This window comes from Pectinophora gossypiella, chromosome 13 (genome assembly GCF_024362695.1).
Source record: "Pectinophora gossypiella chromosome 13, ilPecGoss1.1, whole genome shotgun sequence".
Taxonomy (NCBI): domain Eukaryota; kingdom Metazoa; phylum Arthropoda; class Insecta; order Lepidoptera; family Gelechiidae; genus Pectinophora; species Pectinophora gossypiella.
The window spans coordinates 8858094-8998074 of record NC_065416.1 but is presented as its reverse complement, the minus strand read 5'-3'; the positions used below and the strand labels follow the sequence as shown (position 1 = coordinate 8998074).

Sequence of the window (139981 nt, the reverse complement as noted above, 5' to 3'; positions counted from 1 at the left end):
ATCAGTCAATAATCCGACACGTTCATTTACTCATTCTTCCTAAAATTAAGAGCTGTGAATCATCCGTCCCTTTCCTTTTCGACGGATATGAAAATGACAGATATAACTTAAAATAAAATTAGACGGTGTCTCCAGGAATCGGGGCCAATGTCTATTTATATATTGTTACCAGACAAGCATAATATAGAACATTTTAAGCACAAATATCCCGACAGAATTAAGTTGATAGACACGCCAAGTTATTCATTAATTTACTCATTCTTCCTAAAATTAACAAGGTGTTTGAAAATTAACAACTGTCAATCATCCGTCCCTTTCCTTTATGGCGGATAAGAAAATGACAGCTTACTTATAAATTAAAGTAAAATTAGAAAGTGTCTGCAGGAATCGAGGCCAGTTTACCTTATTTATAGGTATGTAGATACCTAAGTAGGTTTTAACATGCCTCCATTATGCACATCGCGGGGCCTTTCTTACACGAAATCGTGTAGTTAGCGTTCAAGGCATGGAATAAACAATAAAAATGTATTTGAAACCTTCTTAAGATTACAAACGCAAGATCCAATTCAGTAGGATCATTATTTGAAAATATTTTGATGCTGGCTAGTTATAGTGCGCTTTAGTTACGTGTCGCATCGGGCGACTTTCAGAGCATTTAGCACTGGAATGGACCTCAGTATCCTTAGTACCACCGCAAACATATCCTAGAATCTTTAGTTTTTTCTTTGCATGTCCGGTTGAAACTTACGTGTGAGTTTGAATCTCACCCTCTCTATGGCCTCACATCCTGCCCTTCCAGGACGTACCTAGTATTATTCTTCCGGCTAAATGATGGTATCTAAGTACTTACCTAAATTGTCAACTGTTTGCTGTAATAGGAGTTACCAAACAAAGGACACACTCAAAAAGTGATTTCGACCGTGTCCCCATCGGGAATCAAAATCGGACCTTCAGAACGCGAGCCTAACGCTCTTAACCACTAAACCACGGAGGCCGTTGTGTGTGTTCCATTCCAATAAATGTTTAATTTCTACTAATGACCCACATTGCTGTGTCTCATTCTTTTACGCATATCGATGACATAAGCTATCTCTTTCTTCTAATATTAAAATTATTCAAAATTCTTTATCATATAAATTGAATAATATTTTAAAGAAATTTAACTATATTATAATTAATCAAAATCTTTATTTTAGTACAGTAAAGTACTTAAATTAAAATTAAATCCAGACCGCAACTTGAACATGTGAAATTGGGAACATTTATTTGACGTTTGCGGAATTGGAACGCGCCTATTCATTAGTCACCATTGTTTCTGTTTGTGTATTTTTGTATTTTTTGTAAGTTGTGTCTAAATTCCTGTGTTTATTACTAAATATATTTGTAATATTTACAACACAAAAAAGGAAAAACTACAATTCATCATGAATTTCTTCAAGAAAGCACCTACAGTAAAAGGTAAGAGTTCTTAGTTTCGTGTCTAGGATTTTTATTTATTTGACAATAATTATGGCAATAAAATGACTCAATTCAGTGAATATACGAATTGAGTAATAGGGATTACGAGCATGAGTTCATGTCCAAGTAGGGGTTATGGAGAATTAAATGACGCAATTGTATGCAATTAGAAAGCCTAGTATTTATGTTAACAGTTCAGAAAGTAAACAAACATGAGATACAAAAAGAACCAGGAACGCCGCATGACCAGGCTGGTCAAACCTTATCACAAGAAACACCAGTGCCGATCGATAAAGAAATGAGAAGAATACTTCTAGGTATATTATTACCACAAAATAAAATCATTTACTGGTTTCTGTAGTTTGAGAACATTGTTGTACTAATTATTATAAGAATAGTTATAGGTAAAACCCGTATATTTATTTCGACCAGGTAAACTTATGTTCTTACATAAATATGTAGTCATTGGTGTAAAATAATTAAGTAGATAAAGAAGTATCATGTACCTATTCAGTATGTATTTTGAGCTTAATTTATTCAATATTTTTATAGAGTTTATTGTAATATAAGCTTATATAAAACAATAAACATATGTTCATAAAAATCAATAATTATTTACAGAACAACAGAGACAGAATGACAGAGAACTACGCAAAGCAGGAAGAGACTTGGACAGAGATAAAGCAAATTTAGAAAGAGAAGAAAAGAAATTGGTAAGTATTCTATTATACCTTAAATCCTGTTGAATATCCTAAAGTTTCATTATTAACGAATCCATCCTGCACATACTTTGAAATATCTGAATAGAATAATCAATTGTAAAAAAAAATTCATACAATTTACAGAATCAAGGTAAAGGTGATATAGATTGTCTACAATAGTTAGTGAACTTGTCTACATTGGCTGGTGCCTACTGAACAGTCCACTACCCACACAAGTGAGAACTTATAACCTATTTTGTACCTAATTTTTTTTACAGGAAATGGAAATAAAAAAGATGGCAAAAGAAGGAAACAATGAAGGTTGTAAAATATTGGCAAAACAATTAGTGCAACTGAGGAAGCAAAAGACAAGGATATACGCAGCTAATAGCAAGGTCAGTAAAATAATAAGGAAATATTTAATGTTTTGTTGTAGATAAGACCATAAAATCCATAGAGGCATAGATATATGATTTTGGTGGAATTTACCCCGAGCAGGGGCAGGCAAAAGAACATAGCCATAGAGCCTAGTCAAATGATTTTATTGTAATTTTATTGTGTTAAGGGTTAATTATTATTATTGTGTTAAAGGTTAATTTATACCTGTACTGCCTGACGTGAATTTGACACATCTTAAACCCATTATGGGTTTCAGTGTCGTAATGTAAGAATTTTATAATATCTTTTGTAATGAATAAATAAATAAAATAAAATAAATGAGATTTTTTCTTCATGTGATGTCAGGGCCTAAGCCATTTCTTTTTTTCTTGTCTTCAAGGCTGAAGCCAATTCTTTTGTATATTTTATTTGTCATCAGTAAAATTTTTTCGAAGGCCTTAGCCATTTCTTTTGTTTCTTTTCAGTCTTCATTTGTTTAATATATTGTTAAAAATCAGTATTAATATATATTTATTGAGGAGCTCGATGGCGGAGGAGCTCGGTGGCGCAGCGGTACACGCGCTCGGTCTGCGATTGTTGAAGTAAAGCAACTTTCGCAAAGGCCGGTCATTGGATGAGTGACCACAAAAAAAAAGTTATCATCTCGAACTGCTCCCTGCTTCGGAAGGCACGTTAAGCCGTTGGTCCCGGCTGCATTAGCAGTCGTTAATAACCATCATTCCGCACTGGACCCGCGTGATGGTTTAAGGCCCGATCTCCCTATCCATCCATAGGGAAGGCCCGTGCTGCAGCAGTGGGGATGTTAATGAGCTGATGATGATTATATTAATTATCGGAGATATCCTTAGAACTAGTTCAGTAAGATCTACTCTGAACTGGCGTGCGTGTATGAAACAATTGATGAATGTGGAGGAAGCAAGAGAAGTGTGTCTGGAATTTTACTGCTTGAGTTTATGTATGTATATCAAATTACAGATAGCAAGTGTACAAATCCACAACAAAGCAATGGGTGCGAACATAGCGATAGCCGGAGCAATGGGCACAACTGCTAAAACAATGGGCAACATCAACAAAGTCATGAACCCACACCAGATCGCCAAAGACATGGAGGCATTCAAACAGGCCAACGCTAAGATGGACATGACTGATGAAATGAGTAAGTAGATAAGTTCATGTCGCTACTGATAAGTCATAATACATATAAAAAAAAATGTTTTTTTAAGACTTAGCTGTGAAAGAGCTTTAAAAGTTTAAATAATTTGATACATGCAGGTTTTTTAAGAAAAGTTTCCACCAAATCTGAAAGGAGAGGAGACATTTGGAGCTGTACAGGAAATAATGAATGACTCATTATGAGGGAAAGAGCAAGTTTGTCTTCTTTCTCGCTCTCACGAGCTCTGTGATTGGTCGACTCCGCACGTCTGCTGTCGTTTCCTCACAGGTTTGGTGGAAACCCACCCTTAGACTACTCCTCGCCTTGATAACCAGGCTGCGTTTTACCTAGAATTTCGTGAGAGTCTGCTCAGCTCAGGCTGTCTAACGGACGTAAGCTTTGGATACGGGACATGGGTTTATCTTGAGTCTCTTGGTCTCGTGTTGAGAAGTGCAATATCGGTGAATATAAGTGAATGTATCAAAATCAAATCAAATCAAATATACTTTATTGCACAGAACTAAAATTTCAACAATCAGACATAACACATGAATACAGTACAATTTGGGCGGCCTATAAATACAGAAGAGGAAATGCTAACTTACAGTATTTTAGTTTTGTTCTTCATACTATCATTATTATTTCAGTTTCAGATACGCTGGACGATATTATGGATGAGTCCGGTGACGAACAGGAATCTGAAGGAATTGTCAACCAGGTCCTGGATGAGATTGGCATTGAAATCAGTGGCAAGGTAAATGAACATCAATCCCAACGTGGTTTAAAACAACAGAAAGCCATCTGTTCCTTTGAATGCACTAGTTTCGAGAGTTATGTATTAGACGATTTTTTATAAAGTCTGTCCTTGTACTGCTTATACAGTTATATGGTTATTGATTAAGGTATAATACTACGTATAGAACGGCAATTCTCTGCTCCCCACCAGCGACTAAGCTAGGTTTACCTCACCTCCTGTCGGTCTTGCTTTAGCCTTGAATCGTATGGCGTCACACGTCACACACTCAGATACGCGTGTAGGATAACGTCAATGTGTAGTGTCTGTGTAATACGAGGTTTTTTGTATGAAGTGTCCGGGATGTGCCTTTACTTAGGAGCCAAATGAGCTCCTATCATGAGTTTTCTCATCCATTCTGAACTAATACCCAGTCACTTTATTTGGAAATAATCGCTAAACTAAAGAATGAACTATTATTATTATTGATAATTATTTTATTTTGTAATTTTATTTGTATATGGACTTGTAGACGTCTGAAATAAAATGTTATTTTTGAAATACGAATTAATGCAACAGAAAGCATCATATTACCCTGTCTCTTTCTTGCACGTGCGTAACATCCGTAAGGATGAAGGCATGGCATGGGTATAAATGAGAAATGTTTTTTCAATTTTTGCAGATGGCGGACGCCCCGTCAGTGGCACGCAACAAGCTGGGCGAGTCCACCAACGACGCAGACAGGGAGCTCATGGCACAACTCGCCAAACTTAAGTCGTAAACCCCGCCTTACTTATTAGTCTTACAGACTAAGCCGCATTCGGACTTGCTTACTAAACGCTAGGTATAACGATATAGCTAGTGTGTGACATAACGGAGCTGAGCAAACTGACGTATCTGCAATATTTTGCTAAAATAATTTGTTTCTTATTGACAATGGCAAAAGGTGTAAATCAGATTCCCCATAAATTTCAGATACGTCGGCGAAGCAGGCACGATTATAAACATTATCTTCCTTTGCCTCGCGCAGTGAGATAAAATATGGACTACGTACTTATAAATTAATATGCCATATCCAGTAAATTGACATCTAAATATTGTGTGTGGTTTAACCATTTCATTACATCCTTTAAGTTAATATTAAGCGATGCGCGATGATGGCAATCCTGTGGATTCAGGTGTACAAAACTTAATTTATAATTTGATATCTAAACATAGTTCCGTCCTCTAAGCCTAGACCACATAGTCACTTAACAACAGGTGAGATTGTGATCCAACGCGAGCCTATTATATTAAAAAAGCACTCTTAATACTAGAAAGAGATAGCGCTTGTTAGGACTTTCAAACTGAACCATTTAATTCCAACCTCCAGAATATATACAGGGTGTTAATGACATCGTAACAAAAACTGAGGGATGATTCAGGATATGATTCTGCGTTGATATCAAGTGGATATTTCCGGCACCTGTATATATATTACACCCTGTGTATATGCCAATAAAAAGTAGTTTTATAGGCTTTTTAGCGTAGCAACTGCAATTTAAAGAATCTGAACATAATGTTTATAAAGTGTCGATAAGATAGCATGTCACTAGTTGTAATTTTTTTTAAACTTATTACTTATATAGCGTAGTCCGAATACGGCTTTGATTCCACCCATTTGTAAAAGTAATTGGTTGTTAAAAGTTGTTGTATTTATTGTATTGTAAATATTAAGATATATTTATTAATATATACGTTCACAAGCAGCTAAACGACTGCAATATTAAATGATTGATAAAAAAAATACCTCACGCCTTTAGGCTAAGATTAAATCTAGTTTAAAAGAGTAAAGTATAATCAATTCTATAAAATAAAACAAATCTGTATGTGAAAATATACAATAACATTGAGGTATTAAGAACTACCAGCAGAGTTAACAGATCAAATGCTTCCAAATAAATACAGGCAAATAGTTTTGTAACTATGCACTTAAATGTAATATATGAAAATATATATCTGTGATATTTTGTATTACACGATACAAAAAGAGGCCAAAGCTTTTATTAATTCCCCCTATTAACTATTAACACTAACATAAGCTTTTACAACAACAAAAAGAAAAATGATACTGTTTTGGGTAGTTATTTTATTTTTTAAAGTGGGTCGGCCTTCCTCTGAGAATGAGGGACATTCCAATCGACGTTCCCCAAACACACGATAGATGGCGTTGTTCACTTTTAACGTGATAATTACCTTTCTCATTACTGGGGTACTTACATAATTATTCAATTATGTAATGTAATGGCAGAAGCATAATAATCATAAACTGCCTATATACGTCCCACTGCTGGGCACAGGCCTCCCCTCAATCAACCGGAGGGGGTATGGAGCATACTCCACCACGCTGCTCCACTGCGGGTTGGTGGAGGTGTTTTTACGGCTAATAGCCGGGACCAACAGCTTAACGTGCCCTCCGAAACACGGAATCCTTGATATTTGGATTACATTATGTCCTACCTATATTGCTACTCTTTCAGAATAATAATAGGTGGAAGTTATAATTGTACCTTAACGTAATAAAAAGGGTCATCACTTATACCCAAAACCAAAAATAAAAATGCATTATGTATGTTATCCATGAAATTAGAACTTTAAACGAAGAAAAAACTTAACGCCATCTATCGTGTTTTTGGGAAACGCCGCATTGTGGGCTGGTATGTTAGTAGTAGTGTTTTTTATTTTACCAAGAAACTTGTATTTCGAAACGTTTATTGTTTCCAAGGTAAAGTTGAAATAATTCAGTGAAAAAGTCATTAGTACAAAGTACGACCGGTAGCCGTATCGAAGGACGACTAAGAATAACTTAAGTTTTGCGATAGGTACCTAATCTAGGGTATTCTACATACATACATAGTAGCAGAGTCACAAATATAGCTACATAGTTGAAGATTATTATTCGATACTAATTCAAATTAAAAAATATCTTAAATCATAAGGTAACATAGTTACTCTTTGAATCGTCATTTTTTACATAACGAACGTTACATCCGCCTAAAACTACTGCAGCTTCTCACAACCTGTAATGCTAAAGAGATTTTTCGCAAGGTTATCCTTTTTCCGGTATAAAATTTGCAGTATTATTTAGTATAAGAATCATTTCAACAGCCTCTGTGGTTTAGTGGTTAGAGCGTTAGGCTCACGATCTGGAGGTCCGGGTTCGATTCCCGATGGGGACATTGTCGAAATCACTTTGTGAGACTGTCCTTTGTTTGGTAAGGAGTTTTCAGGCTTGAATCACCTGATTGTCCGAAAAAGTAAGATGATTCCGTGCTTCGGAGGGCACGTTAAGCCGTTGGTCCCAGCTATTAGCCGTAAAAACACCACCAACCCGCATTGAAGCAGCGTGGTGGAGTATGCTCCATACCCACTCCGGTTGATTGAGGGGAGGCCTGTGCCCAGCAGTGGAACGTATATAGGCTGGTTATGTTATGGTTATGTTAAGAATCATTTATTGTGAAACTGTGTATAGTACAAGGTCGTAATATTAAATTTTTTTGTTCCAACAGTTTGTCCATGTCGGACGTACAATACCTATTACAGATGTCAGGAAACATTTTCAATAACAAAATGAAGAATAGGTACATTAGTCAATTTAATATAATTATTGTTGTTGGTGAGTATAGGGTAGGTCCAATGATGATGAGACGTTAGAAAATAGACTATTTATCTATCAGTTCTCTATCACGCGTAGCCTACAAGAAATGTAAATATTTAGAACGTTTTATATTAAAAACAATGTTTAATGCAATCCTAAGCACCTACTAATTCTATGACCTTATCAAATTACTAAGAAAAATATTGAGTCAATGTCACATTTTTGACTAAAGGTGCGCCACTTGTAGGCTGATCGTGGCATTGAAATTCAAAGGACGCCCTGTCGTTTGCTTTAAAATTTAATGGGATTTACACATCGTGTTTACTTTCCCGATAATGTTCTCCCTCACGGCCATGGCTTGACGTACCATTAATCCAAACTATCCGAACCTTAGTCATTTTCGTGGCAGACTTGGACGACACCGGCGACATGATCCCAGACCACCTTTTCGACGAAGGAATAAACCATAATTCGTATCTGCAAAATGATATGAAACATGTTCAAATGAACAAAACTGTTCACAACAAGACGCAGAGAGACTACGTAAGTTTTGTGTTTCGTAGTGTTTCATAGTGCAGCCGATGTGTCTCCCCATAGAATTACAGGATCACACGCGCCTTCCCTGAGTTGAATGTAATTCTCCTACTCGTACTACGTGTCAGGTACAGTACTCATAAAAAAATAAAATAGAGCATGTGAAGTGAAGTGACGATTCTAACTAGTTAATGTTAAAAAGGAGGGGGCGGTTGACAACAAAGATATAAGTATTTACTTACAAGTTACATTATATCGTCGTTACCAATTTAAAATCTATTAAGTGCAATCGCGTCAATTTTACAAGTTAAAAAAGTTCCGCCTGATTTTTTTGCATGACTGTGTGTTAAAAATATTATAAGATAATTGTTATTTACGTACTTACATTAAGAGTTTGTATTGAATGTTTTAGGAGCAAAATACTATTCGATCCTGACAAAAAACAAATTTGGCGAGGACGACACATAGGAACTTTTAAATTAACGACGATTATACTGAAAGACATAATTATTATCACCGTTACGTTCCCTAAACTTAAAACTAATATTTTAGTAGTAAAAGAAATAACTATATAAGTACTTTTACACTTTTCCTACTTTAAATAGGTATGTGTATCAGTATAAAAAATCAATAGGTACCAACCTAATATAACGTAAATGTTGCCAACTGAATCGTTATTGGTGCGAGAAATGTGGTACTTACTACGACCGCGATCTCGATTACCGCTTGACGGTCGCCGTACGTGAGGGGCAAAGTAAATCCTTCCACTGACATCCGTCTCATTTTTTGGAGTAACTCAAACCATATGACTTTCAATGCGAACAGCGAAGAACAGTCTGTAGCTGGCCTTATTTCAAAAAGTATACATTTCTGAAACATATTTCCTATCTATTCTTTGCTTCGCTTTAAAATTGGAAATTATTGATGCGGTCTCAACACAACACATCTGATGAATGAATAGAATATTGTGATGGATGCGATAAACCATCACGGTGCTTTATTTTTTATTGTATTGCTAATGTAGAGCGTACATTGATAACCGCATCTATCGGATGAGATTGTGTTCAAACGCGAATTTCCAATACCTAAATGAAAATAAAATCTGAGCCCAACAATCAGTTCAGTTGTAACATATTTCAAGGTGCTAAAGACCCTTACAATTGATGAAGATATCGATGTTTGAGTACAGGAGCAAGAGCAACGCGACCTGCTGTGCTCGCAAGATGGCGACACGTGTGAGATCCACGACCAGTTCTACCGCGACCACAAACTGCTGCTGGTGCTGTTCCGCGCGCTGGCGGTCATGCCTATCACGAGGTCGGGCCCAGGTATAACTAACTATCTTATTTTTTATTATTATTGTAGATTTGCCGCAGATGGGAATTAATTGACGGGATAAATGGAGAGCGCCGTTGGCTCTCACCCGGTACAATATTTAAGACAATATGCCTAAGGGTGCCGTTGGACGCGAACCTCGACACAGAGCGTCGTCTGAGAAGATTGTATTTGAAAGATTTAATCGACTGTAGTGGCTCGGTAGCGGTAAACGCTGAATTAGGGAACGTCGACCACGCCGGCCAGGTCGGTATCGGGTTTCTAAAGTGTATTGTTGTCGCGAACTGATTTGCCGCCTCTATGGTTAGGAATATACAACACACAACATAGTACTTAAAATAAATTATAGATAACACGACTTTATTACTAAGGTAGAATATAATTTCTTCCTTCTGTAGTCCATAATGTAATTGGAAAAAGCCACATATAAACAAGAGACAATTTGCAGCTGTTACGAAGTCCTAATATACTTAGGTATGATGAACCGTAAAGTGACCTGGTGATCAGCCAATCGCCCGTAAAACTAAATAGTCCATCATTAGAAACGACACAATTCCTCTGACAGTTGTAACTATACTTCATACACTACGCCTTTTAAAAACCTCAGGGGCCATGATTGATTGAGTCCAATTGTGAAGATAACGTTGATTTGGGCAAGAAAAACCCCATGGATCCGATCACTATTACAAAAGTCTGCACCACAATTTCCGATAAATAGAATGTTTGTTTCTCAGGCACCGTCACATTTAGTTGGCGATCAGGCGCCACCATCTACGCCATCTGCTTCTACATAGTGATGACCATTGTAGTGCTGGCAGTCGGCTATGAGCGTGTGATGATCCTCAGTTCTATTCGCAAGTTTGACGACTATATTTATGCCATTCTCTTCGTCGTATTCCTAATACCACATTTCTGGATCCCCTTCGTGGGATGGGGCGTCGCGCCTCTAGTTGCTATCTACAAAACGAATTGGGCGAAGTTTCAAGTAAGTAGTAGAATGTTATGACTATTTATTGCATCTCAATAATAATTAAAATAGATATTCAATGCTTATTGTCAGGCTAAACAGACACATCCAATCGTAGAAGAAATACCTCATTCATTCCGAAATACCTTTCCGTTATTGAGGTTACTGTTACAGCTTCCAGATCATTCACATGGAATTTATCTAGCACGAGATTAAAATCATCATTATCCATTAGGTTGTACTATACCAATACCTCTTTTCCAGGTCAGATACTACCGAGTCACTGGCGAAAACCTTCAGTTTCCCGGACTTAAAGTGTCGATCATTATCGTCAGTGTGGGCTGTCTGTTTCTCGCTGTTGGCTTCCTTCTAAGCCTGTGTGCCTTACTCGACGGGTTCCTGCTCCGTCATACCACCGCATATTACCATATCATAATCATGATCAATATGAACTGCGCTCTATGGTACATCAACTGTAAAGGCGTGAAGTTCGCGTCGCAAAGCCTCTCGGATTGCTTCCGCAGGGTAATGTTTTGGGACCTCGTTTGCTTATTTGTGATGAAAGCTTCTTGACTCGTCACTATAGTTAATAGTAATAAATTAAATTGTAACGAGTATTAAAGATCCAATACGTATATTGTAACGTATTACGTGGATCAATACACAACCCAAGAGAATTTCCTGACTGAATAGTTTTAAAATATAAAAAGAGAACCAAAATCATAAACTGCGGTTTATTTACTTTAAAAACAAGCATCTTATTAACATATTTGAACACCAATATTGGTAAATTTCGGTATATAGTAATTTCTGGGCTTTTATTAGGCTTAGATTTCACCAATGCGAAGGTATGAAGCTGTGCTGAGCTGTGTTTTAACTAAAATTTATTTTTTAATGCATAGTATTTCTTTCTACCCTAACCTAACAGTTGTGTTTCCCTGCAGGATGTAAATATGGAATGTACCGCGAAACTGATAGCCCGTTACCGCTATCTGTGGCTAAACCTCTCGGAACAACTACAGCTATTGGGCAATGCTTACGCCAGAACCTATTCTACCTACTGCCTCTTCATGTAAGTCACTTGTGATATACCATAACATAGGCTCACGCCTGTATCCTCGGAGTAGGCAGAAATGTAAAATACACCCACTTCTCGCCACCTATACAATATAAGAAAGAGAAAGATAATAAAAAGGAAGAAAAAAGATTATAAGATTAGTGATATTGCACTGTTGTTTTTTCATGCTAGCTAAGTATCCCTGTATTGCGATCCTAGCCAAATGTTTGAGCGTTGGGTTCACGATCCGGAGGTCCCGAGTTTGAATCCCGGTGGGGACATATCACAAAAATCACTTTGTGATCCCTAGTTTGGTTAGGACATTACAGACTGATCACCTGATTGTTCAAAAAGTAAGATGATCCGTGCTTCGGAAGGCTCGTTAAGCCGTTGGTCCCGGTTACTACTTACTGATGTAAGTAAGTAGCCGTTACATGAGCCATGTCAGGGACCTTTGGCGGCTCAATAGTAACCCTAACACCAGGGTTGATGAGGTTGGTACTCCACCTCACAATCCACAAGATAGAAGAAGCCAAATGTTTTGTATGAATGCTATAGATAAAACTATAAGTACTGATTTTTGTTTTTATAGCACTCCGGGTGAGTGATTAGAGAAATTCTCAAAGAAAAAAATAAATCGAAAAATGTCGACAGGACGGGATTTGAACCCGCAGCTCTTGTCAAGCCGGGTCGAGCGTGAGCGTCCTCCATATATCTCTGTCCATAAGAAATCTTCTATGAATTTCGATCTATGTATCATCACTAAGCTGACGCCGGCGCCATCTATCTAGAATATTGAATAATATTTCTTAAGACCGACAAGTTTAAAGAATATTGAGAACTAATATTACTTAGGCCGATAAGTCTACAGTTACATGTAGATTTCAACTTATTCTAAAGATTTCAACTTATTCTAAAGATGACACCCAGTGTAGGGCCCTATTGCGGGCAAACTAGAGAATACATAATAGAAGCATAAGTATGTATGTAGCATTAATAAGGACCCTGCCTATACTGTGTGGCAGGGGCACTAGGAAAAAAAAAAGATGACACCTTAGCTTTTTTAAAATATTTTTGTTTTTATAGCACTTACCCGTGCTTAGGGAAAATCACAAAAAGGAAATTAAAACTTTTTTTTACTGTACTAGCATGCAAACCCACATATATTTTCTGCCTCTACCGAGTTGTGTGCGCCAAACTGTTTTTTATTTAACGTACTATTTCTTGTATTCCCAGGTTCGTAAATATAACGATAGCGATATACGGCGCGCTGTCAGAGATTGTTGATCACGGATTTGGATTCAGCTTCAAGGAGATGGGACTATTCGTGGACGCGGCCTATTGCTCTGTTCTGCTCTTCGTATTTATCGACTGTTCCCACAATACTACTCTTAAAGTAATCCTACACTCTATTACTCTATAAAAAGAAAACCCCTGAGTATAGTACTCAGGTGTCTTTCACCCCGCGTGGACGTTTACCTACTCTTCAATGACGCTTGGACTACTAATCAACCCATTCGAAAGGGTTTTTATAACTATTGTTTTATTGAACGCATTATATTATATAGAAAACAGGAGATGAGAGTAACTGTTGATGCTACGTCGTAACGCTACGCCGTAACGCAGTGGCACGTTACGGAACCAATCATCGTAGCAAGTCATGTGCCGTTTTAGGGCATGTTTCCACTTTGGGAACATTTCTGACAGTAAAGAGGCGCAAAACTTATATAAAAAGAGATTTTATTACTTAACCTTTAGGTAGATAAGATCTAAATACATATACGTAAACACATATACCGCCGAAAATGCATTTCTCGAGAATGTGGGTTACCTCACTGTGTTTTCCTTCACCGCTAAGTACGTGATAATAATTTATGATCCAAACTTGAATTCAAAACTTCAATTTAATTGATGAAAAAAAAATAGATGATGAATGGGTTTTTTTTATGTTATGTTACCTCTAATAGTTAAATAACATGGGGCTGTACAAAGATACTCGATTATATATTTTCCCAGGTGGCAGCTGGCGTGCAGGATACGTTGTTATCTATTGATGTGTTGTCCGTGGACAGGCCGACGCAGAAAGAGGTAATATCAATCACTCTCTTTTGTTTACATAGTTTTACAGTACCTATAAAAAGTTAGAGAAAAAGACAAATTCAACATGCTATCGGGGTAAAAGGATCGTGTCATGATTTCGTAGATCGCCGAATCGTACGTTACTCGAGAAGGCCTTTGCATTGCATTTTTTTTATCTAAGCAGTACCGGGACCGTTCCGTGGCCTAACCAAACTAGGGATCACACAGGGATTTTTGTGATATATCCCCACGCACCGGGATTTGAACCCTGGACCTCCAGCTCGTGAGCCCAATGCTCAAACCACTGGACCACGGAGACCGTTCTTTTTAGCAATAACAACAATAAGAATGTAAAATCTGAAGGAAAAATATAACAAACATTTTGTCCTCAGATCGATCTGTTCATCCAAGCCATTGAGATGAACCCAGCTGTGGTCAGTCTGAAGGGATATGCTCACGTTAACAGGGAGCTGCTTACATCGGTTAGTATGGGGTCTACTAACATTATACAGATTCAGATTCTTTACCCTTACGTACATACTTCACGCCCGTTATCCGAAGTAAAATGAGCAGAATAGAACACAACTTGCAGCCTGTTTTGATACGAAGTTCATAAGACTTGGACATGATGGAAAAATGAATCTACGTGAATATACTTAAACATGGTATTCTATGAGTATACATTCTACAGTCTCCGGCATGCTGTACCTGTAACGCGTTAACGCGTTATTCCAAGGCGTGCATGTATACCGTGTATACGTATATAGAATCAATTTCACAATAAGTAATTAATAATTCAATATAAACAAACAGTCCTAGTAGGTCACTGTTAAAATAATATAGTTACAACTGATCAAACCACCGTACATAAAATAAAACGTCATGTTATACTTACACGGAATAGAGGAAAGAGGTGGGCTTTCTTTTTTTTTTTTACTTGGCCGGACAAATGGGGAGCGCTGAAGGCTCTCACCCGGTACAACGTTTAAGACAACAGGCCTGAGGGTGCCCAGTTGGGCGCGAACCTCGGCTCAGGGCGTCGTCTGAGAGGAAAAATATTTGAAAGAATTAATCGACCCTTTGAAAGAGAAAGAGGTGAGCTCTAACGCGCATTTTGTATGAGAACCGCTGTCGCCCGTTCAACCACACTCTCTTTTACTACTACTCCTGCAAACAGATAACTGCGATAACTCTACTGCTTGTCAATTTCCATTTACCGACAACGTATATTTTGTGTGATAGGATACTTTTCGGAAGATACTGCATACAAAAGTATTTATTTGATAAATAGCCGATCATACTAAGGTTTTTAGCTTTCTTGTGTGATAAGGGAGATCCCCTTGCATGATAGTCGATATTTGATGTTTTGCCCTGCAGGTTATAATGCATAAGACGACCTTTTCCTTTGACCTTGGAGCTCCGTGCGTCGTAAAGTTTGGGTACGAGTGGAGTGCAAAGTTGAAGTATATATAAACTAATATTATGTAAAAGAACATATAGGACTGTTAGGAAAAAATTGTGATCGGCGCATTGTTAATACGCGGAATAAAAATGAACATGCTTTACATGTTAATCGATTGCATAAAATCACTAAATCTTTTAAGGGTCAATTATATACGATTATACGTTTTTACAATAATATTCCCATTGACATTCAAAATTTACCTTTGAACGGTTTTAAGACAGTAATTAAACAGAAACTTTATAAAAAAGGTACGAATGCATGGGATTAACTGTCTGGAAACTGATATTAGGCAGTCAAATTACTAAATTGTGTAATAGTATTTTTTTAAAGGACGTCTAGGGCACTTTACCGAGGTTTTTCATGCGGCTTCTTTTCCCCGGCTATACATGTTGTGAGAAGCTGTAGTAGTTTTAGGCGGATGAAACGTTCGTTATGTAAAAAATGACGATTCAAAGTGCAGCTATGTTACCTACTGAATACAGATATTTTGAACTTGCTCATATTTGTATGGCGCGCGTTTCACGCTCACTTAGCCCTTCTAACCTTCTTCTTCTGTTCCGTGATTATATTATTATCACACAACACACATACATAAACACACGCTCGACCTTTTGTGGTAGGCACAGTTACAAATCATCGTAAAACAAACCGGCAACTAATTTTGATATTATAATAACTAGTGTGGTTATTATAATAGTTATTGTAATATTATGTAGTTATTATAACTGTTATTATAACTGACTAGCCCATTGATAGATAGATAGATAAAATACGTTATCGACCACAATGAACACAAGATACAGAAAGGCACAACAGGCGGCCTTATTTGCTCATGCAGCAATTTCTTCCAGGTAACCTTTGGGTACAGGAATATTGTACAATATAATAGTAAGTAGTACCAGGTCAGTGCACTCTAACATAAAAATAATTCAAAGAACTACCTATCACTATTACCATGTCCATTGCTACCATCATCTTAAGAAAACATTACGACAATCCTTTGTAGGTAAATAAAATGATTTGTATTGTCAATATTCTTTCAAGTCACTTCATCTGTTATCTGTTCTAAACGGACAAAGAAACGTAGATTTTATTGAGTCATTCCACGTTAACGACTTTACTTACAATACGTAAAGACCTTATAAAACCTTTATTTCGTTATCATTCGTATCTCTTTTTTTATGGAACTGTATAATATATTTTCCATCGTTGAATATAAAAATACAAGTCTACCTTTTGTGCAGATGAGTGTACTTACGAGTTGTAACATTGATTCATCAAGGGTGTTTAAATATTTGACAACCCAAACGATTTAGGATAAAATTGACGAAATTTAATTTAATCGACGTCTCTGCTCTGTTAGTGGTTAGTATTGAATGTGTCTAGTCTGTCGGGACAATCAGGTGATCAGCCTGAAATGTCCCAACCAAACTAGGGAACACAAAGTGATTTTTGTGACATGCCCCTACCGGGATTCGAACTCGGAGCCAAAGTAAGATGATCCGTGCTTTGGAAGGCACGTTAAGCCATTGGTCCCGTTTACTACTTACTGATGTAAGTATGTAGTCGTTACACGAGTCATGTCAGGGGCGGGTCAATAATAACCCTGATGCCACCTGGTTGGTTTTCCACCTCACAACCCACACGATAAGAAGAAGAGTCTGTCGGGAACATATCTGACCATACATCTGAATGCAATACGCTGTTAACTTGCATATACCTCGTAATAATTATTATTCGCAACAGCCTCCGTGGTCTAGTGGTTAGAGCGTTAGGCTCACGATCTGGAGGTTCGGGTTCGATTCCCGATGGGGACATTGTCGAAATCACTTTGTGAGACTGTCCTTTGTTTGGTAAGGACTTTCCAGGCTTGAATCACCTGATTGTCCGAAAAAGTAAGAAGATTCCGTGCTTCGGAGGGCACGTTAAGCCGTTGGTCCCGGCTATTAGCCGTAAAAACACCTCCACCAACCCGCATTGGAGCAGCGTGGTGGAGTATGCTCCGTACCCCCTCCGGTTGATTGAGGGAAGGCCTGTGCCCAGCAGTGGGACGTATATAGGCTGTTTATGTATGTTATGTATGTATACGCAATTATTATTTTGTTCAATGCAGGGCTGGTTTTAGTATGACTAAGTATATCACTTTAGAATATTTAATACATACTTAATTTAATTTTGATATTACGTTCTGAAAAGATGAATTTGTGTTTCAGGCGATAAGTATGATCACCATTTATCTGCTCGTACTCCTACAGTTCAAGATTTCTCTTCCGAAAGAGGCCCCGGCCCTCGTGGACACCTGAGTGAAGAACGACAAACTACACTATTGCGTATTATTTATTAGTTAGGTATTTAGGTCTAAACTATTAAGATTTTTTTTAATATTTTATAAGAATTTCGAATTATTTTTAAACCGAGTCAGTAAAATGACAATTTTACAATATTTGGAATTAAGTACTCAAAATGAACGTTCGCACACGACGCTACTATACTACGTAAACACAGTGTGAGACGGGACTAATTGAAATTTTACGAACTCGAATAATAATTTGAATTTAGGTTAGTGACAGTATATAACTTATATAAAATGGCACATGCTGTCCTATATATTTATTTTAATAAATTAAATTATAACGAAATGTGTTTATTTTTTTTTATTTACAAATATCAAAACTATAATCTTATATCGAAATTTCGCGTTTTATATTGGAATCGAACCCTAACCCACTGCATCGCAGCTGTCAGTGACAACCATGGGACATCCGACGAGCATCCGACACGACAATGAAAATTAATTAATCAACTTTTCCAATTTTCGACTACTCTAACTCTGTTCACTGATAACTCGAAATTCGTGTCTGAAAGCTTTTTAATTTACGTAAATGATTCTGCAGGAAAAAAATGACACAAACTCTTATCATCGGCATCGTCTTTGACAAGACGTAGACAGGCACTTTATCACTTAGTTGTAGATATACTCACCACTAATCCACACGAAACGCTTCGCCTCTTCTTTTTTAATGCGATAATCGAAGAACTGGAAATTAAAAAAGACTAGACATTACAATCCTGGAGTTTTCACCGCTAGAGTGCCAGTTGGTAAATTTAGCTAGGTGAGCGTGGTCTACCTTAGGCCATATCGTCACTTACCTGATGGTGAGATTGTGGTCAAACGCGAACCCACAGTAGATATTTAAAAAATAAAATAATATATAATTATCACAACAGGATATAATTATCAGACACTTTTCGCACCTAATTGTTTCAAGTAATTATTGAGAAAAGACTTAGAATGTTTACAAATATATTTAAATAGATATTTATGTGTTACAAATAATTCGCCACGAATGTATATGTCGACGTGTAACTGTCAAACTAAATTAATTGCAGAAACTTTATCCTCTGTCATATAATAAGTCTCTCTGTAGATGGAAGTTGATATCCCTCCACACTAATTATATATGACACTAAGCGTAATTACTGGTTATATCATAATCATGTTGGTAATAAAAGTCATATTTAGAACATATCAATGTTTTAGTGCAGAAACTATTAGAGTGGAATCTTTGCCGTCTTCTGTATTTCCGAATGTATATAACCCGGGTGCTTTCAAGGCCAGAGTGAACAGGCACCTTCTGGGCTCGTCAATGCCTTCGGGCAAATGGACTTCGGGCAAGAGCAAACCCATCAAAGGTAAAAAAAAAACTTTACAGTAATCACAACATAATCATATTATGGAGTTAGTATCTAACATGTTTGAAATAATAATATAATTGTTTAGAGCGTTTGTGCGTTTTGAACTATATACTAAGTTTTTACCAATAGTCTATTTGTAAGTAAGTCACTACTGTAAATACGCAGGACTATTTGAAAAAAAAAGTAATTGTGCCTTAATTAAGCGATTGCTGTCATAGCAGCCCGAAATTGATAATGACCGTACGAAAATAAAGAAGTTTGCCAAAACCAGATATTACTTCCGCCATCTGTACAAACTCCGCGGCCAAAGAAACCGAAATGTGTCTACCTTATTAGTGGTTCTTTTCCCGAGCATGTGACGAATGCCAACAAAGAGATTATATATTTTCTAACATTATTTGCTGATATGTGCGATGGGCTTATCAACCGTCATCATATCCATCTTAAAACATCATAAGTGGCTACAAGCGCTACAAGTTGTCTTATATTACTTGGGCTATCTGTATCTTTTAATTGTGCCCACCCGATTAGGGATTAGAGATGTGTGTTTATTTTTTTTTATTAGGTAAGTACATAAACAGATAAAAGATAAGGCCAGGCGCGCACTACGAGTTTTTCGCCGCGCGGCAGAAAAAAGCAGCGGTATAATGTCGCACTGTAATACTGCGCCGCTGCGGTGGAAAAGCTCGTAGTGTGCGCCTGGCCTAACACATAACAGAATTAATTATGTGCACACAACATAACTAAATAACAATAATTATAGTGAAAAACGTCTACTTCAATGTTATACTTAAGTATCAAAAGACATTTTTTTGAGATCACAAAAATGAATGAATACAGGAAAAATAGACAAACAAAAGATTAGTAAGTAAGTAAGTAGATAATTATTCGATTATATGCATAAGGCGAACCAGAAGATTTCTCCCAAAATTATTTAATCTAGGGTCAAAAATGTCGAGTGTAGCGGAACAATGCTTAATTAGGATAATATTTATATAGGATTAAAGAAAAACGTTTTATTTATGTACGTGTCATAATAACACGAGTGGAGAGCGAAACATTTCCAACAAGTAGCCGAAACACAAGCACTGGGGGACTACTAATAGATCCATCACAGAAGCTTAGCAATGATCCTCTTTCCTCATCTATCTATCACACAACTCTCTGAAACTTCGAGCCATTGGGAATTACGTTGCCAATGGCACATCAACCCATCTGTTCATGCAACACAAATAGACAATTTGACGAATAAAATATAGGTGACCTAAATTCCATGACCCTAAGGAATTGGCAAAATGTGCCGATGCATCGTCACCTTTCACCCTCCTTTATGTTGGAAAAAAATCGCAAATCTCATCCCAATATTGTTTTCCTTGAATCACATTACTGGTTTACCTTTTTAGTAAGTATATTAGATACAATTTGTGTTTTTAGCAATGCACAATTTTAGCTACTGTCCGTCTCATTTGGACAATATGAATCTGTTTTTTTAATAATATAGGTTCGCGTCGACCACAATTTCACCTGATGGTAAGAGACAATGTAGTCTAGGGTGGATCACGCTTACCTAGCAAATGTCTATTCACTCTAGCCTTGAAGGCTCTCAGATTATAACGAGTTGGAACAGACGACGATTCTGATTTTAGAGCTTCCAATGAACGGATCGTTGACCAATTTACTAAGGGCGCCTTCAAATGCAACGCGACTAATTTGAAGACGTGCTTAACTTACCGTGTGCGTAGGACCCAACTTTAAACCCTTTTTTAACATTTATAAAATAGTCAACAAGCATCACTACTACTACGCAACATACGTCATTTACACCACCAGCATTCTATAAAGACTTCATATTATCCACATTCAAAAAAGTGTTAGCATAATAACACACACGCCTTCCAGGGTACGATTGTCACTTGTCAATTACTCAACCTTGTTTCGAGATTCCGAAAATTTTACATTTATTGGATAAAGGAAATATCGGCTTCTTGAAAACAAATGTTAAACATTATGTATTACTACTGGAGTCTTAAATACATATTAACTTTGTTTATATTGGTAGATAGTTTATAGCAGTAAAATTTGAGTACAATGCCATTATCCAGTTTTTCACGGGGCCTGAAGATTTGATAGGTTCGGTTTTTTACAGAAGCGACACCCTGTTTGATCTTCCAACCGCGAAGAGAAAACCAGCTCAATACAGGTTAGGTCACATACATCCGAAAATGCATTTCTCGGGAATGTGTCCTCATGATATTTTCCTTCACCACTGAGCACATGATAATCATTTATGATCCAACCATAAATTCGAAAACAAATTCGATAGACATTGATTTAGGCCTATGCTGGATTCGAACCTACGACCTCAAAGTGAGAGGCAAGCGTTCTAGCAACTAGGCTACCACGGCTCGTAGGCTATAATAAGTAGAACTATTTATTTATTTATATAAAGTACTTCCACATGGTATGCATTAAGCATTTACTTATCTCTAATCTTAAAATTATAAAAGGGTCTGATGTAGACACAGTAACGGCGTACATAGCTGTACTTATCCATAAGTTTAACAAAACTTTGTAACAAACAAGGTTATGAAAAATGTATATTTATATATCTAATAACATAAATGTTCTAAAAGCTACTGCTATTATTGCTAAAGCTAAACTATTGTTTATGCTGTAGTCCAGTCCAGTGATATATTAACTTTATATTCTATGCTCACAACAACGAATGCCATGTACTTTTAGCGTTCAATGAACTAAGGTAGATGTATTCTGTCGATGTAACGAGATTGAGAGCGGATACGTGGGTGTTCTGTTATAATAGGATACATCCTGTACCTCATACAAAATCAACTAGGGTATTGCATTTATTTTATCCACATTTACATTTTAAAAAATATTTAAAACTTCTTTATGAAACATATTTCTTACTACATATTTTGTAAATCGTTCGGTCGTTGCAGAAGGCTCGGTGAGGTGTGAATACTTAGTTCATGTTGAGATGGATGTACAGTCATGAGAAATATCATGTACCCACTTAAGAACCCTATCGCACTTTCATATTTGACATTTAATGAGATTTACGGTATAATTTGTCAAAAAAGATAATGTGACAAGGTATCAAAGTAGCACTATATACATATACATATTAGCACTCGTGACCGTAACTTTGACTACCCTAATTTCAATATAAGTAGTCGTTAGCTTATATTATGTTGTTGTGTTGTACATCGTTCCAAATTATTATTTTATAAGTAATAATAATTCTATTATTATACCGGATGTTAGTGACATCGTAACGAAAACTTTGAGGATGATTCAGACCATGATTCTGAGTTGATATCAAGTGGAAATTTTTCGTCGCCAAAGTATGGAACTGAATATAATTTAGAAAAACACATTTTTTTAAATATTTTTTTGAGTACAAATTCCACTTGATATCAACTCTGGGTAATGGTTTTAGTCATCCGCCTCAGTATTCGTTACGGTGTCACTAACTCCCTGTATATTATTAATAATTATTAATATTAAGTAATTATTAAAATAAGTAAAGAATTAATTATGTATTTTACGTAGATACCTATTCATAAGATTACTAATCATAAATAAAACTAAAAAAGTTTTTACACTTACTGGTTTCAGCTGTGTTTATGGTCCTCTCCATTTTAAAGTATTATTACTTATAGGTGTAACTTTATGTAATATGTGAAGCTCTTGAAGTATCGTCAGCGTAATGTTAGCTCGTATGTTAGCTAGTTAGGCCGTATCATTTAAAACATGTTCAATAAGTCAAGAACTTTTTCGGATTTGACAGTTCGTAAAAAGTCTGATGGAGTTGGAAGTGGTTTCGGAGACTCCTCAATACTCACCCTGGGGACATTGGATTCGTATTCTAAATCAATTGATTTAAACTTTCAGTAAAAGTTCGTACTACGTCAAGTACTAGTATATTTACCCGTACAAGGTTTCTTAATTAAATACCAAATAAGTGAGTAGAAAAGGTTGGCTTTGTTCGTTACATTATGTAACTTTGTGTAGTAGGCATCTACTGTGATTTGTGTTGTATGTCAAATTTTAATGCTCATAAGGAAGTTTTATGAATATTAAAATTAATAATATACGAAGAGGATAAATGAATTCGGCATGAATTGACATTTTATTGACAAGCTTCATCCATTCTCAATAGTATCGACATTTTCCATCGCGTCGTTAATATGACGCACGTAATCGTAAAAAGAAAAGGCTTGTACATTCTTGACACAAGAAATCTTTCATATTTAAAAAAAAAACTTTGTTGTTCTAATAATAAACACATGTTTACATTTGTTCAACTTAGGCGTTATAACGTAGAAACCTTGCCTAGAGATACGGGTGAAGACCTAACCTGGAACCTTTCAGAGGGCAGCAGTAACTGTCAGTACTATTAATCAGAGGCGGAGGACAGGATTCCTAGTACGTCTTTGTAATAGTTATGGTAGAATGTTACGTTCATAAATATGCAATATGTAGATAATTTCTATACAAAATACGACATTATCCAGTAATACCAGGATGACAACTGACGGTTAAATTATCATGGAACTTTTAAAAGATATGCTTCTATGCTGTTCTGGGAGCAAATAAAAAACATAGAACACGTTCAGCTGCTTGTCTTCACGGGCATGTCGTAAAGACTGACAGAGGGATTGTGTCCTCTAACATAATGGACTAATGTTATGGACGATAGGCTGATCCCTTATCACCATAAGGTTTAAATAAATAAAGCTTTATTTATTTATTTTTTATCATATCCAGCTTACGACATCGTATCAACAGTAGCTGCACGTTGTTTTTGATTACTTGTGGCTCTGCCCACCCTATTAGGGATTACGGGCATGAGTTTGTTCTTCACAGGAACAATTCAGAATCTGAAACTTCTTATTGTAACTCGACCCACAAAATATTCCTACCTACGTGATCAAATGGAAGACCGTCACATATCCTGCTATCAATTGACGCAATACCATCAGGTAGCGAGTACATAATAGCATCTGACATCATTGGGGGCATATCGGCCGAATGAATCGAGATTTGTATCGCACTCCGCTTCAAGTGCCGTTATTAACTGTTAAGAGCACTCTAGATAATAGAATTGCCACAAAACGAATGAGCTGGGATATACTTTCATGGCCATCCGGTAGTTCATTGAAAATAATAATAATAATAAGGGGCCTCTACGTGTTGGCTTTGGCCCCACGCATGCCTTCCAAAAGTCCGGGACTCCATAAGCCCGAGATTATGGAAACGACATACAAATAATAATAATAAAAAAGTTAAGTTATCGTCATACATATATATGATACCGATAGGAATTACCGGCGTGCATATGTCGTGGCCAGATCTTAGAATTGATATTTTCATAACGTGTTCGACCATTGATGATGATGGAAGCAAAATAACTGTGTCAGGATCGAAGTAAATGGAATTCTAAAGTCTCTGCTTACTTGGGGAATAGGCGTGAGTTTATGTTTGTATGTATGTATATGTATATGTTCGACCATTTCAAGAAATGGTCATAATTCATGAAATAGCCAGCGTAAGTTGACCATATCATTGAAACGTTTAATGATATTTCAGTCAACGTTTGGCCATATCATTAATGTAGGCGGTGTCCATGCTACGTGGTGTAATAAAAATGCGATTAGTCGATAAATATCTTAGGTTTAGAAGTTAGCCGTAAACTTTCCTAAACGTAAAATATGAAAAAAATTTAAAAATTACTTTTGTAAGTATTTCTGTAAAGTCTTAAATATGACTGTCGAGGAGTTACTATACGTATACGTCTGCCTACTCATCTCCCTTCCCCCTCCCTCTGGATACAGGCGTCATGTTATGCAGGTGTCGAATGTGACACCACTGGGCCTTCTGGTGACCTGTGACTCCACTCACTTTTGTAGACTGTGGAATTGAGTTATTACCCTGCTATGTTACATTATACTTCCATCAGAAACTACTATTTCTTGAGGCAAACTTCGCAAATTCGGAGTACATTAGATTACCTGGGAGACTAAAGTTGAGATAAGCTAGCATTTAAAATGTAAACAGAGATTTTAGCTGCGGGTACGAAGTAAATCGGGAACCGCAGCACCTATACAAACATATGAATCGTTACACGGATGGTTGCTCGTGAAATACATTGATACTCGTATGACTAGGTAACTACTAGTAAAAACAATGCAGAATAATAAAAAAAATGTTTTGAATCATTGCAAATGATATGAATGATATAGATATAAGTTCATAGAAAAACCTTCATTAAACGTTAATACAATAGCGTAAAATATTGTTCTCCTTCTCTTCAATACCGTTTTTAATACTTTTGCTATTTTAATGCATTTTTAATAAGTGCCTTAAAACATATATCTAATGAATGAAAATTTCGTGGCTGACTTTCCTAACTGACGTATCTGGAATTTTAGCATGCAAATACTCATTATAAACATTTTGTTATAAACACGAGAAATCCTAATATTAGTATAAGTACATAAAACCTATTGCATAGGTTATGAAAAATATTAAATTCCCAACGTAAAAGCAAAGTATTCCGAGCGAAATGTTATCCTTCAAGAGGGCACGAAGTTTGCTTTCGTCTCGCGTGATAAGTTTATGAACTTACAATTGTTTATGAACTATTGGAAGCGGAACGCGGCTCTAACACTGCAGAGAATTCTCGTGAACTTTTGTTCGAGACACGGTGTTAGGTTACGGCGCCGGTTGCGTAGAAAACACGAGATTTATTACACAAAAATAACCACTTATTAGCGAGTATTTTTATCTTTTTATCAATTACTGAGTGTAGAAATTGACACGCATACAGGCTTGTTATTAAAACACGATAAATTCTACAACGTTAATTAGTCTCTGCTTCAATAAAAAAACGTAGCGCGCTACGCAACATGTTCTACGAAGGTCGTAGCCACTACGATACTCCTACGGCGCCGTAGCAATGGTATGAACCATTCGCTTGATTGAGAGTTTGACCCCAAAAGTAGAATATTCTGTGTAGAAAATTTATACACTTAAAAGATGTATAAAAACCTGACCTCTAGTACCTACTCTGCCTTAATCTGTCCTTTCTTAAACCATCCTACGCGAAATCATTAGAGTGACATCCGTTAGGCGCCCGCCAGCAATTAAGACAAACCATGGTAAACGTAAAAAAATATCAAGTGCGCCCTATAGGATGTTATTTCTCTTATAAAATCTTGACTACTGTTATATCCCTGCTATGAAAATGTACTTCTAGCCTTTGGGAAAGCTGAACCCTGGGTGCTCGCATTATTCAAAGCTTTTCCTGAAGGAATGTTGCAACTACTATTTATTCATAGTATTTGTTCGTACAGACATTAGTTATTATTATAGCGTAGAGACTACGTTATTATACGTAATTAAATAAAGTATATATACATTTTATAATCATGTCTACCTATTTAATTTAATTAATTTTATAGGGTTGAGAGAATTTACAAAAATGTGTTTTTATCCGGGTGAAGTCGTGCGTGCGGCATAGAGCGCTGTGTTCGTTTGCAAAATCAACGTTATTACTTAAAACGTATGTGGCATTAACATGTGCGAAATATACAGCCTTTTGCCTTTACAGGTGAAACACTACCACAGGTTTTATAGAATACAGATTTTATTATTTATAGACTGCTACATTCAATCTGACTTACATAGACTTACACTATGAATCGGACGAATTCATTCAAAAGACTTACCGCCTTACAAATAAAAAGTAAACAAACGGTAAACATGTGTATGTATTATTAGTAAGTATTTGACAGCCCAGCAAAATTGAATCCAAATATCAAAATAATTCGATTGAACACACTGATTCAAACTGTCATTCGCTTGTTTATTTTTTATTGGTAAGACGGCTAATATGGAAACAGTTTAAAACCTGCCTATCGCCACAGCTACTGCCTTATTTTAATTCTAAACTCTGAGAAGTAAATGATCTGAAAGCTCGGTAGTGATTTAAAGAGCAGCCTGTGTAGTTAATAAAGATGAGGCGTCGTGTCTCGCATACTGGAGGCTCAAAGACTTGCAAATGTAGACAAAATAACCGCGAGTGACCGCGGCGCGCTCGCGCCGGCAAATTAAGCAAACGACTTAATTTTGTACGTGAGAGATTATGCCCTCGAAAACAAGGGCAAAAAATAAATGCCATCGAAAGCAACATTCAGTATTAGTTGTGTACCTATATTTATTTACTTACGTACTTGTTTTTAATATTACAGTATATAATAATACTCTTTTTAGTCGTTTATCGACGTTCATATCAGGGACTTTTAAGTATACTATTTACACTACTGAGAACTACACTATAATACACACAATATTAACTATTTATTATATTAAGTGTGTGAAATCATAAATGATAGTAATATAATTATAACATAACATAACAAATACTTTATTGCACAAACAGGAAAAAACAAAACAAAAGAGAAATAGAATAACATACACACACACACACACACATCATGAATGGCTAAAATAATTATAATTCTGGAATTACGAGCATTTGTAGGTACCATCATGATGACGTGTCATGCGAATTACAAACATAATCACTCAGTATCTCAGTAGAAACTAGAAACCACTAGGTTTATTGGATTATTTTAGTTCTAGTTTTAGTTTTGATATATTAGAGCATAATCAAGGTAGATACATATTTTGGTGATATTATACTATCATCTCATAAGAACATACTAAAACTTAGAACTAAAATGGTATGTTATTGGCACTTATGTACATACACTATTCCCTTTAAAATACGCAATCGAAAAACATTTCATTTTTATCGAAAGTACGACATTAACACTAAATATAACACTAACGATAATTTTTAAGCCAGAACCTATTAATTCATATTTGCTTTGATGCATCTTATCAAATATATATACGTAAATACATTAAACGCAAAATTGTTGATTTACGAAAAGTATAAAAATATATTCATTATTATCAAAAAATCATTATAGGCACTTAAGTATCAAAAAGTTATTCTCTTTGAATCTAACCTCATATAGAGATATTTTTTTTTAATATATTTCATACATACTTACTCCAATAAAACCAAGATCATCAATCTCTTTAAGAGGAATTTAATAAATATGATTAATGTAAAAATATATAAAACAATATGATATAGAATAAATAAAGTAGGTAAATAGTAGTAACCAAAAGAAAAGTCCAAATGTGATGTGGAATAAACATTTTGTAAGAACTGGGCACCATCAGGCCTGTTGTCTTAAATTTTATACCGGATGAGAACCCTCAGCGCTCCTCATTTGTCCGGCCAAGTAGTTAATGCCGTATGCGGCAAATCTACAATAAGTCACGTCAAAAAAAAAATAGAACAATGCAACCTTAATACTGTCTTGGACACAAGAGGTCTGAAAGAAGGTTGATAGTACACCAATCATGAGCTGCAAGGACTATGAAAGATTAATATGCACATCGTTAGCAAGGGGTCAAGTTCATTAGATATGAACTATGCATTGACCTTCAGCTGATGGATTTCAAATGAGCCGTGACCGTTCAAGTGCATTATAAAACTCATAAGCAAAGTTCTATAACATGTAGAACCACATTCTAGGGCATTGTGCTGATTCCAGTACATAAACAGCCCATATACGTCCCACTGCTGGGCACAGGCCTCCCCTGAATCAACCGGAGGGTGTATGGAGCATACTCCACCTCTCGGGTGGGTGAATTCCCAACTAATTTTATTTTAGGTTATACCCGTCATTTTCTTATCCGCCGAAATGGAAAAGGATGGGTTATCAACACGCATACAATTTATAGAACACACGACAATTTTAGACAGAAAAAAACAACCATCTCAAAATTTTACATTGGCCAGTACCCGACAGATTTAAGTTGACAGCACCCGCCAAACGGGTTGTATATTAGCGAGATACTATTTGAGTCGCCCAGGTTATTCGTTCATTCACTTTAAAATTAACAACTGTCAATCATCCGACACTTTCCTTTTTATTGGATACGAAAGTGACAGGTATAACTTTAATTAAAATAAGGAAGTGTCTGCAGGGCTACTGTCTAGAAAATGCTTATTGTACTTATATATCAGAGACTATTTCACTGTGGTCCTGTGGTTCATCGGCGATACAGCTCACCACCTATCACGTTAGTCTAACAAAAAACTCAGTAGTAGTAGCGACGAATGTGCCTCTGACTACCCCAATTAGGATATAGACGTTAAAGATATCTCATACAGACGAATAGAGAGGCGCATCCCAGATGAGGAAATTCATTTAAATACATACACATACATACATAAATAGCCTATATACGTCCCACTGCTGGACACAGGCCTCCTCTCAATCAACCGGAGAGGGTATGGAGCATACTCCACCACGCTGCTCCACTGCGGGTTGGTGGAGGTGTTTTTACGGCTAATAGCCGGAAAATACTTACTTGAAATGCCGCTGGGTGCGGGCAGCGCAGGACCGATCGTCGTGGAGATCCTTGGGGGAGGCCTACGCCCAGCAGTGGGCGTCGTACGGCTGATAGTGATGATGATGACTTAAAATAAACATTTTTTTTTCTTTTTTTAATTAATTTTATTCGTTTTTTTTTATGCTTTAAATTATTCTGCTGCGGTATGAATACACGTGTAATACAACCCATCAGAAATAGGCCTTAGTTCCTAATACCTGTTGTTCCATGTGTAAAGGTAGACAATGATATTGTGGCAATTGGATATCACTGACAGGAGGACGATGAATTACTTCCCAGATTACGTTCACCAAAAACAATATAGATGGCGTTGTTCACTTTAAACGTGATAATTACATAGTTATTCCAAAAATAAAATAGTTAGGTACATAATTATTCCAAAATACGATGCAATAGCAGGAGCATTATATAAAAATAATTGTTGCTTGATATGTGGATGACATTCTGTTTAGAATTATGTTGCTACCTATGTTGCTACTCTTTATTTTGATCAGAATAATAATGGGTGGAAGATGTAATTGTTCCTGAATGTAATAAAAAGGGTCATCATTTATAAGTACCCAAAAATAAAGATAAAAGATGCATATGTCTGTTATCCATGAAATTAGAAGGTTAAACGAAGGAAAATTTGTACAACGTCATCTAAAATGTTTTTGAGGGACGTATACTGGAAAGTCTCCCATTATAGCTATCACCCACCAGTGGCGAGAAATTAAAAAAAAAACTATAAAAATACGTGGTACTTATACGAAACATACACAAGTTATAAAGGTAAGTAAGTAGGTAATCTATAAGTACCCATAGAAAGGTAAGTTGTCACTATATGTATTGCATTAGCATAATCTCGACTCTTGTAACAATGGAATGCATGTTCTTGTTACTTATTTACTTTACCTACGTACTTATTATAACGGAGTATCTTTCACCGCATCTTCTCTATAGGGAAAATCTTTTGTGAAAACACGTACGAAAATATCAACTTTTAATAACAGTTCTTTGAAAGGACTTTACCTACTTTATGCGTCTCGTGCTCTTATGCACGAATGAAAACGAAATCTTAGTTTGTAACATCAAATTTAATAATCCATCATTTTTTTATCTACTGAGAAGGAAAAGTAAATCGAAAATACTTTTTCATTCGTCATGGTTTGTTAATTAAGCTTCAACGAAGTAAGGCAATGATACACTGAATTTTAGTGCCTAATTTTTAAAATTAATCTTATTTCTACAGACATTTGTAGCTTAGAGTGGAATCAATTCAATTTTTGGTCGTTACGCTGTATCTTACGAGTATAAATTGACAAACATCTATCAGATTAGCAATAAGTTGTGTGTAGGAGGTGGAAATCTCTGTAGGACTACTTATACAATTGGAAAGATGTCTAGCATACGACGCTGCTTTACGACGGATTAGTACAAAGCCATTTGTTTTTTTTTCATCGCTAAACTTGTGACATTAATTATGGTATGATCCGTAAATCCGAATTGAACTTGCAACCTTAGAATGCAAGCAACGCGTTCTATAACTAAGTACGTCATGTTTTCTTATTTTTAGATTATTAATTTTCATTTTTAGGGTTCCGTAGCCAAATGGTATAAACGGAACTCTTATGAATTAGTCATGTCTGTCTGTCCGTCCATATGTCACAGCCACTTTTTCCGAAACTATAAGAGCCGTTGAAACTTTCCACACAAAAATAGAAAAAAAAATTGGCGCTTGCCCATACTTAAAACTGAAAATCAAAAATGTTTTTTTCATGAAACCCATACGTGTGGGGTCTATCTATGGATAGGTCTTCAAAAATGATGTTGAGGTTTCTAATACATAATTATTTTTCTAAACTGAATAGTTTGCGCGAGAGATTCTTCCAAAGTGGTAAAATGTGTCCCCCCTCCCCCGAAAATTGGCGCAATTTGCCTTTCATTCAATCAACTTACTTAAATCTATATCTACAGAATGTAAAAAAATGAGCGATAATAACTTTTTCCAAGGAACAAGAGCCTAAATTTTTAAAAAAAATTGGTATCCCATACTAAATGCGCGTTTAGCTGATACGGTTTGTAAGGGGAGATTAGTTTTTCGGATTTTGACCTACGGAACTCTTCATGGTCGAGTCCGTCTTTCACTTGGTCGCTTTTTTTAAATTTAGTCAAGAGGAAAATTATTTCGGCGGGGGCCTATCAAAAGGATGTAAATAATTATTTATTTTCATTTTTATTCTTACTACATCCCTTTGATAGGCCTCCGAAATCATTTTCCTTTTGACTAGTCAAAACCTAAGTCATAAGTCGCTTCCTTTATGTAGGTATTGCTACCGGACCAACCTATCGTTATTAAAATATAAATATACTTAGTTAAAAACATAAAGTAAACGACTTACAAATAATGAATTTTCAGATGTCATCATAGCTAATAGGGTATGATGTGATTAATATAATTATTTATACTTACACGAACGCCTAGCCTATGAATCGAACTGGCAAACTTCAAAGTGAAAGATGCGCGTTTTGATCAATGGACCATCACAGCTTTGCGAGGAACCTAAAGGTTTTATAGCAATATTGGCTTATAAATAAGCCAATATTTTTTCAATATGACGCTATTTTATCCTTTTCTTATCCGCCGAAAAGGAAAAGGACAGATGATTGACAATTGTTAATTTTAAAATGACATAATAACGCCCGCGAATAAAATAGGCATCTCACTCATATCCCGTTTGACGTGTGCTGTCAACTCAATTCTGTCGGGTTATTGGCCAATATAATCATTTTAGGTTTTTTAAATTTCTGCCTAAAATTGACGTGTGTTCCATAAAATGCCTGTCGATTACCCGTTCCTTTCTCTTTCAGCGGATAAGAAAATGACAGGTATAACTTAAAATAAAATTAGATGGTGAGAGGAATGAGGAACAATATTTCATAATTTATCCTGTAAGTAGTTCTAATGGTGTGTAACATGTATCGTAACCCTTACACCGGCTACTTACTGATTGGAATGAGTTCACGCTCCGTTGGATAAAAAGAAAACTGCTAGTTATAGTAAGTAAATAAATATCTTCACAGTACTTTACACTTAAGAGCGTCTTTCAATATAGCTGTCCAAAAAACTCATCGAGAGAAATGACATTTTCGGAGTAAAATAACATGCTTGTTTAGTGACGAAACGAAATTAAATTAATTATCCTTGTGGTTACGTCGGTCATTACCTTACAACCCACATGAGAAGAAAAAGAATCATGAAGGCTTTCCGTAGAAATCGACCCATTAGTCATATTGATTTAGTGTCTTGAAACTACACAGAAATAAAACATATGTTATGGGATGAAGTACTTACTTCCTCCCATAACATTTTATTTCACTTTTTTATTAAAAACTTTTGACAAAACTCTTCTGTCTCTCTTCTCTCCTCTCTTCTGACTTTTAAGTGCGTTTGACCAGTCTGATCTAAAGCAGCGATATGTTCTAAGGTTGAGCACTAAACTCAAATAGTCGCAATTCACCATTGCCTTGAAAATTTACTCCATCTACCCTTAAAGGAATTACGATAGTGATGTGAGTAGGTGTATGTACTTATGTCTTATTTATAATCCCATAAACTTATTGGATTTTTAATGAATAATAACAAGGACCTTAAAATAAACTTATAATGTGTATTGTGTACATTAGCACCTATATAAATTATTAATGTAATTAGTTAATGGTTTAGGGTACATAGGTAAAAAGGTAGGTACGTAATATATTAGTATTTTAACGATGAACAGGTGAAAAACTTATGTCAAGTAGATATATAATAAAAAATAATTGAGCAGGTACTTATCCAAAAATAGGATTGAGTTCATATCTATCTGATATGCGAGTGATGTAATGAAATTGCATTGCCCAAAAAATCATGTAATTTATAATGTAAGTAATTAATAATTGTGAGAGCGGTGTGATTAAGCCTTCGACAGCTAATAATAAAATAGGGAAAATTTGGGAGAACGAAACGAGCGGCTGACATAAGTAAAAGTATAATGACAACTAAAATAAAACAAAATACAAAGAAGTAAAAAATAATAGTCAAATACAAAATAACATTCAAAAGAGACCGCAATGTTCAAGTGCAACCTGCACAAATTGTATGAATTTGTCAGTTAATCGAATAAAGTTTGAATTTGAAATTGCTTCAACGAACAAAAAATATTTAACATTTACAAGCGGAAGGGCTGCATCGGACGCACTGCAAATATCGACACAGGAATTTATAATAAAAGCTTCTGGAAGCTTCTGGACGTCACAACTGCGTCATATAAGTTTAAAGTAATAAATAAGTACCTGTTACGTCTATTGTAATGTACGTTTTGTTATATAAATGCATCAATATACATCAGCGTGTTTATCTTCTTCTTTTTTCGATATTCCGATAGCACGTATAGTTTTGTCCTTGTTACTATAGTAACATATCATATACAGGATGTCAGTAACATCGTAACGAAAACTTTGAGCGATGATTCTGACCATGATTCTGAGTTGATATCAAGTGAAATTTACTGTGGCAAAAGTATGGAACGGAAATTAAATTTAAAAAACACTAAAATATTCATGACTTTTCCGACAAGAAATTCCACTTAATATCAATTCAGAATCATAGTCTGAATGATCCCCCACAGTATTCGTTACGGGTGTCACTAACACCCATACCTACTTGTATAGCCACTTGTATGTACTTGTACGGGGTGTAAATGACATCGTAACGAATACTGAGGGGAATGATAGCTTATTATTCTGAGTTAATATCAAGTGGAATTTTCCACTGCAAAAGTATAGAAGTGAAAATAATTTAAAAAGACTAAGAAGCTCACTAACACCCTATATACATCAACGCATAGAAATAACACTATTTGTTATTATAAAACTATCCAAAGCCGTGTAAGTATATGACTGTGTTATCAGTATACGGTAAAACATATCGCACATCTAATTTTTAAAAATCATAAATGTCAAAAAATTTGAAATTGAGTTAACTTAGTAATTAACGTAGATACGGCAAAACAAAAAATTTTAAAAAATACATTTTGTGACCTTAAAGAACTAGATGTGCGATATACTAATAATATAAATTCACTTACCCGAACGTGACCCAATGAGAATAAAAAATACCTATTTCTCCCATCAGGTGTAGTGTACCTACTGTTGAGAGTTCTTAGATTTTGACAGTAAGTAAGTACCCCAAACTATTTGAGTAAACAAACATATTGTTTTGGTTTCTATTTTTACACTAAGTATAACCTTTTGCGCAGCGTTTAACTGCATAATTCTAGTGTTTTATTTATTCCCTAAATATCGGAAAGAAGAAAACTTAGAAAAACTTTTATTTTAATCATAACTAAGTACCTTTTTCCATCTGATGACTTTTCTTTTTCGTAATTCATCCTTCAGACAGGATGTACACTCGATGTTGCTTCACATTTTATAGTAATTTATCACGAATTTTATTCGGACAGTATGGAGAATTGTCAAAATTTAGGAACACCCAACAGTGCTGCCGCCTACATTTGAGCTTCTAGTTTTTATCCTCAATCTCTCTCTCTCTCTCTATTTAAGAGCTGCGCTCTTGTCGGTGGAGTAACCGCCCTCAATCATATGCTATAAAAAATCTATGCTACGGAATTTAATAAAAAAAACATAAAACGCGTTCAGTTCCTGATCTTGTAGCGAGTCTCAGGAATTACGGGCGTAAATTTATATATTTTGCTTAGCTTCTATACTGTTCTGGGAGTAAAAAACCTTCCCGGGCATGTCGTAAAATACGACAGAGAGATCCTTTCTAAAATGACGGACAATTGTTATGGGCAATAGGATAATACTTTGTCATCATAAGGTTCCTTCATCATATCCACCTTAGAGCTTCATATCAACAGTGGCTTCTTCTTCTATCGTGCGGGTAGTGAGGTATCCACCTCTTGGTAATCCTACCAATCTTGGTTAGTAATCCTACCAACCCCATCAACCCTGGTGTCAGGGTTACGATTGAATCGCCAAAGGCCCCTGACACTACTCATATAACGACTACTAACTTACACCAGTAAGTAGTGACCGGCCTGCTTAACGTGCCTGAATTGTCCTAACCACTAGTGTGATCTAGGGATTACAAAGTGATTTTTGTGATATGTTTCCACCGGGATTTGAACCCGGGACCTTCGTATCGTGAGCCCAACGCTCAAACCACTGGACGTGAGTATGTATGTGTATGTAATTTATATATCTATGTGTATAATGTACGTAAGTGTAAATCAAAATATAACGTCTTAAGATCTATCAAGTAGTTAATGCGTTCTGTGAGCACGGTCAAATCTAGTTGTAGTTGGGTTGAATGGAGATTCTAAAGGTGCTTAGAGTCGAAATTTGCTTCAATGGCTTGAACCCCAGCTAAATGGTATAATGGCAGATGTGACCCTGATCTGTTTTTCAGATATTTGACAAACACAGTTTAATTCAATGCCTTTTCTTCTTATTTAACTATAAAAAATAAATTATTATCATTATGTTTGTTTTTACGAGGTTGAACTGAAAGGCTAAAGAGAAAGCAAAAATAAATGTCGGTAAGTTCCTAAGTCCCTATCATGATCCTAGATGGAATTCTAGAATGACGTAAAAAATGTTAAACGACATAGATTTAACAAAATTCTAATCCATACAAAAAATAAAAAAGAGGAAATTTCTACAAAGGCAGCACATTAGGTTAGGCTATATAGGCTTAAGTTAATAAAACTAATAAATACAAATAAAAAAAATAAGGAGATAAATATTATGTTTATACCTTTTTTTTTAAAGCATTAAAGAGTCATCATCTCCCTAGGCATTATCCCGTTATTTCACAGAGTCCGCTTACCTAACCTGAAGATTTGACAGGTCCAGTTTTTTACAGAAGCGACCTGCCTGTCTGACCTTCCAACTCGCGAAGGGAAAACCAGCCCAATACAGGTTAGGTCACATACCTCCGAAAATGCTATTCTCGGGAATGTGGGTTTCCTCACGATGTTTTCCTTCACTGCTGAGTGATTATCATTTATGACACAAACATGAATTCGAAAACAAATTCGACAACCATTGGTTTAGGCCTGTGCTGGATTCGAACCTGCGACTTCAAAGTGAGAGGCAACCGTTCTATCAACTGGGCTACCACGGCTCTAGAGCATTAAAGAGTATACAAACAAATACACGAACTTAAGGAGAAGACAAAATTGGAGGCACGGATTGGCCCTAAGATTTTCGGACTAAAACTTTCAACACAGGGCCCTATACCATAATAATGCAGAGTGAAGCTCGAGATGACATCCGCAATATTTATTTTCTTGAATCCCAGCCTGTCACATCTAACAATTATTTTCACAACTGCATGTGATATTTGTCGACCGTCGAGAGTCTGTTGGCCGCTAAATCGAATGTAATTATTCCTTTATGGATCTCTGCTGTGACGAATATTGCCCCTTTTTACATCTCTTTTGGGGTCTTAAATGATAATATTATGTGTACTTACACATATTATGCAGCCGAATTTATGGTTTCTATCAACTTCCGTCAAACACAGTTGTATTTTTTGAAATTTTTAAAAACGTCAATAATAACGTAGTTATGTACACCTATGTTTGTTTTTTTTTATAATTTTTCGTTGATTTGCCGCATAAGGCATTAACTTGTCAGGATAAACACTTAGCCAAAATCTAACTTACTAACTTACAGTAATAATTACCTATCATCGAAAAAAAAGATACAAGGTTGCTTATCCTATGTTTTCATGTTCCTTAAATTCCAAACTATCATGAAGGTAATGAATACTTTATTGCACACAAAACAAGCAATTTATTTGTAAAATGGGGAAATAGAAAAGCGCAGGTAATGTTAGTTTATTGCTATTTAACATAACTAAAGTGAAATAACGATTATTGGAAACACAACATGTATATCTACTACTCTCATGGTTTATTGCTAACCTCCACGATTGGAGTGGGCGTTTACTCCACCACGTTGCTCCACTACGGGTTAATGGAGAACAAAAACAATGAAAAATAATTGGAATTTAAAGTTTTTATTTAACTTATACAGATACACTCCACTCGGTCTCAAACGCGTCCAAGTGAGTTAATAAGTTAGTTAGTTAGAGTTAGTTGATTTGATTTGATTTAAGGCTACAGTGAAGCAATTCATCTAAAAAGCAATATTGCTATTTGACATTTGTTGACACGCGTAAATATCAAAAAAGCTTTTTAGATTGATTAATTCAATGTGGCGTAAGTCGTGTCTCCATCGCTTCCTGGGTCTGCCTATGCATTCTGTGTCAATTTTTGTCCCCCTATGCTGCATGCATCCTACAAATATGACTGGCCCATTCCCACTTAAACTTTGCAGCCTTCTTTCTCTATACTTACGAGTAACGTTAAGAACTGGAAATTTTACATATCATAACAAATATTTTTTAACCTTTTTATTCAGATTTTACATCCAAAAAGTGCCAGTGACGTACCTGTTGATACGTGTGCAGTATGTGGGCAGTCGTTGCAAGTGGCCAGCCGCCCGCCGCGCGTATATAAGCTGAGTCCTGCGGCGACTCCGCCACATCGCAACAGAACCACCGTCGCGACATCCGCTCTTCACACCATAAAACAGGTCGGTACATAACTTTCAAAAATGGAATGTATTTTATTATTTTATTTTAAATTACTATTGTTGCCACTGGCATGTCTTCATTTCTTTTAAAAATATATTTCTTTTTAATTAAGTATATTTATTTTTTTATTATTTGGAATATTACTCTGACCAGTGATTTTTATTTCAATTTTTTTTATAAATGCATTTTATTATAAAGTGAATACGGTAGTACTTAATATTAATTTTAGGCATGTGACCTATGTAGAGTTGCTACGAGTAACAAAAAGTTTTTCGCATTGTTTTAACATTTTCAAAACTTACCATGTAGTTGGTGATAAAAAATGTAGGTAGGAAGTGTATACGTGTATAACTTAAAAAAAAACCACATGCCTATTATAAAAATTTCGTTTTTCCGAGAAAGTGTATTGTCAAAATATAATTAGGTAGATTAAATTATCGTCGGACAACCAAACTAGGCTCTTTACAATTATTTTCTATTTTTGGATTTAAATTTGCTAATCAAATAATATTGAATGAAGCAATCATGCTTTCACGTGTAACGTTTTTTTTTATGATAACTTGAAAAACATTCTAATTTGTTTTTCAAGCAGTCAAAAAATAAAATGGACCTGGTTATATCAATTAAAAATTTTAATCGCTTTTAATGTATAGCTCTAGCTTTTTGCCATAAAACACTATAATATACAATATTCATTCTTTGAGTAAGTACTTTAATATGGGACTTATACGAGAACCATTATTTATCGTAATATTAGCAAAGAATTTCAAGATTTTCAAATGACTTTCATTCACTCATATTGTATTCATTATTCCATATCGACTGTACTATCATATCGATTGTGACACTACAGTACAATATAGGAAGAAGATGACCTAGGTGGACATAACGCGGTGAAATTCAGGATGTATAAAAACTCGCCTAGTCAAGAGTAGGCATTCTAAACCGGCGAATATGTACTACCTATGAAAGCAGAAGTAGCGTGTACCCCAATATGAAATAGGCGTGAACTTTATACACATACGTAACACAAGAGATACAGTATGTATCTTATATATCTACCGCAAGTAGCTGCACGTTATGAGAAATGCCTATTCTATGTAGATCATGGCTGACCTACAAGGCATTCCTAGGATGAGTTAGACGATTGTCATACGACACGGATCTTGTAGTGGTGCACCGCGAGGCGAGCGGCCCTTATGTGCTAAAAGGCCCGTAAGTGACAAGTGACATATGGTCACTTTCATGATACTATCAGATTCAGTAAAGCAAGCTGCTTTAACCCATACAATACAATACAATACAAATACACTTTATTGCACCAAACTAAAAATAAATAATTACAAAAAGTCTCTTAACCCATCTGATTGGTACATTTTTATCTTTTTTTAATTTCGGAAATAAGGTCCGCATTTAGGCGGTTAGTACGTATCTTTGACAGAATTCTAAGCTCATCATCATCATCATCAGCCCAATAACGTCCTCACTGCTGGGGCACGGGCCTTTCCTATGGATGGATAGGGAGATCGGGCCTTAAACCACCACGCGGGCCCAGTGCGGATTGATGGTTATTAACGACTGCTAATGCAGCCGGGACCAACGGCTTAACGTGCCTTCCGAAGCACGGAGGAGCTCGAGATGAAAACTTTTTTTTTTGGAGCTCGGTGGCGCAGCGGTAAACGCACTCGGTCTGCGATTGTTGAAGTTAAACAACTTTCGCAAAGGCCGGTCATAGGATGGGTGAATTCTAAGCTAAAAGGCGGCAAATCGCTACATTAAGACTTCTGTTAAGCAAAAAAGGTGTTACGATACTTTTACTGTATACCACGTACGGGTACCAATCCTACACTTTACAAAAGTAGTTTCAGTTTTTCTGCTGTTTTCTCGAAATGTACATTTGCTTATGAGGAACTTAACCTAACCATTATCCGGTTACACTATTACATATATAAGTAAATTTAAATTTTGGACACATTTTTTTTATATTTAGCACGCGTAACGTACTTAATATTCGTTATAAAAGAAATTTAACACACTTTCAGCGATGTAGAATGATACATGCAAATTGATAACAGCTCACCGTTATTAACGCGTTTTTATGTCTTCCTGAAGCTTAATCACGTTTGAATCTTTAATCGTAAATCACCTGACGCAGATAAAATTGTAACGAATGGATTGGGTAGTCTCCTAGGTCAAAGATAAATTATCAAATTCTGATTACTATATAAAGACAGATCTAAAGGTGACAAAAAACATAACATAACATAACATAAATAGCCTATATACGTCCCACTGCTGGGCACAGGCCTCCCCTCAATCAACCGGAGGGGGTATGGAGCATACTCCACCACGCTGCTCCACTGCGGGTTGGTGGAGGTGTTTTTACGGCTAATAGCCGGGACCAACGGCTTAACGTGCCCTCCGAAGCACGGAATCAACTTACTTTTTCGGCCAATCAGGTGATTCAAGCCTGAAAAGTCCTTACCAAACAAAGGACAGCCTCACAAAGTGATTTCGACAAAAAACATTATATTTTTTCTATTTAATTTATTTAATAATTTTAATAAAGAAAAATGTAACAATAACTGCGATATTTTGTCACGTTTTCCTATGACGTCACAAGTTCCTTTTTCATACAAATTCCATAATAATGTCGTGTTTTGTTTTAGTAAAAAGTAACTGATTTGACTAGTTGGAAACTACCCTATTGATCTGATTTCTGAAATAGTTAATACACTTCAATACACGACTCTTAAAATAAACTTATCATTCGTCCACATTTAATTCTCACTATTTTCAATTCATTTGCATTAATTTCATTCACTGCTCTTCCGGGCACTGGTATCAAACACTGTAAATAATACCTACTTAAAATATCGCTCGTAAAGAGTTTTTTTAGAAAAAAGTTTACAAGCTATAACATGCGTATGTGCTTTGGCTGAAATACCCGAAAAAATATTTTAAATGCCTTTTGTACAGTGAAAAATAAATTCATGTTCATTTTTAATTTAATGGCTTTTGCGTGTTTTTTGAGGTTACCAGCCAAGCACAGTTTGTCACGTCGATAAGCAAACTTTTTTTGGCTAACTTTATGGACGTAAATATGTTTGCATTCATGTTTATGTAAACCGCTGAATGCTTTATAATAATTCAATGTTCTTTGGCATCTGAAAATGTATAAATTTGTAAATTTCTTTTACGTGGACGAAAATATTGTAACTATAAACTACTTATACTAAAACAATACCTTTACAATTATTTTTAGAATCTGTATAAACAAACAATGCTTAAAAAGTAAAAGAAAAGAAGATTTTAAACTTTCATAATTTCATAATTATAGTAAACATTGTATGAACACTCTAATGAATATTTATTAAGTAAGTACGTAAAGTTACAATCGCGGTTGGAATTTCCTACCGAATTCAAACCATTTCCATAAAAGACACCTTGATATTTCTTGTATAGTTACTCGAAATTATGTTATTTTACTCGAAATTATGTCAGCCTTACAACCCTTTGCAAGTTGGGGCGCAAATCTACACGAGACACAATAGAAAACCTAATTATTATGTCTGTTATCTCGTCGGATCAAGGGTTAATCTCGCTACCGCGTTGTTTTTTTTTTTTTGATGTGTTGCATGATTTTATGTAAGTAGCTTAATTAATCTACCTCTACATAGATAAGAAAATAGGGTCTACGTGTCATTAATCTAGCCTGGCACATCATATTTAAGGAAAAGCCTATTATTTGAATTCACTCTCTGACCATATCTCTTCATCGCATCTCATACTGCATTCAGTTCGCCTCTCCATTAAGGTTTTTTGAAAGTTATCTGCCTTTACATCCAAAAAGAGAGTAATTGGTCGTCTTAATTTGATTTTTAGGTTTGCTATTTAGCCGAATGTCCAATTGGAGATTCATAAATTGAAAGTCAATTTATAACGTTACATGAGCAAAGCAGTCACATAAGGTATATATCTACGCAATGATTGAGGTATATCTATCTATATGACGTGAAACCAATGAAATACGCATACTTTATCTGTCTTCTGTGCGCACACTAGATGTAATCTTTTGAAATATGAAAGAAAATTCAATAATAATAAAAGCACGTTTATGAACCCTTATATGACATATCGTTCGCAATGAACACGTAGCATACAGTTCAATATTACATTATGAAATAGGGAATGCTTCTATTAAACATTCAGAGAAGAATTGCTATGGCGAGGCCCTTCGTTTGGATTGTTTAAATCTAAACGAAGAACGTAACGAAAGGGTCTCACAAAGGGGCTTAAGGGTTTACTTCCGTAAGTATTAAAAATAAGTTGCAACTACATAATGCTGACAGTCCTTACCTAGTGTTTGCACAGCTAAGAATACGGTAACTATAATAAAGGTTATCAAATTGACCAGCGCTGCAATTTTGAAAATTGCATACGTTTACTTATGCGCGCGTAATCAGTTTAATACGATTCATGGCCTAGGACGGTCTAGGTCACCCACAGAGGTTACCATATAGGGACACAATGAAATAGGCACGCTATATATTCACACAAAGTGCTAGTACTAACACAGTTGGCTAGACCATTATAGACGGTGATAGGCTCACTATCCACGTTGCTGGTCTAACAGAAATCTTGGTAACTCATGGGTATTCAGTTCAGCTTGCAATGGATGTACTGACTAGCCCAATTGGGAACATAGTGATCAGCTTAACTAATGTTTTTTTTTTCTTTGGAAACAGAATACCCTGCCGAAGTCTGTTCCACGAACTGTACATTAATTTCGAGAATCTCTAAAGTTCTGTTGCAGACAGTTATAAATAAAGTAAGCGTGTTTTATCTTGTACTGCTAATTGAGATAGTTACTCAAACGCAAATCTTCACCACTGATATTTAGCGATAATTTAAATACTTACTTATAGAAAATAATGCCTTATCTATGACCACACACTGAAAGCGAAGAGGTGAATCCCTCAAACTAAGCTACAGTAATTTAATAGTAAGTATTTGTAACAATAGTGGTTGTGTCAATTTATCGTATAAAGACTGAAAAAGGTAAGCCGTCTCGTAAAGTGTAGCTGCGATTTTTCATAATTGCGGCTTGGATCCAGTATTATCGGAGGATTTAGGCTTTTCATAATGACACATATTCTATGAAGTAACATAGTCTGTAATAAAGCATGTTCCTGCATGTATTAAAGGCATGTATTTAATTAAAAAAGGATTATGATCTTTTCAAAGGTGTATCAGATCCACGGAATACACGGACTAAGTTATCCATAATCGCGCGCCATAGAAGTATGGGTAAATAGTTCATACTTTAACTTTGCACTCCACTTGTCCTCATGCTTTACGACGTATGGAGCTCCTCGATAGTATATTAAAAGGTCGTCTTGTGCATTATAAGCTGTAGGGCAATAAATCAAATATCAACTATAATGCAAGGAGTTCCCTCCTTATCACATGAAAGCTAAAAAAACGTAGTATATAGTAGCTATTTATCAGAAAAATACTTTTGTACTTAAATTCAAATTCAAAAATATCTTTATTCAGTTGGTAACATAGTTACACTTTGAATCGTCAATTTTTACATAACGAACGCCTCATCCGCCTAAAACTACTGCATATTCTCACAACCTGTATAGCCGGGAAAAAGAAGCTGCAAGAAAAACCTCGGCACAGGGCCCTAGACGTTCTTTAAAAAATTAAAATAAACATAAAATATTGGTATACAATTGAGTAATTTAGCTGCGTAATATCAGTTCTCAGACAGTTAATCCCATGCATTCATATCTTCTAAGTAATCACTAACTTTATAATAACCTTTTTGTAAAGTTTTTGTATAACTACTATCTTAAAACAGTTGAAAGGCAAATTCTGAATATGTATGCAGTAACTTACGAAAAATAATAATAAAATTGCAGCCTATCACATAACATAAGTAAACATTGTTGGTAAGGAGCTATGGAATTTGAGAAGCAGTAATGCTATCGCAGTTATCTGTTTGCAGGAGTAGTAGTAAAAGAGAGTGGGGTTCTCATACAAAATGCGCGTTAAGGCCTTTCCACCCTCTTTCTTCTATTTTGTGATCAGGGGGGTTAAAAAGGCCACATCAAAGCAATTCATTTTCATTTTCAATTCAAATTCATTTAGAAAAGCAACATTGTTATTTGACATTTGTTTGCATTGCGCACTTACTTTTATAGGCGCAAATGTCAAATTGCAATATTGCCTTTTAGATGAATTGCTTCGATGTGGCGTTTTTAACCCCCCAGATTCATACGCAATTTGTTGACACACGCCTACCTAACGTATACTATCAGGGTATTTACTATTTGATCGAATACAAAAAGTTGGTTTCAGAGTTGTATCTTGTGTTATGTGACAATCCATCATCCACAAAACTTCGTTGATCTTCACACAACCTACACCCACGTCCACATGTTATGATTAAATCAAAGGATATGGGAAAATATAAGAAGAACTTATCGAGAACATCGAAAATAGTGATAATCGGTGGAGGCTTTAGAATGCGTGATAGCTTGTTTGGAGAAAGCGTGACACACATCGTAGTGTCACCGGTTCGAATCCTAACTCAGGCTCTTTATGAGTTTGGATCACATTAGATAATTATAACATCGTCACTGGAAAGGCACAATTACATAAGCGCCAAAATATCCTAAAATAACAGTCCATTTTATAATATGTATTGCTAGATATAGAAAATGAAAAACAATGAAAACTTACGTTGACGTCATCTAAATTGGATAAATATGTATAAAGTTATGATAAAAAAACTAAAAAAAAACTTTAAACGGCTTTTTTTTGAAATGGCATTTTGGCGTTTAATACGTAATTTTTCCTTTTCAGTGACGATATGTAGTTTCCAAGATTTGTGCCAGGTTAATGGCATTATGCTCGCTCTCTATTACGTTATGTTATGTTAAATAGCACCTAAAGTCACATTGGGCACCAGGTGCGGGGAGACCCGGTAACGGGCTACTCCACACCACGTTTATAATACAAGAATTTATTCCAAATCATGTAGCTGCCCTGACCATTGAATTATTATTTCATTTTCCGCGAACTATAATATAAAATTGATTATTTTGATTCAGATAAGATAAAAAATCCGGCTATTAAGAATTAATTTAATATTATATTGATCTTTCTGTACCTACATGACATTCTTTGGACATTCTTTACTTTCTTTCTTTTTCTCTTTTCGTGCAGTTTTGAAAGTGTTATAAGTAATGTATAAAAACCCTAGTTATAAAGAAACTTAAGTAACGTACATATGGGTCTAGCCTGCTTTTTTCTCTGCTCAAATAACAGATTTCCACTGCTGGCTGGATGACTGTTTAGTATAGCATTAATTTCATACTACTATTTCTACACTGGTGAAGTGCAGGTTTTTACCCAGCAGTGCAATGTAAGTTTTACCCTCGGAACCCTATTTTTCTAACAAAATAGGATAGGATATTAGGCGGGAATTCCCTTCGAGTAAGAAAGTTACACAGGCTTCTGTGAAAAGTCGGACATGTCATATCTTCAGGTTAGGTAAGCTGGGGAAAACGGGATAACGCGAGGAAGATAGAAGATAAAAGAGTCGGGCGTGGGCTGTTTGCATATATAATGTTATGCACATAGAATGTATAAGCATATAACCGTTTTTTTCTGACGTGGCTTACTACTGACATGATCTATTTGGCAGAGTGAATAGCCGGTTACTTGACCAACATATTGTTCTCCAGCAGGCACAATGAAGCGAGGATCCGGTGGAGCGGTGGTCGTGGCTGTTGCAGCCCTGCTAGTGTGCTGCAGCGCAGACCCTCACCAGGTAAGCACACCTTACATACAACTCTCAAAACTAAATAGGTACATACATCCACTGCTGGGCACAGGCCTCCCCTCAATCAACCGGAGGGGGTATGGAGCATACTCCACCACGCTGCTCCACTACGGGTTGGTGGAGGTGTTTTTACAGCTAATAGCCGGGACCAACCGCTTAACGTGCCCTCCGAAGCACGGAATCATCTTACTTTTTCGGACAATCAGGTGATTCAAGCCTGAAAAGTTCTTACCAAACAAAGGACAGTCTCACAAAGTGATTTCGACAATGTCCCCATCGGGAATCGAACCCGGACCTCCAGATCGTGAGCCTAACGCTCTAACCACTAGACCACGGAGGCTGTTAAAAAATAGGTACATATTTCAAACATAATCAATGACAGATATAGGTACTTAGGCAAAATTGACGTCACTTAGTTTCCAGGAGTATAGGCACCCTTATTATATGGGATTTAAACGTATCTGCCAGGAGTGGGTGCATATGGTATATTCTAATACTCCTTCGGAGACACATGCGTTATGCTCTATTGTATATTCTAGTTCAACACACGACACAAACCGTCCCTAGTTTGGTTAGGAAAATACAGGCTGATCACCTGATTGTCCGAAAGTAAGACGATCCGTGCTTCGGAAGGCACGTTAAGCCGTTGGTCCCAGTTACTATTTACTGATGTAAGTGAGTAATCGTTAATGAGCCATGTCAGGAGCCTTTGGCGACTCAATAATAACCCTGAGACCAGGGTTGATGAGGTTGGTATTCCACCTCACAACCCACACGATAAGAAGAACCGTTCCTAAACATTTCCAAACCTTAGTAGAGTCCGAGTGAGGAAAATATTTATTTAATATTATTTTTTGATAGCATAAACTACTTGGGCGGAATAACTGATACGTAAGCAGTTGTTGTCAACACACAATACCACACAAAAAAAACAAGCTAAATAATAAATAAGGTCAAACGTTAATCAGACAGTGCCGAGCTTTCGAGAATTTCGTGGATCATGGCTAATCATGAGGATTCCACTCACACCAAAAGTTTCATGATGTATTATGTTTCCTCATACGTGATTAAAATATCAACTGACGTTGCTGTTTTTTGATGACCTAATAAATATTCGGTACGAAAATATATATGAATATTGCTTTTCGTATAACTAATGATAGTAATATTCAGTAAACATTTAACCATCAACCCTCTTCAAAATATAGGTACCGAACCCAATTGATGTTTATAATTATTATATGAGAAAGCGATGATTGATATAAATTAACCAGATACAAAGTTATGTATAGGTACGCAAATACTTAACCCAATTTTATTTGCCCCGATCCAATGTTTGTTTACAAAGGATAGATTGATCGAAAATTAATTAATCTTTACCTTATTTCCACTACTAAGTACTTATTTATAATTCTTGAGATAGGGAGGGCTACTAAATTAATATAAAGATTTAAAATTATTAAGAACATGTTATAATTCCACTAAACAATAGAGTAAACAATAAACGGGTGGAAGAAAATTATCATTTCTCCATGGATTTGTCCAAGATGCAAGCCAGGTACGGTTTATATTAATTAGTATTCCCGGAGTTGTAACTCCGGAATATTCTTAGCTAAATAAAATATAAAAGGTCATTTAATTTGAAATATAACCTTCGTTGAAAGAGAATCTGCTTAGAAATTCAACGAAACTGTTAAATATTGCTCTCAGAGAAACATCTTCGATAGCCATCGGTTTTCATTATTCGAAAATATTTACAACGACACTGGAATATTAATTAACTTGTGGACAAATTTTAGTCCTCGATGGCTTAGTGCGCGCTCTCGCAGTATAAACATTATAACAAGTAAAGCCCCAATCAAATCTAGCTTCATCGCACTTTCCAAAACAAATGTATTTACAAATACAATAAATTATAGAGTCACTTGGGAAATCGCTGAGAAATGCAATAAATTTGAATTATACAACTGTATGCGGAAACAATAATATAATTCTACCTTTATACGTATAATACCTACTTCCCGTGTTTATACTTTAAACGATTTGCTATATAGTCTAAGATCTCACTCACGCCGATAATCATCGAGCTATTATTAGTCTCCGATTACTTAGAAAGCATGTTAAGTAATGTCACTAGCTAAGCTAGTAGAACGGCGCATTAGCATACATTTTGTATTTCAAGGATTTTCTTTAATATTTATTGGAATCATATCAAGGAATAAATATGTTTGAAATTAGAGTTTCACGCATAATTATTATGATGATCATCTAGAGGTATCAGCTATATGGGTACTAGCATTCTGTATCGGTACGTGTCACATGTACTAATGTGAATAAGTGTAGAACATACTTACGTAAGTACTTCTACATAAATATAAACAGCCTATATACGTCCCACAGTGTCACAGTCTCACAAAGTTATTTCGACATTGTCCCCATCGGGAATCGAACCCGGACCTCCAGATCGTGAGCCTAACGCTCTAACCACCAGACCACGGAGGCTGTTGTGTGTTGTTAAGTACTTCTATTTACTTACCTATATTTTTATTTCCTAGGATCAAGACCTGAGTGCTGGTGAACACAATTCTGCAGACCGTTACGACGCGAACGGTAAGATATTGTCCGCCTCGACGATAACTTGGAAATAAAATAAATCGTTATACTTATATTACTTGTTTAGCACGGACCCCTGTTCAGACCCCGGCACAATCACGAATCGGCACACGTTTAACACAAACTTTATCTGTAAATACACTTTTATTTAAATATGGTGTGAGCACATTTTTGTATCCCCAAAATCACAAATCACGACATCAGTTTCGATTATAAACACGTCATTTCTTATTCAAAAGCAAACCCTATGCACTCCCTAAAAGAAACCTTAAATCACGAGTCATTAAAATCACAAGTGACCCTGATCATATCGCACAAAACCTGTAAATCTCCCGGTGTTTTCTTCACACGTCCTAGTGACTGGGTTCTCGCACTATTCACAGAGTATGTACGCACGGCGATATCACTGCACTTATTATACTGTGTATTCGTTGTTACGTAATGGTGAGTATGATTTAAATACTAAAGCTTAAGTATAATTGTACAGCTCAGATAAAAAATAAACAATGCAGTACTTACCTAAACTAAAACAATCTTGACTACCGGCATTCGTTTTGCTTACAGGAGTATTTGAATTTAAAATTGCAGATGCTTAGCATAAATGCACAAATATTTAATAGTATTTACCGCTGAATACAAATGAAGAATATTTGTTGCAGATTACAGACAAAGGCAAGAGTTGGAGGAATTCCTGCGATTCCTTGTACAACGTGAGGGTGGTGAGCGTACTATGGGCTTAGGCGGGAGCTCCTTGGTTGGACGCAACGTCGGTGGACTTGGAGGATCCTCGCTGCTCGGCAGGACCGTAGGATTAGGCGGCTCTTCCATGTTGGGGAGGAACATTAACGGCATCGGTGGGTCTACCCTGACCGGCAGAAATGTAAACAGCTACGGAAGTTACTCCCCTTACAACAGGAATCTCGCCAACCTCGGTGGATCCTCTTTACTTGGGAGGGATACCGAAGGCGCTCGATACGCGAGATTCGTGGACTCCCTTGGAGGTGGCAACCTTGTACGAAACCTGGACTCTCTTGGCGGAGGAAATCTGGTGAGGAATCTGGACTCTCTGGGCGGCGGTAACCTTGTAAAGAAGAACCTTGACGCACTCGGTGGTCCGAACTTGATAAAGCGCACTTTGGACTCATTGGGAGGCGGCAACTTGGTCCGCAACTTGGACTCTCTCGGTGGTGGCAACTTCGTCCGCCAGCTGGACTCTATCGGCGGTGGAAACCTGGTTTAAATTTTAAAATAAACCCTTATACATATCAACTCCCAAATTCGTACAACGTAAACATGTGATACAAATTAATTTTATTTTACTCGTTTTTCCTTCTTGTCAATAAATATAATTTTGAAATAAATTCCACTTTAGAAGCTCATTGTGTTTTAATTACCCTTCATGAGAAGAATAAACAAATGAAGTGAAGGTGAGCACAATTTTCATAAGATTTTCATGCCAATTTCTTTTCAAGATTTTGATAGTGAATAATTTAATTTGCAACTTTATGGTGGTGATGATAGGTCACAAGACGCGGAACCTGGACCCACTAGGCGGAGGGCATCTGATCCGGCAGGTGCGGGAAGTGAGTCACTTCCCCGGGTTACTTCCCTACATGGCTGCGCGACGACATAACAGGTAAGGGTCCCATTAACAAGCTGTTCGATTCTCTCTGCTGATCTCGTCTGCGACTGAATAGCCTCAGGCTTTTCTAAATTGTCTTCTTATTACATTCACATAAATACTCTAAAAACGTAGAGAGCCATTCGTTAGTAAAAAAAAAATATTGACACGGCGTAGCACGGATAACAACTTTCTGATGTAGCACTTCGTAGCAAGTATCACGTAGCATATCGTAGACGCACAATTGACACACATCACACAACATCAATGTGCGAACATAAATTGGTAGATACAGGTAACAATTAATATTGTTCATGAGTAACTTGAGTATTAGGAATTCAAATACACGTATATAAAGATGAATTAATATGTACTCCTGTATATAGCAATAGAAAAAGTGTATTCTTGCAAACAAACATTTTTGATTTGATTTGTAAACTATCGCCCAATAAAACTTTTGGAGTGGGCAGCGCAATACTTACAAGTATTTATATACGCTTTGTTATGACTTTGAATCTAGAATGTAATTTAGACAAAGGATCATCATCAGCCGTACGACGCTCACTGCTGGACGCAGGACCGATCGTCGTGGAGATCCTTGGGGGACAAAGCATATTTTTATAATATTAAATTAAAACAAATTAGTACAGAAAATCTAACGTGAAAACCAGCTTTAGGTTAAATAACATGCATGAGAATTAATAATTACTATATACAGGGTCGCATACTTAGCTAGGATTTAATTCTTAGTAAGTTTCCTTTGCAAAGAGCCTTCAACTTGTGTACTACACCTGATCTTCAGCACACGTTTTATGTCTGAAAACCTTGACGTATTCATATCGTCGCTTTACAGTGAAAATCACGTAAGCGTCTTTCTGAAAAATCGCTGATGTGATTTTATTGAATTAAACCACGATTTCTTACAATAAATTTTATTGATTTTTGTTTTTTATAGCACTGCGCAACCCGCAAAGAGAAAATTTAAATCGATTTTTTTTTACTCGCAGAGACTTTCACCCGCAGCTCTTGTCAATCCAAGACGAGCGTGTTAATCATTACACCACCGGGTCCTTCTCCTGTCCATGAAATAATCTTTCGATCTATGTATAATCGTTAAGCCTGCGCCGGCGCCATCCATCTAAAATATTGAGTAATAACGCATATATATACTACTACTTATACTTATATTACTTTTCTTATTAATATAATAATTTAATAATATTACTATTCGTGAACTCTTTGACGCGTAAACGTGGCTTTGTGCGCACAAGCCTTATCAATTTACTTTTGACAAAAAACCTTGGAAGGCAATTAAGTAATACATTAAAAATCTTGTTACGCGAACAGATTTGTTCGTAAAAGAGGAAGCTTTTTGTAGCTGCCTATTTCGCGAGATAGACCACATTTAAATATACAAAGGAGTTAATTTCGTGAAGTAACACGATTTTTCTTCTGTACTTATTTAAATTACGAACATGTTATGGTATATTTTACAAACATGAAATTATACAGATGTGAATAGAAGAGTACCACCGTAAATTTTGTATTTCCTGGTAACAATTCATTTTCATTCAACGATTCTATCGAAATGCTCAGATGAGTTTTGGTCGAGAAATACATAGCGTTTATAAACCAAATAATAGGGACATACCACCACAACTGATTATAATCACTATATGCTTTGGGGGACAACTGGCCCTAAGAAGTTTTGGGTACCTTGGCACACCCCGGACACTTCATACAAACCAAAGACCACGCGCATCTGTGTGTGTGTGACGTCTGACACCATACAATTCCAGTTTAAACTAGGGGTGGTATTAATAAACTAATCTCAGCTGAGACTGCCCTCAAGATAATGCTCAAGTCCCTGTTTTTATATGAGAACTGTCACATTGACATGGTCTTGAGGACAGTCTCAAAGCTGAGATTCGTTTATGAATACCACCCTAAGTGAGGTGAGGTAAACCTAGCTCAGCCGCTGGTCGGGAGCGAAGGGTTACCGCTCTATACGTAGTATTCTATGACCTATGTGTGAGGTTATCCATTCATTAATATTAATAGAAATTAAGTTTTAGATACAAAATAATAGCGCATCTTATTACATCACACGGATTAATAACTAATATTAACTATGGTAAAAAGAATGGTATGTTTTTAATATAGCGAATCTGTTATTTTCTAGTTAGTACGATTGATGAATGTGAAGGAAGCAAGCGAAGTATGTCAGAATCTATGAAAATAGAACTCCATAGTTTCTGCTAACCCCGGTGGGAAATAGGCGTGAGTTTATGAATGTATGTTCTAGTTGGTAAGTATTGGCTAATTTGGGAATGAAACATCTAAGTAGCTATAAGTAAGTAATAGATAGACGGTTATAAACTGTGACGTTATTGCAGTTTGTACGAGAATGATCCGTTTGCCGACTATGCCGGATATTACGACCTGCAAAAGAGAAACTTCGACGAAATCGACCGGTACGTATCCAGTTTTTCCTTTTAATAACAGAGAGGTGAATACTTCACAATAGCCTTGAAAAGTACATGATACACTTATAATACATTTCGTAATTTTACTATTTAACTTACAACCATTTATTGGGTCATTTAAACATGTAAACGCTCAAAATAACACAGAAATCTTGGGTTTTTTTTTTGTATACTTATGTAAGAAAAAAAAATCAGAACAGTTTTGTTTTTATCGAAAATATTGGCTGCAAATAAAGAGCCACATAAACAATTTAACTCGATTAACGAAAAGGTCTGCAAATATAATTGTTATGACCTGTAAGACAACTTTTAATCCGCCCATTTATTTGAAATATTAATTCCAAGACAGTTACAATATACTCGTGTTAAACAGTATTTGCAAAAGTAACTCAGTGCCATCAAATTATTACAGCCACCGTAGAAAAGTAATACCTGGCAACGTTATTATAAGGGTCAACAAAGTACGTAGTCACAATCCGGGTCACATACACTCCCAAGGGTTGCTATACTTTGATGAGATCTGGAAAACTGTAGAATTGAAACAAATGTACTAACTTTGTACATTAACCCGGTATCAAGCATAAATACCTACTTAATTAATAAAAAAACATAACTGGGTGTATGTACACAGATTACGAATGCTTTTAGTGCTGTTCGGGACTAAATACATCCAATTAGGTTTATTTCTACGAATTACCTACTTAATATTAGGGAATGCAATCGCGGGATCCCGATCTTGCGAGATCTCGTCTATTTTTTCAAGATCAATCCCGAAGCATAATATGACGAGATCCCATTCGAGATTGAGTGAATTGGCGATCTCCTTGAGTTATACTTTTTGTTTTGATTAATTTTTGTGCTGATTTCCAAAGAAAACTTAATCATTTAGTTATTGAAGAATAAAGGTTTTAGTTTACTTTTAAAAAATATATTTTTTTAATTAACATCACTATCACAAACAAGCAGTTTTCATCGTTTTCAGACATCCTAACTTTACATTTTTTTAAGAACTAGACAAAATCCCAATAATTTCGGAATCTCGCGAGATTAATATTTCCAATCCCGCGGGATCTCGAGTTTGCGATCTCGAGTCGGGATTGCATTCCCTACTTAATATGGTGTAAATAGGTAAAGTAAATAGTTAAAAAAGCGGAAAAAAGCTATTCTAATCTACCAATCGGAATCCACTTATAAATTTATTTAAGTATATTTACAATATATTTTTGCAGTTTTCAGTCCTTAAGGATGGTTTAAGTCACAGAACATAAATCGAGCGATCTCTCCTCTAATACCCACTCTATATGGAAACCAAGCTGTAGTTTAATAAAAATTGAAGAAAATTAGTCGGAACTAAACGAAACTAGAACGTATGGCTAGTCTATAATGAAAAATAAATGCTACGTATTTTCTTTAAATACCCTCCACGTATTTCAAAGACCACTTAAGTACCTACTTTAAAGCTCATTTCCTATCGTACATCAAGTTTCAATTCCAGATATTGGTGTAGTAGTAGCATAACAAGGGTAAAGCCAGACGTGGAATTGATGTTACAAATTGTTCGTAAGTTGATGTATCAAACTTAAGTATATCTAGTTAATGAGGGGTATCCAGGCTACGTTCCTCAAAAACCATATAGATGTCGCTATACAGATTTTCCTTCGTTTAAACTTCTAATTTCATAGATAACAGACATATGCATCTTATCCTTTTTTTTGGGTTAGTAAGTATAAATAATGACCCTTTTTATTACACCCAGGCACAATTACGTCTTCCATCCATTATTCTGATTAAAATAAATTGAAGCATTATAGGTAACAATATAATTCTATAAATAATGTGATCCAAATATCAAGCAACAATTATTTTTATATATGCTTCTGTCATTACATTGTATTTTGGAATAATTATGTACCGGAATAATGAGAAAATAGGTAATTATCACGTGTATTGTTTTTGGTGAACGTAGCCTGAAAAGTATTTACTAACAAGTGTCATCATTTATACCCAAAAACAAAGATAAAACATATGCATGTCAGTTATCCATGACATTAGAAGGTTAATCGAAGGCAAACCTGTACAGCGCCATCTGTATGTTTTTTTGGGGAACGTCTCCTGGAAATTCCCTCATTGTCTACGTCTAAATCACTATTATTTTCATATAAGTAGGGAAGAAGAGAATAGAGCGAGATAGTATACACAATTGACTTTACTGGTCCCATTCTACAAGAACGGCTTCTCCAAATAATATGCCAGTTTGAACAATTTACAAACCTGTGGATTATGTTTAGAAAAGGCAATTCCGGGATCTTATCTCCGTTTAAAAAGACACTGTTTTTGGTTTGGCTTTTGAATTTTCAATAGATTAACCTGATTCTCGGAACTGTCCCGGGATCCCGGGATTATGAGTACAAACTCCCGCAACCCCGGAATCAGAAATAAGCCTCGTGATTGAAATCTCTAATTGTAGTAAATATATTCTTAAGTTTCATTTTAACCGTATTTTACCATAATGTTAGGGTGTTTAAGGTGCATTTTCGGAGGTATGTGACCTAACCTGTATTGGGCTGTTCTTCCCTTCGCGGGTTGGAAGGTCAGACAGGCAGTCGCTTCTGTAATAAACCGGACCTGTCAAATCGTCAGATTAGGTAAGTGGACCCTGTGAAAAACGGGACAATGCTAGGGACATGATGATGACGTTAGGGTGCTTAGGCAGTGTGCTCCTGTGGTGCCCGGATTGCTTTTCAAATGGGGAGAGCCGGTTCGAACCGGACTTACACCAATGATTATTTCACTAACACAGTCGGCTCGACCATTTAAGACGGCGATACAGGTCACCACCTATCCCGTTGGTCTAACAGATAGATCGGCGAGGCGTGTACTTGTGCACTTAGTTCATCTTGAATAATGTACCTCTGACTACCCTAATTACGATATAGTCATGACCTTGTGTTATGTTAGGTCGGAACTGAACCCATTCATCGGCAAGCGGAACTTCGACGAAATCGACCAGACATCGATGCCATTCCCGTATGCCACAAAGCGTTTCTACCACCTGTACGGGAACAACTACCTAGACTATCCAGTGTAAGCTGAGTATATCTATTGACGCTTCTCTATTATGTCGGTTAATTACAATCATGTAAGTCATTCATTCATTCATTTTCAGTCATTCTATTTCTCTTTGGTTTTGTATTTTGTTTTTTCCTGTGTGTGCAATAAAGTATTGGTTATGTTATGTTATGTACTTCGTAGTGCAAGAAAATCGAATATAAATAAGTATGGGATTCGAACCCGGGACCTTCGTATCGTGAACCCAACTCCTTATAACTTATTATAACTCAACAATTGGCATAGGTGGAGTCGTGAACAGCGATACACGATTTTAAGTATTGTTCTTTAAAATACAGTAAGTATTCTTAAGGTTAAGAGTAAATAGCAGTGAAGCTTGAAATTGAAGTTGATTCAAGTCTTGAATCTTGCCTACCTAGAGTACTTAATACGTCCATTTGTCCGGACCTTTTCCATGAAAATACATTTTCCAATTCCTGTCTCGATTTACCTTACCGGATATAGCGTCGCTGTTACGTATTTTCATCGGATAGTCGTGGACCGTTTTATTAATATGCCGTTGTATGTATAACGTATATACGTTATCTGACTTTTGACAAATAATATTAACTTTCTTCTAAACAAATATGAAACGAATGTACGTAAATGCAAATGTGAATGTCAAGTATGATATGAATGTGTGTGTGTGTGTGTGTAATATTCCTGGTTTTCTTGCACCAAGATAGTGCACAGAATTCGGCCGCCGCCAATTTTGTTACGTACTTAGGTATTATCATTCGACTTTACCGTAAGTATTATTGATAAATCGCATTGATAAAGTAATATTAGAAGTAAAACTAACAAAGCCTGAATATTTCTGTTACGAAATAACGAATAGCCGAGCCTTTAAAATTCAACCGTGCATCGTGAATGCAAGGGTGTGCTTGTTATAAATACAATCTAGCATTATTTGTATAGCTGCTGCCATAAAGCTTTTTATATTAAGTATACCTACTTGTACCAGTTTCCTCTAACAATCGCACCCTTTCACACATTTAATTGACCTGTTCTTACTTAAATTTATGACTATTAAAATTATTATTATTTATTATGATGTTGTTGACTTTTTTTTGTGTGTGGCGTCCTTTTATAATAAACCTTTTCTATTCTATTCTACTATTTTTTAAAGTTTATTCTTTACATATTCTCAAATTATTATTTTAGCTAGTACAACAGTGCATATTTTGTCTTTATTTTATTCATAATTAATGTCTTTATTTTAACATATTGCTGTTACTTAGCATTTGTACCTAAGTATATAGCAAAAAACTATTTACGAATCACCTTATTCTGAACAGCGAGGGGTTCAGGTCGAGTTCCGACAAGAAGCGACTGCGGCCCGACTACCCAATGGACGAGATTGATCTCTCTCACTTCCCCATCGGCTCCAAACGATCTTCCGATAGCTTCGACCGGTAAGTTACATCAACTCTTTAACGCTCACTGCTCACAGAGCAGAGAAAACAGAACAAACATCTAACATCCCTATTCTAAGATGTAAACTCGCACCGTCGTCAACAACTCAGAACTCAATTCAAAATCAGTATTCTTGAGCGTCGCCTCAACTTTACCTGGAGTTTACTCCAGAGAGATTGAGTGGAGGCATGGCGTCATTATTTTCGTTTTTTTTTTTTGAGTGGGTAAAGTCCACAAGTTGGCAACATTCAGCCGAATTTCTTTTAAATCAAAACTCCTTCAAAAATATTCATTACATTTCCAGTACCAAGATGTATCTTAATCATATAATATCACACATTAAATTTGCGGCATCCCGCTCCCATACTTAACGGCAAAAGTTTGCTTTTTAAAAATGCCGTATTTAGTATGTCGAGAAATGCCAAAGATATTTATAGATCGTTTTTCTCTAGCTGGACTCTGGTGAACAAGAGGCGGCAGGCCGGTGGTATGGATGAGATCGACGCTTCGCATTTCCCCGTGGGCTCCAGACGGTCAGACCTGAAGAAAAGACTGCAAGCTGGTGGCATGGATGAAATCGACGCGTCGCACTTCCCCCTCGGCTCTCGGCGATCACTTGCCCGTCGCTAGACCACCCACCCTACGCTTAATAGCTCTTATTTACTACTGATCTTCACTGGTACGTTTTACAAATGCGACTTCATGCGATTCTTCTGTTATCGAAATTATAAATTCCTATCTGTGTCACTCTTTTTTAAATTACATGACACTATTTATCTATCCATATAGTGCAGTTAATCTCTTTATCAGTGTTTTAGGACGTTCTCCCTTACCTCTCACCATTTACCTAAGCTTATGTTAAGAGGCGTAATGTTTTCCAGTTCCCCTTATTTCGCGTCTTAACGAATCTCTGGTAACATCAAGCTTAAGCTAAAGCATTAAGGTTATTTCCAGACTTATCTCTCTAAGACTTTGGATTAAAACATCAACAGCTAAGTTATTTAACAGCTAGGTACTTACTAATCTTACGACCCGTAACTTAACACATTTCGAAACTATGTATGTTGTTTTAATCAATAATGAAGCACACCCTACATCCACAAAATTTCCTTCTCAGTAATTTAACTTTAGGAATGATAATTGATATCGAAATGACTCTAACCATTTAAATTATTGAGATATTTCAGTAATTTTTAAATTAAAAAAATATTTCATCCGAACAAACATTTACCAGAGGGAGAATTCTTTTATTGAACCTCGATTGTCAGTAGTAGACAGTCCTTAGCAAGGGATGTTCGAGAAGATCTGACAAGATACATTCAGAGGAAAATGTTTCCGAAATTGGTTCTCGTTCGCGGTACTACGTTAGGTATAAGTCTGTAGTGTAAATTTTCCAAATATTAAATCTATCATAGATAACTTATTATAAGGAGGGAGAGGTTTAAATACTTTATCTCAATGTTATAGATATTAATTGACGTAATTATTATAGTATTGTACCTGTAAATTTATCTCCCATGTTTGGTGATCATGCATGGTGTATGTGTACTTAATTCCTTAAACAATATTATTTTTATTAATGAATTAAATTGAAAATAAAATGATGTATATGTTCTTATTGAAATGTGTTTTAATTTACTATTTATATTTATTATGTTAATATTTCATTTCCTACTACACATATGAATAAATAACATGAAAAAATTAGAAGGTACTTACTTAATAGAATTGGGTAGTTTCCTAGGTGAAAAATACACTATAAAATTCTGATTAAGTATTGTATAAAGACAGATTTAAAACTGACAAAAACATTTTCTTTATTTTATTTAACTTATTTATGAATTTTAGTCAAAAAAAACGTAACAATAAGTCCTACATTTTATCACAAAATTTCTTAATTTCGTGCTTTGTTACACACATTTAGTAAAAAGTAACTGATTTGACTAGTTGGAAACTAGCCTATTCACTAGAACACATTCAGTCTATAAGTGTTCTATGAAAATACATAAGAAATGACCACATATTACAATATAAAGTAAGATTTTGATCGAAATCCGACTGGATTGGTTTTCATACGTTTGTGTGATATAGGTACACCTGTTGGCAACACTTGTGTACATTTATGACTCTGTGGTGGATTAATGAAACTGCCAGTGACATTTGCGTGCCTTCCTACAATTTAATCTCACAGGTACACAGATTGGCCATTACATAATGAAAATACATCTAAGCTAATTGTTAGTCCTTTACTGAAAATTGACCTACTGTAAGTACTAACTAGTTTATAGTGAGTGATGCAAATCCAAGTTTATTTAATGTATTAGAACTCTGATTGTAGGAAATTTGAAAATAACAAAATAAAGGTAAGTACTTTCATTAATAATGGAGAAGAGTGATATGGCGCTAAAAGTTAACGGTTTTTTGCAATCACATTTGAATAAGAATACGATCATTTATAATTAAAAGACGCCACACACATAACAGCAATACAATGACGTCAAGAGAAAAAAATATTGGATATTTTTTTTTTAAAGAAATCGAATAGTAATGCCATAAATATGCAGATAAGACTGTGTGTGGAGCATTCCACATTAGTTATTTATTTATAAAAATAAAAAAGTAAAAAATATCCTTCATGGCATTCTCTATTTAAATATTCAAATGCTGCACAGTAAAATGGAGATTTTACACACTCACAGGTCGAAAAGCCCATAGAGCAATAGAATATCGCTTTATTTCCTTTCATAACGTACTTACTGACTGATTCTTACGCATTCTACTACTAAATGAGAGTTCTCCACATAACATAAACTCACGACTTTATTCCTGATTGAGGTAACCAGAGGTGTACATTCATCGCCTGATGAGCTACCCACACCATACCGAGCTTTCTGTTAGGCCAACGTGATACGTGGTGAGCCGTATGGCCTTCTATAATAACCAAGTCAACTGTGAGTGAGAGTAACAACTTTTTCACTCCAATGTGTCCAAGACTCTACACTATGTTACTTTATCAAATCATCATCATCATCATCATTAGCCTGTATGATCCCACTGCTGAGAAAAGGCCTCTCCCATATCTTTTCAAGTATCCCGATTCAAATGCTAAATAAAAATAAAAAAGAAACCAATGAGTTATTTACTGACACACTTGGCTCGACCATTACCGACGGCGATACGGCTCACCACTTGTCACCTTGGTCTAACTGAAAGCTCGGTGAAGTGTGGGTACCTCTGACTACCCCAATTGGGATATAGTCGTAAGCTTATGTTATGTAAAAAATAAACTTTATCTATCACCAGCAATGTGAGTGAGACGTCTAAAAAGATGTGTTTACTTTTTCAGGGACTTAGTCACGTAGCGGAGGTATGTGAGGTGACCGCGAAACATAACGACTTGCCTACGGCGCCAGCCAATTTGAAAACGTAAATAAAAGTAAACGAAAACCCAAGCCTTATGTTTACCTGGAAATCTTGTACACAATCTGAACCTACGACCGTAATTTATGTAAATAACAATATTATAATTGTGTTGATTCGGGTAAGTAAAACATAACGACCGAAAACAATGTTAGTTTCCAACTTTAATTTTCTTCAACAGAAGTTCACGTAAGTATTTGTAGTTTTTTTTTTTGACGTGACTTATAGTAGATTTGCCGCAGGTGGCATATTAACTACTTGGCCGGACAAATGGGGAGAGATGAAGGCTCTCGCCCGCTACAACGTTTAAGACAACAGGCCTGAGGGTGCCCAGTTGGGTTCGAACCTCGAGCGTCGTTTGAGAGGAAAAATATTTGAAAGAATTAATCGACTCTAGTGGGTCGATAGCGATAAGCGTTGATTGAAGGAAGTTGTCGACCACGCCGGCGGGATCGGATCGTGACGCGAGCTGATTGGCTGCCTCTCTGGTTAGAGTAATCGGGTCGTCGCGAGTATTTGTAGTAACAACGGTGGGGAGCGAACAAAAAGCAGACGCATGCAACTACTCGCAATTATCTTTCCAGGCATGTCCTAAAAATCGACATGAGGATTATGTCCTTTCTAAATTGATGAACTAATTTATTATAAATATGGGCGTTGTACTATCACCACACGGTTCATCATACTCGTCTTTAGGACTTCGTGGTTGCATGTTTTCTTTTGATTACTTGTCCGTCCTATTAGGGATTACGGGCGTGAAGTAATATGAGTGCGATTTTTGTCTTGTAAACTCGGTTAAAGATGACGCCTGTTGTCAAGGAAACGTAATTAACATAACGACATTAGACAAAATAACGTTGTGACCGCAAAATATCCTAAATAAGTGGAATGTCAACAATTATGTTAACAGTGATGACGTCTAGCCACTTATTTGTTTTGTATAACGAATAAGGAAAAACAATTATTTGTGTTTTTCCCAAAAGCATTTCATGGTGTCACGAATTAAACAAGATTTTTCTGAAGAGGAAGTAAATACTTTACCTACTTACCTTGCGAATACATCGTGGCCATAGTCGGAAAACAATTTGAAACCATTGTCTTAGTCATAAGTTAGTTAGTCCCAAACAAAACATGTTCTCGAACTTGGTTAAGTCTTTATTATTTAAAAAGTATGATTAATGACTTAATAAAATATATCCCACTTTTTCTGATTTTTCTTTTTTTTTACACTAATCAACGGAGGGATTGGCCATGACCCACTAGGGGCGATTAATTCCTTCAAATATTCTTCCTCTCAGACGACGCCCTGAGCCAAGGTTCGCGCCCAACTGGGCACCCTCAGGCGTGTTGTCTTAAACGTTGTACCGGGTGAGAGCAGCGCTCCTCATTTGTCCGGCCAAGTAGTTAATGCCATCTGCGGCAAATCTACAATTAGTCACGTCAAAAAAAGGAGTGATTGGCCGGAGATCGCGCTAAGTCGAGAAGAGTGGAAAAATGAAGAGGAAGTCTTTGCTCAGCAGTGGGATCGAATAGACTAGATAGGATAAGATTTACACTAACACTTTATTTTTTAATAACCTCAATGTGTTTTTTCAGCAAGGAGCATTATTCGAAGTTCCTTTATTTCGTCCTAACGAAACATGTAACACATAATACCAATAACGTTAATAGTCACTTTTCATTACATTTTCAAAGTATTTCGTAAGTATCAACGGGGAAAATTGTGTACAGTATAAATATTACGTTAATTTATATAACTTTACATTTGGAAATTACGTTTTGACGCTTCTTTTTTTATCTTGTCCACCACAAAGTAATTACCAAATATCTTTGAAGACATTAAAAACTCGTTACAGCCTCTACGGCTACACTGAAATTCTTAAACAAATAGCTTCTTTATTATTTAATTTGTTATTTTTCGAAACAATTTTGTATAGTGTGGTAAAAATTTGTAATACGTGAACATGGAAAATATTATCATAGGACCAAGGGCTCTATTTATTCAAAATTATACCTAGATTAATAATAATTAACACAAAGGTTATTTCAACTATTTTTCTAACTAAAAGCAACCAAAAAGTCAGTCAGTACAGAGCTAAGGTGTGGCGAAAATACGGGCAATAAAATGTTTTGTTGCTTAAGTGAATTACTTACTAAGTACGCAATTTATTACAATGTTTTACACACATTGACACTTTTCTAATATTGTTAAACGATTCTTCTATGCTCTATCTAGTAGGATTCCCTATAAAAATTCAAACTGCCACGCCACGTTTAATTAAGAAAACTAAGATTACTTATGTTTACAAATTAAATACAGGTTGTTAGTCACATCGTAACGAATACTGAGGAGGATGATTCGGACCATGATTCTGAGTTAATATCAAGTGGAATTTCCTGTCGGAAAAGTCATGAATTTTCTTGTATTTTTTAATATTATTTTCAGTTCTATACTTTTGCGATGGAAATTTCCACTTGATATCAACTCAGTATCATCCCTCAAAATTTCGTTACGATGTCACTAGCAACCTGTGTAATCAATAAACCATGGTGCATTATTATAATTTAAGGAATTTCATTGTATCTAAGGATGGTAACAGATGGCATGATTCGGTGTGGGTTGCCCTTAAATTACTAGAAGGTACGCTTGTTTGAAATGAAATGAAATGCATTTTTTTTTTTCAACAAGTGAGCCCCTAGTTAGAACCTGTTGCTACTATATTAGTCCGTATTATAAACAAATAAAGCCCGACCTTCGTAAGATCTTCTTTACTTATGTGGATAGGAATGCAGCGAAAATATAATATCGGATCAATAACGAAAACCACGGGGTGCCTTTTTAAAAATCACATTCGGATGTGATTTTTGATAAGAAAACCTCTATTTCTTTCAATATAAAGAACAAATCTTGATATATATAAATAAAAATCGGAAACCTCGCAAGTTTGTTGCCTTTCGTAAGGATTATCAGAGAAATATTACGAGTATTATTATGAATACAAAATAAATACTTATAAGGGTTTTAATTCCTAATGTAAGTATTATATATAATATATTTATTAAAATTCACAAACACAGAATAATATACAAGTCCTTACAAATAGAAAAACTCCTTCAAACCATCACACCGAGGCAAAGTGCACAAAATGCCTGAATTCCTAAAACTCCTAATTCTTAAATTCCTAATGTTAATGTTCCAAAATCAAATTTAAAATTTAGCTAAACTCAACACGATTTTATTTTAGAACAAAAATTTGGAAGTGTGTCGTTTTATTTGATGAGGAATATATTACGTATACTCACACAATAAAGTAATATTAGGCTAATACAGTTTTATAGGTACAGCTATTAGGTGTTTATGTTGTCCTATGCGTGAAAGTTAGTGACTAGAATGTTCCAGTAATTAAACTGGACTCCTAGCTAAATAATCTGTAAGTAATGGAACTGAACGTACGGTTAGGCAGCCCGTGGGAACGTTGTCTGAGACTGGCAATAATTATGCTCACTTTGCATAGGTCAACTTAGTTACCTAACTGAGTAATATGATATATATTGCACTGCTAGTAAAATATCGCGATTTCAGAAGCTTTATGCTAGCTGTACAGACAGCCGGAAACCGGACACACCCTCCCACGCCCCGAGCTGCTTGTCCTCAACTCCTTGCTCGTTCAGTAGGAGTTCTGTCCATCGCAAGACGAACTGATGACAAATGCCCTAAAACTTTCCAATAAAATATACTAACCTCCTCCACTTGCGTATATAACTTAGGATTGTATTTTGATAGAAAGACATTTCTAAATCGTTCCTAATAAGGAAGCAAATGGAATGTAATTTTTTGTTCTTTTCAGTCATACTTTAATACTATTGATTGATGAAACACAGATGCCTTGTTTTCTTCATTGCAAATAGACCAACATTGGTTCTAAGAAGAACCCAAAACTGGATTGTAAATCTCATACAATAAAAAAAAAACAAAGAACAATAACATTAGTTCAAATCAACAATCCTTTATTTACCAGTTACCACCATTTAGAAACGGGTTAAGGCCAAGAAGATTGTAGAATTATACTTAAAAACAAACATAAGTAATTACGTTTTTCCCACTACTACTGTACTATTAAAGTTAATTACAAATTAGTTCTACTCAATTCCAAGATTGGCTCGACAGCCTTGTGTCTAATACCTAGCAAAGCCTGCGTAAGCCAAATCCCTTTCCGGTAAAGGGTATTTCTCTAAAGAAAATTAAATATAGAGCCATCGTCCTATGAGGAAACCTCGCAACTAAGCTCTTTCAACATCATATTTTGAAAAGGGTAACTTGAAAAACATATTTTTCTGGAAACAACTTTTGAGGATTAGTTTTCCTTGTTTCATGATTATCTTCTATTATCTTGTAATTTCCGTGAAGCATCTCATTGCCTCTTCCGCGAAATAATGGAAGGTTATTAAATCTTTTTACCCCACCCATTGGAGATCAGCGCGTGAATTTATGTACGGTCACGAGTATTAATATGTATACACTTTGGTACCATGTCACATTAACTTTTTTGACAAATTGAACTGTAAGTGTCACTAAATGTCAAATATGTTAGTGCGAAAGAGTCATAAAGTGGGTACATTAATTGATCATGACTGTATGTATGTATTATTTTTTACCCGACCACGGTAAAGCCTAACTGTCCTAAGAGTTTGCTTACCACGGCATACGACCTATTCGAAAGAATTTCAGATAAATATATGTACTTATTTTCTGGTGTCATACTTTTTAAAGCGCGATTTTCCATAGTCGGGTTTTAGTTTTAAAACTTATATTTTTATTTATATTATTTTCACCCACCTAGATTGTTAAATTGCACTATGTCATGGATATCCTTTAGTAATTTTAGATAAAACTTGTGTATGCGTGTATCATGGTCCACCAGTCTTTCGTATTAAGTATCAATACCAGCTACTGGATTGCACTTCCCTTGACTATTAATCTTTTTGATGTAATTTTTCTATCTCATCTGTCGTCTTCCAAGATATCTTTCCACTTTAATCCTAGAACACTGTAGTTTTTTATTTAGTTTGTGGAACATAAAGCAGTGAAGAAACTATAAATTACAACACAAAAAGAAACATTAACGGCCCAATTCTCAATATTCAAATAGTAGACACTATTTATTTATTTATTTATTTGAGAATTAAATGAATAGTCTTCCAAATTGGCTATTCTATTGACAAATCATTACCCGTTTATTGAAAAATTTGCCTTTACGGTCATGATCCTCCAGCCCACTACAACTGGCGCCCAACGTGGGGCCTCATCATTATGTTATTTTTTTTCCTGGAATACCATCCCCTCTTCAATCAAATCAACCTGAAACTTAAGTACTTCTCCTTATTGTACCATTGGGTGAATACGCAAATGTCTCAGAAAAAGCAATATAAGTAGAAAAATAAAGGTAAGGTAACAGTTAAAGAATATATTGCAATCTTAAATGTGAGTTGGTATTGAATAAGTTATAACCGACATAAATAATTTACGTCCCAATAATATAGGATATTTTGCTTCACCTATGTTTATGGTGAACCAGACCGCGCGACGCGCCTAAATAAAATACTAAGTAAGTAAATGAAATGTACCTAATTATATTATCTTTTTCTATTGATTTTCTTGCCTGCCCTCCTATGAATCTGCCCTCAATAACAAATATAATTATGTAACTTTGACATTCATAGCACGTCCGTCAACGTCATTTATTTGGTAATTCAAATGGTTCCCTACAATTTAACAAATGAATGATTATAGAGATTTAACAAATGAAGGTATACTACGAGTACAGGGTAAATCAATCAAATAAATTTACCCTCGGTGGCATCCTGAATGCTACTTGCTCGTAGCGTTCGCCTACGCCGTAGCCGAAAACTTAAATGTCCGTAGTCATTATTATGGTGTGTAAAAATGTCTAATAAAATATATTTCACGGGACAGTAATAGACTAGTTTGTGTGTTAATTTATACCCTAGGACATTCATTAAGATAAGTAGCAGAATCCCGATATACTCTTTAAGGGTTCTAGGCTGTTGGTATTGGCTGGTGGTATTAGTTACCAAATCGGCCATCGCGTGCGAAGCCTACATTACACATCTAATGAAGTTACTTGGGTATTTCATCAGAACAGGAAAATTTATTTACCGCTAATTAAGTATCATTTCTCTTCTAATTACGATCTTCCAGCGTTTTTGTCTTGAATTAGACGAGTACAGTACTTACTTAACATTAGGCATTGTGTGTGGATTGATTATTTCACCACTCGTAGACTGTAGTAAAGAAACGCTGATTGTTTTACCACTTCGCTTATAATTCAATTTAAGTAGATAATTACAAAGGTTACAAACACGTCCAACAATAACAGATAGATCGATGAATATAAAAACTATTTTTTATAACCTTTTTATTAAGGTTTTTTTTTAACTTATAATTGTCAACAGGCATATATCTACTACTACTTATACTATATAACCTAACTAGGAAGATTATGAAAGAATTTTGTACCATTTTGTTTGTAGTAAACTTTTTTCTTTAAGAAGAAATCTTTAACAAGTTCTTGAAAACAACTAATTGGATCAGTTAAGTGAAGATTCTTGTTATAATTGACTGACTCCCTTTAGTTTTCAGATCAATTGATAAAAAACATATTTACAAAATAATCATATAACGTGGAAGTATTATATAATGCTTCAACATCATTAAAAACAAAACAAAAAATCAACTAAGTAATTAAGTTTAGGTTGGATGTTTTTATCGAGTCCTTATTTTTTTTTTATTGTTTTATTTCACCTGTACATGTTTATTATTCCTATATTACACTGTAAACTATTGAATTTCTTTTATGCTCAGTGATATCTAGTAGTTTTGTAGCATTTTCTTTAATGTTGCTACTAGTCATAAGTCAGTCATTAGTCATATTGCTACATAAACAATCTGAAACCAATCTTTCTTTTCATCCACATGTCATCGCGTCACGCAGAATTCCCGCAATGTTATTCTGAAACTCTATATTCAATGTTATGTATTTCATTATATGCCAGACTTTTTAACAGTAGCGCCATGACAGTAACAGTTGTGATAATCCAATTAAAACTACAGGAAACCCTGTCAGTTTGCATTTACGGAAACTTTCATCTCTCAATTATTGTGCTAGACATGATCTAAGCCCTAAATTTTACTCTATTACTCTCTTAACTAGCGATAGGACTGCACTTCGCCTGTGTGCAATTTTTACTCTATTACAGTCTTCTTAGGGAAGTATTGATCAAAACACAAAAACTAAGGGTGGTATTAATAAACTAATCTCAACTCAAACTGCCCTTCTCAAGATCATGTTCAAGTCCCTGTATTTATAGAAGAACTGTCACATTGACATGATCTTGAGGGCAGTCTCAAAGTTGAGATAAGTTTATCAATACCACCCTATATGTAAATAGCCAAATTTTGGGGTCCTCAAGATTAGTCAGAAGCTTTATAGGGATTATTTAAAGGCTTTACCGCCAAAAGACGGACTGATTTTGTATGTACCATCAGAGCTAACATGCGCAACTAAAACAAAACGACAAGATTTAATATTAATAAATTTTGTCGACATCGATAAGTTTGTTTTTCCCTAACATGCGTGCGTTATTTTGTTCGTATATTGACAGAACGACATAACTTATTTGGATTAGCACATTAGACACATTAGCACCAATCAACAAAACGACAAAATTATATCGTAAGAGTCGGTAAAATGACCGTTATAAAATTTTATCACGTTACGCATGTTAGCCCTATAGATGAAGACATTCAGTCCAGCTTTGTACGTACTAAATAATATATTTATGACAAGTATCTTGCAACGATTCAGGTATGTGATCAATCAATTAGTACTGAAATCCATTGCGGTCAGGTTTCATATATCAAGTAACTTGAATACAAACATACAAATTAATATAGCTATCGGTAATTATAATGTTATATATGAATTAATTCAATTAAGCTCGACAGGGCTACGTTGTCAAGTCTTTGGAATGACAATTTGCACATAGTTAATAATAGAGATTCTGATCCAATATTATGAAATTAAATACGTCTTCTATAAAATTGGAATCATGGGCTACGTATTTCAAAGCTATATAACATTTGTTTCTGTGAAAACATTAAACGGCGAATAGACTGTCGATATAAAGGCTATTTGTAATCGTGCACTCAAGAAATCAAAATTTAATTTTCCCGATGTAATTGGATCAATGGCAGTATATTTTATTTCGTTGCTCTCTGCGAAGGTTTTTCTGATAGGCTGTCAAAAGGCAGACAGGTGTGTGGGCTATTTTTGATATACTTAAGTAAGTAAGTAGATAAAAATCTTACACAAAATACTTCTGACCCAACATTCACATTTTCCAAACATAGATAGGAAACCTTTGAAACCTCGGGACCCTTGTTATGAATTTCAAATTAAGTCATATCAAACGATGATAGAATTCGTATATGTTGGTAATCTTTGCCGAACCAGACAGAACATATTTTGATGTCTTGCAAATGTCTATAAAGAATAAGTAGTATAAGTACCTGGGCGAATATCAAAATGTGTCAGGTTTGGTGGCGAACTTTCATATTATTTTTTCGTGAAAAATTGGGTTCCGACATGAAAAAGGATCCAAAAGGATCCTGGGTTCCGACATGAAAAAGGATTTTTTCAATTCCCAATTTTCCTAATTTCCCCAATTTTTCACGAAAAGATTATATGACAGTTCGCCACCAAACTTGACACATTTTGATATAAGGAATAATACTACGTATAGAACAGCAACTCTTCGCTCCCCACTGGCGTCTGAGCTAGGTTTACTTCACCCGCCCTCGAACATAGGTTAGACTTGAATCCTATGGTGTCAGACGTCACACACACAGATGCGCGTGTACGATAATGTCAATGTGTAGTGTCTGTCTAAAACGAGGTTGTTTGTATAAAGTGTCCGGGGTGTGCTTATGGTAAGTGACGATGTGGCCGAGGATGGAAGTGCTTACCTAGAAAGTTCCTATACTTGACGACCCTCAGTTCCCTCAAATCCTGATTGTTATTGAATACCAAACATTGTTACCAAAATCATGATGCCATATGAATCGACTAAAGAATTACATGGTACTGTCTAACGTGCTGAACTTTTTATCATGGTCTTACTTAGAAATATAATTTCTTCATTGATAGAGCATCCTCTCTTGACCCGAAAAACCCTTTCCTTTAATAATATTATTTTATAAAAAAATGAGGTAAAAGGTTGGAAATATCTTCCTTTAGAACGATTGCTTTGATCTTCCTCTTTACAAGTCAACAGAAGACAAGTCTTCTGTTGAACTTTACCGCAAACAGCCAAAGGCATGTTTGTTTAAACGAAAGATAAAGTGGCACACACCACATTCCATTAAAATACAAAATAATGAAGGGTCCCGTGTGTAGAATCGCGACCACCATCAAAGTAATTATACAGGAAAACCACGACAAAAGATGATTGATTAGGAAGGTTTACTTGGATTTGAAATGCTAATTAAAGAGATAGAGCGGGAAGAAAGGGCCAACATATAACGATTCTGCCAAAATTCCGAAAAGAAACCCAACTGCATTACGCACGTATTGACAAAGCTTGGTATGTTGCGATTGTTGAGGTACTACTTACCACATAGACAAGGTTAAAAAACGCGAAGAAAAGATAATGTACTGGTAACAAGCATAAAGAAGCATGGAATTCAACTCTAGGCTTATAAATTTAATTCTCAAGATCGCATTAAGGAACACAGCTTGGGTTCCTACAATAAATACGGACAAGGTAACAAGCTATGTTGCGAACAAAGCAAAAAGATGCATTTTTTAAAATGCCAGCCGCAGGCAAATCTGCGACGGGATCCGGAGATATAGAGCGAATCTGGAAGTGTCAGCGAATGTTTTGGTAAAAGGACACAAATTTTTCAAATGTCGTGTACAAGTAAACAGCCCAGCATCGAAAGGCTTAGAGTAATAATACTATATATTAGTCATATTATACTATAAATGTAGTAGGTACTGTTACTACTGATATGTTATATGACAGGCAAACCAGAGAGAGACCGCAGAAAATCAATAAAAGTAAACATAAATATGTTTTGATGTACTTAATAAATAATAAACACACAAAACTAAAAGTATATTTAAGTAATTGTCTCAAGCCTCCAAAATACTTATGTGATAAATGATCCTATCGCACAAGGGCAAACGATATTTCTTAAAATAAATACAAGCATCAAACAATCCTGTATTATTTTTCTAGGTCAACCCGTGAAAAAATTACTGGTCTAGACTACACTGACGTTATACCTACTAATTTAAAAGGGTATTTCTTGATGTTGTTCCCAGGCGTAGGTGTCACAGACACAGAATCGAATTACAGACGCGTCGATGTTCTAGTATACAAATAAAGTTACTAAGTACTTGTATTTTAAAACTGTATAAATTTTCTATAATAAAATATAATCACTAAGCAATCTTCATCCTAACTCTAGAGTTATAATAGAGTAGGTACCTATAAAGAACCTATCCTAGAACTAACTAGCAGTGGCGGCCACAGTAAAATCTTTAGGTGGTGCAAGACGTCACTTGGCGCCCCTTAGCCTCTCGAAATGCGAATCCCGTTTGTTTCCTACTAATACAGTTTCTTATATGCATACATAGGGTTAAAAACTGAAGTACGACAAACTGTTATCCGACAACCTTTTTATTCCGACAATACATAATTACGACATGTCTTAACTTCGATAGAATGTAGAAATAGTTTCAAGTCAGTGTAGCATTACTGTCGAGGTAGAATGCATTGTATTCGCATCGCTTCTTAGTAAAGTCATGTCGAAAAAACGTTTTGTCGGAGTAGAGTAGTATCGAAGTTAAGAGATGTCGTAATTATGTATTGTCGGAATAAAGAAGTGTCGGATTTTCATATTATCGAAGTAAAATCTTGTCGGATAACAGTTTGTCGGACTTCAGTTTTTAACCCGCATACATAGTAGGCATTCGCGTAAGTCTTTTTTTTCTCAAACTATAATTTCGGCGCCCCCAGAAACTTCCATGATGTCCAGGTCAGATGTGCCCAATCCACGTGCTCCCCTGTAGATCCGGGGCTGCCCGCCAAGGTGGTTCCGTCTTGGTTGATTTCGACACCTCGTGATGGAGTCCGATCTAAATTAAAAAAAAAATGTTCTATTCAATTAACAATTCCGATTTTATGCTTTGTATTTGAGCAATAAAGTATTATACTTCATTCGATTTATAATAGGATAAGAATAATAATCCAAAAGTATTGATAATCTCTGACACTTCTAGTATATTTTATGGAACGAACAGCTACTGACGACCATCGTCCATAACTATGCACCTGGGATGAGACAAGTGCAGGGGTGGTAGGGGTGCATGATTATCTACCTATATCTATTTTTTTATATAAAATGTACATACACCTAAATAAATAGTAATATAAAGAAGATAAATATATACTAGATTGCCAAAACTAGCTACTAACCTAGCATAACCTACTAGGTGTAAATGATGGATTTGGATAAGGAGGATACGTCTCTTTACCTATCCGACAAAAAAACGCCCGACCTTATTTATATTATGTATAAGGTACGAGGTGAGGTGAAATATGACCATTTCATCAAATGGTCAATACATCAAGAAATGATCAATTTTAAGATCTGGCCACGACATACACATACATACATAAACTCACGCCTATTTTTTCATCACTTCCCTTGCTCCACATTCGTCAATCGTTTCATACACTTTTTTTTTGACGTGACTTATTGTAGATTTGCCGCAGATGGCATTAACTACTTGGCCGGACAAATGGCCGTTATCCTTAATGCTTGATGCCGGGTTTTAATATTTTATAACATAATTCATATAATAAGCTAATAAAGTGTAAGTAAAAGCGTGTCAAAAACGTATAGTATTTTAGTTTAGGTAAGTACTACCCATAAGAATTTTTATGTGACATTTCTGCGCGTGATCTCACCGCACTTTGATAGTGACAATCAAAGCGCAAACGTTCAGTCAATGAATCCAGCGAATTATTTGTAAACAGTAGTGAAATTATGAACCATTAGTTGTCATGATTATAAAATTTATGTAGAAATATTTTTTATAGGTGTTTTTGGTCTATTACAGAAACGACATGTGGTCGACAGGAGGTCTTAAACTAAGTGCAACCTGATAATTTTTACTTTGCAAGAAACTGATGGGACTTTTGCAGTTTATCGTACATTTTGGGTTTACCTACATATATAGTCCCAGACCCAATATATATGTGTTTCTAAAAGTAACTTTTCTTTGTAACAACTTTACAAACGGTGGCAGCTTAAACAGTAACATCAATTGTGAAGTACAAGGCATCCTTAACACAATCCACTTAGGTGTCACTTATTCGTCCGTACCTTTTTTAACAAGCACGTGAGGAGGATACATCAGTTACAAAATAGGTACTTTTAAAGTAAATTGCGATTAATACGTAAGCTACTGTCAGCTGTCTTCTTCAGTACCTAACACCCCATTCACAATAATATGTAAGGGCCTTACAGAGGTGATACCACCACAAGGTTGCGCCTATTAAGTAATTTGTGGTTGAACTATCAACAAAATAAATGCAGTTGTATAATATTTCCTCACCTAGTTCATCATCTCCCGTTTTTCACAGGGTCCGCTCACCTAACCTGAAGATTTGACAGGTCCAGTTTTTTACAGAAGCGACGGCCTGTCTAGCCTTCCAACCAGCGAAGAGAAAACCAGCCCAATACAGGTTAGGTCACATACCTCCGAAAATGCGTTTCTTGAGAATATGGGTTTCCTCACGATGGTTGTTCATTTATGATCCAAATATGAATTCTAAAACAAATTCGACAATCATTGGAAATAGTTCCTCACCTAGTTGCGCAGCCTATTTTTGCCAGCAACCGAATCCCGAATTATTTCGCGCTGGTGGGTTCTGGGTGCCTTTATTTATAGCTTATACAGAGTGTCAATGATATCGTAACGAAAACTTTGAGGGATGGTTCAGACCATGATTCTTACATACATTTGTATGCCTACTTGTATGTACTTGTACAGGATGTAAGTGACATCATAACAAATACTGAGGAGGATGATTCAGCTCATTATTCTGAGTTAATATCAATTGGAATCTTCCATCGCAAAAGTATTGAATTGAAAATGTTTTTGAAGAACACAAAAAACTCGATATGATATTATAATCCGTCGTTACGATGTCACTAACACCCTCTATACTAAGTAACAATTCTACATTTCAAAAATGAAACTATACACTTAGGACCTTGTCACTTACTTATTAATTAGTACTTATAGGAACATACCCAGGATGAAATATAAAAAATAGGTATTTACTAATTAGTAGAATATTTTTGTACAAGAATTAGAAGCAAGCTTGGGGAAGCAATGATGTAAAGAACGTAATTTGACGAGATCGGGAGAGAGAGATTTGGGAGATCGGGCCTTAAACCATCACGCAGGCCCAGTGCGGATCGATGGTTATTAACGAATGCTAATGCAGCCGGGACCAACGGCTTAACGTGTCTTCCGGAGCACGGAGGAGCTCGAGATGAAAACTTTTTTTTTTGTGGTCACCCATCCTATGACCGGCCTTTACGAAAGTTGCTTAACTTCAACAATCGCAGACCGAGCGCGTTTACCGCTGCGCCACCGAGCTCCTCTTTGTTGTCGTATTTTATTGTATTTTATACCATGGAATAAAATGAGATAGATTATGAAGAACTAAGGAAATGCGTCTTGCCTTCTTCCAGGATAGAGCCTGCGGTAGTTAGTAACGATGACGCGTTACTAACTACCCGTGACGTTTTGCTTAAAGGGTGGAGGGTGATACCCTCAGAGGCTTTCACCGGCGTGGCGTAATATACGAACAAAACGAGAGATCCGTCATGTAGGCCCTCTAAGATAAATTCCCGTTTTACATCCATTATATTCGTTAACCAAAGTATTCTTCTATCGTGTAGGTTGTGAGGTGGATGACCGACCTCATTAACCCTGAAGTCACGGTTAGGATTGAGCCCCTGACATGGCTCATGTAACGACTAACTACTTAAATCAGTAACCGGGACCAAAGATTTAAAGTGCCTTCCGAAGCACGAATCATTTTACTTTCGTACAATTAAAAATCAGTGTGTGATATATCCCCACCGGAATTCGAACCCGGGACCTCCGGGTCATAAGCCCAACGCCCGACCACTGGACCATGGAGGCCGTTCTTGTGATTATTTAGATATATTCTCTTAGATATGTCAGTCAGTAAGTATACAGTACACCTAGCAAATTAGTTAATAATGTGGGAAACACATACTATGTACTTACATAATTCTCTTTAGCAAGTGCTTTTTCCTAGGCACTAAATAATATGTATGAATGAAACATGTTTTGAACTCTGATACAATTTAATTAAGTACGAATCTAATTCCTCACTTATTTTGCGAAATGGCGCAATGACACAGACAATGAGTAGGTAAGGCATTCGTACAATGAATCCTTATTTGTCATAAACATTCCCAAACAAATATCCTACCTAATATTGAATTGGAAACGACTGAATTGCACATTCGGCACAATTGAGTTGACAGTAAAATGGAACTCGTAATCAGTTCTACGTACAGTAACAGGCAGTGTTAGTAGGTACTACCTATACATATACACTTTAGTACCATGTCACATTAACTTTTTTCACAAATTGAACTGTAAGTCACATTAAATGTCAAATATTTAGTGCAACAGGGTTCTAAAGTGGGTACGTGATAATGCTCATGACTGTACCTCAATTCAATTCAATTATTATTTGCGAATAACCAACCCACCGGTATAATAAATAGGAACTTGATAAAAAAGCTTTATCAGACGGAATCTAAAAATATCATGTTCAAGTTTTGACAATAATTTTACGAATATGTATAGATCTTCTTTTTTGTCTAATGATCACAACACAATGATCATGATAATCGCATAATCACGAACTCATCTCGAAACTACGTAAAAAACGCGCCTATAGGAACTTTTCAAATTCTTCAGTATTAGTATACAGCTTTCTCAATAGAGGGCGGCACTTAATGATGTGTCTATTGTCGTGTCTTATAATAATCCTAGTGATCCTTAAGAATAATAACCATCTAAGATAAAATAATAATATGTGAGAATTTATATTATTTACAATGTTTTATAATAATTTTTAGTATAATTATAAATTAGCCCATACAAGTTTCCGAACGCATTGCTATATAACTCTTCCAAATTGAAAATAAATGGAATATAAACAAACTCTCGGATTTCTCTTTCACTCTTATTACCGTTTCGTATTAACTAGCGCCATGATATTTCTCAAACTGATCTCTTTATTTTCTTGCATTATAACAAATGGCATCTTTCTCGCGTGAAAATGAAAATGACAGTTCGCCATAGCACGTCGAAAGAAAGAAAAGATTATTTTTAACAAACAGTGATGATTTTATTTTAATTTTATTCAAATTCATCAAAATTACTTTAAGTATTTTAGCTTTAAGTGATGAAAAAGTATTTTCCTAACGTATAACTGTTATAATTTCATCTATCATAATTGTTGTTTTATGCATCCTTAAAATTGTAATTGTGTGTGAGATAAGTGTAATACAATCGGTAAAAATGACGGACAGTAAGGCTTTAGTGATGGCTCCAGTAAATGGATTGGTGGACAAGTCCAAAGAACTCCAAAAGGAGATTCTGATGGAGAAACTGAGGTCGAAGACTTCACAGTACAAAAATCTGACAGAGACATCAAAAGCTGTGCGAATGGCTTTACTGGTACGTTGTTTAATAATATAAATACACAAATACACTACATTTTAAATGTGTTAAGAGTATTGGTATCAATTAAATTGAAAGTTCATTGGTTCACTATAATACTGACATTGGTTATTAAAAATTAATAGATTACATCCAGAAAATCGGGCCTGATTCCCAACCGGCCACAACAAATTCTCTATACTCACATTGTTCAATGCATACATAACATAACATAAATAGCCTATATACGTCCCACTGCTGGGCACAGGCCTCCTCTCAATCAACCGGAGAGGGTATGGAGCATACTCCACCACGCTGCTCCACTGCGGGTTCAATGCATACCAAAATATTAAAGTTTAGTGTTGATGTGGTGCAGGACAAGCGATGGGCGGTGGACAGTGCAGACCGTATGATCTTGCAGAAGTGTTTGGACAGCCTGCAGCACTGTATCAAAGTTAGCTCACTGCAGAGCCTTATAGAAAGGCTGGAATGCTTGTCTAGACAACTTGGGTATGTACCTGCAACATTCCTTGTATAACTACTTTTATACTACTCATAACATGCCAATAGAGTATTTGACTGGGTCAACGATAAATTATAAAATGCTAATCTCGAAATAGAAGCCACTCTAACATGGTCAAAAATCAATCTCAGCTTGTTTTGCTTATTTTCGAAATTTAATTATGACCTTAGTAACAACAAGTCTGACTTTTTACTGCTTTTATTGATGACATCACAAGATAGTACTGTCTTGTTCTAGTTCCATAGAAATTTTTCATCTACTAAGTTGTCAAATAGCCTATTATGCATGCAATGAGTCCCCACTAGTGCAACACTAGAAAATTATTATAATGAAACACACTCTTCATCTTGTGACAATGTTATGATAAATATTCTTGTAATTTGTAGGTATGAATTAAATGAAATAATTGGCTTGTTGCTAAATAAGTACAATTGTTATTCGGATTAATTTTAATAAGTATTCTTAATAATCTTAATTTACTTACCAATCAGCGTAATAAATAAAAAATATAAACTGCTGTAAGAACTTACTTACCTAATCTCTTTTTCTGTGATGCCATGCTAACCTGTAATTTAAAAGTCAACAATTGTGGCTATATTGTAGGTATATCATTATGTAGGTACATAGTAAACTCAAACAACAACACATAAGCATTAAGCAGTAGTATAAGTTGGAAATTACTATAAAAATCTATGTTTCAGATTAAAATTTGTGGTGGGAACATCAGGAGTGAATCTGTTCATATCATCAGACATGTTTTATCTTGAGATCCTCGTTGAGTCATCAGGATCTGTTAAAGACGTGAAAATTCATCATGAAGGAAAGGTAATGGGAATATTCTTCTCTTCTACAAAAGTTACAAAGGAAAATATGTGTGTTATATATACTTAAAAAGTATCAGAAACACAAAGCTCAACAGAAAGCTTGGTGAGGTGCGGATACTTAGTTCATCTTGTGATGACTATATCTCTTGTCAGAAAACAGTTTGTTGAAATTCAATTTATAACCCAGAGCTTATATTCTGTTAAGAAATATTAACATGTTCTCAAGTTATATGTATAACATAGTAGTGTAACCAACATAATTTATTTGCATTATTCTAGATTGAGCAGCAAAGTTGTGAAGAGCTTGTGGCATGTATATCTCGTGGAGATTTCGCTGACTTCACTGCACAGTTGGAAGGATTAACTGCGGTTTATCAATTAAATGCTGAAAAGAAAGTAAGTAAAGCAAAGAGATAATTGTTCTATTTAAAAAAATATGACTGCACTGCAAGCAAGCACCAGCAATTTCGTGTTAAAGTAGACCTACCATTCCATACAAATGTTGACTCCGCTGTATAAGACTCAGGAGTTTGAAGTTCTAGGTTGTTGTTGTAATGATGTGTGTGATGCAATTGTAAAAAAAAGTAGTTTATTTTCCAAATCAACATAAGAATATGTGAATAAGTCTTCCCATTAAGTACTAAAAAGATTTGTGTCGGGAATGACTCGCTTGCTTCCATCCTTATTTATATAAATAAATGAATGATTTGTAATGATCCCTATTTTTTTTTTAAAAAAAAAGATACTTAGGTTAAGGTATTTCTATTACCCTTTGTAGCCTGAAACAAGTTTGTAACGTAACATTGCAGGTGAAGTGCAAAGCGTTCAGTGCACTGCAGAGCTTGGAGGAAGACTTGTGCACCATGCGACAGCTGCAGAGCTTCATCAAGGACCCCTGGGCGCAGGTGCACAAGAGCCCTATTGGCTTCCTGCAGAGGAGACGAGGAGGTAGGCTATAATTTACGCCGCTGCCATACCACATATGTATACCATACAGTATGTAGATATACATACATAAACTTACAACCACAAATGAATTCATTATCATATGCCTTACGTGTCTGTTTCAAACAATTTATGATTACATACTCGAAAACAAAGATCCACAGGAGATCCGACTAGTCAAATCAAAAACTTTTTACTATATTAAAACATGAAATTACTATGATTTTTTTATGAATATGCACACTCTGACGTCATAGAAAAACGTGATAAAATGCCGGACTTATTACTACATTTTTCTAAATTAAAATTCATTAATAAGCCGTATAATTTAAATGTTTTTCGTTAGTTTTAGATTTGTCTTTATTTGGTAATTAGAATTGCATAATTTATCCGTGACCTTACGACCTTTAATTTTAATTTACACATTTGCTTGGTCCATATCTGGTCAGGTTTAAGGATTTTTTTCTTAGCTATACTGTGACTACACAGGACTTCCCTAACCCTTCACATCTTACTATAACAGGCCACGCGATGCGGCTAACCTACTTCGTGTCGCCGTACGAGCTATTGGACAAGGACAAAGGCCTACAACCTCTGACGTCAGAGCTGCTCACTAACGGCAAGCCATGCGCCAACAGTGGGGCGGCGGCCCTGGTCGCGCCTTCACATACTCCCATCGGACACTCCGCTACAGTGTTACTTGAAGGCTCCACGGCTAATAAACTACAGCTCTCGCCTATCATATCCGGCGGGCAACGCGGGGCAAAAGTGTAAGTTTTATTATTCTTCGTTTGGCATCTCAATGGCATTCCGTATCTTGTAGAATTTTATTTGCCACCATAATGAAAATATTCTTGTGTGCAAATGCTCATTGATGCAAATCCGGAGTTCGATAAAGGGTTTATTACGTATTATATACATATAATTTAAAACATTATTTGTAATAAGTGTTGGTGTGGTCACGCCCTGGACACTTCAAACGAAACACCTCGTTTTACACAGACACTATACATTGACGTTATCGCACACGCGCATGTGTGTGTGTGAAGCCCATATGGTTGAAGACTAAAGTAAGACCGAGGGGGGGTGAGGTAAACCTAGCTCAGCCGCTGGTGGGGAGCGGAGGGGGAGCGTAGAGTTGCTGTTCTATACGTAGTATTATTCCTTATTCTATGGTGTTGTGGTCAGGAACGGGCCGGTGTACGCGCAGCTGGTGCCACAGAACAGCGCCATGCTACCAGCCTGCTTCACGCTCAAGCTGTCGCAACCCACGCCGCTCTGCGCCGCGCTCGCCAAGCTCATACACGCCACTACCGAGGTACTCCACTTTGCCATTACTATCTATACCACTGAATATTCTAGTCTTTATGTTGTTTATCGTAGCTAATAGACTAGTGTCCTACTAGTCAAATCAGTTACTTTTTACTAAACGTCAAAACCCGAAATTACTAAGAAAATTTTATAAAAAAACACACTGTGACGTCATAGAAAAACGTGATAAAATGTTGGACTTATTATTACATTTTCCTTGATTAAAATTCTTAAATAAGTTAAATAGAAAATCTCTGTCTGTAAATTGTCTTCTGATTATATTGTTATCCTGACCACCCCTTTAGAGACCAAGGACATGAATTTATGTATGTATTTTATCTATATGTAAAAGTGAATTGTCACTCACTCACTGACTGATTCATCACGAAATCTCAGTAACTACAAATGCTAGGAGTCTTAAAATTTTGCTTGGGAGTTCCTTTTAGAACGTAGATGCGCAATAAGACGGGTCTTTGCGGAATTCAAGTCCTAAGGGGGTAAAAAGGGGTGGCAAAGTTTGTATGACTTATGTAATGATATTCGTCCTTTTGTTGGAAAGGTGGAAGTAGCGGGCGACTGGGCGAACGCGAAACCGATGTTGGGTCTGGTGGCGCAGCAGGCGTACAACAAGCTGGCCCCCGGGAAGACCATCGAGCTCAACCTCAGCAAAGGGCTTTTTGTTGTAAGTACATAGTTTTATTCAACAGCCCATTTTCGTTATGGACATCGGTATAAACAACGATGAACTATCATCGTAATTAAAGGAAGGAAAGAAACTATATATTATTAGAGAACGCCACAGTAACAATACAAAAACATCAAGAAAAAATAACCTTAAAATGATATAATAGAAACGTAAAAAGTACAAAAAAATACTATGAAATATGAAATAAAATTTAGTGCCCCCGTTTGTCGATAGTACGGTCACGAGCAATTATATGTATACACTTTGGTACCATGTCACATTAACTTTTTTGACAAATTGAACTGTAAGTCTCACTGAATGTCAAATATATGTTAGTGCGACAGAGTCCTAAAGTGGGTACATTATATTGCTCATGACTATACGTAACCTGGCGAACAAAAACAAATAGCGGCAATTCTTAGCTTATTATAAGTGTAAGAACAAGATAACGCTACTCTTATTACTTTAAAACCCTCTCTCTCTCTCTCTCACCTTAGTATTTCTTAACCCCACCTGTGATTGTAGGGTCTGACTTTCAAAGTAAAATAAAATTAATTTTCTGCCAAAATACGTACCGTTATTTAATACTTGTAAACTACTGACACTTATACTTGTATACTTGTAAAGTTCAAACATTCTACATTTTCACATATGACGATATATCGTCTCGAAAGATTTTCTGTTTTACTTTTGAAAGATAAAATCGGCTGCATTTCCACCATCATAACATAAACAGCCTATATACGTCCCACTGCTGGGCTCAGGCATCCCCTCATTCAACCGGAGGGGGTACGGAGCATACTCCGCCACGCTGCTCCACTGCGGGTTGGTGGAGGTGTTTGGGCCTGGGACCAACGGCTTAGCCTGCCTTCCGAAGCACGGAATCTTACTTTTACACCACGGAATATAAAATGTCGTTTTGTGTGTTCCAGAACTTGCCAGAACAGACGCAATGCTACTTCCTGTGCGAGTCTCGCGGGCTGGAGGGCTGCATGGTGACGAGTGTACCGTTTACACATCCTTCCCACGTGGCGCCGCTGCTGGCCTGCTTGAGACAACAGGCGCTGTTCAACGCACTGCTGGCCTCTACAGTGCGACTGCAGACTAAACAGAGTTAGTACTATTAAACAGAATTACGTTACTTAACGTAAACGGCGCGAGTAGAGCGAGTAAATGTCAAAGCGCAAGTTGTCAAATTTGACAGACGAGTTAAGGTTCCCCGTTCACGCATCGACTTACTCGCGACTTGAACATGAAACAAATGATGTTAAAAACTATATTTTTTTTTATGAAAGTAGGTAACTTAGAGCCAATTATTATATTTTTCATAATTCATAAATATGTTATGTAGAAAAAAGAAAACGTTGTTGGACCTTTAGATCTGTATTTATTTGGTAATGAGAATTACTTAATTTATCTTTGACCTAGGATACCCAATTCTAATATCCTTGTCTAATTCTTGTTTAAATCTCCCAATTCTCATTCTTGTCCTACAGCGGTGGACATAGAAAGCGTGTTGATGTTCGAAGTGAGCGCGTTGTCATGGCAACACATATCGATATCCCTGGAACACCCCTTGGACGAGAGTATGGCGACGGTAGAGTTGGAGCTGTCCGACCCGGCCGCGCCGCGCGCCGCCGTCTACACGCTCAATACACCGCCCAGGGACCACATCGACGAGTACATCACGAGAGTACTGCAGAAGAGCCACTCCATACCCATCACGCTCAGGTGAGGATCCGTGCTGTTACAAAATCCCGTAATAAGTATAAATATCACTGACTTACTTCACTTTTGGTATGATGTTATTTTGAAATTAGTTTGGTAAAATGAAGATTGTGAGACGTAGTTTTCTCTAATACAAAACTAGCTCCTAACCTGGAGAGTATCTAACTTCGACCCTATGTCCTTCCCAGGGTTTCAATTGAGGTTTCAATCTACCTGTGTGATAATTTTCATACAAACTTGTCCAGCGATTTAGGCGTAGAAGTAACATACATACATACATAAACTCACACCAAGTTCCCACCGGGAGGAGCAGAGGTCACGGAAAATTCTATTTGCTTCGATTCTGACATACGTTTTTTGCTTTCTCCACCTTCATCAAGCGTTAGAAGTAACAAACAGCTTATTCATTCATATAGATAAAAAAAACTTGATTCTGTACACAGGTCCCTAGTAAAGATCTGGGAGCGCGAGGCGGCGACGAAGCAAATGAATGGCAATTACTCGGCGCTGGATTCAAATTTTAGCTGCGGCGTGGGGGGCATCGACCCCGGGGGCGAAGTGAAGCCCGAGCCCGGTGCGCGGCCGCTCTACCCCGGCGGGGTCAGCCATCCGCACCAGGGAGGTACGTACCATACATACAATCGCGCCAGTTATCCCTGTCGAGGAAACCGAGCCACAACCCACTATTCGATCAGATACTCGTCCCAATATGGATATACCGGTTAATCTATCTGTTGAGATATGAGGAAAACAAGATTCGTTTAAAATGTTTGTTTTCGTTTCTGACCATACCAAGATCAAACATGTTCCACGAATTGTAATCGAACTGTTTACTTCCAGGTTCATATCTCTCCGAACAACAGCACCACTTATCGATGATGTGTACTGACGGGGGTACAGATATGAAGCCGCAGAACGAAGAACGAAAGTCGAAGAAGCGAAAATCTGACGGCGACCCGTGGTCCACGGCTCAGAAAAAAGGGAAACCTGGTATGAGCGAGATGGGCGATTCTGGCAGCGACAGCGATAACTCCGAGAGCTACGTCCAGTATGAAGACGAAAGCAATTCGAGTAATGAGAACATGGAAGGCCGAGAATCATCGGTGTCGCAGAATGAGTTTGCTTCAGATTTGGAGCTGTCGGGAATGGATGCCACAGATGCTTTAGGGAACCAGGACAACAGAGCTTCCTCGGACATGGATAACTCCAACGATGGAGAGGCTGATGACATGATCAGGTAAGGATAACTATACGAATGTACTTATTTATAAGCCTTTGCAGAATGTCTTTTCGTGTAAAGATTGATGTATTTAGTAAAATATTTATTTTGTTACAGGAATTCTTTTCAGAAGTCTGATCATAAAAGGCAAAAGCTAAAAAACAAAGAAGAACGGAGTCGTAACCTGCTCTTGGACTTGACTGAAGGTAAATCTTACATGCCTTCTTCCGTAAGCATTACTCCCATAGGGACGACCTCCGCGAACCCGCAGAATTCCGGTACCGGGTCCAGTTTAACCTCGATGTTGTGTCTCGACCGGCGACCCGGTATTGAAATCATTCCGATCTCGTCTGCGCCCCCTGCTGCCTTACCAAGCTCCATCACCATCACACCGATAACATCGTCACAAATAAAATCTCTCGATGACCGCATCAGGTCTGAGAAGAAATCAAGTAAGTCTAGTGAGGAGCGCAGCAAAGAGAAGAAGAAGAAAAGACGGAGGGACGACTCCATGGGTCCGCCGGAGAAGGTGCCACCGAAACAAGACCCTTTGACCAAACCGGTGTCTGTCAGTATCAAGCCGACTGATGGCTCACCGATGCGCTCGTCGTCCCCAAACTCTTTGCTGAGAAAGTTCAGCCCCAGTCCTACACATGGCAGGTCTGTGTCAATAACCAAGTCGCCGAGCCCCAGTACCGTCAAAGGCCTGGGCAAGCCCTCGGGGAGTTCAAGCCATCATAGTAGTCCGCGACACTCGCCAGTCCAGAACAGTCCCAAACACCTGCCGGGCTACTCGAGTCCAAAAAACCACAGCATATCTTCGCCTAAACATAACTCCTCGAGTTCGGGAAAACCCAGTATGTCAGCACTGAAATCTGCTGCCAGTGGCTCCCCGTCAGGCAAGTCCGGGACGACAGGGTACGACTTATCGAAAAAGATATCCAAAGACAGTTACAGTTCCAGCTCAACAAGTTCCAGGGACAAAGAAAAGAAACATTCCAGTCTTTCGTTTTCTAGTTCTGACAGGAGTAGTCCCAAGTTAAAAAACCCGATGAAACTAAAACAACTCGAAATAACCCCCGTGACCTGCGACAGTCCGGTGACTGAGCCGTTGATCTCCCCACCAAATGTAGAAGTGAACAAATCTGCGCCGAGTCAAGCTCGCAATAGGAAAGGTTCCCTCAGTGCTGTGATAGACAAACTAAAATCTGCTCAACATTGTGGCACAGATAGTGAACTAGGAGTCAAGTCTAGCTCGTCCAGTACTAACAAATTTTCCGATTCAAAAAACTCAACACCTAGCAGTACGAAAATAAGTGAAAGTAGTAAAAATCAAGAGTACATGGTAAAACCCAGCTCAGACGGAATGAAGATCACTATAAATAAAACGGGTAGGTCGAAAGAATCTTCTAGTAGCAGTTCAAAACTAAACTATAGCAGCTCAAGCTCTAGCAAGCAATCCTCACCTCAATTGACCCCACCCAGCCAGGGCTCGCCCAAAACTCACACAGGCCTCAAACCGGGTGTTATAAGCGGACCCGCTTCGAAGAAAACTCAGGCGATGCAATCATCCAAGTCTAGTAATGTCACCCCCACCTCTACACCCCCAAAAGCTAACATGAGTCCGTCGGACTCCTCTAGCAATCCAAGCACCGCGCCTAAAGTGCCTTATTCCAAATCATCCAGCTCCGCTAGTGCCGGCATAAACTTGTCCAAGTCCGCTTCCAAACCAAGCTCCGGTTCCCCTAAGAGTAGTAGCACCGATCTGTCTAAAATAATTAGGGACAGAGAGCGAGAAAAATCTAAAACAAAGCTCATGAGTAACTCTGAACGTTCCATATTTTCTTCCAAGTCTGAGCGACATTCCAGCCCCAGCGGCTCGAGAGACGACGGTGACGGAGATAGGTTCAAGACATCTAAAGATGCCAATTTCCTGGTAGAAGGTTTGATCAAACCACTCGACACAAGTAAATTTCAAATTCCTAAACTAAAGAATCAAACTACCCCGGATAAAAACAGTCCCGTATCACAATACGACAGTCGTTCCATGGTGAATGACTTCGCACGTAGCTTAGAGCAAAATAAGTACTCGTTTCCTCACTTCGACAATCCTAACTCTAGAACCCCGGAATCTCTGCAGAAATCTTCATACCCTTTAAACGTTCCCAAACCGCTCCTAAACATGGGGTCCATGAGTCCAAAGACCGTTCCGCCCGTAAAAGGGGACCAATCGAATCCTATAGAATATTCTAAAGCTATATCGGACAGTATAGCGAAGGGCGAGAGTCCGCAACGAAAAGACGACCCGAAAGAGGGATACGGCAGTTCGTACCCACTGATGCCGTTGGATTTTAAGACTGAGATGGCGAAAGGGTTCGTGGCGCCGAAGGGGAGCGAGGACAGGAAAGGGGCGGAGTCGTGTATGAAGCCGCCGGTGAGCGGGGCGGTGCCGCGTAGCGGAGCCACCACGCCGCAGGAGGCGGCCGAGATGCTGCTGGACTTCTCGTCGTCGTCGGGCAGCAAGGTGTCGGGGCTGGTGGCGGTGCGGCCCGTGTACCCGGCCTCGCCCGCGCTGCTCGCCAAGAGCCCCGCGCCCTCGCCGCTGGTGGCGCCCTCGCCGCACTCCAACTCGCCCTGCATCACCGACGACGAGCTCATGGACGAGGCTCTCGTCGGCCCCGGCAAGTGAACGCCACACACGGTCACACTCGCCGCACGAGCCGTGACCGCCGACACAAGTACAAGCGAACATGCCTCACTCTGACTCTACTCAAATCATCTGTACAATCCGCAACTCCCGTTGTTTTAGCCTTTTAGGGTTGTATTGTAATTGTGTTATTTATGACGTATTTATTTTAAGTCTTAATATCGAGGCGAAGGAAGTTTTTTTGTCTATGTAGATATTAATATTGTTAATGTCCTTTTGAATTGTGTCTACGTGATGAGATGACCGCTTATATTGTTCTGAGATACGAATTGTCATTAGGTGTAGGTAGTTTTTTTTATTTATTGTTTTATGAATCCAGCATAACACAAACATAATATAACATAAGCTCACGACTATATTCTCAATTGGAGTAGTCAGAGGTCAATTCATCGCTTGATGAACCTCAGTTTGTGGGTACTCAACCCACATCTCACCGAGCAATCCAGTAGTAGTTATAAATACATCGGAAAGGAGGTGACTCCACGTTATTGTTGAACAGAACCATTTTATTGTAACTGCCATGAATTTTAAATTGTAATACAATCTAGCGTACAATGTATTTCCTGAATTATTGTAATAGAGTATGGGGATTACGAGCAAATAGTTTTACATTTCATGTAAATATGAAAATCAATAATATATTATGATTATTAAATCAATAAGGCATTTATGCTTTTAGTTGAGAATTTTTTAGTAATAAATGTATTGAAAAACTACGTCCTTTTTATTTCACAAGATTTTATTGTTTATATAACTTATCAGAAATAAAATAAATAACTTAATGATAATAATAATTCTATGCAGTAATCACTTCGGGCTACATTTGAATACCTAAATTTAATAATACCTCAGAGAGCTAGGGCGATAAAATCCGTAATACGGGTAGAGATAGTAGGGAGTCCAGTAGGGATTCTTCATGAAATACCGGCGGGAAGGTCTAGCAGGTTTGTGAGGGCGGGCCAGCCGCCGCCGCGCGTGCTGACGCTTTCTGATGATCGGAATTGGCACAAACCCCGCAGCGGTCTCCATTATTTCACCCTCAACCTTATTAACCAACACATCACTCCCCAAATCACTATCCATATAAGTTGTTTCTGGTACATCTAATATGGCACCATTCTGTGGCACATCATCAATCTTCGGTAGGACTAGTTCGTCAGGGCTGAATGTTTCTTCAATTATAATTTCCAAGCGTCCAGTGTTCTTTAATGCTTCAGTATTTTCAGGCGTAGTTTCCACTTTTGTTTCCTTATGTTCTGAATCACCAATACTGGATATTTTTTCGTCGTGTTTGTCTTCTGATTCACTCCCTGACAAAGGTAGTTGACTGTTGGTCGAAACTGTTTGTTTTGGAATATCCAGCGCACCGACGAGCCCTAACGTCAACACCAACATCACGTGGATATTCATTTTTTCTGCAACAATAACAATTGAAATGGTTTAGTTCGAACTGTCTGCGAAATTCTGACCAACTTACAGTGGGACGAGAGATTTATACTACAATAATCTGGGTCGAAGAAAGGGGGCCGTTATACCTACTTACGGAAATCTTATGTGTTCAAGTAATTAGGATCTATTTTCACTTTGACCTTTTCGAAACAGCCTCAGCAAGTTAGTCATATCGCAAACAATAGTCACCACATTTGCACTACATACCTAGGTACATTCTCATAACTTAGTTACGTTTTCTAAATTCCCGAATGGGAATCGAATCAGGCAGCTTGTTTGGTAGGGTAGTCATAGTGCGTGCCTACCACACACCACAGAGGGTTATTGTTGTGACGTCAAACTGCCCGCAACCCAACCAACCTGGCATCAGTGTAGCTGAAGTTAGCTATCCACCTCACAACCCGCTCGATAGAAGACCACACAGAGGACATCATCCATATAACTAAATAAAAATAAGTAACTTACATAATACTGTCCGTGACCCTGATGAGAGCATTTGACCTGGGGGTTAACCCTTCTTTGTCCCGTTGGAATAGCCTTTGGTCCGTAGTTATTCCTCCTCTGTCCCTGGTTATTCCTCCGCTGGGCTTCCTGTCGCCTCTGCTTCAGCACTCTCATAGCGAAGCGCGGTAGGAACGGATTCTGAGATTCAGCTGCCTCCATCACTTCGTCATTTTGCGGAGCAGCCGATTTCGATTCTTCCAATGGCTTCGAATATGTCTGTATCACGGATACGAAGAGAACTAGAAAAAAGATCGCGAAGAATTTCTTGGTGAGTGCCATTTTGGATGGGAGCTCAAGGAATGCTTTAGTCGATATTATTTGAAGTTCACAAAAATATCAATGCCGTCAAACTAAGTTGCATCGTCAAAGGCTGATCCCAGTTTAATCCAACAGCTGTCAACAACCAGGTTTTATAGGGTGTCAGTATCGGCCGGATGACACACATGGGTGCATTTGTTTACCTCAAGAGATGTTTTAGGAAACGTAACGGATCATACATTCGCTTCCAATTATCACGTTACCCGTTCGTATTCATAGTGCGGACTTACAAAAAGCTGTAGTTGTATTTATGTTTCCTTCAGATTACATGCACTACGTGTGCAGTTTACGATAGTGTAATAAATATTTTCAGATATTTTGTAGGTAAAATTAAGTTATAGTGCATCTCCTTTGCAATTTCCCTGCTCCTTGGCAGTTCTGTTTTAAAGTATTTTATAAGTAAGTAAAAATTCTCAACGACTGTTGCAGGCCTGTGTAATATTTACCTATGAAATCTCCCATGAAACCTACCTACCTGTGAAATGCAGTACTGGCCATTTCAAATCAAAATGATTTTTACAATACAATAGGTACAATACAAATACACTTTATTGCACCAAAATAAAAGGAAATAATTACAAAAAGATTTTTCCTTGAGAAAAATGATTGATTTGATTATTTTGTGATTTTTTTTTGAGATTTTTGTTTGGCTAAGAATTCTAATTTCGCAAAATCAATAACATAAGCTCACGACTATATTCCTAAAGAAAGGACTTCCCAGGCTACCAAAAAAAAAAATAGGGTACACAATTATTCAAGAATCTAATGGCAGAGGCAGAATAAAAATAATTGTGGCTGTTGCTAACAATAGTAATGGGTAGAAGATGTGTTGTGCCTGGGTGTAATAACAAGGGTCATCATTTATACTCAAAAATAAAGATAAAAGATATGCTGTTATCCATGAAATTAGAAGATTAAAAAAGGCAAATTTGTACAGCGCCATCTATATTTTTTTGGGGACCGTAGCCTGGAAAGATGCATCAATCGTAAATAAGTAGCACTTATTTTGCGCATTGCATATTTGTTCCGAAGTCCGTACTATAGACACGACCACACATGGTTCGCACATTTCAGAGTCACTGTCAAGGCACACTGACTCACATTTCCCTAAAGCAACAGCTATTAAAAGCCAATAAACTGTATTGAACGCAAACAATGATCTAATTACTGAGAAACACGCTATAAATATGGAACATTATAAATACATGACAATTATACCCGCTCAGGAAAATCGCTGATAAATTACAAAAATGAATGATGTCTGACAGAGACATCCTATGCTCGTAATCCCTTATCGGGGTGGGCAGAGCTATATCTCATCGGTAGACAACATGGAGCCACACTAAATATAACAAACATAAGTATCCTAATTATCTACAATAAATTATAATTAGAATTTCAACTTCTAAAGCACCTTCCTGCTGTAAATACCTACGTAATAGTTATGTACATAAGTACCTACCTTCATACTTAGACACTATTTATGTAGGTATTGAATTATAAATTAAAGTGTTGTTATATGCCTTATATGGTTTATGTTCTATCACCCAGAAGTGATTTTATATCGTCTATTATGAACACGGAAATATTGAATCATTAACTTAAAACATTACATACATACACTATATATACGTTGTATGTTATACTTAAGTACCTATTTCCGTGAAAATAAAAACATTGTAGTAAAAATCAATTAGGTACTTTATCTACCTATTAACTTTGGTCATGTCAAGGACTTTGGTGGAGCAATAATAACCCTATGGTCGGCCCCACACGAGAGACTATTTTTGTTTACGTCGTTCCTACAACATCCACAGAAAAATATGTTGTTCTATCAGTATAGTAAGTAGGTACCTACTAGTGATGTTCCGGATATCCGTATCCGCGGATATCCGAGGGAAATGAAAAATCCGTATCCGTTACTATCTTTGAAAGATCTTTTACTTTATTAATTTTCAACTGATAGGATGAAATGCCGATATATAGATAATTAGGTTGAACTAAAAATCTATTAAATACAATTCAGATATTTTTAAGCGAAATAAAATTAGTTTGAAACTAGGTAGGATTCGCTGAAACTAGGTTTACTAGTTAGCAATCATCATATTATTGTATTATTGCTTCAATAATAATCAGAACACATGAAGACGGAGTATAATAATTTGAGGATTTCCTAACTTATATTATGTAGGTACCTATAACGTGTATGAGAGACAAATTGTATATTTTAATGGTGGTTTATCTTCAAACTCCTGCCAGTCTTTATTGCCTACTTATTTATAATAAAGTTTTTTTTTATCAATCGCCTAGCAACAGTATAATGGCGATGTTCATCATTTCTGCATGTCTCATTAAAACTATAGATAACTTATAAGACTATAATTTAGCCCCGATCATGGTGAAACACGCGATGTTTCCAAGGTAAGTAGAGTTACCCTATAAGTAGTAGCTAGGTAGGAAGCAGAGAGCCCTTAGTAGCTAGGTTGGAAGCAAAGAGCACTAAGTATCTAGGTAGGAAGCAGAGAGCTCTTAGTAGCTAAGTAGGTAACTGAAATCCATAAGTAGCTAGGTAGAAAGCGGAGAGCCTTGAATATCTAGGTAGGAAGCAGAGAGCCCTTAGTAGCTAAGTAGAAAACAAAGAATCCTGAGTATCTAGGTAGGAAGCAGAAATCACTAAGTATCTAGGTAGGAAGCAGAGAGCCCTTAGTAGCTAAGTGTAGAAAACAGAAAGCCTTAAGTACCTAGGTAAAAAGAAGTAGCTACATAGAAAGCAGAGAGCCCTTAGTAGGTAAGTTTGAAGCAAATGGCACTTAGTAGTTAGGTAGGGAACAGAGAGCCCTTAGTAGCTGGGTATAATGTAGTCAGAACTATACAGGTTGTAAGTTAGAATCCCGCTTTAGCATTAGGTACGTACACTGAATTTACATTAATGTTAAAGTTAATTGTGGATCATGACAATATCATCCATTACCTGTTCTATGACTATCTAGCTTTACAAGCAACATTGCGTGAAAAATGAACGTTGTTTGTACAATGTCGTGCCCATGTTCTTATTATAGAGAGATGCCGCTGATGCGTAGCCGTTGTGACCGAAATATGCACAAAACGAGATGTTTTACTGAGGCAACGATCGTATATCGCTTCTTTGGTATCGCGCAAATGTAACTAGCGCTTGTGTTACTACGCAATGAACAGCGGGTAAATCGATGTAGCGGTCCAGCCAGAACTGTCTTCATGGGACCGCTTCACACGCCGACCGTTAACAGGCGACATGCGGACTCGTGTAATTTAGTTCTGAGGGCATATCTCCCCTGTTTCTATGATCTGTGGTCATCTCTATGCGCTTTAAATAAAAAGGTTCAAGATCGATTACCGGTTGAGCAAACATTTGTTTAACATATTTACGTGAAACGGCCTCTGTGGTCCAGTGGTTGAGCGTTGCACTCACGATCCGGAGGCCCCGGGTTCGTATCCCGGTGGGGCCATATCACAAAAATCACTTTGTGATCCCTAGTTTGGTTAGGACATTACAGGCTGAACACTTGATTGTCCGAAAAGTAAGATGATCTGTGCTTCGGAAGGCACGTTAAGCCGTTGGTCCCAGTCATTATTTACTGATGTAAACGAGTAATCGTTACATGAGCCATGTCAGGGGCTTTTGGCGGCTCAATCATAACCCTGACACCAGGGTTAATGAGCCTGGTATTCCACCTCACAACCCACACGATAAGAAGAAGACGTGAAATATTAGTTTCAGGTGTTTTTAATTGTCTTTGCAACGTCTTGGTCTTTCTTGTACCGAAATAGTTTAAACTATTCTAGGAATTGCTGTTTGTAGGGCCCCATTAGAACCGGAGGACTGAAACGGGAACAACACGCGAATTATTCGTCAAATGCGTAGGCACTTAGGGTAAACTATATCTTGACGAATCTGCCTATATAGACCTAACATACAGGAGCGAGTACCCTATGCAGTGAAAAACCATTGTGTACTTACTGCCCATGCCTGTCTCTACTTCAAACACCCAATTTCTCTTAGATAAACCTACCGTGTATCCAATATTATGATTTATGACAGTACCTACAATTACAATAGACGTCTTAATTAAAACATCATCGTAAACTTCAAGAGCGAGGTCGAATGAAGGTCCTCTGATGTAACTATTTGAACTACTGCCATTGCTCTAATTATCTTATATGAAGCTTGGATGTGTGAAAACATACGGAAATAATTAATCAAATATTTTGTAAGGTTTTGTACTAAACGATTCCGTCAGAGATCTAGGTACAACTTCAAAGATTATTTCAAGCCAAGTTCTAGTTAAAACATTTTAATGTTTTTTTTATTTTCTTTCAATATTAGACAGTAAATTTCTAAGCACGTTAGTAGGTTTAGTTATCAAAGAAGTTGTCCAAGGTTTAGACTGGAAGCGTAAACCGGCCGACCAAAGTCCATTTTATAATGAACCTCTCACCAATACCCGTTATCAAAAGTCACTGCAAATTATCTTCTAGCGACTTTTGATTCCGTTTGTACTTTGTGTTGCTCTTGACTATGTTTTAAGCGGATACCTACCTAGTCTCTAGGGACTAGAATTAATATAAGGTACATATTATACATCAGTCAATACTTATCCATATATGTGATCCGTATTTGTCAGTTTTTTAAGAAAATACGCGCTCTGATTTCAACTTTGTAGAACTTTTGTAACAGTAAAGTGCAAAGTGTGTATGTGAAAGTGTTGCTTTTGTTTTGTTTGTACCAAAAAGAGAGCGAGGACAAGAATTCTCTGCACTAACTCGGTATACCTAAGTATACTTACAGGAAATCATGTGAAATGCAATCCACGTGTAACTATTAACTACATGATATTCGCATGACTAACATAACATACATAACATATTTCACCCGACTGATCATTGCTATTGACATCATCCGACGCGTTGCTTACACGATTAAAAACGCCAAAGTCACTTTGAAAATAAACAAGTGCGCATATAAATAAAAACACAATAAGATGCTCGGATGTTTGCATCCTACGATACTATAGGTATTTTTTTTTTTATACTAGAGAGAGACGCATATACCAATTCGCTGTTACCGGGTGAGAGCCCTCAGCGCACCTCATTTGTCCCGCCAAGTAGTTAATGCCATTTGCGGGAAATCTACAATAAGTCACATAAAAAAAAACAATACCCAGTCGCTCGAAGGACTAAGTTATTTTAGAGTTTAGACTCACACCTCAAAACCCCCTTGACCACATTCTGCGGATTCTGTGTCCACACCTTTGTGTGTTATTGTATTGTTATTTTATAATTTACTATAATATATATATAATTTACTATAGGTACTATACCCTGGTACGGTTGAAATACATTCGATTTGAAAATTAAACTGCTTAAAACCGTATTATACGCGTTTCTGCCACCAAACCACAGTAGAGCAACGTGGTGATGTTGGGGTATGTTCGTTACCCCCTACGGCTGATGAATGTTTTTTAATTTGTTTTATTTTGGAGAAGAAACGTCCACAAGAATTTATCTTTTATAAACATGTGTAAGTACTGTAATATACCTATAGTTATAGAACAGACGCGGTCGCTTGTCGAGATTCTGCATTTGAAGCACGTACTTGACGCGTTATCAGATAGCCTGCGCGTCGCCATGAAATCAAAGTTAAGCTACGCGAATATATAATGCAAGCTTATCCGCACGTTTGGTGGTTCAAGGTTCGATGTCCATTGATTGAGGTGTGGTGACGTCAGCGGAGGCCGGGCGCCGCGCGAGCCGCAGTCGCCGCTCCGCCGCAGCCGTCGCTCGTCGCGGCACCCGCAACTCCCCGCATCGATCCCGCGATGTTTTCATGTCCTCTATAAAACAAACCGGCACTTCATAAAATACCAATCGGTCGTATCAATGGTCCGCAAGCCACCGGTTCTATCATAGCCAAACTTATTTGGCACGATTTCGCAATTTTACACAAGTGAAAGTAAGGACGAATCAACAAGTTTTAGAATATTTTTATTTATATAGTTGAATTTTATTTATATTAGTTAATCCAGAATGAAGGACAAAAATGCAAGGTAAGATTTATAACTTTATTTAAGTACATAATTATTTTAAAATATTTTGTGTAATTCCTTCTATAACTTCCACGCAATAACAGCCTGCACATGTCCACGATCAGAGCTGTTTTCATTGTTCACCGTTACATGTATCGTATTGTAGAAAAGTTAAATAAAATTACTGTTTAAAAAAAATCAACGGTTGATAGATAATGCTAATTCTACCTGCACCTACTTACTTTGTCCGTATTTGTTTAAAGAAAGCTACGACCCATTATTATGTTTTAGTTAGACCGATAGCAAAACCCACACACGCAGTCCAAACTAACGCAGCATTATATGTAAAGTGCGACTTGGCAGTTGACCTTTGGAAAATTTCGCAAATAATTTTATTTTAGCATCATGCACACGTTACATCACAAACTAGTAGACAGTCAAGCCATGCCGTCCATGATACGACGTTCGGACAAATGGCCATGAGTTATAGAACTCTAATAGATGATAAATATTAATAATTTCGTTTTACGTATTAGATACAAATAAATACAACGCATTACAACCGTGGTAGGTAACTCAGTTGGAAGAGCGCTTGATATTCACTGTGAGATCGAAGATTTGAAGACTGATTTTTCTTTGTCCGGCCAAGTAGTTAATGCCATCTGCGGCAAATCTACAATAAGTCACGTCAAAAAAAAAGAAAGAAGACTGATTTTCGAATTTGTTTTCGAATTCATGTTTGGATCATAAATGATTATCACGTGCTCAACTTCTTTTTAACGTGACTTATTGTAGATTTGTCGCATAAAGCATTAACTACTTAGGTACTTGGTTGAAACACGTGTATGGAAGTTAAGGAAAATATCGAGAGGTAGCCGACGTTCCCGATAAATAGGAGGTATGTGAATATCAGCTACTTGTAAATCTTCGCGGATTGAAAGGTCAGACAGGCAGTCGCGTCTGTAAAAACCCGGACCTGTTAAAATCTTCGAGGTTGAGTTAGGTTAGATTAGCGGACACTGTGAGAAGGAATACCGCTAATAGGAGATGATGATGACGTAAGAAACTTATTTTTACATTACGAAATAGCCCTACCGGGGAAAAGATAAATTATTGTAATTTTCTAAATAGAGTGTGTCAGGATCGAAGCAAATGGAATACCATAGTCTCTGCTTACCCTGTCGGGAAATAGGCGTGAGTTTATGTATGTATGTAGAGTAAACAACACTGTATTTTATTTAAAACTCGAGTCAAGGGACCTCGTAAACCTCGAAGCCTACTTAAGTAAAAAGTCAATGCTATTGGTTGACTGAACGCAATTTTCCATCGACTACAAATTCAAATATACGTAATATAGTATGCCTATAGGAATTTATTAGTTAAGTAGGTAGCTAAATTGCATTAACCATTTTTAATTCGAGCCAACATCACATACCTAATACGGTAGCATATACGTGTAGCGATAACAACCTTAAACAATGATCGTTTACCACGCTACTCTTACCATGACGAAGTTTTAATTAAGTTTTCTAAACACAAACCTAATAAACTTTGCACGTAATAATTCTTGTATTTCAAATGAAATACCATCTAAATTTTCTTATAAGTATTTTATTCGTGGGTTGATAAGTTTTGCCAATGTCATTGGTACCAGTATGTACCTACCTAACTTGTCCTCTTGGGAATGTTTGCAGACGCGACTAAAATATCGACCTGCAGACGATTATTGCAGACGCTTGGTTTGTTTACATTTATCATTGCAACTATAGCTTTTCGTAAGAGGATATAGGTAATATAATCGTATCACGTAATGTATGCATAGCTAGATAAGCATTTACAATGGATACATAATAAGTAGGTAAGTAGGCGAAACCAATAGTTCTTGAGAAAATTTTAATTACTTACTACATTTAATATACGTAACGAGAACACTAAAAATATACGAAAATGATAATGTTCCAAGTGTTCCAACTAAGTGTTACAAACGTGAAAATAATGTAAAACAGTTTTTTCTGTTGAATTTTTGTCAAAATGTTTCTACTCTTAAAAATAGGATTATTGATTTGATTTGATTAATTGTCTGGGAACTAATATTAGGCAGCCAAATTACTAAATTGTATAATAATATTTTATGTTTAAAAAAAAGAACGTCTAGGGCCCTGTGCCGAGGTTTTTCTTGCAGCTTCGCTTTTCCCCGTCTGTACAGGTTGTGAGAAGCTACAGTAGTCATAGGCGGATGAGACGTTCCTTATGTAAAAAATCACGATTGAAAGTGTTACCTACTGTTTAAAGATATTTTTGAAATACCACACATATCTGCCTACCTCTTCGGGGACATACGCGTGATGCTATGTTATGTTAAACTAAACTAACTTAACTTTTATATATCAGCAGCTTACCTGCATAAACTATAAAATGAGACCCGCAAAGCAATAGAATTAACTACCGTCGCGTCGTGGTAGGTAGACGGCTGAATAGAGTAGTAGAGTACAAAGGTTCATTTTTTGCCCCCATTCCCGCAACCTGACCAAACAGCACTTCACTACCTAACTTATTATACTTAGTTATTATTATTACACAATAGTTATTAGGGAGGTACTTAAAAATCTGTCTCTCTGGACTTTGGTGTAAGCTCTTATTGTTCATAATATAAACTAGGTAATTAATATCCTTAACACTTTCAAGGACGGAAGGTGTCATACTATCTATTATGAACCATCAATGACCCATGGTCTCTGCCCGTGAAAGGGTTAATTAATATTTTATAAGCGTCTCGACATCGCCCATTTTTATGTCGGAAAGCTTTTTCTAAATCTTTTTCTGACCATATTTTTTTTTGTAGATTTCGTGCCGATTTCAATCTCAAACTTGTTAAGGATTAAAATGCTTTTATTCTTCATCGAAATAAAACGTCCATCATCATTGTTCCTCTATCATACACAAGCACAACATAACTATCAATACCTCATTTTTTTATTACCAACTTTTATTAACTGTGTTAGTCAGTGGTAATACCCATTGGCTAGACAGTACTGTAACTACGTATCGATTATCTTGTGACGACTGCTTATACCAAAAATAATATACTTACTACTGGCTGTGTTCTATATTATATACGTAGACGATCTTGCAAAATAGTGGACTTAACAAGCTTCCCATCTCATTAAAAACTCGTATGAATGAGAGAAGCATCAACAAATCTAAGTATGTTTATTTTTTGATTGGAAGCTTGATTTAAAAATAGAATTCTAGCTAGGCAGATATTCAGCCAGATGTGAATCATGTATGCACTGATGACGTCAACAGAATTCCGCACAGGTTTTTAATAAAACAGCTGATCGCCACCCATCCGTCTGTACCGTTGACAAAATATCAAACTTTCGATGGTCCGTTTGAATTATTTTGTGTAGTATTTCCGAACCCTAAAGACGTGTATAGTAACTTCGTAAAATATACCTACTCTAATCTTCAATTTCCTAGGTAAACCTATCCTACTAGTTGACTCATGTCCTACTGACCATTTTATATTATGATATTTCATCATATTAAAAACTTTTTCAGTCATACTTAACTATTTAATTTAGCGTCATTGATAACAATCCGTAAACATGCGATCCACAGATATACTTTATTGCACCGAAATAAAAGAAAATATTTACAAAGGGACTAGGTACATGATAGACCACCAATGGAACCAATTCATTAAAATACCTACATATCTTTAAAACAACACGATTATATCAATCACTTTGGCACAAGTACCTACCTATTTACATTGCAAGGCTTTTTTTAACCACGTGGTTATGTGGGACTCCCCGGGTGAGATACCCGTTATACCCACTAAATCCTAACGGTGTTCCTGCCTGCACCAATCATACATGTGACATTACAAGACCTACCCCTATTCCCCACCCCGGACACTTCATACAAAACACCTCGTTTTACACAGAAACTACACATTGACGTTATCGTACACGCGCATCTGTGAGTGTGTGACGTCTGACGCCTTGATATGATTAAAGACTAAAGTAACATCGAAGAAGGCAGGGGTAAACCTAGGTCAGCCGTTGTTGGGGAGCGCAGAGTTGCCGTTCTGTACATTCCTTATTCTATGATTGTGTCAAGTACCTATTTAATTGTACATTTATTAGGTAATTGTATACATTTTTGACTCAAGCCTATTTCCTAGAGTACGTAGCTAACCACCATCAGAAAAAACTGCAGTCGGTTTTGTTTTCAGATAGCTAGGTGTACTCGTAGATTGTATACTTAAAGATAAAATGGCTACTGTTTTTGAATATCACGCAAGGTTTTTCCGCGTTTTCAACAAAAATAAATATTCTTCATCGTAAGGTTACACATACCAACCAAGTATTTTATCCGTATTTATCCTTAAATTCTAGTTATTTTTATCCCCAAGTTCTTCGTTTTTATCTTATAAGGTCAATGTGGGGAAGACCGGCATACTGTTCAAAAATTTGAGTTTGACTGGGTTTATTGAAGAAAATATAAATTGTAGATGAAGTCATATGATAGATAATTTACTTGGCTATGTTTTTAAGTCTAAATATAAGAGAAAGCGCCGTTATCTTTTGATATACAATCGTTTTTTTTTTTTTAAATTACTGTCTTCCAATGCAGTGTGAGGCAAGTCCGTCCAACTTATCATGTTGGTTCGTTTTTCCCATGACTTATATTGCTTCGGACAATGTTAAGTATTTGGCAGACCATCATTGTTAGCGACACTTATCTCGCGCCCATAAACCCAAATTCAGTTTTGTTTGTTATCCGTAAATAATTCTCATATTGTCTTTAGTTACTTAAATGTGGTTTTACTTAGTTTGGTCGGATTATCTTTAAGTATATATAAAAAAAACATTAGAAGTATTCAGAAGTCAAACTGAACTTTACGGAACTATTATTGCATACTGGATTTAATTTATTTAACAGTTCAGTTCAGTTCAATCCTGTCAAATCTTCAGGTTAGATAAACGTACCCCGTGAAAAACGGGATAATGCTAGGGAGATGATTATGGATTTAACAGTTAGCTTTATGCTTATTTATAGAAACTTCTTCTAAGGAGGGAGATATAATTGGACGATATTGTTACAACATAATAAATAGACAGTAACTATCTATAGTTGTGTTCAACGATCTGCATAATAAATGTTCTTAAGTAATCTATTAATTGGTATTATTAATACTATATATGATAAACAGTGTCTTCATCAACAGTTTCTCTAATGACCAATATATCTTGATCTTGCCTGCGATAATTCCACTAATGTATGGTCAGGAATGAATACCTAGAGATACTAATGAATAGGTGTGGAGCATGTGTGGAGCATATTCCATAACGTAACGTAGTAAACAGGGTGTTAGTGACATCGTAACGAAGACTCAGGGGGATGATTCAGACCATGATTCTGAGTCAAGTGGAATTTTCCGTCGCAAAATTCATGTTTTTTTTTTTTCGTTTTTTTTTCAATTATTTTCAGTTCCATACTTTTGCGATGGAAAATTCCACTTGATATCAACTCAGAATCATAATCTGACTCATCCCCTCAGTATTCGTTACGATGTAACTAACACCGTAAACATGTAACACTGTATACTATACCTGGTATGCCAACGAAACGAGGTTTATGTCAATATGCCTGGAGCTTACACCTACAAGTCCAAGATCAGCACATTGCCTATAAAACCCCGATACCGACCCCACCGGCGTGGTCGACGATTTCCCTCAATCAGCGCTTATCGCTATCGACCCACTAGGGTCGATTAATTCTTTCAAATATTTTCCCTCTCAGCGCCCAATTGGGCACCCTCAGGTCTGTTGTCTTAAACGTTGTACTTCAGCGCTCCCCATTTGTCCGGCCAAGTAGTTAATGCCATCTGCGGCAAATCTACAATAAGTCACGTCAAAAATACTAAAAAGACGCACATTGCTTAAGTAATAGCCAAAGACGATAGTTTCTCGTGTTAATCCATCATCTCCCTAGCCTTATCCCGTTTCTCACGGGGTCCACTTACCTAACCTGAAGATTTGACAGGTCTAGTATTTTACAGAAGGGACTGCCTGTCTGACTTTCAGCCGTACCTACCTACGACGTAGTAGACGTTTCAGTGATTCAGTGAATATTCATTTGGTATAATAACATAGCTTACACAAGCTAAGCGGTTTGCTTTGAGAAAACTCGATATAGGTAATATTAACACCAGTTTATAATTATTACCTAACACCAGGATATACCTAAGTGACTGATTAGATGAGGAAGTGTACTGGGTTTCCGTACAAAAGGTTCCGGATTCGATTTCTAAGGTACTAAGTAAACATTCGTTTAGAAATTGATTTTCTAAGATCCCTTTTACTTAGTTGTACCTAAGTGTACACTGCTGCAAAGACCGCCCCGACCCTCTCTACCACAAATTTTCTACCTATGCAGATGTTTTTCCTGGCCAAGTAGTGAATGCCATATGCGCAAATCTACGTCAAAAAAGATGTTTTGCAAACACCTTCGAAGACAAGATGAAATCCTATTGTAAGTACTTATATACTTAATGCAATGTTAACGCAGTATAACGGCCTCCGTAGTCCAGTGGTTAAGCGTTGGGCTCACGATCGGAGGCCCTGGGTTCGAATCCCGGTGGGGACATATCACAAAAATCACTTTGTGATCCCTAGTTTGGTTAGGATATTACAGGCTATGTCTGAAAGACATGATTGTCCGAAAGTAAGATGATCCGTGCTTCGGAAGGCACGTTAATCCGTTGGTCCCGGTGACTACTTACTGATGTAAGTATGTAGTCGTTACATGAAGCATGTCAGGGCAATAATAACCCTGACACGAGGGTTGATGAGGTTGGTATTCCACCTCATAACCTAAACGATAAGAAGACGAAGAAAACGCACTATGACGCAATGACGAATGCCAAGTTTTTGTCCAGCCAAGCAGTTAATACTATTAATATTTATTAAGCGGCAAATCTACAATAAGTCACGTCAAAAAAAAAAAACAATGCCTGGTCTCTGATAACTTAAGACTCCACCGGAAGGATAAGAACTCTAAAGAAGATCGATAGAGCGGATAGTGCTAACGAGTGCTTACCTACATCGTGACGTAACCGCAACATTGACAACAGATAATAAATCAATTTATAGATACCTACTTGTGGTTCTATAACAAACTTAAACGTATAAAGGTTAAGGGTTACTTTGATATCTACTGGTGATGAGTCCAGTTGCATTGTAGACACCCCCGGTGTCCAATGTCGTAGGATTGTGATTCAAATGTTTTTAAAATAACAATATAATTATATTAAATATGGTGGTGATAATATTCGGATTTGCGCTGCACTTCCGTCGGCGGTTTCGGATTATCAGAGTACAAAGGTACGTACAATACATCAGCAGTAAATAATAAATCTTTATTGCACATAATGAAAGAAATACAAAACATTTAAGTAGGTACATAAAACTAAAACAAACTGTGCTTACGTTCTAGTGTTGTAGAAAATCAATTTAAATTCAAAGTCTGTTATTTCAGACTGTGGTCCATATTAAATTAACATTAGATTAAAATACATTACACTGAACAATTAAGTACAGTGCACAACAAAAATACAAACTACAAATACAACAAATTACAATTACGTTGTTTATATCAAATTATATTATATAACATATTAAATTTAAATTAATGACAAACATTCGAAATAAATAAAATATACTGGCATTTAGCTTTGGAACGGAAACTAAAAACAAGCAAACACACGCAACACTCGTAGAATAAATTAACTATCTATCATATAGATAATCCTGTACATTGATACCAGTCTATTTTAGACATTGTTTCATACGTAGCTATAGTTGCGTTTGTCATTATATATTTAGTTGAGTACTTGCCGTTTTAATGGATTTTCTTCTATCGTGTGGGTTGTGAGGTGGAGTAACAACCTCATCAACCGTGTGTTACTAATGAGCCGCCAAAGGCCCCTGAAATGGCGCATGTAACGACTACTGGACTATGTTTTAATGGATAAATAAATAGGATAAATTGGCATTACCTACAAACATACATCCTTACTTTTCTGTAATCTACTCGTACTACAAAACTTACGAAATACTTAGTCTATGATTCAGTTGTAATGGCGTTGTAAGAAGAAAGTTTTGTTTCTTTACTTAAAGGAGTACGTAGGTACGTATTTACTTTTTTTATTTATTTTATTACCTGTGTGCAGCCATCTTAAAAAGGATTTAAGTAGGTATATAATAATACAGACCAACGCCTTAGTACTTTGTTCCACAAATCGTCGTGTAAATATTTAAAATAAGATCGCTTTTACGTCTTTTTCTCACAGAATACTGCAACAAAAGTTAACATACGAGACACAAATATTTTCAGAAACGTTATATTATACCATTCGTCTTAAGTATCTGTGAACTAGTAATTGCACCAATTTTCTATATCATTTAAACCTGTGGTTCCCAACCAGTAATGCGCGGACCACCAGTGACCCGAGAGAGCTAAAAAAGGAAAATATTGTCAAAATTTCAAACGTTGAATGAATTTAATGATTACTTTACTTACAATAAACCGATTAAGATAGGTTTATTTTTATATTAACACAGTTCACTCTGTAAAAATGTGGTCCGTGCTATTAAAAATTAAATTAAAGAAGTCCCTAGTCAAAAAAAGTTGGGAGCCACTGATCTAAACAGTTGTTTAAATTGTTGACTCATTCCGAGACCATTATTTAAGTGTTTGTTCTATTTTGTATTAATTTACAGCTATTTGTTTCAAAAATCCTCTCACACTTAAACGACCCGTTCAACAAACTAATTTGCATAATTATCAGTGCCAATAGGTAGTATTAATAATGTAAAGAACCTACTTAGGAAGTGTAAGAAAGATTCAGATGCAAACGTTTCAATAGTATGCCTAAAACAATAGAAAAATAACGGAAATTTTCATGAGTCAAGTATTTATTTATTCAAGTGGTTAGATTTCGGATGCTATTCACGTTGTCTTTACGTATAAAATATCATGCCCGTAATCCCTAACAGGGTGGACAGATCGAAGATAAAAGATGCATTGATTTTTTTACAGCGCCATGTACATTTTTTGGGTATCGTGTCCTGGAAAGTCCCTCAATGATGCGGGACGGAGAGTTACCATCCTACTTACACGCAGTATTATTAAGCTAAGGCTACTGGTTAGACCATCATCCTATGTTTGACTTCTGTGACACACGAAATAATTTATTTTTTCTCTGTATCCTCGACCATGCATTAAACAAAAACGATCATCTACGACATAAACCCATGGATTAAGATTTCAGGACTTGTGTCTTGACAGACAGACAATAAGATTTGTATTTAAATGAACATAGGGCGATACGACTTTAAAACAACCCATACGTAGAAGTATGGAAAACTCCAGTCAGTAAATAACTTTGCATGCAAACAAGCAGAGTGAGTAGATAGCCATAAATTAATCAAAGCTGTATGCGACGATTGTTGTGCAAAGCATCCACTTTTGTGTACAGTAGTGTACTGTTCGAGACTCACAAACAAAACAAGTTACAGTCAATGTATGTAACGTTACTCTATTTATCTTCTTCTTTATAGTACCATTATGCATTAATTTATGTCCATCGTACATTTTGTTTGTACTGGAAAGTAAGAAGAAAGATGGACGATTTGAATAACCACAATTCGACACTTTATTGGACCTAAATGGGCATTTGTAATAACACAAATACATATTATCTTTGTCAGATTAAATTCTAAACACCGGTTAAGGGTCTCGACATTTCTGATCCTCTAAATTTTGAACCTCTAGATCCTGAGAACATAAAAAACATATTCAAAAACTAATATCCGTACGTACCATACGTATCTACTTAACAATTAATCTTTCCAATCTGATGCCGTTGAGTTGTGATGCCTACCTATTAGGGTGAAATTGAACGCGTTCACTGGAAGAGACAGTTAGTCGTAAATAACATTCAGTTCAATGAATATCGATTATTAAACCTATCTGTTCAGAACTCAAGCTCCACACACCACATTCTTTCTGTCATGTTATATTTCAATCAATAATAATTGTCGCGTTTCTTCAAGGATCCGAGTGAATGAACTATGCACGACCACTATCACGACGTACCTACAAAAATCTTGATTGTTTTATTTTGATAAAGACAAAACGTTCACGGCTATTACTAGTATCGAATTCTAATAATCAGAGGTACCACTCCACTAACATGATTGATGATGATAATCTTACGAAAGAAGTAGCTAAGTACCTAGATACCTACTAAGTATAGGATGTGATGTGCAGAACAAGCATACGTAGCAGACTATATTGTTTGACTAGTTTTACAAGGATTATCAAACAATGTAGAATAATGTAGATTAAGTAAGACTAAAAAAATACAAAATAGCTTTATCTTGTAGTATGTAGGTACTTACTTAGAATTTAATTGCGTCGTAAATATTTCCTAACATAAACCATTAAATCTTCTCTTCTTATCATGTAGGTTGTCGTGTATCAACCTCATCAACCCCGGTGTCACGGTTATTACTGAGCCGCCTAAGGCCCCTGACATGGCTCATGTAACGACTACATACTTACATCAGTAAGTGGTAACCGGGACCAAAGGACCCATTAAACCACCAAACCATTAAATTAAAAAAATGTTATGATGAAGAATCCTGTGTGAGGAATCGAAAGCAGTGTTGTCAAGTGAATGAATTCCCGCACCTTCTTACTAAAAATATGCATACTTACTAAAAAGGATTATAATTATATTTTTTATAAGTAGTAAGTACACAAATATTATACCTGTTGACTAAAGAAACAATGAAAGTGTCGTAACTAAAGATAGGAACTTTAAAAGCAATATGTAATAAATATCTTAGAGGCGAAGGAAAACATCATGAGTAGACCCAATCCCGTAGTAACTAAAGCTTAGTTTTTTTCGGGTAAGTTCAAATGTAATTTGTTTGAAAGAACCTGGTAAGTTATTGTCATGTCAATGTCTGCAGATTACGAAATGAAAGGGATGAACGCTAGACCAGACATTGCAACTGGGTTATTTGTTTTAAAAAATGTGTACGTTATAGTAGGTAAGTAGAATCAGAGAGCTAAGGCTTAATAAGAAGGTAAGTGGTTGCTGACCTTAGATGTATCTATCTAAAATCCGGTATCAACCACCTACTGTCGCCATTCGAGGTACCTATTTTTTTCCCCACTCAGTTTCAGTTTCAGCGTAGATATCTGATAATCTGCGTACATACAGACACCAGGCTTATCCTAAAATATACAAGACACACTTACTGTTAATGTACCTACTTACTATTTTTATTCTTGGCTATATTTTACAGTCTCATTGACAAGGGCAGCGCTGGACGTTGACTTTTCATTGCGTTTCACACCCACTGCTTGTGGGTGATGTGAATGTTTTTTCATAACATTTACACAATCAATGTTTAATACGTACCTACTATTGATGTACCTACTACACTGACACACTTACTGATACTTCGCACGAAAGAAAGTACGAGTACAATAACGAACGGCCTTTTGACATTTTGACTTCAGCCACAGAATAAAGATTAATACTAATTATACTTAGGTACTTACATCAGCTCAGCTAACCTAAGTCTTAAATTTAAAGCCAGTAATTAATTTAATTCCGTGCTTCGGAAGGCGTACTAAGCCGTAAGTCCTGGCTACTAGCCGTAAAACAACTCCACCTACCCGCAGTGGAGCAGCGCTGTGGAGTATGCTCCATACCCCCTCCGATACTTACAGATTGATTGTCGTATTTTTGTTCTGAGAAAAATTTATAAAAAAGTTTCCTTTTTTTTTTCATTTTTTTTTTCAGAAAATAACATTATTCCAACTGGTACGCGTTGGTACGATCGCTCCGTGTGCATGGCAAATCTCTCTCGTGTTTTTCCTTAATAACTCGAACGTTTTGCTTGCTACTTATATTACATCAACAATGATCGTTGAATTTTAAAAGTCACCTTGGTTAACGAATCCTTAAATAAAGTAGTTCCCATACTGCTGCATTCAATTTCATATGAAATGATCTTCTGAGGTTATGGCGCTTATGTCCCATTTTCTTACAATACCTATAGGTATAATTTAAGCTTTTTGGAGTCACAGATGTCATGGAGCATATTAGAAACTTCTTACTATTCGAATTTATAAGTACTTACTTAAAACATAAGTATAAGTTACCGGGTAGGTTTGATGCACATTTACAACGTCATATATAAAAAACACAATGGTATTATGTTATCATAAGTTCAAAAGAATAAACGACCTACCTTGAACCAAATTTCATTGTTAAAACTCTTTCACTGTTATCAAATTACATTTTCGTATTGATATTTATTATGCAACGCAATCAAAACAAACAAAGCACTGTCAGATTTGGCAATGAGTGATATGATAAGTAATCGCGAAACGAACGTAGTGTACACATTATCTGTATAAAGACATGTACGCTTCGCTATCAATATACAATGTGAATCACATTCCACGTTATACCTATAAGGTCGATATTTGAATAAGAGAGAAAAGTTTTCACTAATAAAAAGTTGGTAAAATAGTAGTAGTAGGTATGTATATAGGTAGGTATACCTTCGTTACAATTATAGCTCATCGGAAGCGCAACGGAGGTGAGTCAACTGTCCTCATTTTTTGGCCATCTGCCACTGGACTCATTACATCATAATTATCATGCATAAAACCAAATATTTGAGGTAGGTACCTAATTGGTTAGGTTTTACCGCGGTACCTACCAACTTTTTTTTAACGTGACATACCTATATTTGCATTAACTACTTGGCTGGAACCGTGGTGCACACGGCAATCTTATCAGAAACGGTTATTTACAAAAAGAGATTTAATTTTGTTAATCGCATCAGAATCTTAAATAATTTTGCAAAATTCATTTTGTTACGTTATTTCTTATCTTGTTGTAATATTACGGTTATCGAAATTGAAATAGTGAAACTTAGCATAGGATTTACGTACCTACTGAACTGATAGATAATATAACTCTTGTTATAAAAGTCACGTTCAAAGACAAAGTATCTACAAAGTATTTTCACATTCCATGTGATATCGGGTAAGATTCCAAACACATCGTCGGTCACGAGATCAGAGTGTTGCTGGTAACGTGCCACAGATAAGAAGAAGTCACCATGACCTACCGCGCATAGACGATAACAGGTCACAAACGACGGTGACTTTGCAATTCGCTATTATATCTATTATTTATTTAAGTATTTATTTGTACACATCATCTATTCTACAATAGACGAAAGAAACATATAAAGAAAACAGATAGTACAGGGAGGTTAAAAACGCCTTTTTTTGACGTGACTTATTGTAGATTTGCCGCAGATGGCATTAACTACTTGGCCGGACAAATGGGTAGCGCTGAAGGCTCTCACCTGGTACAAAGTTTAAGACAACAGGCCTGAAGGTGCCCAGTTGGGCGCGAACCTCGGCTCAGGGCGTCGTCTGAGAGGAAAAATATTTGAAAGAATTAATCGACCCTAGGGGGTCGATAGCGATAAGCGCTGATTGAGGGAAACCGTCGACTACGCCGGCGGGGTCGATATCGGGGGGTTAAAAACGCCACATCGAATCAAGTCATCTAAAAAAGCAATATTGATATTTGACATTTGTCTGCATTGCGCACTTACTTTTATATGCGCAAACGCCAAATTGCAATATTGCTTTTTTAGATGAATTGTTGCGATGTGGCCTTTTTAATCCCCCCAGGTCTACATTGACATGACAATCGACTACCTATAATGATAACTCGAGTCTCGACGTAAAATAAAGAATTAAATAATGCGTAGGTATCTCGATTGAGGCGTTTCGATAGATCGTAACAATAATAAATAACCGCTGCGTCGTTCGTTGTCAACTCATACTTACATATACCCAATTATCTTGGAAAAATTATAGACGGAAATTGTCAAATTCAAAAGTATCTTTATTCGGTAGGTAGCATACTTACTTTGAATCATCATTTTTTACATAACAAACTACTGCAGCTTCTCACAACCTATAGAGGCTATAGAGCCGGGGAAAGAAGCTGCAAGAAAAACCTCGGCACAGGGCCCTAGAGGTTCTTTAAAAAACACGAAATATTGTTAAGCAATTTAGTAATTTGGCTCCCTAATACCAGTTCCCAGAAAATTAATCCTATACATTCATATCTTCTAAATAATCACTAACCTTATAATAATAAAATTTCTGTTTAGTTACTGTCTTAAAACTGTTCAAAGGCAAATTCTGAATGTCAATGGAAATCTTATTGTTGCCAAGCGCACGAGTCCCACGGGCACGAGGCCCTTATGCTGAACGATTAGTACATCTGAAATGAATCAAATTAAATGTACTTTATTGCACAGAACTAAATTTCAACAATCAAACATAAGTTAGCGTCAGAATCCCTGGAACAAGTGTGATATTTTATGTTTGGATACAAGTGAATACAGTACAATTTGGGCGGCCTTATTGCTCTAAAGCAATGTACTCACATAAACGATCGGTTCGTGTTATTTGTATGACGGCTTTGTTTTGGTATGTGTTTATAGAGAAGCAGATTTTTTCTTAAGAGTGTATGGCAGTGTGTAGATATAATTATGTGCTGTAGAATAGCAAAATGTAGTGTAAAGCTAGCTCAAAGGCTATTCCTGACTATAACTTCTCTGAGCCTCTTTAAGTAGTTTTTTGTACCTACTCCCGGATTATATTGCACAACCAACATATTTTTAATCAATAAAGTACCTAAAGAAAATCATATGTAGTTTATATCTACCTACGTAGAGAAAGCTGTGCCAAAAATATAAGTATTCGTGTGAGACTTCCAGAAGTTCTGTTTATTCGTAAGTTGGATATGTCAGGAAGTAACGCAAGAAGCATCTAAATGACCGGTTTTAGAATAGGTACCTTTATTAATTTTATTATTAATGAAATATTATTCAATATACTGATAAGTAACAAAGTGTCGTACACTACTTGTCACGCTTTTTCGTTGTATATAAAAATTCGCTGAAATTCACATTTCGCGGCAGTTATTATAATGGATGGATGGATGGTTTCATGTTTATTTGGTTTCTCAAAGGAACCTTGTTTTTCCATCATCGCATTGGGTCCGCCTGTAATGGTGATGTGTTTGTACTATTAGATATAAATAAATACGTCACGTTTACGTTCAGTCGTCGTGAACTTTACCCAGCATTAAATTTTAAACGACCTAATAATAATATTGGGCAAGCCAATTGACATAAAACTATTTGGCCTTGTTGTGACATCTTTGGTGACATACTTTCAATCCCAAAAGGATTCAAATTCTTGTGTTACTACTTATGGGTTTACTAACAAGAACCGTTTCCCTTCAGCGATGGCGCTCACGAAGCAATGCTCAAGACTGAGGGCGCCAAGCCGAAGATCGCGGCCAAAGAGACGGCCAAAGCGGAGGAGTACGAAGCCTTGCAGAGCTTCCTCCGCAGCATCAGCTCCACCGCTACCCTGCCGCCTTACGTCAAGGGGGAAACCTACTCGTCGGTCCGAGGAGTCTTTAATCAAGTGAGTTCTTCATAATTCTTCTTGTTGTCCTCGAGACGGGTTAACTAAGAGGAGTATGAGTTCTTCCGCCACCCTCCTGCTTTAAACTCAAGGCAGAAACTGTAGACGATGATACCAAATTAACGTGCCTTCCGAAGTACGGGTCATCTTTCTTTCGAACAATGAGGTGATCAGCCTGTAATGTCCTATAAGCAAACTAGGGAACACAAAGTGATTTTCTTTATGTGTCCCCACCGGAATTTGAACCCGGGACCTCCGGATCGTGACCACGGAGGCCGATATAAAGTTCAAGCTACAAATTTTGACGGATTGATAGTATTGATACTAGCTTGTCAATTGCGATTGCTGTTCTGGGAGCATATAAAAAACATAGAACACGTTCAGCTGCTTCTCTTCCCGGGCATGTCGTAAAAACCGACAGAGGGATTGTGTCCTCTAACATGATGGACTAATGTTATGGGCGATAGGTTGATCCCTTATCACCATAAGGTTCATCATATCCATCTTTGGACTTCGTATCAACAGTGGCTGCAAGTTGTCTTTGATTACTTGTGGCTCTGCCCACCCCATTAGGGATTACGGGCGTGAGTTTATGTATGTATGTATGTTGTCAATTGCGAGGTTATGTTATCTAAAATCACATCTGAATGTAAATGTTCAAAAAAGGCGCTTACATACGTGGTTTGCACAAGGCGACATAGGACTAGAGTTGCACAACTCTCTTCTTCTATCGTGTGGGTTGTGAGGTGGTTGACCAACCTCATCAACCCTGGTGTCAGGGTTATTACTGACAACAACACAACACAACTTATTTGTTAGTTGCGCAACTTATCAATAGACAATATAGGTACTTACCTAAATAATAAATATAAATTGTTCACTTTTCGTCGGTTTAAAAAAAAAAGAGTCATGGATTGGTAAGTAAGTACTTGTTCTTGCAATGACGTAATTAAGGAACCGAATGAAAACGATCCTCAAGTCAATTACCGGCCATGGAAGCTAACACGGACGTTAGCCTGAAACAAACAACATTTGATCTCAATTACGCTGATTGCCATCCTCACCCCACATGTCGCCATCACAATACTTCACTTACTCGTATAAGTACATAACAACATTCTTAATTATTTTTTTTAATCCCTATTATAAGTGTATACTATAGGTACTTACAAAGTTATTAAGATTAACGAACCCTGTGGCACTCAATTTCATAGAACTCGGTTCGAAGAAACTGTTTTGATTAGTAATAACATGAAACCGTAAATAATTTTCTGTTAAAGAGGTTGTACAACCAAATCCAATTAACGTGATATCCGTAAACTTTATTGTACATAGAATAAAATGCTGCTAACAACTATGAAATGTGGACCGTTGAGAGCTTTTAGTCGATATAGTGTTATGACGACGGTTTGAACTAAATTAGTTTTTGAACTAATTTTTTTATTTTATTTGAATTAAATTATAATTCGACCTAACTTATTTTAGGTCAGGTTTTTCTGAATAGGAAAGGTGATTTTGATACGTTTTAACCTAATTTTAGTTAAGACGCCAATAACTCACTTTCTGATAATTCTGTGGTCACAAAACTATTCAAAATTTGGTTCAATCTGACTTTTTATTCTGGCTATGGCCAGTAGTACGGTCACGAGCATTAACCTCTCATATGCCGAGATACCAGACACAATAGATTTTACATTGTGTCTGGTCGAGATCCGCGTTCCGGCGTTCGAAAGATTAATATGTATACGCTTTGGTAACATGTCACATTAACTTTTTTGACAAATTGAACTGTAAGTCTCACTAAATGTCAAATATGTTAGTGTGACAGAGTCCTAAAGTGGGTACATTATATTACTCATGACTGTACCTAGTTAATAGTTGCACGGAGAATCTCCGGCACAACTTTTGTTTCATCCAGGTTAAATACACAAGCAATTCCAAGAAATCCTGTGTAGCAACGTAGTACCTAGGCACCTAAACAAGGCAAACACAAAGTAAACATTATGACATCATGAAAATAAAATATTGACGCAGATGTTTTTTTTTTACAAAATGCAAAATGTGACATAAACAACATTGTATCCTACCCACATGATATTGCACAATATTATACAACACGTTATATCACCAATATCGGCGAGAGAAGAGTTTACAAGTCGCCAAAAGATAATTTTGTAGCCACTCTTCGCTTTTGCTACGTAATACTTGACTAACAATTTTTTGTACTTACACCTTATAGGCTACTTGACAACCCAGTCAAATGAAATACTTTTTACGAAACGTCAAAACGAAAGTTTTCTTTGGAATTTGTATGGAAATACTGTCCTGTAACGTCGTCAAAAAAAGCGGTCAAACGTCGTACTCATTGTTACTTAATTCCTAAATAAGTCGAAAAGTATAATGAGATTGATTTTTAATCTTCTTAGACTGGTTTCTATTTCTAGATTAACACTTTATAATTTATCATTGACCCAGATAAATACCCTATTATTTTTACAATAATATTAGTTTTTTTTGTAATTAATATAAATATATAATACCTACGTGCTCATTGCTTATCGGTAAGGCCTTTGCCCAGCAGTGGGATCAAATAGGCTAGATAAGATACTTTTTAAACTCTAAAACAGTTTTAAATAAGTAGTCATGGACTTCTAAAATAGGTACCTAAAAAAATAGTTTACCGATAAATCAAAATGTTGCCTGAATAAACAAAACATTCCATAACTTCCACGACAACAATATAGCAGATTGCACAACTTATGTAAAGCAAGCGATCACCTTCAGAGTCGCAAAACTATCGAACTAATGTCACGTGCAAAGACAGAAATATAAAATGGGCTACTTATATTAAAAAGATAGGTACTTAAGTAACCTCTAGAATAAACAGCTATTAGAGACGATTGCACCATTATTTTTGTTTATTGAAATTGTTTAGGTAGGTAAATTTAACATACATACATACATACATAAACTCACGCCTATTTCCCACCGGGGTAAGCAGAGACTATAGAATTCCATGTGCTTCGATCCTGACACACTTCTCTTGCTTCCTCCACATTCATCAATCGCTTCATACACGCACGATTCAGAGTAGATCGTATTGAACCTTTACCTTTTCGTTTTAGGTAAATTTAATTTCAGGATAAAATTTAAATTCATTTAACCAATGAATTTAAATTTAATAATAATTCATTTAACCAATGAATTTAAATTTAATTCTCTATCATATATGATATGAATTATCTGCTTCATAACTCGAATTACTGTTTATTCCATGGTAATAGGTACCTACTGTTCTATCTAGTGACCGGCTAAAATGTTGAAAAATCAGTTTGTGAGACTGCCCTTTGTTTGGTAAGGACATTGCAGGAATGTATCACCTGATTGTCCCAAAAAGGAATATAGCTGTTACAAGTAAAAACACCTCCACCAATCCACAGTGAAGCAGCGTGGTGGAGTACGCTCCTTACCACCTCTGGTTGATTGAGGAGAGGCCTGTGCCCAGCTTCTTCTTCTTCTTCTATCGTGTGGATTGTGAGGCGAATTACCAACCCCATCAACCCTGGTGTTACTGAGCCGCCATATGCTCCTGACATGACTCATGTAACGACTACGTATTTACATCAGTAAATAGTAACCGGGACCAACGGCTTAACGTGCCTTCCGAAGCACGGATGTGCCCAGCAGTGGGACGTATATAGGCTGTTTATGTCTATGTTTAGAGTAAGTCAATTCAACATAGACTCATAGTCCAAAATAAGATGTCTCAAATCGACAACAACATACCTACCTACTTATTGTCGTCACACTCGTCATGCAAGTCATGCTGATAATAACTACTTTATAGTAAAATCGTGCGCAGATTTTTAGCATACATTTATGTGAGTAATCAATCATAGCCGTATCACTATATTGTAATATACTGCAATAATCTGAGGGATGTATAAGACAGCATCTTATCTAACCAGTGTGCAAGAGATCTTATCGTTTCCAATGAAGCTTCTAACAAAATTGGACTATCTTATCCACTATCTTATCACGTCATATCATTCATTCATTCAATTTATCTATCTAGTAAGTACGTTACCGTTACCAAGTATGACAGTAGTAAGTAAGTGTAGTAAGTAAGTACTATCAAAAGTGGCTCCAAATGGTTCGTGTAATATTACACACGGTGCGGCTCGCCAGTTCTGTTTCTTGAACTTGGCTTGACACGCTACCGCGTGTCTAGATTCTGATAAGCTCTGCCCTGATAAAGATTATACAGGCGTTGGGTTAGTATGTAGTAGATAAAGATATATCCCACAGGCATGCTATAGATATTATGGCTGTCCATCTGTTCCTTCAAATGTCAGCAGATTAAAAACACCAATATTTATTAAGGTATTAAGCCCGTTCAATGTATTGCAATTGCAAAGGAGGAAAACCACGGGCATTTCTTACTCTTAACCTACTTATATAAATATCTACATTGTGTATTTTTACTGCAACATTTAAAACCCAGCAGGAAAATATTTGCATAATAAAAACAACTTGGTTGTGAGAGTAAGTTATAATACACGCCTACTACTAATGCCCGTGATACATTAAAAATGATTCATGAAAATACTCATCATCATCATCATCAGCCCATTAGTGGGGACGTTAATGGGCTGATGAATGAAGGCCCGTGGGCCTTCCTTATAGGTGGATAGGGATATCGGGCCTTAAACCATCACGCGGGCCCAGTGCGGATTGATGGTTATTAACGACTGCTAATGCAGCCGGGACCAACGGCTTAACGTGCCTTCCGAAGCACGGAGGAGCTCGAGATGAAAACTTTTTTTTTGTGGTCACCCATCCTATGACCGGCCTTTGCAAAAGTTGCTTAACTTCAACAATCGCAGACCGAGCGCGTTTACCGCTGCGCCACCGGGCTCCTCAAAAAAAATACTATCAGCTAATAATATTTAAGATCAATATTTTCATCAGCATATTGATTGCCATCATTGGTGACCAATCTAAAAAAATATTGAATATGACAATTGAAATCGAAAGCCTAGTCATTCCACTTAACATTTGACCTTTCTTCAAGTCTGCCCAACCTGCAGAACCAAGTCAACAACAATATGGAATCCCTACGAATCAAAATATACTATGATGATTGAGAAGTTGCAAAACAAATTCACAAGAGCGTTATATTTAAGATTATATGGAGTATACCCCTTTTATCCGCTGATGTATCCATCGCTATTTGTTCTAGGCATGGTTGGATATTTCCGGTTAGAGGTCAGAAGGAACGTAGCATTAGTTTTATATGTATATAAGATACTCAGGGGGTACATCCACAACCCTGATATACTTAAATGTCTAAGGTTAATTGTACCCAATATTGAACATTCGGCTAGGCGTCTTCCTACAATGTTCGCAGTAGGTATTGGTCGTACCAACCTCGGGAAGCACTCACCTATTGCCCGGGCTACTCGCGCGATTAACGAAATAGCTCAATAAAACCCGGACACAGATTTATATACATGTTCGTTGGCGGAATTCACTAATATCAGTCTAAAGTTTTTTAGTAAATAGTTTGCATACATTGTCGATTTGGTTTATCTGTAATGACTATGTATATGTGAAATAAATAAATAAATAATAAATAATAAGTCACGCCCGTAAGATCAGAATCATAAGTCACCCCGCTACTACGGTAGCAGCCATTTACTTTGCAGGAACCGTTTTGCTCTTACAAACACGGTTCTCTTGAATGATAGTATAAACTGCGTTCGCCTATAAACAGAACTTTATCAAAAACCATAGATACAGCCGATTGCTTCTGCATAGATACTTCCGATAGAAGCTACGGTAGAGACTTGAATACCAATCGAGTGTGGCTAAATAAACTAAATCATAAGTACTTCCAACTAGAATAGAGATTAATAAGATTGTTTTATTGCAGTGCCTCATCACATGCGCAGTGCTCATCCTGGCGGCGGGCGCTGGTCATCCTATCGGCTTCTCGGCCGTCGCGCTGCCACAGCTGCGCAATGAAAACTCCTCACTCAGGATAGACAATGAAATGGGCTCCTGGATTGGTACGTATATACGTATATCTATAAGGGTGTTAGTGACACCGTAACGAGAAAAAAACTAGAGCGTCTAGTTGAATGCACTAAAAACAAAGGTAGGTAGGTCTTTCTTGTCGGAAATGTTTCATTGTTATATTGTAAGTTTTTGCTGCGTCGCAATATAAATCGAACAACGCGAATAGTCGCTCGACTACGTACCTATACGTATTATGGACTAACGTAGATATGATGAATGCGTTGATAGTTTTAAATAATTTGTCATTTTATATAAAAAGCTAGTAAAGTTGCTGTAATTATTTGCTTTGCACAAACGTCGTTATCGTATCTTCCATATAACGAGGACACTGTTTCTTACGAACACATCGTGAAGTTCAATTAAGTACCCACCTAACTATTACTGACAATTCATAATACCTTTTCCTAAGGTACCCTAAATATTGTCTTAGAAATAATCTACATACATAGTATTCATTTGGACAAACGAAACATACCTACAACAATGTAATTTTGTTAAAGCCATAAACTGTGACCTCACGGGCTGACTTCATAATTGTACTATGTAATATCGTAAAACGCTAGGTTATTAGTTATTACTGGCTATAAAATAAAACGTTACGAAATAATCCTTTACGAAAGACGGTACGGGGTCAAAAACCAAGTTTGTTTATTCGTAAGTTACTCTTTGGTAGGTACGTTCTCTACGCATATGGGCAAGCAATCAGCTCGCGACACCAAACACTTCAGGACCCCGATACCGACCCCGCCGGCGTGGTCGACGATTTCCCACAAGCAGCGCTTATCGCTATCGATCCACTAGGGTCGATTAATTCTTTCAAATATTTTTCCTCTCAGACGACGACGCCCTGAGCCGAGATTCGCGCCCAACTGGGCACCCTCACGCCTCTTATCTTAAACTTTGTACCAGGTGAGATCCTTTAGCGCTGCGCATCTGCGGCAAATCTACAATAAGTCACGTAAAAAAAAGGTAGGTACGTTGAGCAATACCTACCTAGTGCCCACACTAATCCGGTTCGATCTAGTGGTCTTGGAAACTAAAACAAAAGTCAAAGATCACCTAAAAAACTATTTATTCCGTAAAATGACTAGTAATACCGGAACGACGCGACGTGTGAATTAAAATTACAAATTAACTTTTTGCAAGTAGCGTTAGTCTAAGAGCCAGCTGTCCCCGGACCTTCGTAAGGCTGCGTTTCCATTGACGCGGATCTGTGCGGAGATGTTCAGGAATCGACCAATCACCGTGAGGAAGAGAGTGACAGAGCGTCTTCGTCTTTCGCTCTCTCGAATGCTATGATTGGTCAAATCCGCACATCTCCGCTCCTCTCCGCCCATCTCCGCGTCAGTGGAAACCGGTCTTATTTTCGTGTACATAAGACAAAGTTTCCTTCGTACAGCCTGTACGAGATTAGGATGGCCCTCAAACAACTCAAAAACAACAAAGCGGCAGGAGATGACGGAATCACAGCAGAACTATTGAGAGCGGGCGGAACGCCAATACTTAAAGTCCTCCAAAGGCTCTTCAATTCCGTCATATTTCAGGGCAAAACGCCGAGGGCATGGAGCGGAAGCGAGGTGATCTTGTTCTTCAAGAAAGGTGATAAAGCCCTACTGAAGAACTACAGACCTATCTCGCTTCTGAGCCATGTCTACAAGTTGTTTTCGAGGGTCATTACGAATCGTCTCGCTTGCAGGTTTGACGACTTCCAGCCTCCCGAACAAGCCGGTTTCCGAAAAGGCTTTAGCACCATAGACCACATCCATACGCTGCGGCAGGTTATACAGAAGACCGAAGAGTATAATCTGCCACTTTGCTTGGCGTTTGTGGACTATGAGAAAGCCTTTGATTCGATCGAGACCTGGGCTGTGTTGCAGTCTCTTCAGAGGTGCCAAGTGGACCATAGGTACATCGAAGTGCTAAGGGACCTCTACCAAAATGCCACTATGTCAGTTCGAGTACAGAACCAGAGCTCTAATCCGATCCAACTGCAGCGAGGAGTGAGACAGGGAGATGTCATCTCTCCGAAACTGTTCACTGCTGCATTGGAGGATATTTTTAAGCTTCTGGACTGGAAAGGATTTGGCATCAACATCAATGGCGAGTACCTGACGCACCTTCGATTTGCCGATGATATAGTCCTAATGGCTGAGACCCTGGAAGACCTGAACACCATGCTCGAGCATCTCAGTAACGCATCCCAACGAGTGGGTCTTAGCATGAACATGGCAAAGACAAAAATTATGTCCAACGACCATGTCGCACCCACTCCAGTTCAGGTTGGGAACGTTACACTCGAAGTTGTAGACCAGTACATTTACCTAGGACAAATAATCCAGTTAGGTAAGTCCAACTTCGAGAAAGAGATCTCTCGTCGGATCCAACTCGGATGGGCAGCGTTCGGGAAGCTGCGGAATATCTTCTCGTCCAGAATACCTCAGTGTCTCAAGACGAAAGTCTTTGACCAGTGCGTGTTGCCAGTGATGACCTACGGCAGTGAGACGTGGCCGCTTACTATGGGTCTCGTGAGGAGGCTCGGTGTCGCTCAGCGGGCAATGGAGAGAGCTATGCTCGGTATTTCCCTGCTGGATCGAATCAGAAATGAGGAGATCCGCAGGAGAACTAAAGCCACCGACATAGCTCGGAGAATTGCAAAGCTGAAGTGGCAGTGGGCAGGACACATAGCGAGGAGAACCGATGGCCGATGGGGCGGAAAGGTTCTGGAGTGGCGACCACGTGTCGGACGACGCTCAGTGGGTAGGCCCGCTACAAGGTGGACCGACGATCTGGTGAAGGTCGCGGGAAGCCGCTGGATGCGGGCAGCGCAGGACCGATCGTCGTGGAGATCCTTGGGGGAGGCCTATGCCCAGCAGTGGGCGTCATACGGCTGATGATGATGATGAAGACAAAGTTTCAGCTTCCATAAAATATCGAAGTCTAGACACCGCTGGCTCTTAGTATAGGCAACAGTATTTTTTACAAACGATAAAAATTAAAAAGTATTTTGCTTTTGTTTTATTTGAACAAAAGCTACTGACTACATAATCGCAACACAATAGATTTAATTATAATAATCTGCGTGACCGCGCCCCGGCCCCGTGCGTTTGGAACACAGAACAATAATATAGAATAATATTTCTTTTATTACTTCCAATTTTAAACGGTTTTAAAAATGAACGAAGTTTTTTTGAATAAAGTTTGTGTTGCAAATGTAATTTAAAGGCTAACGGATAACAAAAAAAAAATGAATAGGTATTAGTATCTTACTAGTATTTCGTATGCTAATACTTCGAACAAAATGGTAACATGTAACATTCAAGACAAAGCATTTAAAATAATTTAAATATTAGTAACGCCTATCATCGGTGACAATACAAACATACATACATTCACGCTTACACGCGTTCTTTCTTTTTTTCATTCGATCCCAGTCTAGCATAGAAAGTAGTTAATACAGTCGGTTCCTTCACCATAATACCGATGCTTAAAGACTATCCTTTGATAAATGCTGACATTCTTTGTCAAGCTAGTCAGTAATAAGTACCTTACCCACCTAGGCTTATTAATAATTCAATAGGTAGGTATAATTATATAGTAAAATATTATAGGTAACCTATCTAATAATATATTATCTCCATGAATGTTATCCATAGCTCTATCAATCTAACGGCCTTGTTCATAAGACTATAAGCACACCCCGGACACTTCATACAACCTCGTTTCACACAGACACTACACTTTGATATTATACAAAACGCGCGTCTGTGTGTGTGACGTCTGATACGATTCAAGTCTAAACTATGTTCGAGGGGGGTGAGGTAAACCTAGCTCAGACACTGAGCGTAGCAGAGCACTGAGTTGCCGTTCTATACGTAGTGATATTCCTTATTCTATGCTATAGGCTAGGTACTAGGTAGGTAGGGAAACAACTAGTAAGTACTTAGTACGTATATGAAGGGAAAACGTATGGATCATATTGTAAGTACTTACATAGAATACCTACATGGTACTCTATTGTAAATTGGTAGAAAAAGAAACTTACAATAGGCCTGAAGTAATCTAGGAAAGTCGTAATATTAGGGCCCTATCTCACTAGGACATTATGATTGCGCCACCAGCTTGAAATGATTCGGGATTCGGTTGCCGGCAACAAAGTTGGCGAGCAGGTGAAGTACCCTTTACGCCACCACGATGTCCTGCCTGAGATAGGGCCCTTACGGTCGCATATTCAAAGGCATGCAGCGAAATGGGTTGTATCCTGGGTCAAAGATAAATATAAATCCTGATTACTAATTAAAAAAACAGATCTAAAACTGATGAAAAACATTTTTTTTTTCTACTTAGGTAATAAGTATTTATGAATTTTTATCAAGAAAATGCAAATGGAATTCCATAGTCTCTGCTTACCCTGGTGAGAAACAGGCGTGAGTTTATGTATGTGTGTTAGTCAAAGGAAAACGTAATAATAAGTCAAAGTAAATATTTTATCACGTTTTTATGTAACGTCATTCTGTACTTTTTCATACAAATTCCAAAGTAATTTCGTGTTTTGACGTTTAGTAAAAAGTAAATGATTTATTGACTAATTGGAACCTTGGATTGGAAACTAGCCTATTATATGATATAATAGCCTATGCCCACTGAAATACCGCCTTTGCTATACGAAGCTGTACAGACAATGAGAATGCGTGGGCGACGCGACCCTCCGCCCACGTCCTCCCTCCCTCGATGTGGAGCCTCGATGTGACTCTTTCACAAGCATTGAAACCGCAACACAAAATAAACAAAAGTACTACATCAATTACGTTCATAAAGCAAATGCATTAAATTGTACCTACTTATGACCTACACTTCATCATCATCATCATCACCATCAGACCATTAACGTCCCCATTGCTGGGGCACGAGCCTTCCCTGTGGATGAATAGGGAGATCGGACCTTAAACCATCACGCGGGCCCAGTGCGGATTGGTGGTTATTAACGACTGCTAATGCAGCCGGGACCGACGGCTTAACGTGTCTTCCGAAGCACGGAGGAGCTCGAGATGAAAACTTTTTTTACCTACACTTAGTTAAAAGTGTTTACTAAAACATATTAAACCATTTAGATACTTAGTCACAAAGATCATGCACGCTAGGTAGGTAATTACTTTTAAATTAGAAAAAATCCAGACAGGTATATCGATATGGACTAAGGCATAATCGTATTAGATATGGGTTTATTTCGCCGTGCTTATGGCTTCGCTTAGATACTTCAATAGGGATTGACGGCTGGAAAGGCATTTTATTGGAAGACATTTATTACACCATTAAGTAAGTATAACGTCCGGTTGTTTCTGTACAGGTTCCATTTTCCTCTTCCTCTATTGAAGACAAAGTACTTCCTCATGCTCATAAATTCACACTATTTGTCAGTAATTGCAGGTACCTACATAACTACTTAGTGGTAAGTTTCTAAGGCACTTATTATAAATAATCAATATGGTATGTTATGAGGTATTTATAATTACTATCTGTACGGTCACGAGTACTAATATGTATACACTTTGAAACCATGTCACATTAACTTTTATGACAAATTAAACGGTAAGTCTCATTAAATGTAAAATATGATAGTGCGATAGGGTTCTAAAGTGGGTACATGATATAGCTCATGACGTAACTAAAGGGCTTATAAGTAGAGCAGAGCCTTACAGGTAGAGTGGTGCTTTTAACTGTGATGTGACTTCGTTCACTACTTGGCCGGAGAGAAAAGCGGGAGTTGGTATATCATCAAGTCACGCAGTCTTCTTCTATCGTGTGAGTTGTGAGGTGGATTACCAACCTCATCAACCCTGGTGTCAGGATTATTACTGATCCGCCAAAGGCACCTGACATGGCTCATGTAACGACTACTTACTTACATCAGTAATCGGAACCCATCTTACTTTTTTTGGGCAATCAGGTGATCAGCCTGTAATGTCCTAACCGAACTACAAACACAAAGTGATTTGTATGATTTGTCCCCACCGGGATTCGAACCCGGAACCTCCGGATCGTGAGCACGACGCTCAACTACTGTACCACGGAGGCCGAGTCACGCAGTTATAACCCGGACACTCTGTACAAAAGAAATCTTACCGTGTGCCGCCTAACGCGTATGTGCGAGGGAGACATAATCGGCGCTCTCTCCCCCGTATTCCTTAGCGGCTTACGGTCATTTAATATAAGACCCAGAGGTGGGGAGGACGGCGCTTTATTATTATTTATTCTAAGACGCAACATCGCGTCCACGCGAACGGGTTCCTACGAACTCGAACATAGCAAAAAATCTCAGCTCCGTTTCGCCCCCTGTACCGATTGTGTGCGCATAGATCACTAGAGTCACGACGTCATGACAGAATATGAAATTATAAACCGTTAAGACAAGTCACTAGTATCCAGACAGCTACCTAACTTGTTGGAAATACGTACGTACAGTCATGAGCAATATACTGTACCCACTTTAAGACTCTGTCGCACTAACATATTTTGACAAATAGTGAGACTTACAGTTCAATTTGACAAAGAAATAATGTGACATGGTACCAAATTGTATATATTAATGCTCCTGGCCGTAACTGTAACGGTAGATATCTACTTACTGCACTACAATAAGCGTATCTGGACATCCCAGCCTCTCATGCACAATAGAATCTATCATCCGTGTAATTGCACATCTGCGAACCCATCTAGAACCATTTAACGGTAATTACTTTTATATAACATAGAAGCAACCAGAACAGAACAGGTTTCATGCAATATCCTCCGAGAACGGGACTCAACTTAATACTTAAAAGTAACAATTTTATTGTTTCTTCCATGTAATGCTGTCGTCGGGGTAAACGCACCCGTCCAGTGGTTTTACACTGATCCCAAGATAATCCTTTATCGTAGGGCTGGGCGGGTGCGCAACTGTTGGTACAATCATAGTATTATAGTATCATACTATCATCTTGTAATTTACTCTAATTAACTCTACTTCATCAATACTAAGTAATAAGCAATAGTTAAAACTTATTGTCTATTGTATTGATACATTTCGTTACATTTTTCTCTTTCTTGTATTAATTAATTATTGTAATAGTGTAAGTTTCGATCTGCTTCCTCTTTACTTATTTAGTAAAATGCGGTCAACGCCGCTGGTGGTACAATTACCAAGTCAAATATTGTAATATTAATTATTAAACCATATTGTATCATTGTTGGTTGATCCAAATAAAAAAAAAAAAAAAAAAAATATACAAGGAAGCACGTCGTCGTCAGAATGTCGGAATGTTAGCAGGTATATTGTACAAAAAACGAAAGGAAATTATATTACGATCTAATAAGCTTAAGAAGCCTGTTACTATGCACGGCTCATGCACAAAAAAGTTACAAAAAAGTAAGACATAAAAAGTTAAATGCATGCGGGTGGGTGATTCTTTTTCTACGTTTTACAACTCTACCAACTCAAAACCATAAAGAGAATATATAGATTATGCTTTCTAAATAGAAAGATAATACTTAGAGTTGAATGATAATGATCAACCAACTGGTTTTCTAAGTTTAAAGTACCTAAACCAGGATCTCCTGTGCACGTTTTGTTCCACGCTACACGGATATGAATATAACCTACGTGTAGATAAGATGTCATTAAAAATATGTAGCGATACTTTCATGGTCTAGCTAGTGTTGAGAGCAAAACATAACCCTCCTTCTGGATGAGTCGGATCAAAACACGAGGACTGCTGGCAATTTAAGCGCAACAAATTGTAAAAAAGCATTTCACACAATAAGTACCTACATAGTACTAAAATCTACACAATTTTAAACACAGTTCCCAAAAACACGCCATTGCCTAAGCAAAAATGGAATACTCACCAAATGTTGACCACAAAACCCAAAGTTATAACTTATGATTGCCATAACACTACTAAATAAGTTATCAAAAAAACTGAACTTTTATTACGTTCGTTATATCTCACGCGTAAAGATTTATTTTTATATTTAAGAGGTATAACTTATAGAGGACTTGTTGGCGAAACAATAAAGCAAAAAGCTGAACTTTGGCCACACGTGAGTAGCAAGGCTCGTGTTAAAGCAATCTACAATGTAAACTGAGAGTACAATTGTCAACTGAGTATGAATAACGATGGTGTAATTTACTGCCACATGTATGAATGGATGAAATAAATGGCATACCTACCTACGGTACAGTGCGCGCAATTAGCGAGCCAAAGTCAAATTACTATGAATAGAATCTTGCTATGTACCTTTTTTGCCATGATACCAACTTGAAAACTTAATTGTTTTCCTCTAGCTTTTGCAAGATTTCTTGTAGTTTTGCTTCGTATTTTCACTACCTACTTACCTGGCCTAATGAGTGTTGTCAGTGTCCCAATCCACCGCTTTACCGTTTGCTTCTTGACGTGAAGATTTACCTCGGATGACACTTCCTACTTGGCCGGATCTTTAGATATAAGGACTGCAGTATATGTGATTATGTGTAGATTAATTTAGTAGAAGCATTCGCGCTATACCTATTCACTTTTTAATGAAGAAAAAGAGATGTAATAAGACGAAAACAAAACAAGAGATTAAACGTCCAAAAGTCCGAAGACGAAAAGCCCGAGAGGCGAAAAGACGAGTCGCCGTAGTCTTTAAAAAGTAGTTCTTTGAAAAGACCTTTTGAACGACTACGTTCAACCCACCAGCAATAACAACCGACGTCTTCTCAAAGAATTCGAAATACAAAAATTCTATAAAACGACCATACACTGACGGCCAGTAACACTCATGACATTACTTTGTTTTCAGCCAGCATCCACTCTGCAGCAACGCCCCTGGGTTCCATGATGTCGGGGCCGGTGATGGAAGCCATCGGCCGGCGGCGCACGCTGCAGGCATCGACCCTGCCTTTGGTGTTAGGCTGGATCCTCATAGGAACAGCCACGCATCACGCTCTAGTGCTACTCGGGAGAGTCGTCTGTGGGTTCGCCGTCGGCATTATGGCCGCGCCTTCTCAAGTTCGTACCTAGTTCTATTTTTAATTTTTCTTTTTTTATAGTTTACATTTCCAACTAAATCTTAATTAAAATCTTTTTTTGAGTAGTAATCGAAAACAACCATAAAATAATAAAAAAAGAAATTACTAATACTGTAAATACTGCTTCGAATAATTACGATTGCCTAAATTAAGTTGTTCTTGTTTCTTTCGTTCTAGATATTTTCCATGAAATAAGAGTTTTCCAATGACATGGTGACTGCTTCCTTCACGAATTGAATTCATCTCGGTCTCTAGATATTACCTTCTTCTAGTTTTATCTTCTAGTTGACAACGAAACGCGATAAGTATGTAGGTAGGCACCTGTCACGCAATGTAAAATATTCCATTATGAATCAACCACCACTTTATTTCTATAGACAAAATATCGAACAATACTAAGCATTCATATCAACACCGTTTGGCGAGGAAAGGATTTTTTTCTCCGAAATAGGATGAATCTACCGGTAAAAAAATAAGTTTAACATTACACAGTGCTCCTAGTTATTTCATTTCGCATTTCCTCTTATCAGTAAACGAACGAAGTTATCGAATTTCCGCATTCGCTACCACATCGTGTAGATAAGCCGTTTGACACTTATTAGGGTAACGCCTCGAATAAACGCTACTCCCGCAATAAAGTCCGCGTTTGGCATCAGACAAAATGTTTAACTGAGAGGCACTTCTTGTCATAAAATAATAATAAGTAAAATCATAAACATGTCGTTTGAATTATACATTTTTCGGAAGAAATAGACGCGTAGTTTATACGGATCTTTGGTGTACCTAAGCGCCGGCTGACTGTTGATGTGTCATTGTAGCAAAACTAAATAATACGACTCACGTCTTCCAAAAGTCCGACATTCCATAGGCCCGAGATATGGAAACAACATATAAATAATAATAAAAAAGTTTATATTGGACAAACCTTTATACATTTACCCTATTTACACCCCGCACCCCCCCCCACCCCAACACACACACACACACACACACACACAATTAAACTTGATCCGCTCCTGGTCTTCAATAACTCTCAATATTAGTTTCCTTTCCCTTACTCATAAATAAATGATGACGAAACAGCCTACATACGTCACACTACTGAGCACAGGCCTCCCCTCAGTCCCCGCCCGTTGATTTATCTATTTTTAAGTGGCAGAAAAAGATAGAAGCATAGAAAAGTGTGATGCGAGATGATATTACTATCATCATCATCAGCCCATTAACGTCCCCACTGCTGGGGCACGAGCCTTCCCTATGGATGGATAGGGAGATCGAGCCTTAAACCATCACGCGGGCCCAGTGCGGATTGATGGTTATTAACGACTGCTAATGCAGCCGGAACCAACGGCTTAACGTGCCTTCCGAAGCACGGAGGAGCTCGAGATGAAAACTTTTTTTTTGTGGTCACCCATCCTATGACCGGCCTTTGCGAAAGTTGCTTTACTTCAACTATCGCAGACCGAGCGCGTTTACCGCTGCGCCATCGAGCTCCTCATATTACTATCATCAGATGATATTACTATCATCTCGCATCACACTTTTGGGTTGAACTACATGATGCCAGATGTAGTTCATCCCTTACTATCAACATTTAATAGCAACAGTTGAGGATTTTTTACATAAGTACTTACTAGGTACGTACTTCATTATAACGCATTCTTCTCCACAGGTGTACATCGGCGAAATCTCAGAGCCGAGACTACGAGGTCTACTAATAGGCACGCCATTCGTGGCGTATTCCGTAGGCGTCCTATACGTGTACGCACTAGGGGGCGTGTTACCCTGGCGTCACGTCGCTTTCCTGTGCATAGTGCTGCCGACCCTGGCGGTGACTGCGCTCTGCTTCGCTCCGGAGAGCCCCACGTGGTTGGCCAGACGAGGCCGCTTCCATGAAGCTATGGCCGCCATGTCACGGTTGCGAGGCGATCCTGATACCGTAAGTCTTGCCAGCGTTTTTCTTTATTTGATCTATGAAACTTATGTCCGTTACAAATACATCTAAGACCTAAATGCGTTGCAATGGAATGTGGCTTATCTATTCAAATAACAAAGTACGTAACTGACTAATCCAAAAATTACTATTTAAAAAAATGTCGAGTCAAAACTAATCTACTTACAATATTTCTGGAACAAAACCTTATTAATTTAAAAAAACCTTTTTTGTCATACAAAAAAGAGGTACCGAAATGACAAGCCTTCCGCCTAGGTTCCGCTCGCGCATGCGCAACAACCCTGACTTTGAGGCTTGACCGTGAAGACTCATCAATTATTCATGCTCTGGATTCACCAAGCTCGTGACCCTCTATAATTATCCATAAATTATTGACAACGCATTAGAATATCGCTATAGAAACACCATTAGCGTACAGTAATATTTACATTACCTCCAGTTACCTATATCATTTGTAGTGAAATTGTAAACCAAAACTAATGTATCATAAAGGTAAATGCATTAAAAAACTATTTGTTCTTAGGTATAAAATATGTCTCTAAAAAACAAAAAATATATCAGTCTCCTTAAAATGAAAATCGATAAGCGCCTTTTTGAAAAATAACATTCGGATGTGATTTTTTTAACAAAGCCTCACAATAGGCAAGCTAGTTTTGAATTAAGGCCAAAGATTGTGGTCTCAATTTATACCCAGAATGAAATTAATTGAAAGAATCGATTTCTTTCACTATAAGGCAACGATATCAAAAACATTTAAACACACAATCAGATACTCTATGGTTTTCATCTAATGAACGAACGCGAACAATTGGCAACGTAATGGAAAAGTCTAGAACATGCCTTTAATTTGTAAGGAAGCATGCATCGCATGTCGTTCATTTATATTTAATTCTCCCAATCTCGCTAAATGAAGTGTTTTATGGGCTCAACGAGCAACGCAAGGCATCGGATCTTTCGCGAACGCAAACAGATTCATAACAATTTGCCTCTGCGTATTAACTTGCGTACTGGGCATTTTCTGATTGTAATTTAATTATAATCGTAAATGGACACTTACTAGCACGCAAACTATCATTACATTATCTACTATACAGGCTTGATGATTGTAGCTCTAGAGCTCCACTAAGCAAACGTATCATCTAATCATTATTACCAGTACAAGCTGTGCTATTACTCAATGTTACAAAAAAAGGATTGATCCTGCGTTACAAAAAGCGAGCCAACTCGTGACTTAACAAATGACGTCCATTAAAAATGGAGTCTATTTATGGAACATAAGAGTCCACCACAAAAACACGATACATGATAATACAATCCTACAATCATCCATCTTTTTTGTTTGCTATATGAATTGTGAATATTCCAGAAGACTCATTATGTTCTAATTAGATGTGCAAAAACTAATAATTCCGCGGTCTTTGTCCTTTTGAATCTCGAATTTCTTCTTGTTGATGGACCTGAACTACGGACCACAGTTTCCAAAAAAAGATTTAGTGAAGAATCATGATAATAATACGAAACTTAGAGATAAACCCCCACATCCACTTAATGTGGGAGTGACGGAATCTTTTGACCTCTTTTGACTACTTGCTTTGTATGGATACCTACAGAACTGCGTTCATTATGTCAGTTAAAGCGCGCCGGGAGTTGCTAAACTATATGCCGAGACCGAGTCCGTATGGTCCGGGATTCTACTCAAAAATATCTTTATTCATTAGGTAACATAACTAGACTTTTAATCGTCTATAAACAGACGTTAGAAGACTGAACATTGCTTTCGCATCCCCAGGCCCAACGCGAGCTTCACGAGCTGATAAACGCCCGGGAGAAGGAGAAGGCTCGCGGCGAGACCAACATAAAGTTCTTCGCGACCGTGTTCCGCATGCCGGTGCTCAAGCCACTGCTGCTCATCAACGCGTTCAACATGCTGCAGATCGTCTCCGGCAGCTACGTCGTCATATTTTATGCTGTAGACATCGTTAAGAAGACCGGCGGCTCGTTGGATCCTCAAGTAAGAACAGACTCCAGAGTCGGTTGACTGTCGCAGGTGCATTGCATCCAGCTAAGTTGTCAGCTATAAGTTTGTACAGTACTCGTGATGGAGTTATGCATTCGAGTGTTCCACATTCACGTTCTGCGTCCGTACATCATAATTCCTAATAGACTGACAGGGCCAAAATGCGTGCTGTATGCAAACCGCTCAAACGCATAACCGCTTTCTATCTGATAAAACAGATTAACCTTCGGGAATACAGGCGTGATACTATGTTATGTTCGAACAGAATAAATAAACTTTGAATTAAAGTTCACAATGAACTTTTGGTTAAAATGAAAAACAAATGTCACGATTACAATTCTTCCAAACACTCACTGCTAAATTGGCATACTTGACCACATTTTTGTTGCAGTTCGTGGCCAACGCCAGCGCAGTGGTGCGGCTGGGCGTTACCGTCATCGCGTGTATCCTGCTTCTCAAGATCACCCGCCGCTGCCTGGTCATGATCTCCGGGGTCGGCACCGCCGCCAGCACGCTCGCGCTTTGCTTCATACTCGCACAAGGATCCAGCCAAATCTCCACTGACGGCCTTGTACTGCCCATCCTGATACTATCCTACGTCGCTTTCAATACCCTAGGATTCTTCCTCCTCCCCGGCCTTATGATCGGAGAGCTTCTCCCCACCAAGATCAGAGGACTTTGCGGCGGCTACATCTTCTGTCTCTTCAATGCTGTTCTATTCGGCTTCACAAAACTATACCCTGTCATGGAAAACAACATGGGCATGGCAGGAGTGTTCGGTCTATTCGGAGCTTCAGCCGCTCTCGCTACTATCGTGCTCTTCCTCCTCCTGCCGGAGACGAAAGACAAATCGCTGCTTCAAATAGAACAGTACTATCAGAAACCCAATATTCTGTGGGTGACTCGCAAGAAGATGATGACCGATAGTCAGACTGTGTGAGAAGTATTGAAGGTATTCTGCAAGTACTTAACATATGGACGCTATTCGTTGATTGTTACAGTACAATGGTTGACATTTTTTGTATAATTATACTAAAACTCTGTTCCAATAAAGTTTTGTTAAAATACGGGTGAAGTCATACAGATTTAGCATCGAATAAAACAACCTGATACAATGCTATTCACGCCAATTGGTGTAATGAAACCGTAAAAATATCTTATTTATATAAAATGTATACTTTTAAGACAAAGGATGTACATCCAAAATAGAATTTCTATTCGATAATTTTATGGTGCTTAATTATGACTAATCTAACTCTCGATATGTATCGGTTTACTTTAAAACTCTTTAGCGAACTAACATTGGAACGAAGTGTACTCTTACCGACGTACTTTTTTTCATGAAATCTACAACAAATGACAAAAAAGTGAGATATATTTTTATGATTATGCCATATTGCATTACTATCTACATAAAGCATTGAAATACTTAGTAAATAAAAAAGTTTACACTTAACAGCTGTAAGTAGTTCTATTTTATGATATTGTTAACATTTCGAGATGTGTATGTTTTGCACTATAGCCATACTAAAAGACAATACATAAGATGATATGTACAGAGTGTACACTGCGATGTATTATTGTTTGTACCATTCTATGTACTGTACAACACAAGGGAAAATGTTGCCTTTAAATATTAGCTAAGGTCCCAATTACGAAGGGACCGGAAATGAAGTGCTGGAGTAATACGAGATTTTTTATCTGTGATGTTATAATGACCATATTGTACATAATAGGAGCGTCTCCGGTTATGTATGTTATTTAATATAAGAACGGTTATTTTTCTATTCACACGTAGAAAACAACAAATGTGATATACTTAACAAATAAATGATTCAAATAATGTTTACTTGAGTTTTTATTTACCATACGGAATGGATGGAGATAATTATACACCACCGCTACTCCGTTGCGAGTTATTTGTCCGGCCAAGTGGTTAATACCATTTGGGAAAAATCTACAAAAAGTCAACTCAAAAAAAATACCACTCTATTGCCAGTTGAAAAGGAAACTGTTTTAAACCGTCTAGAAGCCTTAGATGTGACTTAAAAACACATCGTATGTATGAATACTAGGGTCCTGCCATTAAAAACTAAATTGCCATAATAAAAGTCGTTATAAAAATGTTACATAATTATATTTCCATAGTTACACTTAGTGGACCAGCCACAGATTTATTATTTAAAACCATGTTATGGTAACACGATGCTTAACACATAGCATTAATTCGTTTTAACTCAGCTACTATGAGGAAATATGACAACTCATGGATATATTCTTTAAAAGGACATGTCAGTCTTTTCATTATGAAAAAGGCCGTACGATTCTCAGACTTGGCTCATGGATAAACACGCTCTGAATCTAATTAACGAGTTCCATAAGACCATAACATTAATATTACATTATGCAATATAGTAAAGATTTCATCTATAAAGATTATAAACACGTTTTGTGCCTTTAAACTCATTTGAAGCGATACAAAGAAAATTCCATCTCTTCTGGTAAGAAGGTCAGGTCAGGCCACTACTGGTAGTTAAAAATATCCACTCCAAGTTCTGTTGCCGGGTTTTTATAAATGTCTACAAAAAATAGGTATATTTCATATAAATACGTTTATTAGGTATATTTTATGACTAGAAAAATTACCCAAAAAAAAATTTTTTTTTGGCAAAGAATATACCTGGTTTTTGGGGCATTTATCTAGTCATAAAATAAAAACAACCAATAATATGGCAAATAACCATCTGCGTAGAATATTTTTCTAAATGCCCGGTAACTAAACCCGAGTCGATTTTTTTATTCACCAGTGTATTTGACAAATGCTGAGCATGACTTGTTATACCATCTTCCATCTATCATCAATCATCACACAACATTGACATATCATGAAAATGTTGACCAAACATCACCAGCTTCCGCTATTCCCTCTCACAGCCCGATCTGGTAGCATTATCGGCTTATGAGTAAATGCTTTTTTTATTCAATCCATCAGGACAATCCGACACATTGCACATTAAATTTACTTTTGCCCTTAGCTAGCCTTTACCAAACACTTGATTCTCCATTCCACTTTCACATCGGCGGCATGTACCTCGACGTAGAAGCAACAGGCTCAATGTACCTGGAGGTTGAAGCGACGGGTTCTATGTCAGTGAGATCGATGACGTCAGCGGAGGGCGGGGCCGCGGGCGGGGCCGACGGCTCCGGTCACGAGCAGTCGGGCAGCCGCTGGTAGAGGTGCGGGCGCGCAGAGCACCCCGGGCACACGTGTAGCGTGCCCGATACTACGCTCTCGCATTCCCAGCAGTAGAACTCCTTGCAACGCCCGCAGCGGTATATCTGAAGGAACCACAAAGGCGTAATTACATAACGTAAAATAACCTACAGGGTGTTAGTAACACCGTAACGAATACTGAGGGGCATCATCATCACCAGCCCATTAACGTCCCCACTGCTGGGGCACGGGCCTTCCCTATGGATGGATAGGGAGATCGGGCCTTAAACCACCACGCGGGCCCAGTGCGGATTGGTGGTTATTAACGACTGCTAATGCAGCCGGGACCAACGACTTAACGTGCCTTCCGAAGCACGGAGGAGCTCGAGATAAAAACTTTTTTTTTTACTGTGGTCACCCATCCTATGACCGGCCTTTGCGAAAGTCGCTTAACTTCAACAATCGCAGACCGAGCGCGTTAACCGCTGCGCCACCGAGCTCCACTAAGGGGCATGATTCAGACTATTTCTGACCATGATTCTGCGTTAATATCAAGTGGAATATTCCGTCGCACAATCAAGTGTTAGTATAGCAAGTGGAATTCCGTGGTCTCTGCCTACCCCAACGGGAAATAGGCGTGATCTTATGTATGTAAAACTGATAGTTTAAGTAAATGGTAAATAGCTATACAAAGCACCGACCTGTTTATCTACATCTGTGAAGGAGCGCAAGCAACCAAAACAATACTGAGCTTGCCCCTCGTTCGTTAGCTCTTCATACGGCTCCACTGGAAACAGGTGGTGATAGGATCTGTAATATAAAACAGTAGACTGCACTAACATCTTATAGAATTCTGTGTTTATTGTTTCGCGTGTTTAATTAAATGCATATGCAGCATACATAAATACGCTGATGTTAATCGTAATCAAAGATATTATTAATGTTTACAAAAAAATACTTTAAAAGTTAACGCGATTTTTACGGCATTCATTCTCATTTATTTTGATGATCATTGATGACTTTGTGGAACATTTTGGGAGGTTTCAGCGCACTAGGGGTAGTAGGGGTCCACGGACCGAACGCACATCCCGGCCACTTCATACAAACAACCTCGTTTTACACAGACACCACACATTCACGTTATCGTACACGTGCGTCTGTGTGTGTGTGACGTTTGACGCCATACGGAAGTCTAAACTATGTTTGAGGGGGGTGAGGTTAACCTAGCTCAGACCCTGGTGGAGGGCGGAGAGTTCCTGTTCTATACGTAGTATTATTCCTTATTCTATGCCAAAAGTTAAGAACCAACTTAGAACTAGAAAAAAAATATTATGCAGAACCTCGTTATAATACTGACCTGGCTAAATGAGGCGCGGAGGCGAGCGTGAGCCCGCAGGTACGGCACTGCGCCGGCAGCGAGCAGTACTTACTGCGGCACTGCGGACAGAAGTGACCCTCGCCGCTCACGCCTTCACCCTCTTCTAAATGACTGTAACCAGAGTTAGGTAACTCTAAATGTAGTTAATAAGTGCAAAATAAATAAATTGAGAATGTATATATATCATGTACTCTACATTATAGTTACAAGTTTCAAGAGATCACTAAGCAATCTACATTGTAATCAAAATTTCGTTTAAGTTTTACGCTTCTTTCTATTCCGTGACTAGCATCTTCTATAGCCGGTTGCATTGCCGGGCAAAAGCTTTTGTTTTTCTAATTATTTTTCGCGCACGATCTTGTGCTTACTCAGACCAATAAGTCCGGTATGCATCAAAGTAGTCACGCCATCTTTTTTTTTTAATCTTTGTCTTCCTCGACGCATCAAGTCCTCTACGATCCGCGCCCACTTCCCCAAGTGCAAAGACGCGTAGTTAAGCTCCCACGTTACCGATACAGTATTTTAAAAACTTGAACGCACTGTTGTATTTCGCATCATTATACTTGACACATTTACCTTCGAAAAGGTGGACGTCGTGTCTTATAAAGTCAAAGGAAATACAACACCAACAAGTACGTGACTTAAGTTAAAAAGAGGTATTTACCTTCTGTCTAGACCTGGATACGAACTAGCTAAGTGGCGTGAAATAAGAAAGATAAGTGATGAATAGTAAGTACTAGGGAGCGTGCGTTGTATACCATGTTAGATAAGCACACCCCAGACACTTCATACAAAACAACAACACATTGTTTTATACAGACACTACACATTGACGTTATCGTACACGCGCATCTGTGAGTGTGACATTTCCCGCCCATACGATTGAAGACTAAAATAAGACCGAGGGTGAGGTAAATCTGGCTCAGCCACTGGTGGGGAGCGGAGGGTTGCCGTTCTATACGTAGTATTATTTCTTATTCTATAGTATAGATACGCACCACATGCAGACAGTGATGGGCGGATCGGGGTCGGCGGCGCCGGTGGGCGGCGCGGTGTGCGGGAAGCCCATCTTGACGAGCCCCGCGTCCAGCGCACGCGCGCGAGCCGGGGGCATCGTGTGAGACAGCAGCAAGGAGCGGTAGTGGACATCATCTAGCACCACCTACCAATTTTACAAATAAGTTCTTACTTTTATACGCAAACTCCTCTTACTGCTCTCCCTTAAGCATTTAAAATGTAGCGTCTGAACTATCCTACTCAATATGTGTAAGTAAATATATAATTTTCCATAGTAAAATGAACCACCTCATTTGTAATTTGCATTTAACCCAAATACCGAGCGAGACTAGAGAACCATGTCAACCCACTCGCATTCTATTGACATAGAGGAAAGAAACGGGGGCCATGTAATCACAGGATTATAAACACCCACATATGTACATTCTAAAACACATGGTCGCACGACCGATCGCAAGTGGCTCGAAATAGGAAAAAAAATGTATTTAAGCTAAAGGTAATTTGCATTTACGCTAAATAAGAAGGTGCTAGGTTCCTACTAATATCATTGGAAATTGAGATTTTTCTACTAATTTTAATTGAACTCGTCTTTAGCCCAATTCCAAGGCAAGCCCGATGGCAAGGCCGTTTTCCAGACACAATAGTTAAACATTTTTTTTATATTTTAATATGGTTTGGATTTTAAAAGGGCATTCGGTCTTACGACTACATACATTTATATGGTAGTAGTATATCAATGACTACATAGCTAAAACATTTTTACTTTTGATTAAAAACAAACGAAATGTAATTGCATTTTGATTTTTGTTACCTTTTCGAAAAGTGTTAGAAAACATACCCCATATTCACCTCCTGTGTCTTGACATAACTTTTTACATATCCGCACTTCCGCTGCGAGTCCAATCACTGAACATCTTACGCCTTCTGTTTTCAATGTCTGTAACAAACGTCAATCAGATTTCGATTAGGGAAAGCTTTTATACTTTATGATTTTTTTATAAAGACTAAGGCCGGGTTTCCACTGACGTGGAGATGGGCGGAGAAGAGCGGAGATGTGAGGATTTGACCAATCACAGCATTCGAGAGAGCAAAAACGAAGGCGATCTGTCACTCTCTCCCTCACGGTGATTGGTCGATTCCTGCACATCTGCGAGGTTGATGCGCTCCTCTCCGCACAGCTCCGCGTCAATGGAATCGCAGCCTAAGGACGGCCGCAATTTGGATGCGTTATCGTACAAATTCGATGCGTGCATATATGTACGCAAACTTTCATCATAGTACTTGGAAGGTTGAGATTATTCATGCGAAAACGCATCTAAAGCGTGATCAGGCTAAAGGAGCAAACCAATACAAACCTGAATAGTAGTGTTGATGTCTCCCGGGTCACAGGTGGTGAGTGAAGCAAACAGTATGAGGACTTCCCTGGAGGCATGCCCTGGAAGGGGCCGCAGCACCCGCCCCGCTAGCTCCAGGGTGTTTTGTAAAGATGGTTCCCCAGTCAAAACCATGTTTGCTAAACTAAAAAATAAAATATATTCTTTATATATATAACATGCCTGTAATTCCTGTTAAGGGCTAGGTCACAAGACCATGCATTGTATTATATCCAACTATAAGCTATGCTTGGTATAGAAGTCCTTAGATGGATATATATGCATTCTGTAATAAATTACAGAATATAGCTTTATAATGTGTAAACACATAGGTTGTAACTTCAACAAATATCACAGATTGTGGCAAATCTGCTCCATCTACTACCAGCCACAGATGTGGCCCTGTCTGCCTTTAAGGATTATTAAGAGCACATAAAACACCTTACACCCTATTACAAGGGACTTTAAACAGCTGGCAAGGAGTGGGTTAGAAAATGTTCAAAGATGTATCTAACTTACCCTTGCACAGCCTTTATGTGTTTCCTAGTATTTCCAGAGAGTTCTGTAATTTTCTCTGCTCTCTTATTCTTCATTATTATAAGTCCAAGCTGACTGAGAGGATTCTGGTCAAAAAACTCTTCAACAAACTTCTCTAATAACTACAAAAAACAAGTACTTTTTATTTTTATAACAAGTAGATTTTCTAAGTACAGTGGAATTTGTTTACAATGATATTGAAAGGAAAAGACAAACACAAACTAGGCAGATGAATAATTTAAGAATAGACAAAAAATATTTGTTAAAAATAAATTTCCTGTTTTTGTTATGTGTCTGTATTTAGTTTAACATAAAAAGACACAACATATTAAAATAATAAACCCATATTAAAATATTGTAATAATAGTCTCTAACACTATTCCAGACTTAAGAAGACATTGCCATGGTCAAATCTAATATATTTTTTTGCAATTATCTTTTAAAGCTTGACTGAAATGAACTTGGAAAAGGGAGTCACAAAAATAGCCACAGATGTTATAAAACATGTTGGACACTATAACCGAACATAATTTTTTAAAAGTAGGTCATAATAAGCCTGTCTCTATAAGCAAAGTCATTATATCAGACTTTGTTAGAAAGAATTTCATAATGAAATCCAAACTCCTCTATGTAATTACTTCATATTAAGTGGTTGGCCAATAATGTCAATATAGGCAGAGTCACAGTAAACAAATTCCACTGTAATACAATTTCCTATAAATTATGGTTAAAAATTATTGAAATTATATTAATATAGCCAATGCAAATGAATGAACATATTATATCAAGATATGTACCTTCAGAGTACATAAAAACCTGATAGGTTTCAAGTCTTGACAGTTCATGGCTTCTGAGCAATCAATGGCAACCAGTAGGTGCCTCATCATTCCTAGGCGAACGGGTCCCCGGCGAGGCGCCACCGCCTTCCGCGCCGCCTTCTGTGCAAACTCCGCGACCAAGCCTGCCACCAACCCATCTTCATCCTCTTTGATAGCCTCCCTTCAAAACAATAACAATATGTCAAAAATTATAATTATATAATTATTATAGACAGCCCCGGAGTTTATTTTTATTCAAAGACAAATTGCAAAATCTAAAATACAACTTTGAAAACAACTTACCAAGTCTTTTCATAACCTGTTTCCCACCGGTATTCCTTTGAATCTTGCTCATCATCTGCCATTCTTAATTATTATAAATGAACGTCGTTACCTTACCTAAAACTAAAATATTATTTTCACCTATTCAGTGAGAAAATATTAAGAAATCCACATCCACAACAGCATAGAAAGACTATCTATCACGCACACACAAACGTTGAAAATGAAAATGACAATTATGACAATAAATAAATGAAACGTCAAAAACAGCAGCCGGCCCCTGTATGTGACGGCCAACAGGAGTAGCGTTGGATTTGGATTCGATAGATTGTCACTATCGATAAACTATCGAATTTGTCGAAGTGCTCTTTTAATTTGAATGGATGGTTAAAATGAGTTCAACTTCAACTCATTTAACTCATTTTAACCAACCGTCAACAAAAGATGCGGGAAGATTTTTTTTTAATAAAATGTCATATGCAAAGACCAAGGTGGTCCTTGATGTCATGACATGCATGACATTTTTGAAAGCCAAATAGAGCAATTTAGAGGAGGGATATTACATCCATCCACCAATCATTCGTCAATCATGACTTTTTATTCAAACAAAAATCGACCTTATTATTACTGTACTGTGATCATTATTTATAGGGTTATATACTGTTTGTAAGAAGATTGACAAAATATGTACCACAAACCACCGACAGAATTAGTGCTGACAGAGTTTAGAAAAATGAACCTTATTATTCTTCTGCACTACGATCATAACTTGAACGTGCCATAATATATTGTTTGCTATAAACCCAAATACCAATATAAACCGCAGGGCGCAGTTTGTGGTCGATCTTTTGACAAACAGTATATGGCCCTACAAATAACGATCATAGGGTAATAATAATAAGGTCGATTTTTCTTTGAATCGTAAGTTATGATTGACGAATGATTGATAGATCCATGGTATAAAACCATGGCCCATGGATAGATCTCTCTTACTTCCTCCAAGCATAATATCAACTTCACTTTACTTATTAAGCGCTTGTTACACTTGCCAATCCATCCGACACGAAGGCGCATGGTCACGAGCTCGGATATTACCATCATCATCATCAATTTAAAAGCCACGCTCTTGTCGGATATTACCGATAGACCTAAATAATAGTTCATTGGTAAGCGCGGGGCCACGATCGACAAGTGTGATTGATTGATTGATCTCTCCGACCGATTTCGGCCATGGCGACCACTTCGACTCCTAGTAATAAGCTCTTAAACAGCACTGCAAAGAGAATGTAACCACTACGTTTACAGTCAGCACTGCGGGATATTTGGTGCGTGACGTGGCGATGTGTGTGTCATGAACAGAGTATAGTACCTACTAGTTATCAGATTGTCAACCGATGACGCGACCACAGATGTTTCTTCACAACGATGTGCTTCACTTCATAGCAATGCAAGCACGCATTAGATATTATACACTTCTCATCAAAAAAATCGAAACACCTTGCAAGTTTACGTTTTGTCAGGATTATCAGAAAAATGTGTACATTTAGGAATAAATGTTAAATGTCGTTTAATAGTGAGTA

At 37.1% G+C, this 139981-nt stretch overlaps 7 protein-coding genes and 1 non-coding gene across 10 annotated transcripts; 5 read left to right on the top strand and 3 right to left on the bottom strand.

The window, feature by feature from the left end:
* Window positions 1-1282: 1282 nt before the first annotated feature.
* LOC126371931 (charged multivesicular body protein 2b-B) lies at window positions 1283-6475 on the top strand. Its single transcript, XM_050017383.1, has 6 exons — window positions 1283-1458; window positions 2080-2171; window positions 2438-2554; window positions 3534-3714; window positions 4359-4465; window positions 5127-6475. The coding sequence occupies exons 1-6, from the start codon at window positions 1425-1427 to the stop codon at window positions 5223-5225; spliced, it is 630 nt and encodes a 209-aa protein (XP_049873340.1). The 5' UTR covers window positions 1283-1424; the 3' UTR covers window positions 5226-6475.
* A 2035-nt stretch (window positions 6476-8510) lies between these two features.
* Window positions 8511-17827, top strand: LOC126371926 (gustatory and odorant receptor 22-like). The gene is made up of 9 exons (XM_050017376.1): window positions 8511-8624; window positions 9805-9943; window positions 10685-10935; window positions 11182-11442; window positions 11862-11989; window positions 13211-13370; window positions 13991-14062; window positions 14446-14535; window positions 17732-17827. Exons 1-9 carry the CDS (start codon window positions 8511-8513, stop codon window positions 17819-17821), a joined length of 1305 nt encoding a protein of 434 aa, XP_049873333.1. The 3' UTR covers window positions 17822-17827.
* Window positions 17828-38345: 20518 nt separating this feature from the next.
* Window positions 38346-58998, top strand: LOC126371930 (orcokinin peptides-like). Of its 2 annotated transcripts, XM_050017381.1 has the most exons (8): window positions 38346-38384; window positions 46146-46231; window positions 48799-48853; window positions 50378-50492; window positions 52874-52951; window positions 55922-56047; window positions 57370-57486; window positions 57940-58998. In XM_050017381.1, the coding sequence occupies exons 2-8, from the start codon at window positions 46154-46156 to the stop codon at window positions 58115-58117; spliced, it is 747 nt and encodes a 248-aa protein (XP_049873338.1). In that variant the 5' UTR covers window positions 38346-38384; window positions 46146-46153; the 3' UTR covers window positions 58118-58998. The 2 variants fall into 2 exon arrangements, with proteins under 2 accessions (XP_049873338.1, XP_049873337.1); XM_050017380.1 differs by lacking the exons at window positions 50378-50492; window positions 52874-52951; window positions 55922-56047; window positions 57370-57486; window positions 57940-58998 and adding an exon at window positions 49516-50232.
* A 16149-nt stretch (window positions 58999-75147) lies between these two features.
* Trnai-uau (transfer RNA isoleucine (anticodon UAU)) lies at window positions 75148-75219 on the bottom strand. The gene has a single exon. It is a non-coding gene; the product is annotated as a tRNA-Ile (tRNA).
* Window positions 75220-76414: 1195 nt separating this feature from the next.
* Window positions 76415-87435, top strand: LOC126372062 (mediator of RNA polymerase II transcription subunit 1). Its single transcript, XM_050017586.1, has 13 exons — window positions 76415-76797; window positions 77156-77289; window positions 78004-78127; window positions 78406-78522; window positions 78936-79074; window positions 79595-79841; window positions 80260-80389; window positions 80942-81064; window positions 82000-82180; window positions 82564-82798; window positions 83239-83417; window positions 83636-84032; window positions 84132-87435. The coding sequence occupies exons 1-13, from the start codon at window positions 76639-76641 to the stop codon at window positions 86701-86703; spliced, it is 4737 nt and encodes a 1578-aa protein (XP_049873543.1). The 5' UTR covers window positions 76415-76638; the 3' UTR covers window positions 86704-87435.
* A 4-nt stretch (window positions 87436-87439) lies between these two features.
* Window positions 87440-89071, bottom strand: LOC126372063 (uncharacterized). The gene is made up of 2 exons (XM_050017587.1): window positions 88636-89071; window positions 87440-88136 (listed from the first exon to the last, which is right to left on the bottom strand). The coding sequence occupies exon 2, from the start codon at window positions 88129-88131 to the stop codon at window positions 87559-87561; it is 573 nt and encodes a 190-aa protein (XP_049873544.1). The 5' UTR covers window positions 88132-88136; window positions 88636-89071; the 3' UTR covers window positions 87440-87558.
* A 5698-nt stretch (window positions 89072-94769) lies between these two features.
* LOC126372044 (facilitated trehalose transporter Tret1-like) lies at window positions 94770-131629 on the top strand. Of its 2 annotated transcripts, none has more exons than XM_050017556.1 (7): window positions 94770-95075; window positions 110498-110684; window positions 116620-116755; window positions 125583-125791; window positions 127484-127750; window positions 129555-129776; window positions 130174-131629. In XM_050017556.1, exons 1-7 carry the CDS (start codon window positions 95056-95058, stop codon window positions 130720-130722), a joined length of 1590 nt encoding a protein of 529 aa, XP_049873513.1. In that variant the 5' UTR covers window positions 94770-95055; the 3' UTR covers window positions 130723-131629. The 2 variants fall into 2 exon arrangements, with proteins under 2 accessions (XP_049873513.1, XP_049873512.1); XM_050017555.1 differs by lacking the exon at window positions 94770-95075 and adding an exon at window positions 102300-102448.
* Window positions 131630-131897: 268 nt separating this feature from the next.
* LOC126372045 (general transcription factor IIH subunit 2) lies at window positions 131898-138632 on the bottom strand. Its single transcript, XM_050017557.1, has 9 exons — window positions 138423-138632; window positions 138099-138300; window positions 137284-137423; window positions 136747-136909; window positions 136230-136328; window positions 135373-135536; window positions 134354-134485; window positions 133698-133806; window positions 131898-133121 (listed from the first exon to the last, which is right to left on the bottom strand). The coding sequence occupies exons 1-9, from the start codon at window positions 138482-138484 to the stop codon at window positions 132990-132992; spliced, it is 1203 nt and encodes a 400-aa protein (XP_049873514.1). The 5' UTR covers window positions 138485-138632; the 3' UTR covers window positions 131898-132989.
* Window positions 138633-139981: the final 1349 nt, after the last annotated feature.

Coding starts and splice junctions, on each gene's coding strand:
- LOC126371931 (XM_050017383.1), top strand. CDS start 1,425: ATGAATTTCTTCAAGAAAGCACCTACAGTAAAAG. Junction 1,459..2,079: donor GAAAGCACCTACAGTAAAAG/GTAAGAGTTCTT, acceptor AATTATTTACAG/AACAACAGAGACAGAATGAC. Junction 4,466..5,126: donor GCATTGAAATCAGTGGCAAG/GTAAATGAACAT, acceptor CAATTTTTGCAG/ATGGCGGACGCCCCGTCAGT.
- LOC126371926 (XM_050017376.1), top strand. CDS start 8,511: ATGATCCCAGACCACCTTTTCGACGAAGGAATAAACCATAATTCGTAT. Junction 8,625..9,804: donor ACAAGACGCAGAGAGACTAC/GTAAGTTTTGTG, acceptor GTTTGAGTACAG/GAGCAAGAGCAACGCGACCT. Junction 13,371..13,990: donor CCCACAATACTACTCTTAAA/GTAATCCTACAC, acceptor ATATTTTCCCAG/GTGGCAGCTGGCGTGCAGGA.
- LOC126371930 (XM_050017381.1), top strand. CDS start 46,154: ATGAAGCGAGGATCCGGTGGAGCGGTGGTCGTGGCTGTTGCAGCCCTG. Junction 52,952..55,921: donor AACTTCGACGAAATCGACCG/GTACGTATCCAG, acceptor GTGTTATGTTAG/GTCGGAACTGAACCCATTCA. Junction 56,048..57,369: donor AACTACCTAGACTATCCAGT/GTAAGCTGAGTA, acceptor TATTCTGAACAG/CGAGGGGTTCAGGTCGAGTT.
- LOC126372062 (XM_050017586.1), top strand. CDS start 76,639: ATGACGGACAGTAAGGCTTTAGTGATGGCTCCAGTAAATGGATTGGTG. Junction 78,128..78,405: donor AAATTCATCATGAAGGAAAG/GTAATGGGAATA, acceptor GCATTATTCTAG/ATTGAGCAGCAAAGTTGTGA. Junction 79,075..79,594: donor CCTGCAGAGGAGACGAGGAG/GTAGGCTATAAT, acceptor TTACTATAACAG/GCCACGCGATGCGGCTAACC.
- LOC126372063 (XM_050017587.1), bottom strand. CDS start 88,131: ATGAATATCCACGTGATGTTGGTGTTGACGTTAGGGCTCGTCGGTGCG.
- LOC126372044 (XM_050017555.1), top strand. CDS start 102,381: ATGGTGGTGATAATATTCGGATTTGCGCTGCACTTCCGTCGGCGGTTT. Junction 102,449..110,497: donor CGGATTATCAGAGTACAAAG/GTACGTACAATA, acceptor GTTTCCCTTCAG/CGATGGCGCTCACGAAGCAA. Junction 116,756..125,582: donor TGAAATGGGCTCCTGGATTG/GTACGTATATAC, acceptor CTTTGTTTTCAG/CCAGCATCCACTCTGCAGCA.
- LOC126372045 (XM_050017557.1), bottom strand. CDS start 138,484: ATGGCAGATGATGAGCAAGATTCAAAGGAATACCGGTGGGAAACAGGT. Junction 137,424..138,098: donor GGTTTTTATGTACTCTGAAG/GTACATATCTTG, acceptor TGTTTTTTGTAG/TTATTAGAGAAGTTTGTTGA. Junction 136,910..137,283: donor CACATAAAGGCTGTGCAAGG/GTAAGTTAGATA, acceptor TTTATTTTTTAG/TTTAGCAAACATGGTTTTGA.